At 48.7% G+C, this 109,970-nt stretch overlaps 5 protein-coding genes and 1 pseudogene across 10 annotated transcripts; 4 read left to right on the top strand and 2 right to left on the bottom strand.

Moving 5' to 3' along the window:
• Positions 1–16,818: 16,818 nt before the first annotated feature.
• Positions 16,819–19,260, top strand: LOC136496141 (COBRA-like protein 7). The gene has a single exon (XM_066491848.1). It carries the CDS (start codon positions 17,007–17,009, stop codon positions 19,008–19,010), a length of 2,004 nt encoding a protein of 667 aa, XP_066347945.1. The 5' UTR covers positions 16,819–17,006; the 3' UTR covers positions 19,011–19,260.
• A 2,473-nt stretch (positions 19,261–21,733) lies between these two features.
• LOC136496121 (pentatricopeptide repeat-containing protein At5g50990-like) lies at positions 21,734–26,953 on the top strand. 3 transcript variants are annotated; one of them, XM_066491836.1, is made up of 4 exons: positions 21,734–21,986; positions 24,954–25,583; positions 26,032–26,237; positions 26,494–26,953. In XM_066491836.1, the coding sequence occupies exons 2-4, from the start codon at positions 25,051–25,053 to the stop codon at positions 26,700–26,702; spliced, it is 948 nt and encodes a 315-aa protein (XP_066347933.1). In that variant the 5' UTR covers positions 21,734–21,986; positions 24,954–25,050; the 3' UTR covers positions 26,703–26,953. The 3 variants fall into 3 exon arrangements, with proteins under 3 accessions (XP_066347933.1, XP_066347930.1, XP_066347937.1); XM_066491840.1 differs by lacking the exon at positions 21,734–21,986 and adding an exon at positions 24,444–24,868; XM_066491833.1 differs by lacking the exons at positions 24,954–25,583; positions 26,032–26,237; positions 26,494–26,953 and adding an exon at positions 22,589–24,857.
• Positions 26,954–27,603: 650 nt separating this feature from the next.
• LOC136496111 (putative zinc finger CCCH domain-containing protein 21) lies at positions 27,604–54,459 on the top strand (annotated as a pseudogene).
• A 2,666-nt stretch (positions 54,460–57,125) lies between these two features.
• On the top strand, positions 57,126–60,455 carry LOC136496099 (calmodulin-binding protein 60 B-like). Of its 2 annotated transcripts, none has more exons than XM_066491820.1 (7): positions 57,126–57,578; positions 57,680–57,755; positions 57,850–57,902; positions 58,368–58,855; positions 58,969–59,129; positions 59,240–59,437; positions 59,526–60,455. In XM_066491820.1, the coding sequence occupies exons 1-7, from the start codon at positions 57,475–57,477 to the stop codon at positions 59,964–59,966; spliced, it is 1,521 nt and encodes a 506-aa protein (XP_066347917.1). In that variant the 5' UTR covers positions 57,126–57,474; the 3' UTR covers positions 59,967–60,455. The 2 variants fall into 2 exon arrangements, with proteins under 2 accessions (XP_066347917.1, XP_066347914.1); XM_066491817.1 differs by having other exon boundaries at positions 57,677–57,755.
• Positions 60,456–60,858: 403 nt separating this feature from the next.
• Positions 60,859–66,033, bottom strand: LOC136496086 (probable protein phosphatase 2C 33). 2 transcript variants are annotated; one of them, XM_066491806.1, is made up of 7 exons: positions 64,003–66,019; positions 63,710–63,881; positions 63,381–63,598; positions 63,157–63,264; positions 62,941–63,066; positions 62,606–62,841; positions 60,862–61,498 (listed from the first exon to the last, which is right to left on the bottom strand). In XM_066491806.1, the coding sequence occupies exons 1-7, from the start codon at positions 64,210–64,212 to the stop codon at positions 61,276–61,278; spliced, it is 1,293 nt and encodes a 430-aa protein (XP_066347903.1). In that variant the 5' UTR covers positions 64,213–66,019; the 3' UTR covers positions 60,862–61,275. The 2 variants fall into 2 exon arrangements, with proteins under 2 accessions (XP_066347908.1, XP_066347903.1); XM_066491811.1 differs by having other exon boundaries at positions 60,859–61,498; positions 63,381–63,881; positions 64,003–66,033.
• Positions 66,034–68,864: 2,831 nt separating this feature from the next.
• On the bottom strand, positions 68,865–74,882 carry LOC136542775 (kinesin-like protein KIN-14F). 2 transcript variants are annotated; one of them, XM_066535373.1, is made up of 19 exons: positions 74,619–74,881; positions 74,344–74,510; positions 74,100–74,246; positions 73,728–73,952; positions 73,561–73,632; positions 73,360–73,428; positions 73,136–73,231; positions 72,868–72,978; positions 72,706–72,787; positions 72,514–72,609; positions 72,036–72,209; positions 71,850–71,956; positions 71,562–71,740; positions 71,301–71,462; positions 70,955–71,208; positions 70,696–70,859; positions 70,421–70,609; positions 69,790–70,286; positions 68,865–69,273 (listed from the first exon to the last, which is right to left on the bottom strand). In XM_066535373.1, the coding sequence occupies exons 1-19, from the start codon at positions 74,737–74,739 to the stop codon at positions 69,138–69,140; spliced, it is 3,048 nt and encodes a 1,015-aa protein (XP_066391470.1). In that variant the 5' UTR covers positions 74,740–74,881; the 3' UTR covers positions 68,865–69,137. The 2 variants fall into 2 exon arrangements, 1 of the variants encoding a protein (XP_066391470.1); XR_010780773.1 differs by lacking the exon at positions 68,865–69,273 and having other exon boundaries at positions 69,915–70,052; positions 70,128–70,286; positions 70,421–70,496; positions 74,619–74,882.
• Between the last annotated feature and the right edge of the window lie 35,088 nt (positions 74,883–109,970).

The raw sequence follows: 109,970 nt of genomic DNA, 5'->3' as shown, positions 1-109,970 counted from the left end.
GAGCAGCATGAGCTCGTCGGAGCTGCTGTGGCTGTTGCTGCGGCGCTTCGGGCGAGCGGAGGAAGCGAAGGAGAAGGCAGAGCGCGTGCGGGCGAGCTGAGAGGCAGCAGGGCATGCTCCACTTCAAGCCGGCCAGCGCACGGCGCGGTTAGGCCAAGCCAGGTGCGTGGCGGCCATGCGGCGGCCATCTTCTGACCTCGCTCGGCCATGACCGGTTTGAACCTTGTGTTTCAGAGTTCAACGATCCTGACTGACAGGCAAAGTTTGACAGTGATTAACTCCTAATCCGTGATGATATAGCTCAAGGTATAATTGACAAAGTTGAACATCTACATGTGAACTACAACTTTTACAATTGGAGCTTGAGCTGGTTTGGCTTTGTTTGGGAGATACACTGCGCTAAACATCGGTACATGGAACTGAAACATGCTTTGTGACTTAGAAAATTTTCAGAGTTACAAAATAGATCTCAAAACTGACTTGTGGGTCCTTTTTGAACATGTTGTGCACATTTTCATGACTTGGCTTCTAAACAAAGTTTGTTCCTTATAAAATTTGCTACGACTTTGCTTTAGGTTGCTTAGACATGCAAACATCCTAAGCTACACTTTTTAAACAGTCAAACAAAAGGGTTTATGGGTCAAAACAAGTCAAACCACTTTTTGAAATCCTATTTAGGCAACATGATCAATATGAACAATGTTCCAAATGACATTCTAGGTGTCACTAAGTTGTTTAAGAGAATTTTTAGTCACACCACACATTGGTCACACAAGAATCAAGCATTGTATGTACTGAAACAATGAAAAACACATGAAATGTTACACTTGTTTCATAGTCATGTTTCACATGTTTCATGATCTTGTTGCATGGTACTAACTAACCATGTTTCACTAAAGTGAAGTGCACATGTTGCACTTAAGTGTTGCACACTATTCATCTCATAAAAGAAACAACACACATGAAATATGCAACATGTTGCCATGTTTTGAAATCATATTTCATGTGACATAAGCTTATGAATGGATGAATGATGCTCATATTCATGAAATGCAAGTGCAAATGTGGAAGCCAAACACCTGGGGTGTTACAAAATTAGAGGACTAATGAGATTTATCGAGATGACAAGCAGGGAATCGAAAAATGAGGATGATGTACAGGTTGCAGGTGTCCTAATTACAAAAGGTGGCCAGACCTGGCTCAAATGAAGTTTAAATTCTTTTATGTTTTGAAATTGAGTTTAGGGAAAGCCGTACTAATAAGAGGGATTTTAGAACAGTTGGTCAACTGTTGAACCAGATGCTCAAATTCATAGATTTACATCATCTCACCTAGTCAAAACAGCCAGCCAAATTTCATATTATCTTACCTATTTTGGCTAGGGCAACAGTGCCACCCTGTTAAGAGCGATAGTGCCATCCTTAACTGACCGTTGGGCTCGAGAGGTATTTATACCCTTCAGGCCCGGCCCACAACGGTCATCTTCTTCACTGAGTCATTCTGCTCGAAACAAGATAGAACCAAAGCTCACTTCTCTCCTCCATTGTTGCTCCACCATCCCTCTAGCAAATCCTTGATTCCAACCATCAAAACTTGAGAGAAAATGCAGTAAAACTCGATTGGAGAGCAGATCCACTGATTTCTAAAGTCTAAGAGCATTTGGTTCACGTTTGGCCAGTGGTTTTAGGGTTTGTTACTCTTGGAGCTTGCTCCTAGCCGGCTAGGCATTGCCCTTGTGCTTGCCAACCCATGTGGCAGCCTTGGGAGGTTTGTAACCTCATTCAAAAGCTAAGAAATCACCTCTCACCTCAAGAGTTCGCTCTCTTGATTTGAGAACGAGGGTAAGGCAAGCCTTTGTGGCAAGCCCAAGCCTTTTGTGGCTTCCTCAACAACATGGACTTAGGCAAACCTTTGTGGTGAGCTGAACCATGGGATAAATCTTGTGTCTCACGTGTTTCATCTTGTTTACTTGTTGTTTTAACTCATTGCTAGCTGTTGTTAGGATTTAGTTGCTCGATCCACTCTTATGTGGAGTTTCTATGGTATTGAGTCTTCGAACTGGATCTTGTCTTTCTATTGTAGGATTAAGCAGCTAGTGGGGTCAGGTTCATCTCTGTAAAATCTCAACTGTATTAGATTTATATTCGTAGATCGGCAGTGCCGCCCTAAAAGGCCGGCAGTGCCGCCCTCTGTTCTAACAGAGTTTTGAGTTAATTTTTTATAGGCCTATTCACCCCCCCCTCTAGGCCTCCTTTATCTTCCTGTAGATCCTACAACCTCAGTGTCCGGTCACTTCACCTCTCAGCGTCTGATCGCACCAGACGAAATCACCTTGGTCAAATGAACTGACCGGACTCTGAGCCAGCGTCCGGTCAGTATTTGACCCTCCATTCACTTCCAACTCTCGATCATATGTGAATGAAGTTTGCTCCAATGGATCTAAGGGCTATTTTGGAGCTACATAGTGCTAGATTTAGCAAGTGTGCACCACACCTAACTCACTAGACTCACCTAGGTCAAGCTACTCGTCCATGCCCCCCTTAATAGTACGGCTAAAGGAAAAACAAAGTCCTATACTACTCTAAGTGTCTCTTCAACTCCAATCGACACTTAGAACTAGTCTATCCTTAACCTTGTCGTCCATCCTTTGAAAATCGAAACAATTTCCATCATAGGGGCATGACCACAATGATTGCCCAATCGATCTCCATTACCATGACCTAACTTAATTGCCTCTGCAAAACACATGTTAGTCATAGTAATCACGTATTGTGATTAATCACCAAAACCCAACTAGGGGCCTAGATGCTTTCAATCCCCCCCTTTTTGGTGATTGATGACAATACCACCTCGAGTATGTGAAAGAGATGAGGTTTTTAACATGCTTGGTTCATATAAGCTTTTGACAATAAGAACAAAAGAGTTAGGCAAGCTTATATAACCCAAGCCAACATAATGTACTCAAAAGATATGAAATAAGCATGAGTACAAGTAATAAAGCTCATTTGCATCGGAGTAAAATGCAGAAGCAAAGCAAATAAGCATAGCACAAGTGATATGACATATAAATAATTCAAAGTAGAGAGCACATATGTCATATATCATGATCATGTAGATATCACTATCACATAAATATAGTTCAATACATGAAAGTAAACACATGAATGCATAATAGTGTATCACACATAAAACTCCAAATGTAATAGATAATCTAATATAAAAACTAAGCTCCCCCTAAATATGTCGCTCCCCCTAAGACTAACATTCTAGATCCCTCTCCCCCTTTGGCGTCAAACACCAAAACCTAAGGGACGGTTGGCGGGGCTACAGCAGACAAGCTGGGCGCTGAGGTACGAGGAGCGAGCTAGAACTGAGTGCCATCATCATCTGATCCTGAGCTCTGAGTAGTCTAACCCTCTGTAGCTGGAAGTGATGCTAAAATAGTCTGGGTCGTATCAGGGACTGGAGCTGCTGTAGACTATGTTGGTATGACTGTAGAAGCCGGCTCTGATGATGCCACTGAGGAAGAGAGCATCTCTGTAGTCCCGATAATAGGTGCAACTATGGAAGGACCTGGGACATGTAGGTATGGCAGAGTAGGCTGCCCTATCAACTCACTGAAGGAAGCTCCAAGGCTCCTAGACACTGTAGTCTCTAGCACTAGCAGCGAGGAAGTCTGAGCCAGTGTGAAGCCTGTCTGAAGAGGTGTGAACTGTGGGGCTAGCACTGGCGAAGCAAACCATTGAGACACCTACTCAGTAGGAGAAGCAAACTGTGCTGGTGGCTGTCCCTAACTCTAAAGCCCACTAGGCTGTAATGCTGGAGTCATAGCAGTGGTGGCAGTCTGACCAAGCTAGGGCGAAGGCTATGGTAGTGGAGCCCCAAGTAGTTGCTGCTGCATGAGAAGCTACTGCTGATGCATGGCCTGCTGCTGCTGCTGTAAAGCCTGAGTTTGCTGCTGCATAGCTAGTTGTTGTAGCTGGAACTCGTCCTACCAAGTTTGGAACTGTACAAAAGTAGCAGCGGTCTCCTATGCCTGGTGAGCCTGATCCTGTCTCATCCGCTCAAGGATAGCAAGTAGAGCAGGGTCTGTCTGCAGTGTAGGTGGAGCTGAACTGGAGCTATTGGCCTCATGGTCATGTCGACGTGCAGGCATCTAAGGAATGTCCCTATAGTCCTCGTCCGAGCTATCACTAGGGTCGCTCTCGACCGTCCCCTCCTGCTGAGCATCTAACTACTACTCCTCAGTAGCTGCAATGCCCCTGATAGTATCATCCTGCTAGGCTACAGTCTCTAGCACCTCTGGATGATGGCACGGCTGGCTAGGTGCACTCGGTGTACTATGGCGGATCATTTGAGTCAGGTTGTATGCAGGGAACTCTATAGTAGCACCACTGTACTCAGCTAGCATCTTAGGCGGCCTCACTATAACTGCCCTATGAATAAGAAATGTGATCCAGTGAGCATAGGACAACTGACAGTGACCTCTGAACCCCTCAACAATAGTATCCTCCATCTCTGATAGAAGGAGATCCCAAATGCCAAACACAGTCTGCTGTATCAGAGAGTTTAGAAGCCATAGCTAAATGCAAGTCAAGCCCTCATGATACCCCATTCTCAGAATCAGGGTCCTCCTCATAATAGCATCCAGCACTCTAGCTATAGGAGTGAGATCACTAGGAGTCCTTCTCGACCCCTCCCCAAAAGGCTCTTTGAAGTAGTGGCAGACTAGATCTGTAGGGGACACAAGACCGCCGTGAGGGCGTCTAGGAGGCACTATTTGTCCATAGCAAACCTCATGAAGTCGGATGGGCTGCTCCTGAAGCCTAAGTATCTCCCTGACCCTAGAGCTCATCAGCCTATAATCTCTGCCTCTGAATGCAAAGTGAATATATCTGTACTGTGGGTCAATCCAAAGTGTAGCACAGAACTCATGAACCCAAGATGGAACATATAAGTTGGTCCATCCGAGTAGATCTATCAGCCCTGGTAGATATGCTAGATAGGGGTGAATATGCTCTACAGCTGCTGCAACTATGGACTCAATGTTGCACACCCTCTGTGACCTAAATAGTGCCTCACTGTTAAGATATGCATTGTAGAAGTCTTCCTGCAGTGGTGTGTAGAAGCCCTCTGAAGCTCTATCATCCCTCCTCAGCGGGAACCACTGCTCAAAGTCCACAAATCTAAGTTGTTGCCCCTACTTGGCCGTGGTGGCCCTCAAGTCCAAGTGAGTCACTGGAGGTGGACCCTGTGGTCTAGGAGGCGAACGAGAACCCCTCTGCTGTGTCTCTGGCCTTGGTGTGACTAGAGCTCAGGTATGACCAGAGCGGCATAACTATGGCTAAGGTGCCTGCTCTGTCTCCTCGGCCTCCTCTCCCTCCTGAGTCTGCTCTGCTGGCTATGACTACTGCTGTGACTCCCCCTGAGGCTAACTCTCATCAATAGCAACACGCCATCCTCCAATCATGAGAGTCCTAGCTAGACCACCATGACGGCGCTCTACCTGCTCAAGTGCGGCCCTCGTTGCTGGTGAAAGTAGATCTGTGATCTGGACTCCACTTCTAGCACCTCCTCTCTCTGCGCGCTCAGCGGCCTCTACAACTACGACTGCTCTCGCTGTATCTGCATCTTTATACTTCCACTTCTTTGTTGCTAGTTTCTTCGTCACCTTGCCTTTTGGATCTGTAGGCAAGCGAGGCGGACACCTCGGATCTTCATCACCTAGACCACCTCCAGCGTTATTGACATGGCCATCTGATGGAGCTAAAAAGAACAACTGCCGCTAATAAAGATCAACTGCCAACTGTCACTTCCGAGGCTTGGCCTTGATCCATACTCGCGAGCTTGGCCCCAAGTTGACTGACAACTGCCAATGAGACCTTAGAAACACTGACTCACTACATGTTAGAATAGATCAGATTTATAAATAATAACAATAAATCTAGAGATGTGAAACCCTAAGAAAGCAAGCAATAGGTACGAAATTGAATCGGGGGCTTGCTACCTGACGAACCGGCGAACTAAAGAACAACGAACGGATTGGGGAACCACAGGGTCGGCAACTGGAGGTTAGGGTTCCGGCGACGGCTCTAAGGCAGCACTGGTGCAGGTAATGGCGAGGCAATGCGGCGGCACTAGTGCACGGGGGCGGCGCTGCTGCTGTGGGGGCTTCAGCGGCGTGTGGGCATGGGCTTGCGTAGGAGCTCGGGTAGGCGGCGTAGGCAAGCATGGGTGAGTGCGGCAGCGATGCGGCTGAGTGGGAGTGGCACGGGCGTGGGAGCAGCGCTGGCACGGCGGCGGCACAGAGCAGATGGCGTGGGCGCGGGATGCGTCGACGTGGAGTAGGTGCGCGGCGGCTTGGCTTGGGAACGGTGATGTCAGCGCGGGATTGGGGCCTTAGGTCACAGCACGGCACCGGTTATACGGGGGTCCCCCGCGAGACAGCAAAGGAAACGGAGAAGAAGTCCTGAAAACGCACGTTTCCTATTGACCAGACGCTCTGGTGGCTGCGACCGGACGCTGCCACCCAGCATCCGGTCGATTCTAGAGAGGTCCAAAACCCCTGTAATCACGACCGGACGCGTTCGATCCCTACTGACCAGACGTAGCCAGAGTCCAGTCAATCTTGTCTTCATTGTCTTCGCTTGACCGGATGCTGGATCGCCTTCTGACCGAACGCTGGGAGAACACTGTTTTAGCATCCGATCACTTCTTCTCAGCAGCAGTTCACCTCCTGTGAGCTGACCGGACATTGGACATCAGAGTCCGGTGCAGCATCTGGTCACTCTTTCCAGCAAATCTTCAAAGTCCTTCGTGCTGCCTGTTCCCAATCAAGTCCCAACTTCAATAAGATCCAAATAAACACCAATTGGGACTGATGTGAGTGACCTCTCTCAAACCCTCAATTTTTTTAAAATATTTTGCCTTAGGCTATAGTTCTTTTTAAGAAAATAGGCAATAAGAGGGCAATTGAAGATAAACTACAAAGCAATATTCATGCATATGCAATGCAATACTTGAAAGTAAATCTAGTTGCTTGTCAAGTTTGATCCAAGGTTAAGCTTCTTCACACGCTTTACGGCAGTTATCTTAACCATGTTAGACAAGCCCTATATGCATTGCCATAAAGTAAACATGTTGTATATTACAATGCAATGCAAGGGACAACACAAGCTCATTTTCTAGTGAAGTTACTAAAATTAAGCACATTGAGCTCATTCCGCAATCGACAAAAACTCGCCTCATCTAGCAGTTTAGTGAAGATATCCGTCAATTGATCCTCGGTCCTTACACCTTCTAGTGAAATATCATTCTTTGCAATATGATCTCTAAAAAAGTGATGACGGATATCTATGTGCTTAGTGCGAGAGTGTTGAACCGGATTATTTGCAAGTTTTACCACACTTTCATTGTCGCACAAAAGAGGTACTTTTTCTAGAACTACACCATAGTCTAGCAAAGTTTGTTTCATATAAAGTATTTGTGCACAACAAGCACCAGCGGCAATGTATTCCGCTTCGGCGGTGGACAAAGTCACACTATTTTGTTTCTTGGAGGACCAAGACACAAGTGATCTACTAAGCAAATGGCACCCTTCGGATGTGCTTTTTCTATCAACTTTGCATCCGGCATAATCCGAATCGGAATAGTCAATTAATTCAAATCTAGCTCCTTTGGGATACCAAAGGCCAATGCTTGGTGTATGCTTAAGATACCTAAGGATTCTTTTAATGGCAATCAAATAAGTTTACTTAGGATTAGCTTGAAATCTAGCACACATACACACACTAAACATGATGTTGGGCCTAGATACGGTTAAATATAACAAGCTACTAATCATAGAGCGGTAGAGAGTTTGATCAACCGTGTTACCTCCCTTATCTAGGTCGAGATGTCTATTAGTTGGCATTGGTGTCTTGATTGACTTACATTCATCCATTTTGAACCTCTTGAGAAGACCCTCGGTATACTTTTCTTGAGAGATGAAAATCCCTTCTCTCATTTGCTTGACTTGAAAACCAAGAAAGAATGTAAGCTCACCAATCATTGACATCTCGAACTCCTTCAACATCAATTCACCAAACTCTTTGCAAGAATCTTCATTTGATGATCCAAAGATGATATCATCAATATACACTTGACAAATAAAGATATGCCCATCAAGCTTCTTAGTGAATAGTATGGTGTCGACCTTTCCAATGGTGAAGCCTTTCTCAATGAGAAAGTTCCGAAGGCGCTCATACCAAGCTCTTGAGGCTTGCTTAAGCCCATATAATGCCTTGGACAATCTATAAACATGATTAGGATATCTAGGGTCTTCAAACCCGGGAGGTTGATCAATATAGACTAGTTCATTAATAAAGTCATTTAAAAATGCACTTTTCACATCCATTTGATATAATTTCATTTCATGATGTGATGCATATGCAAGGAGGATACGAATGGCTTCTAGTCTTATAACCGGTGCAAAGGTCTCTCCAAAATTCAAACCTTCAACTTGAGAGAACCCCTTTGCAACTAGTCTTGCCTTGTTCCTCACAACTATGCTTTGATCATCTTGCTTGTTGCGAAACACCCACTTTGTTCCAAGACTCTTGCACCTTTTGGTCGCTCTTCAAGAGTCCAAACTTCATTTCGGGTAAAGTTGTTCAACTCTTCATGCATGGCATTTATCCAATCCAGATCTTAAAGAGCTTCTTCTACCTTGGTAGGCTCAAAACAAGAGACAAAATAGTGATGAGCAATAAATGAAGCAAGTTTTTATGAGTGAGTCATTACACCCTTTGATAGACTCCCTATGATCAGATCTTGTGGATGATCTTGTAGTAGAGGTGTATTTCTTCTATTGACCACTTGAGGAGGAGGTTGTGGAGCATCAACATCATGTGCTTGTACCACCATTTAATCATGGGAAACATAAGTATCTTTATTTTCTACTCTTCCATCTTTGTCACCATCTTGTGGCACACTTGATGAAGAAGGTGGATCAATCACTTGTACATCATCTTTGGGCTTGATGTCTCCAACCGGAATGTTCTTTATAGCCTCCCTCAATGGTTCATCACCTACATCATCAAGATTCTTATGTGCTCCTTGGGAGCCGTTAGATTCATCAAATTCTATATCATATGTTTTTTCAACCAAGCCGGTGGCATGATTAAATACTCTATATGCTTTAGACTTTGATGAGTAACCAACAAGGAAACCAATATCACAACATCTTTGGAACTTCTTTAGGTGTTGCCACTTCTTGTAGATGTAGCATTTGCAACCAAACACCATAAAGAAGGAGACGTCCGGCTTCTTCCCATTGAGCAACTCATAAGGTGTCTTGCCAAGGAACTTTTGAAGGAATAGGCGGTTGGATGCATAACATGCGGTGTTGATAGCTTCCGCCCATAGAGCTTCGGGGGTGTTGTACTCATCAAGCATTGTTCTTGCAAGAGTGATCAATGTCCAGTTCTTTCTCTCAACTACACTATTTTGTTGAGGAGTATATGTTGCGGAGACCTCATGTTTGATTCCAACTTCATCACAATAGGCTTCAATATTTGTGTTGTCAAATTCCTTCCCATTGTCACTTCTTATCTTTTTAAGCTTCACTTCAAATTCATTTTGTGCTCTCTTGGCAAACTTCTTGAAGCATGATGCAACTTTGGATTTGTCATGAAGGAAGAATACCCATGTATACCTTGAATAGTCATCAACAATCACATGACAATAAAGATTTTCTCCCAAACTCTTGTATGTTGTTGGTCCAAATAAGTCCATGTGACCTTCTTGTCCACACTCAAAGCATCTCTTTGGCTTTGGCTTTGATTTGTGTTGTTGAGCTTGAGCCTTCTTCTCTTGGTTTGCCAAGTCCCAATGCCACTTCTATCTATCTTTATGACGGTGTTCATAAGTAGCTCACTTTGAAGATGCTTGCCTCTTATGAACTTGCTCAATCCAATCTTGAGATGTTCTTTCTCCAACTTGAGCTTCTTGTTTTCTTCCTTGAGAGCATCATTGTTTTTCTCTTCCTTGAGCTTCTTGTTCTCTTCTTTTAGCTTCTCATTCTCAAGCATCAAATCACCATCATGATCAAGAGTTTCTAGCATAATAGTGTTGTGGCTTTTGATTTCTTCAAGATCTTTCTTGAGCTTTTCATTGTCATTCTTGAGCTTGACAAACTCATCATAATCATCGGCCTCAACCACTTGCTTGCCCTTGCTACTAGAACTTTGCTCAATGCTCTCAATGATCAAATTATCACATGATGTAGCTATATCAATCTTAACAACATCGTTAGTAGCATCATGTGGCTCATTGGATAAGAATTCTTGAGCAATAACAATATTATCATGATTGATCTTTAGAGTTGTATATTCTTCTTTTAGCTTATTATGGCTAGTGATGAGCTCATTGTGTATCCTCTCAAGTTTATCATGTTTATCTTTAAGCTCTTTCTTAGAAGATTTGAGCTCCTTGAGTTTGGATGATATAGCATTATTTGCTTCTCTAAGCTCCACACTAGCCTTTTCCGCTATATCACATTTGGCTAAAAGAGAATCATTTTTAGCTTCTAGCTTTTCATTCTTAGCTCTAGTCTTTATAATGATCTTAGTGTATTGTTTTAGCAATCTAGCAAGATCATCATAAGGTGATTCATATTCATCATCATCACTATCGCTATCATCATTACTAGCATGTTCATCACCACTACTATCATCATCATTTGATACCTTGCATTCACCATTGGCCATAAGACATAGGTGTGTAGAGGATGATGGCGGTGGTGGCGGTGAAGATGATGAAGAGTCAATAACAATGGCGGCCACCTTCTTGTTGTCACTATCATTATCGGATGAGCCACTAGATGAATCAATGTCCATGAGCCAATCACCGACGATGTATGCCTTTCCACTCTTCTTCTTCTTGTGAAAGTCCTTCTTCTTACCATCTCTCTTCTTGTATGGCTTATTTTTCTTCTTCTCATCTTCTTCTTCATTACTTGAGTCATCTTTCTTGCCCTTGTACTTGTTCTTGAACTTGTCTTTCTTGGGCTTGGTGCATTGGTGTGCTAGATGATCAAATTCTCCACAATTGTAGCAATCTATTTTAGAGATTGGCTTCCTTCTAGAGCTAGTGAAGAACTTCTTTTTGCCATCGAACTTGATGCCACTCTTGTTTAGCTTCTTTAGCATCTTAGCGGTTTTTCTCACCATGAGGGCAAGACTTGCATCATCAACTTCATCATCACTTGAGCTCTCATACTCAAGTCTTACTTTGCCCTTCTCTTGGCTAGCCTTGAATGCCAAGTCTTTGTCTTTCTTCTTGTTAGAGGATGAGCCATCTTGAGGTGTGATGTGCATGCACATCTCATGAGCATTGATCTTTTCTAAGATTTGTGTTGGTGTAGAGATGGAAAGATCACCTTGATGAAGCACGGTCACAATATGCCTATATTTGTCAATGGGAAGGACACTCAAGATCTTTCTTACAACATCAGATGGTTGCATTTGAGTGAGTCCAAGCCCATTGACTTCCTCTATAAGAACATTCAAGCGTGAGTATATTTCATTAGCATATTCTTTAGGAAGCATCTCAAAAGAGCTAAGCTTTTTCATGACAAGATGATAGTGTTCCTCACGCTCACTCTTTGTTCCCTCATGGAGAGCACAAATGTCCGACCATAGTGCATGGGCGTCTTTGTGGTTTCTCACCCGGTTGAACATATCTTTACAAAGGCCTCTAAATATGGTGTTTCTAGCCTTTGCATTCCATTTTTCGTAATTCAACTCATCGCCTTGTGGGTGTGCGGCATCCCGAGGTTTTGGAAAACCTTGTGAGGCGGCTCTAAGAATTCCAACATCTAGAGCTTCTAGATACGCCTCCATGCGGATTTTCCAATATGGAAAATCGTCCCCCTCAAAGATAGGAGGAGGTCTATCTCTGTGAGACATCTTTCACTAGGCGGTTAAACCTAAATACGTGAGCATGAGGCTCTGATACCAATTAAAAGGATCAAGATATCCAAGAGGGGGGTGAATTGGGCTAATTATAAATTTCTTTCAATAATTAAGTCATATGGTTAGCCCAATTAACCCCTTGTGCCTAGAAAGTGTTTCTATTTATCTAACGCACAAAAGTTTAGCAACCTATGTTCCAATCCTACTCTAGCATGGCAATTCTAAGAATATAAATGATAAGAATTGAATTGCTCAAAGTAAATGCTCAAAGTAAAGAGAGAAGGAGGAACGCGGTGATGTTTTGCCAAGGTATCGGAGAGTCACTACTCCCCACTAGTCCTCGTTGGAGCACCCGCGCAAGGGTGTAGCTCCCCCTTGATCCGCACAAGGATCAAGTGCTCTCTACGGGTTGATTCTTTGACACTCTGTCGCGGTGAATCACCCACAACCGCTCATAACTTGAGTTGGGTCATCCACAAGCTCCGTCGGATGATCACTAAGCTCGCAATCACCACCAAGCCATCTAGGTGATGGCGATCACCAAGAGTAACAAAGCACGAACTCTCACTTGACCACGACAAGCCTAATGAGAAGGATGGATGCACACTTTGCTACTCTTGATCTCACTAATGAGGGCTCTCTTTGGGATTCTCAAATCTCAATCACCTCACTAGGACCTTGCTCTTCTTGGCACTCTCAAGGGTGTTTCTCAGCTGTTGAAATGAGCAAAAGTACCCCCACACATGAATGGAGGAAGTATTTATAACACCGACTGAAAAACGAACCGTTATGTGCCTCTGCGGGGTGCCCGGACGCTCTGGTCATGTTGACCGGACGCTCCGGTCATGTTGACCAATGAACCGTTATGTGCCTCTATGGGGTGCTCGAACGCTCCGGTCATGTTGACCGAACGCTCCGGTCAGTTCTCTCCGAACTCCAGTGTTTAAAGTTTGACCGGACGCGTCCGGTTGTGATTTTTCCTCTCTGAAACCTTACTAAAGTCGACCGGACGCTGGCCCTCAGCGTCCGGTCACTTCACCTCTCAGCGTTCGGTCACACCAGACAAAATCACCTTGGTCAAATGAAATGACCGGACTTTGAGCCAGCGTCCGGTCACACTGGAGCCAGTGTCTGGTCAGTATTTGACCCTCCATTCACTTCCAACTCTCGATCATATGTGAATGAAGTTTGCTCCAATAGATCTAAGGGCTATTTTGGAGCTACCTAGTGCTAGATTTAGCAAGTGTGCACCACACCTAACTCACTAGACTCACCTAGGTCAAGCTACCCGTCCATGCCCCCCTTAATAGTACGGCCAAAGGAAAAACAAAGTCCTACACTACTCTAAGTGTCTCTTCAACTCCAATCGACACTTAGAACTAGTCCATCCTTACCTTATCGTCCATCCTTTAAAAACCGAAATGATTTCCATCGTAGGGGCATGACCACAATGATTGCCCAATCGATCTCCATTACCATGACCTAACTTAATTGCCTCTGCAAAACACATGTTAGTCATAGTAATCATATATTATCATTAATCATCGAAACCCAACTAGGGATCTAGATGCTTTCAGGCTCCTCCACCGATGAAGGCCAGCGAGCTAGATCCAGACACGTACCCTGCCCCGTCACTGGCAAAGAGAGCACGCACCGAAGAAATTGATTACTCCCTGAGCACATAAGAAGTATACAGATCGTGGGCGCACCCACAATGTAAAAAAATTGCTTGTAAGGGCCGCCAAGCTGCTGCACACCGCAGGCACAGCTTAGTGCAATTCATAAATTTCATTGTTCCTGTTATAACAAATAATAGATAATCAATGTGTTATCATTGTAACAAGGGATAAGAAGGCCTTTCAAAGAAAGAAGTGTCGACGCCCTAGGAAAATAACCTCACATCTAAAGGATCACTACATACTAACTCATCTATCGAATTGACGTCATAGCGGACACAACTACTATCACCCTATAGACTTTTTCCATATTGATTTTATGCATTTCCTATTTCCATGTCAAAGGTGTGGTAACCACTGCAATATACCATCAATCAGTTTGTTGGCAAAGGCGATAAACTTTGTTAATAAGCAAAATAGGATCGCTTGAATGCCAAACGACAGGAAAAACGTGAATAGGAAGGTAAAGAAAAAGAAAGAAAACAATGTACTCACCCAGAGGCAATGGCTTGTAGAATAACCATTTCTTGGTTGTATCACTACTAAACACCAACTAGGCACGGCACCTGGAGGAGGAAAGCAATCAGTGTTTCTAGCTTGGAATGTGACACTACCAAACCAAAAGAACTTTACTGATTCAGGACATATCAGGATGGCTGTGATCTTTGATGTATGAAAGTAGAGGAACATCAGATCATTTGTAATGAGCAAAATAAAATTGCCACAAATAAAACTAAGTGGCAAGAATGTATGAGTGGGAAGCAAAACATTAAAAAGAAGCTCTGACCCAAACATATTGGTTATAATGAGTGGACAGCAAATGCTCTGGGTACAAACATTTCTCTCAGCGGATAATACTTTGTATGATAGATTACAAGCCTTCAGATCTCAAAATTGCATATATACTGTCATTTGATCCACTTCTAATGTCAGCGCAGCTTATGTCAGTTATCTATTAATGCTTTTGCTCATATTTCCAACATTTTAGATATTGGAATGTGCAAGGTGTTGACATTGAGATAGAAACCCGATGTACAGAAAGCGCAATAAAAATGGATAAGAACAAAAGCTGAAAGATATATACAGAGTATGCATACTTGGTAGCACCTTTTCAATTACTCTACAATCCCAATTAAGTAAAAGCAGAAGCAGCATCAAAATGCAATTAGTGCAAAGAAGCACACAAGCTTCATTTCAAGATTTTCACTTTGCTAGTGAGAAACCTTCCACCACGGCCCTGTTTTCAAAAGCTGTGCCTTACTTTGCTTTAGCCCCAAACTACAAAAGGTAGTCATGGAGCAATCAATCAAGAAGGACATCAAGTAATTGTTTTTTTCATTTAGAATGAGAGGTTATTTAGTAACCAACACATTCTACCGTGAAGCGTCATCACACTCTATTTTTATCAATGCACAAGGGACAAAGCACCTTTCACAATCTATTATTGTGCTAATTAAGTATACTAACCAAGAGGCACAAGACAAACTTACCAATGCAATAAATAGTGAGAGCCAGTCACCTTTCATTTAGGATTTTTACTCCACCGGGAAACCCTCCACTATCATCTTAGATCCTGAATTTGCTTTAGTCTCCAAATGAGCCCTCTGTAAACATATTATATCTATTCATCTTTGTTTTCTCCAATCTTTTGTTGTTTTTTCCCATACTATGAACTGCATATATAGTTGATCCCTAGGCAGTACCGTGAATTGCATGCATATTGATCCCTAGGCAATAGCACACATAACAACTTAACTCAACACTTAGATTAGTAGGCACACATGAAGGGAAGAGAAAGGGCACAACAGGAAGGGAAAAGAAAGGGTGGGGGTACCTGGAAGAGCAAACGCAGATTGACGTGGCCAGGCAGCCGCACCGAGCTGCGCCCGTAGGGGCCGTCGTCAGGGGGCGCCCGTGCCGGGGTTGTTGCACCGTGCTGCGTGGTCGCGCCGCCGGGGGCAGCTTGCGACACGGCCGGAGCTGTGAAGCACAGGCAGCTAGTGTTTCGTGTAGCGCACGCGGACCAGCGGGAGAAGGCTGCGCCGGGGTGAAGCCGTGCCGGCGGCGACCGCCGAGGCCTGGTCGCACGGCGTGCCTGGGTGGGGGGAGGAGCAGGGCGGCCGCAGCGACGCCCCGATCGCGCCGGTGGCTGTCGCCCTTGCCGCATCGTGAGGGAGGGAGGGAAAGAGAGCGGAGAGGAGAGAGGATTGGAAGGTGAAGCTGGGGAAGGAGAAGCAGAAGCCCGATATATATTTGTCTCATTGGATTTGGATGAGAAGCTGGAGAAGCCAAAGGTAAGCAGTGGAGAAGCCATAGAAGCTAGAGAAAATGACAAGAATCCGCTGTCCGCAGAATCCGCTCTAAACACTCAGAACCACACGATTGGAGATCCGACGACAACAGGATTTTGGGACGACGTGGAGTGATGTTACGTGGAGGAGCCCTACGGGCATTCTAGCAGTTAAAGCCACCGGCATACCCCTTGTGAGTTGCGACCAGCAGCCCGGCATCGTGTGCATACACGTCCGTCTACCTGCACCAACAAAACACGCACGGGACTGGGCATGGTCTTTTTTTTTTCCGAAACATGGTAAATGACCGTGTGCAAAAGGCCTTGCGATTTGTTTACAGAAAATGGCTCGATTTCCTTGCCAATTCCGCGTGCATCAAAGCGTGTTCGCTGGAAACATCGTGCTGCCCTGCACCATGGACACTCGCTGCCTTCCTTCTTCACATTCACATGCCAATGCGGCGCGGCCCGCGGCCCGCGGCCCGGACGTCCTGAACCTCTCCTCGGCACATGCGCGGGCCCCACTCCACAGGCGACAGTAGCCACATCCGCAGCCGTACACGCCAGAATCGGACGGCCTGCCGCGCATCTCGCCCGCCCGCGGCGCCGCTGCCCGAACCGAACCCTACCGTTTCTGTTGTAAAAAAAAAAACCCTACCGTTTCAACCAGGCGCCGCCTCTCTGCGTCCGCTGCGTCACTACCAGCTGGGCCCGGACCCACTCGCCCCACACCAATCAACGTCAACCCACGCTCCTCTTCACTCCCCTGGACTGGACCCCCTCTCCGGCTCTCCCTCGACGTCGTCTCGTCTCCTTTCCGGCCGGCCGCTTTCCACGCCCTTTTGTTCAAAACCCGATCGTTTTCTGCAATTTTTTTTTGGGAAGCAGTAGCCAGCAGCCCAGCACCAGCAGGCAAGCTACGAACGCACGCCGCCGCTCCCCCAGTTCAAACCCACCGCCACCCCTCCCCCTTCATCTTCCATCGCCAGCTGTGCACGCGCTTTCCGATCGCTTCATCTACCTCGCCACCCCGCTCCCGCCCAGCCCCAATCACCAGCCCACCACGCCCGCGCTCCCGATCCAGCGATGGCTGGCTCCGTAGCTCCCCACGCTGTGGTCCTCGGTCTCCTCCTGCTCGCGGGGCTCGCGGCGGCGCAGAGGGGGACGACGCCGGCGGCGGCGGCGGCCCCCGCGCCCGACCCCGGCTGCAACGGCATCGAGCTCACGTACAACTTCGGGGACCGCACCAAGATCCGGCCCTTCGTCAGCGACAAGAACAAGCAGCCCTACGCCTTCCGCGCCAACGTCACCGTGCGCAACTCCGGCACGCGCCCGCTCAAGTCGTGGGCGGCGCTCGTCACATTCGGCTACGACGAGATCCTCGTCGGCGTCGACGGCGCCGTGCTCACGGGCGGCGGCGACCTGCCGTACAACACCACGGAGGACGCCGGCAACGCCACCTCCTTCTCCGGGTACCCGCAGACGGACCTCCTCACGCCCATCGCCACCGCCGGGGACCTGTCGCAGATCCAGGCCTCCGTCGGCATCGTCGGCACGCTCTTCGCCGGGCCCGGCTTCGACCCGCTCCCCACGGCGCTGTCGCTGGACGACCCGGCCTACGCGTGCCCGGCGGCGACCAACCTCACCTCTAAGGTGCTGTCCACGTGCTGCGTCCTCACGCCGGAGGCCGAGGCCAACGCCCCTGTCATCGACGCCAACGCCACCGACCCGACCAAGAATTTCCTGCCGCGCGGCACCGGCGACCTCGTCATCACCTACGACGTGCTCCAGGCCTACCCCTCCAGCTACCTTGCGCTCGTCACGCTCGAGAACAACGCCAAGCTCGGCCGCCTCGACAACTGGCGGCTGTCGTGGGAGTGGCGGCGCGGCGAGTTCATCTACTCCATGAAGGGCGCTCACCCATCAGAGGTGGACACCTCGGGCTGTATCTATGGGGCGCCTGGGCAGTACTACCAGAGCCTTGATTTCTCGCAGGTGCTCAATTGTGACCGCAAGCCGGTGATCCTTGACCTGCCGCTGTCCCGGTACAATGACACCCAGATTGGGAAGATTGACAACTGCTGCAGGAATGGGACAATCTTGCCCAAGTCCATGGATGAGGCACAGTCGAAATCGGCATTCCAGATGCAAGTTTTCAAGATGCCACCAGACCTGAACCGGACTAAGCTATTCCCCCCTGCCAATTTCAAGATCGCCGGTGCATCATCGCTGAACCCAGACTATACCTGCGGACAGCCAGTGCCTGTCAGCCCAACTGCGTTCCCAGACCCAAGCGGGCTTGACTCGACGACGCTTGCTGTGGCAACATGGCAGGTGGTGTGCAACATTACCACAACAAAGGGGGCCAAGCCCAAGTGCTGTGTGACCTTCTCGGCGTACTACAACGACTCAGTGATCCCCTGCAACACCTGCGCCTGTGGGTGCCCTGCAAACAGGCGAGGTCCAACGTGCAGCACGACTGCACAATCCATGCTCCTGCCACCGGAGGCGCTGCTTGTGCCATTCGACAACCGCTCACAGAAGGCGTTGGCGTGGGCTGAGCTGAAGCATTACAATGTGCCCCGGCCAATGCCTTGCGGTGACTTCTGTGGCGTGAGCATCAATTGGCACGTATCGACAGACTACAACAAGGGCTGGAGCGCTCGGGTGACATTGTTCAACTGGGAGGATGTCGACATGGCCAATTGGTTTGCTGCCATCGTCATGGACAAGGCGTATGACGGCTTTGAGAAGGCGTACTCATTCAACGCCACCGCAGTGGGCAAGAACACAATCTTTATGCAGGGTTTGGAGGGGCTTAGTTACTTGGTGAAGCAGACCAACATGAGTGGGATCGACTACCTTGTGCCCGGTAAGCAACAGTCAGTCCTCTCATTCACCAAGAAGCTGACCCCGGGGATAAATGTTGTTGCTGGAGATGGCTTCCCAACAAAGGTCTTCTTCAATGGCGACGAATGTGCTATGCCGCAGAGAATTCCAATGAGCAGTGGGTTCGGCAACCGTCTCAGCAGTGGCCTTGCTTTGGTCTTGTTCCTTGCTGCTTCGGCTTTCCTATTGCTTCAGCAATGATCCACGGGACCCCAATTCTTTGATTCTTTCAGGTGGTTTGGTCGATGCCATTTGTAAGAAGGCCTTTTTTGTTTCTGTGATTTCTTTAGTAGATTTTACTTAGCTGCTATTTGTTAGTCAGATGAAGCAGCAGTTGTGAAACAGTATGAATACTTGGACAGTGAGAAAAAAAGGTGAGGAAGCATTTGTTGCGAGTTTGCAACATTGGTTCCTCATTCTGATGACATTTACATGTTTACACCAGATGAGTGATCTGATCTGTACATCTCTGATCCAGTTGCCTCATGTTTGGTCTGTCATACGGAATTTACTCTTGTGGATTCATTCATGCCTTGTTCGTTTGATCCCAAAATCAAAGGGATTGGAGGGGGTTGAGGTGAATTTTTTTACTTGTTGGGGATTTAATTCCCTTCAATCCCCTCCAATCCCCTTGATTCTGAGATCAACCGAACAGGCCCTCAAGGGCATTCTTTTCACTTTGATTGACTGTTTATCAAACCGTATGCCTGCCCATCTGATGGCGTTTTGATGCCTCTGTCAGGATGTATCATTTGAGTCTGTTGTTGTACTAGCATAAACTCTCGGCAGAGGGTACGGATATGACTGCTGCATGCGTGCGGATGAGCATTGGATGCTTCTCAGATCAAGATAGTATTAAATTGATATGAGTTAAGACCTTGTACTTATGTTTCTTCCATTCAAATTTTGAAAGATCTTTGGCGGACAGTTGCTCGTTAAGGGGTCCACTACAGCCTACAGGTACTGGGTCACCAGCCAGCAGCCTTCATTTCAAACTCTCCGCAAGTTGCAAGTTGCAACGTTCGTTTCTCAGGCGGTCAGGCCAATGGATCCTTTCGCTTTGTCTTCTCGAAAGCAACTTGCAGCTGGTTGTTGCGTCTCCTGTTATCGGCTCAGTTGGATACTTGGATTGGATCAAAAAGAACGTTCGTTTGCTCACTGGTTTTTTCCTCGTCGTCCCACGACGTCATACGCAGTTTGAGTCAATTCAAGAGGCAGCGTATATGATCTGCGCACGTAACATAAGGTGTCCATTTCGTGCCTGAGACAACATAACTGGCAAGCACAACTCTGCACGTGTTTATGGCTTAGCCTGTTCGGCAGGCTGTAACTGCCTGGCTTGGCTTATCAGCCAGTCAAACAGTGTTTTTCTTTCACACCAAACCAGCCAGCAGTACTTCAGCCATGGGCTTATAAGCCAATCCAGCCGAAACGAACAGGCTGTTTGTTATTTTGAGAAAAGAGCTGTTGGTGACAGGAAAGCTGAAGTGTTCAAACCTGCGGAATCAAGCCTGTTCGTTTGGCTGTGGCTTGTCGTAAACGATCGTAAATTTTCAGCCGGAATAGTATTTTTTTCTCACACAAACCAGCCAGCAGTACTTCTTCACGAACCAGCAACGAAACGAACCAGCCAACCGAACATGCTATCGTGTGAGAGCGCGTGTTGCTGCATAGCACCACGTTCTTACCCGGTCATCAGGTTGTAGAATATTCAGAATTTCAGATCTTTTGGGACTAAAGATCTTGCAGAAATTATACGTGGCTTTCATTCCTCCATTTGACAATTAATTAAGAGCCGTACACCAAAGAATGGTCTCAGGATATTCATCATCCATGCAAATTATATGCTTGGATGCAGGTACTAACATGCTTCCGTGTTGAACAGAGATTTACAACAAAAAGAAAAGAAAAGGTTTATATATATGGATAAAATATACTCCGTATGCACGTCATGCATGAATTCGTGCCGAGCAATAGAACATCATGTTGCCTACCCCTGTGATATCATTGCTGCAAGCTAAACATCATTCAGTTGACTTCTCATCAGTGCAGACTGCAGGCTGCTTCTGCAGAGGACATGCAAAATATGAACCACCCTTTCCCTACGACTTGCGCCGGACTGCTTGCACCGACGCAACCTAACATTTGTTGTACATCACCGTTCAATTTGCGGTGAGGAATAGGTCTCCGCTGCCAACTCCATGACTGTGCATGGCAATTGAGCCTTGTTTAGTTCCAACTCAATTTCCAAAAAGTTGCTACAGTACCTGTCACATCGAATGTTTGCGGCTCGTGTATGGAGCATTAAATGTAAACGAAAAGAAAAACTAATTGCACAGTTTGGTGGGAAATTACGAGACGAACGTTTTGAGCCTAATTAGTCCATGTTTGAACACTGTTTGCTAAATAAAAACGAACGTGCTACAGTAGTCCCAAAATCCAAATTCCTCCAACTAAACACAGCCTGATTTGTTCCTCATTTGCCGGGCCCACACGAAAAAGATAAAGTGCAAAGTTTTTACCTTTGAAGAAGTTGAGCTACAAAACGGGCCTCTCATCTCAGCACTATCAAGGGCCCAAGATAACTAAGCTCAGTTCTACTCCCGTAAGCCCACCCACACTGCTATAGTGCTAGCCCATTTCCCACTGAAACACAGCCCGGTAGGCCCAAATCTTCTGGAGCAAACGGCCTGGCCCACAGCCAGCACGCAACATCGTCCATTCCAGCCAAAGCAGAATTTGACCACCACCACCGAGCGAGAGCCAAACCAACCAACCGTTTCAAAGCGAGCGCTTCCCTAATGAGTAATGACGGCGGAAGCACGTGCCACTTGCAGAAACTGGAGGCCACATCGTCACCCCCACGCCCGCGGCGCGGTTGATCCGCTAACAACGGGCGCCCGCCCTCCGCCCCCGCCCCGCCCGGCCTCCAGTTCCCGAACCCCCACTCCTCCTCCCTCTCCGCTCGCCACACCCGTCGCTCCTCTCCTCCACGCTTCTCTCGCTCGCTCCCTCCCCCTCCCTCGCCTTCGCATCCCCGCAAGGAATATCCCTTCCGTGGCGTCCCTGGCTTCTTCCCCGCCCCACCCTGTATCAGTGCGTCCCTGCCGCTTAATTTCCCGGTCTCTCTTCGCTCATTCGCCGTCTTGGATCTTGGTTGCCTCGGCCGGTTCGCAGGTACCTGCTTTAATCTTTGCTGGGACCTCATTGATGCACTTTTTGGTTGTTTTTCGGTGGGGGCATTTCGTCGAGCACCTGGGATGCATCGCTGTGACTGCCGTTGAGTTTTTCTTGTAGCCAGATTTGCTAGTTTTTAGTTGGTTTCCGACTTTCCGTTGATGTTTTTTTTAAGTATGAATGTGTATGTGCTGTTTAGATAGTTCAACGGATGCTTGCTATATTTGCCCCTAGTTCTATTGGGCCACATGCATTTCTGTATCATGCCCTGCAAATTGATGAGCTGTTGAGCATCTGATTGCTATAGAACTGTAACGTGTAAGATATAAATTATGGTACGACCGTACGAGTGTAGAGGAGCAAGACACGGACTAGGTGTGAAAGGACTTGGATGGTCTAGCATTGTTATTTACTATCGAATATATCTGCTTGACTTAAATAGTATCATAATAAACAACCGCCATGAGTTTCATTATTACAAAGATGATAATTAGTTACCAGGAAAATGTGGCTGCTCCATGTCCAATATTCTTAATATTTACTTTGTGTTTTTAATAAATCCGTGCACAAGAATTGATGGCCATTTTATTCATTCATTTCAGGATAGTCAACGAGCATAGAGTTCATGTTGCCTGATTACCTTAGTTGCTACTATGTGATTTATGGTGTTGTCCAACTTCATTCTGGATAAATTAGGTCGCAGGAGGACTTTAAAAACTAGCTGCCTGGTGTTTTTCTTTTCCTCCTTCATTCTTGTGAACTCGCTTTCAGAAGCTTGTTTGCAAATATGTCTTACACGAGCTGTTTGAAGAAACATCCCTACAGAATCTTCTTTCGATATGGCAACTCCATCCTCAGAGCTTCTTTAGAGAAAGGCTCCCCACAAAAGTCACTTATGGACTATAGCACTTTGCTCCATTTCACTGCTTTCTGCCCTGATTACAGAACTTATGCTCTCCTTCTCAGAGCTTGTGCAAAATGCTCTGACTTCTATGCTGCCATGGAAATCCATTGTCGTCTCACTAAAGTTGGGTTGCTATCTAATCAGCATATAACACCTCCTCTGTTCAAGTTATATATTGCCCATGATCACATGTTGGAAGCACGTGAACTATTTTGGTCAATGCTGGAGTGGAGTACCGATCCCTTCCATGGCAATCTGATGCTTATGGGATTCTTGAAGACCAGACAGCTAGATAAGGCGTATCAGATTTTCAAGAGGATGCCTGTCAAGGACTTGGTATCTTGGAATTCAATGATTGCCGGTGCAGTAAGGAGCTCACACCTGAAAGAAGCAATGAATATTTTTAGCAGGTTGGTCAGTTCAGGCCTTGTCCCTGATTGCTTCTCATTCTCCTCAGTTCTGTCAGCATGTGCTCGAGCTGGTGCTCGCCGGTATGGAGTGTGGGTGCATCATCTGATGACTGAACTGGGGGTGGAAATGAATCATATCTTAACTTCAGCACTTGTTGACATGTATGCCAAATGTGGAAGAATTGATGTGGCAACTGAGATATTCAATAAAGTCAAGAGAAACCATATTTCTGTCTGGAATGCAATGATTAGTGGCTTGGCATCGCATGGTCTTGGCTCCGATGTAGTGATTTTGTTCCATAAATTGAAAAGTGAAGAGCTGGTTCCTGATGGGGTTACATTTGTTGCACTCTTGACAGCCTGCAGCCACTGTGGCATGGTTGAAGAGGCTCGCCAATACTTCAGATCAATGACTACAGAGTATTCTATCACACCAGAAGTTGAGCACTACAGTGCATTGGTGGATACGTTGTCGCGAGCTGGGTTGCTGGATGAGGCATACAAGTTGGTAATGTCGATGAATGTAAAGCCTGATGTTGTGATATGGAGGGCATTACTTAGTGCCTGTCGCAGATATCGCCAAACAAAATTAGGTGAGGTCACTATTGAGCATATGGCATGCCATGGCAGTGGGGATTATACCCTTCTTTCAAACATCTATTCATCAGCAAATAGATGGAATGATTCAGAGGAAGTATGGAAACAGAGGAAACAAAAGAAAATTAGGAAGAGCAAAGGCTTGAGTTGGGTTGAGTTAGGGGGAAGCACCCATGAATTTAAAGCTGGTGATAGATCTCATCCAGACACCGAGGATATATACCTAGTGCTGCATGGATTATGTAAAAGAGCTAAGGTTGAAGGTTATGTTCCATTGACTGAACTAGTAACAAAAGATGTCTCGGAGGAGGAAAGAGAAGAAAACCTTACCTTCCATAGTGAGAAGCTAGCAGTGGCTTATAGTGTCCTGAAGACTGGTCCAGGGACAGAAATAATGGTTTCAAAGAATTTGCAGATTTGCAGTGACTGTCATGAATGGATGAAGATAATCTCAAAGGTACTTTGCCGTGTTATTATTATGAGGGATAGAATTCGATTTCACCGGTTTGAAAGAGGATGCTGCTCCTGCAAGGATTACTGGTAGGCCTTTCCCGGAGCAATACAGATGTGATCCAGCTAATACTAAACGAGCAGTTCCGAGGGGATACAGAAGATCTAATTACTTTCTCCATCTGCAGAATTTGGTGCTGGTTCTGCTGCTGCATAGCAATGAAAAAAATATAATTCCTATGAGAATGAAACATTTGGACATTTGGTTACTAGTTTAGCTCTTTGGCACATAACAGGGAACCAAGGAAAGAAGGGCTAGATGACAGACACATGCATGTGTATTGTACACTCCGAAGCAATGCAAGTGTTTAATGAGAAAGATCAAAATCTCTATGTTGGGTTTGTGTTTTATGATTCATTCAGTACCCTTATGTTTTCATATGCATGACATTGAAATTGCTTTGCTGTCTTGGTTTGGGCTTGTTTCGATGATTACTTGTGTCGACATGATATGATATGTGGTGCGTGATGATAACATTTATTTCATTTCTGATCCTGGATCAGTTTAATTTCCTGATAAAAACTAATTTTTGCTTATCATTTCAGGATTAATGCTGAAGGGTTATCCAATATTCAGTGAAAACTAGCTACTGAAAAATAGGAGTAGCAATACCTTTGATGCCCCATTCATTCTGTTTCTGCAATGTCCTTGTCTTCCATTTGCTGTGGGAACTTCCATCTACTAAGGAACTCTATAGGAGACGCTTGCAGTATCAGGTGGCTTAAATACCATAGCAGATTAATATATGAAACTTTCCTCTCAAGCAGAAGACATCAAAGTAGACCTCTTAGTACAACAGTGCTAGCAAGAAACACAAGAAAAGGAAGTAAGCAGTCATTTAGCAATAGCCGTCATTTGCACGGTAAATCGGTTGAATCATCAATTGAAGTGTTCAAGCAGTCAGAGCTTGAGCAGCTTAAATCACTTCATTGCTACAATGTTGAGGAAGAGTTTTCTGGGGTCAAGACCGAATGGCCTGCAACTATCCTTGTATTTGATATTGAAACTACAGGCTTCTCACGTCGTGATGACAGAATTATTGAGTTTGCTGTTCGTGATCTTATGGGGGGAAAGAATAGCACTTTCCAGACACTCATAAATCCCGAGCAAGAGGTGAGAAATTCATATGTTCATGGTATTAGCAACAGCATGCTCTGCAGACCTGATGTTCCAAGGTATGTTCATGCTTTGTTATGCCAAATATGCCAAGTGTCATATTTAGTTTACTAGCAGTAAGGCGTGATCTGAAGTCCCCTGTTGAACACTAAAATAGGGGAAATTGAGGATCACTTTCTCTATCCCATGTATCCTTTGTTTTTGTTTTTCATTGCTTGCTAACATGCTCAAATATCACTACTTTATAACCATGAGATGAGGGAACAAGGCAGTATTATGTTCTGAAAATGCAGTCATGTGAAGAAAGAACTATGTACTAGGATCAATCTCCCATATGTTACTTCCTAGAGGCAATTTGCGACTTATTATATTTTTTAACATATAAAGGTTACAAATTATAGTTAAACTTAATTTCTGAACTACAATTCATTTGAAACATGATTACCCTTTATTATTTTTTACGCATTTGTTTTTATAATCATGGTGGTCTCATGTATGGCTATGCAGATTTGGAGAGCTTATTCCCATTCTGCTACAATATGTGTGGAGTCGTCAAATGGACGGCAAACCAGTTATGTGGGTTGCTCATAATGCGCGTTCCTTTGACGTACCCTTTCTCATCTTTGAGTTCCGACGGTGTAAAGTAGAGATGCCTGGTGATTGGCTCTTTGTAGATACTCTTCCTATCGCAAGACAATTGGTCGATTCTAATGGTATGCTCTCTTGTCAAGTTTTCCATTTCCTTGCATAGACATATTGTTCTGAAGAGCTTTTGTTTTCCACTTTTCCAGTACAATAAATTGATGAAATACAGCAATGTACTGTGCACCGTTGTTGTTGATGAACTAGCAAGCTAAACTTTGTTTTGTCATTTAACTATTTCTGCCTATAGCATTACAATTTCGTGATTAAGTGTTTGTTGATGAAGTAAGATGCATTTTAAACCTCCTATTCATATTTGGTTTGCAGGGTCAAAACTCAGTTCTGTGTCATTGAAGAACCTGAGAGAACGCTACAAAATTCCACTCACAGGGAGTGCGCATCGTGCCATGCAGGATGTGACAACCCTCTGTTATGTGCTTCAGAAATTGACCTTTGAGCTGAAACTAACTGTTCCTCAGCTGCTCGAGAAGTCTTTCCGAGCATCAGATCTTCCAGCGACTCGTCCTGAAAAGTAACTGTATCTGCCTCACCGGGAAGATCGCCTGAAGCACTAAATTATTCCATCGTTGTTGTATTATTTACAGAGATGTTATTTGGAGATCCCAGCTTTAATTTCTTCGATGTTCTTTCTAACAACCTAATAAAGCCAGCCTGATTGTCACTGATACATCAGTAGTACAGTAATCCGTATTACTGATACTCTGCCCTTGTAGGCTTGTATACATTACTCAATCATCAATTCAACATATATTTACTTGACTGCAAACTTCTGTGTGCTGCTCAACCAAGAAATGTAATGTTCTTGACAGTTTCTGTGGGATGTACATGTACTGCAGCTGTGATACTATGTCACGGCACACGAATGCATGCCTCCACTCCCCTGTCTTGTACATATTCAACTACTACATATGTTAATCTGGCTGTATAGGATAAATATATCTCAGACCCAACCTGTGGTGTCTCCATGTTTCTTTTTACAGGAAATGTTGTTTCAGCTATTATTATTATTATTTTGCGAAAGATTCAGTTATTAATTGTGAACAAACTCTTGTCCTGTTTTGTAGGAGGCTCTGTTTCATTAACCAGGAGAAACAAGTCAATTCTGTCCTCTGTTCTGGTCGGCAACGGACCTCTATATACGTCATGTTCGTTTGGCTTATAAGCCATACTTTTTCAACTAACGAACAATATTTTTCTCTCACAATAAATCAACCAACAGTACTTTTAGCCATGGCTTATCAGCCAAACGAACAGGGCAGTACATGCCCAACTAACCTCTCTTCCCTCTAGTTTTCCAGGCCAACGGCGACAGGGTAACCGCCACGACCTCACAATCTTCCTTATGATTCGAACCCTAGCTTCATCGCTCCGTTGCTCTTGCTTCGTGGCTTGGGTGTTCGAGCGCGAGCGGAGGTGATGGAGGAGCTGGCGTTCTTGTCGTCACTGAGGCTGTCTCGCCTCTCCTTCGAGGGCCGCGATGGCTGCGGCTTCGGCTCGCCGACATGGGCATCACAGCTGCCTGTTAAAATTACAGGATCATTAGAAAGTAGATTTAGGGGTGCTGATTTGACTAGAATAGGATAAACATGTCCTAAAACATGGACTACGAGATCCAAGAGGGAGAGGGGAGCAGAGGTACGGACCATCGAAGGGCTTGATGGAGCTGGAACCTTCTATCGCGTCGGTAGAGAGGGTGGTGAAGAGGTGGCGCTCCAGTGGCGGTGTAGCGGTGAAGTGGTCCAACGTCGACGGTGTCCCGGTGATGGTGCTTCCCGTCGCTGGCTGCGCCCCTTACTAGATCAGGTTAGGTTTTGTCGGTGGGTGTGGCGGGTCATGGTGACCCTCGTACTCAGAGCCTTCGGTCCCCACCTCTCTTTATAGATGAGGCACACCAACCATGTAGGGGTGGACGTCCCTAATCAGGGCGCGAGATCCAGGGCCAACTCGGCCGTTGGGCCGAGCTGAAGAGATCAACGCTAACACTGGGGACGCTGCGCGACGACTCGCCCTCATCGTGCGTCTCCGACGGCCGTTGCGGTGGAAACGGCGGCTCGGGCTTTAGCTCGCCGACATGGGGATCGCCGCTGGAGACGCTGTTCAACGCGCCCTCATCGTGCGTCTCCGACAAACATGTCGGTGGCAACGGCTTCGGGTTCAGCTCGCCGACATGGGGGTCTACGCTGGAGATGTTGTTCAACTCACCCTCATCGCGCGTCTCCGACAGCCCTGGCGCTGGCAATGGTTCCATGTTCAGCACGCCCAAGCAGGCATCACCTCTGGATACACTGCTCTGTTAGGTAGCATAGTGTACCTCTATAGCCGTAGATCCGGGGTAAGCTTCCTCGCCACCCCGTAGTTGCACCGCAGCAGGGTAGACGCCAGTACCGTGGGGTTGTTGGCGTCGTGGTGGCGATGCAGTGGACCGATGGTGACGCTGCAAGGGCGATGGCGGTACAGTGGGGCATCCCGTCGCTGGCAGCACTCCTTTAGTTCAGATTAGGTTTCTCTATGGTGGGATTGCGGCGGCTCCGGTCAACTTCGTTAGTCGAGCCCAGTTCCCCACTCCTCTATTTATAGTGTTGTGCGACAGGGGTCCACCAACCACATTAGGGTTGGGCACCCCCGATTAGGACGCAGATCCAAGGGCCCAATAGGAGATCAACTAACATTCTCCCCCTTGATCTCATTACTATCTTTCAATTTCATATCATTTACTTTTGTTCATTCTATTACAGATTAGCGCATAGAGCATGTTTCATCATCACGGTCCATTGCCGATGGATTTAACAGCTACAACACACTACTCTGTTCTGAAATAGATACTTATCTTTGGGCCTTCTTTTGTCCAGGAATTTTATGCTTTTCCTTAAACCCATGCTAGCTACACATTGGGTGGTAAGTCTTTTGTAAGCGGATCCGCGAGCATCTTTTCTATACTTATATGCTCAAGACTTTATGACATGATCCCGGACTTTATCTTTCATAACAATATACTTTATGTCAATGTGTTTGGCAGCATCACTTAACTTATTGTTGTGAGCATACTGTACTGCCTGATTATTATCGCAGTATAACTTTAGTGGTCTATAGATGTCTTCAACCACCTTCAAAATCGGGGATGAACTTCTTTAGCCAGTTCACCTGTCCCGTTGCCTCATAACACGCTACAAACTGTCATACATTGTGGACGATGTAGTGACGATTTGCTTTGAGCTTTTCCATGAAATAGCTCCCCTTTGCCAGAGTGAATACATATCCGGACGTGGATTTTCTATCATCTCCCGCATAATCAGAATCTGAATATCCCACTATATGGAGTGAATCAGATCTTCTATACGTCATCATGAGGCTTTTCGTTCCTTGCAAATAATGCAAGACTTTCTTTACTAATTTCTAGTGTTCTGTTCTAGGATTGCTCTAAAATCTGCCAAGTAACCTGGTAACAAATGCCAAGTCAGGGCGCGTACATACTTGAGCATATTGCAAGCTCCGGACAGCTGAAGCATATGAAACCACTTTCATTTGATCGATCTCATATTGGTTTCTGGGGCATTTAAAATCCCCATATCTGTCGCTCTTGACTATATGAGCAGGTGAGGGACTATATTTGTGCATACATAATTTCTTTAAGATCTTTTCTATGTATGCCTTTTGTGATAGTCCTTATACCCCTTTACTTCTATCTTGGTGAATCTCGATTCCTAGAATGAACGAAGCTTCACCAAGATCTTTCATATCAAATTTTGAGGACAAAAACTTCTTTGTCTCCAGCAGTAGACTGACATCACTACTAGCAAGTAAGATATCATCCACATATAGGACAGGGAAGATAAACTTCCTATTCTTAAACTTTGCATAGACACAATTGTCCTCTATATTCTCTTTAAAACCTAAAATTTCTTATTGTCTAATCAAACTTCAAGTATCACTGTCTTGAAGCTTGTTTTAATCTATAAATAGATTTCTTTAGACGGCATCCCATTCATTCTTTTCCTTCCATGACAAACCTTTCGGTTGTGCCATGTAAACATTTTCCTCCAAGTCTCCGTTGAGAAATGTCGTCTTTACATCCATCTGATGTAATTCTAGATCATAATATGCCACTAATGCCATTATGATTCTGAAGGAATCCTTACATGAGACTGGAGAAAAGGTCTCATTGTAATCAATCCCTTCTCTTTACGTAAAGTCTTTTGCCACAAGTCATGCTTTATATCTCTCTATATTCTCTTAAGAGTCAAGTTTTGTCTCGTAGACCCATTTACAGCCTACTATTTTGGCTCCTTTAATAATTATCTCCAAATCCCAAACTTTATTGGTATTTATAGATTTCATTTCATCTTCCATGGCCTCAAGCCACTTTGATGAATGATCACTTCTCATGGCTTCTTCAAATGAGGTGGGATCATCCTCTATTTGGAATTCCTCAGTGTTGTACACTTCATAATCAGTAGGAATAGCTGATTTTCTAACTTTCTAAGACCTTCTAGGGGCCTCCACATTTGGCACATCTTCTGTTTGAGCCTATTGTTGCTCCCCCCTCATGTGTGGCAATAGGTTCTATAGGATCCTGAAGAACAGGTTCCTTATCATTATTCATTGTTGCCACAGGCGGAATAACAACAGGTGCTGACACCACAGTATCTAACACTATCGGTGCAGCGACAGCAAGTAGTGAGAAAAATAGCTCATGAATCATTGGAGTGGGCGCATACACCCGTTTCTATTCAAGGTCAATTTCTCGAGCTACCATGCTCCCCCTCATCAATTCATCCTCTAGGAAGATAGCGTGTCTCGTTTCCACAAATTTTGTATGTCTCTCTGGATAGTAGAAACGAAGAACTTTTGACTTTTCTAGGTAGCCAATGAAATGGCAACTTACTGTTTTGGAATTTCGCTTCCCAATTTTTTTGGGTTAAATACTTTAGCCTCAGCAGGGATCCCCCACACACTTAAGTGTTTTAGTGAGGGTACTCTTCCTGTCCACAACTCATACGGTATTTTTGGCACCGACTTACTTGGTACTCTATTGAGAATATGAATAGCGGTTTTTAACGCCTCCATTCACAGGCTCATCTGTAAGGTGGAGTAACTTATCATACTGCGCACCATATCTATCAGGGTATAATTCTGTCTCTCAGCTATTACATTCTGCTGAGGTTTACCCGGTATAGAATACTAGGCTACTATGCCATTCTCCTATAAGAACCTTGCAAAGGGTCTAGAAATTTGGCCATATGGGGTATGCCGACCATAGTACTCCCCCACGGTCGGATCTGACTATTTTAATCTTTAAATTGCATTAAATTTCAGCTTTTACCTTAAATATCTACATTTATCCAATGCTTCTATTCTTTCTTTGATTGGATAAATGTAGACATAACAGGAGTAATCATCTGTGAATATTATGAATGAATCATTACCATCCACACTCTTTATAGAAAACTAACCATAGATGTCTGTGTGAATGATCTGTAAAATTCCTGCGCTTCATTTGACATCTTTCTTAATTTTCTTTACATACTTTTCTTTTATGCATTCTCTATATTATTCTAAATCTGAGAGCTCTAATGGAGAAAGAATATTATTCTTAACTAGTCTTTTATTCTCCCCCTCGAAATATGGCCTAAACGATAGTGCCATAATTTCGATGACGCATCGTGAGCTCTCTTATACCATAATTTCTAGATTAACTTTCTATCACCAACTGCTTTATCAGCTGGGTACCATGTCTTTGAAGAGCCAGTGAACTGACTCTTTATTCTATCGGTGACCGTGTCACACTCTGAGATTGAGCCCACAATTGCAGGCTTAATCATGTTCTTTATCACAGCCAAAAAATTCTTGTTGGCAGTGATCCTCTTCCTATGCTCAAAGTCATAGGACATCTTTTAGGATTCAAAATCCCTCTCTTTAGTTGTCAAAACGGCATCATCATCGTTTCTCCCTCACCGGTGCCACAGGCTCTGTGGAACACGGCGAGGTGACTACCCAGTCCACCTTAGACAAGATGAAAACTAGGTCAAACCTTTTTTTAACATAAAAATAACACCATTTGCATGCCTTGATTCCAACGTAGGTCAAAATCAAAACATACAATTATTCTTATACACTAATTCTACATCACCGTTGGGCAGAAATAGAATTAATGCATAAAATCATTAAAATTCACAACTTGCTCTTACACACTAATTCTACATCACCGTTGGGTAGAAATAGAATTAATGCATAAATAATTAAAATTACAATATTGTTATTAACAACGTTGGTCAGAAAATAACAACATCATAATTGTCGGGTACCTTAGAATGGGGTACCCCAAGCAAAACATCAAATGGGTTGCCCCAGTCCCATCTAAAAAATAACGATGATAAAAGCAAAAAGGTAAGTCGTGGGCCCCTCCCCGTCGCGACCAGACCCACTGGGTCCTCCTCCTCCTCCTCGCCTCGAGCCCCGAGAAGGAGGTCTCGACATCCTGGCGAGGCTCCCCAGGGAAGGCCTCGGCAGGGAACGCCGTCTCCGCCTCGCTCGAGGCTCTCCACAGAAGGCCTCGGCAGGAGGCGCGTTCTCCGTATCGCGCGAGGCCTCTCGCGCGAAGCCTCGGCAAGGAGCCTGATCCCCGTCTCGCGCGAGGCCCCATTCTCCGTGTCGCTCGAGGCTGGCTCGCCCGCGGTCCGTCGCCCCCTGCCTCAGCCGACCCTCCCGACAGCCGGTCACGTCCCATTAATGCTTTCAACCACTCCCGTGATCTCAGTCGGACAGCGGCTCAACGTCACAGAAAGACCGACGCGACCCGAAGTCGCATCAGCACCATACCGGCCAGGATAGGGCACGGCGGGGATTACCGGCCACTGTGTCCAAACACTGTGACCACGATCAGCCGCCGTCAGCGCCTGGGACAGGATATGGCGGGGGTTACTGGCCACTGTGTCCTACCACTGTGTCCATGATCAGCCGCCCGCTCAAGGCCTCAGCGCTGTACACCAAGGCCTCGGCACTGTACATCAGGGCCTCGGCAATATTGGGGTCCGCGCCTGCTGAGACCCCCCACCGCAGTACCAGCCTCGGCCCCGACCAAGTTTCGGCCTCGTGCATAGTCCGTCCCCAGCGGCTTATGGTCGCCGCCACGTCCACTCCGAGGCATTCTTGGGGCTCCCACGACGCACAGGATCTGATGGGACGACCACGCCGTCCCAGTACTCCAAGGATGGGCCACTCCGACGACCACGCCGCCATAGGAACAGGCCACAGGGCTTGGACATGCCGTCCCTGGCGGCACGACGCCGCATAGTAATACATGTACTGCCCTTGTCCCCCCTTCAACTATAAAAGGAGAGGACTTGGGCCACTTAGAGGGGACGCCCGGAGAACACACACACACGCACACCTTCCAGCCGCTTGAGAGCAACGTCTCAGATGGCCCCACGACACCCTGCCGAGACCTGGGACAAGTTCCCTCTCTCCCTTAGCTTGTAACCCCCTACTACGAGCACTTCGGTGCAAGGAATACAAGTTCTATCCCTCAGACTGGACGTAGGGCGCCGATTGCCTGAACTAGTATAAACCTTGTGTCTCTTTGCATCACCATCCGGAATCGGGAGCATGCAGAACAAATTCACTAGTCGGTTGAGGACCCCCCGGTCCAAAACACCGACAGTTGGCGCGCCAGGTAGGGGACGTCTGCGTGTCTGTTTCGTCATCCCAGCAGGTTCCAGATGGCAGACCCCGTGCGACCATTGTGTCTCGGCACCGTAGTTTGGTTCGGGAGCCTAGAGTTCATATCTCTACGGCATGAGTACGACATGGTACTCCTCGCTCCTCGAGCCCCACCGCCCGACGATGAAGTTACGCACCGGCAGCCCAGGCGCAGGCAGCGCCCGGGCGGCCGCTCTCGCCGCGCTCACCAGGCACGACACGAGCAAGACCACCCCGACGCTACGCGAACCCGGGGCGGCACGCCACTCCCCGCCGATATCCTACGACCAGCTGTTGGTACGGGGTCCCTGGCTGGGGACCTGTCTGGCCTGAGCTTGGACAAAGGGAAATCGCCGATGGCTCGCGATGATGCCCAGTCGTCAAGCTCCGCTCCACCACTGCCTGAAGAACCGACCCCGGCAGAGCAGAATCTGGCAATGACATCATCCCCATACCCCTTTGGGTTGAAAAATGCTGCCGCTTCTTACACCTACGCATACGCTGCTGCTCATGAGGGTCCCGCAGAACGCTGCCAGCGCTCCGGTCTCGACCTAAGCACCCACGCTGACTCCTCGGATGAGGACGAGGCATGGCCCGGAGTGGATTTCTCCGGGCTCCACGACCCTGGGACTTTGCGCCAGTTCTTGGCCGCAAGCGACTACTGCTTCGGTTACTCCGACTCCGACGACGAAGGCACTTACGACCCCACTCGCGAGTGTTTTCACGTCGGGCTCGGGATGCCGAGGGCAGGCGAAGAGGATGAGGGGGCAAGTAGCCGCTCCCCACTTCGTCCAGGGGCGGGCGCCGTCACGCCCCCACGCAATGCCCTGCCGACCGCACGAAATGAGAACATCGCTCTTGCACGACCTCAGCGCCCAGACCTAGAGCAACTCCGTGAGCTCTAGGCCAAGGTCGAGCAAGACCAACTCCTTCTACAGTAGCTTCGAGACTCTCTCGAACGGGAACAGCGAGGCCGCGGCGAAGGCGGGGGAGCCCGACGAAGAGCTCGCGATGTGTATCACCGCATCCATGACGACGAAGGGAGCGAGCAACCCCCAGTCTTCAATCGCGCTAGCCAGAACGTTGCGGCTGCAGCAATGCTGGTTCGCGCAATGCCCGAGCCTTCTACCACGGAGGGGCGGCGGGTCCACGGCGAGCTCCGCGATCTCCTAGAGACCGCTGCGGTTCAGTAGGCCAAGAGTTCCGCCTCCCGATGGCACGGGGGCGCCTCGAACCTTCTCACGGCACCGCCTCGGTAGGACAGGGAAGCCCTGGCTCGTCCCGACCCCGACCGAGCGCCGATAGCCCACAGGGTCCCCGTGCTTCTGGACCGCCTCGGCAGTCGACGCGAGGTGCAGGGAGACCATGAGGTGGTCAGTAGGCGACGACGCCACGACAACGAGGGGCCCGCTCGGGGCTACCACCCACACCGAGGCGGTCGCTACGATAGCGGTGAGGACCGCAGTCCTTCCCCTGAGCCGCCAGGCCCTCGGGTCTTCAGCAGGGCCATCCGCGCTGCTCCTTTCCCCGCCCGGTTCCGACAGCCGGCCAATCTCGCGAAGTACAGCGGCGAGACCAACCCGGAGCTCTGGCTCGCTGATTACCGCCTGGCCTGCCAGCTAGGTGGCGCGGACGATGACCTGCTCATCATCCGCAATCTCCCTTTGCTCTTGTTGGACTCGGCACGAGCCTGGCTCGAGCATCTCCCTCCCTCGCAAATCCACGACTGGCGCGATTTGGTTAGGATCTTCGTCGGGAACTTCCAGGGCACATACGTGCGTCCTGGGAATTCCTGGGATCTTAAGAGCTGTCGCCAGAAGCCGGATGAGTCTCTCCGAGACTTCATCCGGCGCTTCTCCAAACAATGCACCGAGCTACCCAGCGTCGGCGACTCGGAGATCGTCTAGGCTTTCCTCTCCGGCACCACTTGTCGGGACTTGGTCCGAGAGTTAGGTCGCAACGTCCCGCGCTCTGCTGCCGCGCTCCTCGACATTGCCACCAGCTTCGCCTCAGGAGAAGAGGCTGTCGGAGCCATCTTCCCCGACGCCGATACCAAGGGTAAGCGGAGGGAAGAGGCCCCCGAGGCCTTAGCCTCCCACCTCCCTAAGAAAAAGAAAAAGGGGCGCCTGGGGAGGCAGGAGGTCCTAGAGGCTGATCTAGTCGCGACCATAGAACGCAAGAATCCCCGAGGCCCCAAAGGCCCTAGGCCCTTCGACGACATGCTTAAGAAACCCTGCCCTTACCACTAGGGCCCGGTCAGGCACGCTCTCGAGGATTGCACCATGCTGCGGCGCTACTACGCCAGGCTTGGGCTCCCCGATGATGACGCCAAGCAGAAAGGCGCCGGCGGTCGGGACGAAGACAAGGACGACGGGTTCCCCGAGGTACGCAACGCTTTCATGATCTTCGGTGGGCCCTCGGCATGCCTTACGGCGCGGCAGCACAAGAGGGAACACCGAGAAGTCTTCTCGGTCAAGGTGGCCACCCCCCAGTACCTCAACTGGTCTCGAGAGGTGATCACCTTCGATCGAGGTGACCACCCCGACCGTATTCCGAATCCCGGGCAGTACCCACTGGTCGTCGACCCGATCATCGGCAACACCCGACTCTCCAAGGTGTTGATGGACGGAGGCAGCGGCCTCAACATCCTCTACGCCAACACCCTGGAGCTCTTGGAGATCGACCGGTCGAGGCTACGAGGCGACGTCGCACCCTTCCACGGCATCGTGCCAAGGAAGCGCACGCGACCCCTCGGGCGCATCGACCTTCCTGTCTGCTTCGGCACCCCTTCCAACTACCGCAAGGAAGTCCTCACCTTCGAGGTAGTCGGGTTTGGGGGAGCCTACCACGCCATTCTGGGGCGACCGTGCTATGCCAAGTTCATGGCAGTGCCCAACTATACCTACCTCAAGCTCAAGATGCTAGGCCCTAATGGTGTCATCACAATCGAGTCCACGTACGAACATGCATACGACTGCGACGTCGAGTGCATCGAGTACGCCGAGGCTCTTGCGGAGGCCGAGACCCTCATCGCCCACCTCGACCAACTCAGTGGCGAGGTGCCTGACTCCAAGCGTCACGCGGGGGCGTTCGAGCCCGATGAAACCATCAAACTCATCCCGGTCGACCCCGCATGCCCCGACGACCGAGCGCTGAGGATCAGCGCCACCCTCGACATCAAATAGGAAGCCGTGCTCGTCGACTTTCTCCGTGCGAACGCCGACATATTCGCATGGAGTCCCTCGGACATGCCGGGCATACCAAGGGAAGTCGCCGAGCACGCCCTGGACATCCGGGCTGGATCTAGACCGGCGAGGCAACGCCTGCGCCGCTTCGACGAAGAAAAGCGTAGGGCCATCGGAGAGGAGGTACAGAAACTCTTGGCGGCCGGGTTCATCAAGGAAGTATCCCACCCAGAGTGGTTGGCTAACCCCGTTTTAGTCAAGAAGAAAAACGGGAAATGGAGGATGTGTGTAGACTACACCGGTCTGAATAAAGCCTGTCCAAAGGTCCCCTTCCCATTACCTCGAATCGATCAAATCGTTGATTCCACCGCAGGGTGCGAGACCCTGTCTTTCCTCGATGCGTACTCTGGTTACCATCAGATCAAGATGAAAGAGTCCGACCAGCTCGCGACTTCTTTCATCACACCGTTTGGCATGTACTGCTACGTGACGATGCCCTTCGGCCTCAGAAACGCAGGTGCCACGTACCAGCGGTGCATGACCCAGGTCTTTGGCGACAACATCGGGCAGACCGTCGAGGCCTACGTAGACGACATCGTGGTCAAAACCAGAAAGGCTGAAAATCTCGTGAATGACTTGAGGGTGACCTTCAAATGCCTTAGAGAGAAGGGCATCAAGCTCAACCCCGAGAAGTGTGTGTTCGGGGTCCCCCGAGGCATGCTCTTGGGATTCATAGTCTCGGAACGCGGCATTGAGGCCAACCCAGAGAAGGTCTCGGCTATAACCAGCATGGGACCAATCAGAGACCTCAAGGGAGTACAGAGGGTCATGGGATGCCTTGCGGCCCTGAGCCGCTTCATCTCGCGCCTCGGCGAAAAAGGTTTGCCTCTGTACCGACTCTTGAGAAAGTCCGAGCGTTTTTCTTGGACCCCCGAGGCCGAGGAAGCCCTCGATAGACTCAAGAGGCTGCTCACCAATCCTCCCGTTCTGATACCCCCGACCTTGGACGAGGCCCTCTTACTCTACTGTCGCCGCAACAACCCAAGTGGTCAGCGCCGCCGTAGTAGTAGAGAGGCAGGAAGAAGGGCATACTCTGCCTACCCAGCGACCGGTCTATTTCATCAGCGAGGTGCTCTCCGAGACCAAAGCGCGCTACCCCCACATCCAGAAGCTAGTCTACGCCGTGGTCCTGGCCCGGCGCAAACTGCGCCACTACTTCGAGTCGCACCCAGTGACTGTGGTATCATCCTTCCCCCTGGGCGAGATAGTTCATAACCGGGAGGCCTCGGGCAGGATAGCCAAGTGGGCTGTCGAGCTTATGGGGGAAACCTTGACCTTTGCGCCTCGAAAAGCGATCAAGTCTCAGGTCTTGGCCGATTTCGTGGCTGAATGGACAGATACTCAATTGCCACCTGCTCAGATTCAGACGGAGTGCTGGACCCTGTACTTCGACGGATCCCTGATGAAGACCGGGGCAGGCGCGGGTCTGCTCTTCATTTCGCCCCTCGGAGTACACATGCGCTACATGGTGCGGCTCCACTTCGCCGCCTCCAACAACGTGGCCGAATACGAGGCCCTCATCAATGGCTTACAAGTCGCCATCGAGCTTGGGGCACGGCGCCTCGACGTCCGAGGCGACTCGCGGCTCGTCATAGACCAAGTGATGAAGGAGTCAAACTGCCTCGACCCTAAAATGGAGGCTTACTGCAAGATGGTGCGACGCCTAGAAGACAAGTTCGACGGTCTCGAACTAAATCACGTCGCGCGAAAGTACAACGAGGCCGCCGATGAGCTGGCAAAGATGGCCTCAGCACGGGCCCCGGTCCCCCCGAACGTCTTCGCCAGAGACCTCCACAAACCGTCCATCGGCTGCACCTCGACAACAGAGGAGGGCCCACCTGGGGAACCCATGGCAAAGCCAAACACCCCCTCTGCTGCCGAGACCCCCTCGACCAAGCCCGAGGTCATGGAAGTCAACGCCGAGCCTTCGCAGAATGATCAGGACGCGGATTGGCGAGTCCCATTCCTCGATTGGCTTGACCGAGGGGAGCTTCCCGACGGCCGAACTGAAGCACGACGGCTTGCGCGCCGAGCCAAGACCTACGCCCTCTACAATGGCGAATTATACAGGCGAAGTCCCTCAGGCGTCCTTCAACGATGCATCAGTTCCGAGGCAGGCCAAGCCCTACTTTGGGACTTACACGCAGGCGCCTGTGGGCACCATGCGGCGCCTCGGACACTCGTAGGGAACGCTTTCCGCCAAGGGTTCTACTGGCCGACGGCGGTCGCTGACGCTACCAAGCTAATACGCTCCTACGAAGGATGCCAGTACTACGCTCGGCAGACACATCTCCCGGCCCTGGCCTTGCAAACCATCCCCATCACATGGCCGTTCGCCGTGTGGGGGCTCGACATGGTCGGGCCTCTGCAAAAGGCCCCCGGGGGCTACACCCATCTACTGGTATCAATCGACAAGTTCTCCAAATGGATCGAGGCCCGTCCGATCAATCGAATCAAATCCGAGCAGGCAGTGCTGTTCTTCACTGACATTATCCACCGGTTCGGGGTCCCCAACACCATCATCACCGACAACGGGACGCAGTTCACCGGCAAAAAGTTCCTGACATTTTGCGACGATCACCACATCCGTGTGGCCTGGTTGGCCGTAGGACACCCAAGGACCAACGGCCAAGTAGAGCATGCCAACGGCATGATCCTACAAGGCCTCAAGCCAAGAATTCACAACCGGTTGAAAAAGTATGGCAAGAAATGGCTCGCCGAGCTCCCATCGGTCATCTGGAGCCTGAGGAACACTCCGAGCCGAGCCACGGGGTTCACGCCTTTCTTCCTAGTCTATGGGGCCGAGGCCATCCTCCCCACCGACCTGGAATATGGTTCCCCGAGGCTGCAAGCCTATAACGAACAAAGCAACCGCACAACCCGAGAGGACGCCCTCGATCAGCTGGAGGAAGCCCGAGACGTCGCGCTACTACACTCGGCCAAGTATCAGCAGAGCCTGCGGCGCTATCAGGCCCGACGCGTCCGAGGCCGAGACCTGAAGGTAGGCGACCTGGTGCTGAGGCTAGCACAGAGCAACAAGGGTCGCCACAAGCTGACCCCGCCATGGGAAGGACCGTACATCATTGCCCAAGTCCTGAAGCCCGGGACCTACAAGCTGGCCAACGAGAAGGGCGAAATCTTCACCAACGCTTGGAACATAGAACAGCTACGTCGCTTTTATCCCTAAATTTCCAAGCATTGTATATATCGTTTCTCGAAATGCAATTAAAAAGCGCTCTTTAGTTGGTCTTTACTTTTCGAGAAACCCCCCGAGCCCACAGTAGGTCTCGGCAGTACAATAAACACAATAAGGGAGACTCGGCTCTGCCTTAGCAGAACCAAGCCTCCCTCGGGGGCTAGATGGGGGACTTCCCCTAGGTCCCACGCACCATTTTTTAGTTGCTTTTCGAAAAAATTCCTACGCCAAGTCTCTAGCAGGCTCTGACGAATCATTTGTAGAGACTCCTCGGACCAAGGTCTGTTTCCTAAGCAAGAGGCTGGCTGAGTCACGAGACGGCCTACGCCCCCGGGCTACGGCACTCCCTCACTACCTCTCGCTCAAGGGACGGCTTAGGCCCCAAAGGGGTGTTTTGCAAACGAAATCGGATCAGGAGCAACAGAGGGCAAAGGCTCGGAAACATGAGAAAAACAACTAAGAAACACAAATACGTCAGAAATAAAAGCCTCGACGGCCACAAACGTTATGATACAAAAATAACCCCTATTCTATCTTTACATAGCCCCCGGGGCCCTAGATTAAGGCTCAGGGCCCCCAGCACCGGCAGAGGGTAGGGGAGGAACCACCTCATCTTCAAAGAGCGTCGCCAGCGCCGTGCCAGGGCCTTCCGCCGCCTCCAGCAGCTTCGCGACCGCCGCGTGGGCCTCCTCGTCATCATCAGGCAGAACGTAGCCATCACTGATGGCCGGGAGGTCGACGCCAAGGTAGTGAGAGGAGATGACGGCCATCGCCCGCTTGACACCCGTGTGCAGCGCCCCTCGGAGCCGCTCGCGCATCTGGCTGCTCAGCGCAATCAAGCGGCTCCCCAGGGAGCTGCCCGACTGAACCCCCTCGACTTCCAGGGCCTCACAGGCGGAAAGGGCAGCACGCTTTAGCGCCTCGTGCTCCCCGATCTCGGTCTCGAGCACCGTCTGCACCGCGCTGGAAGCCTCGGTGGCCCGAACGACCTCCGCCTCTGACTCTGCACCACGGAAAATGAAATAAGGTCGAGCCAGAGAAAAAACAACCTAAGTTAGGGACGGGAGCCCACGGAGCTCACCCTTGGCCTTCAGCTCCCAGCGTCGGGTCTCGGCCTGGCAGGCCTCGGCTTTCGCCTTCAACCGCTGGGCCTCGACTCGAGAGGCCTCGGCCACCCTGGAGGCTTCACTCCCCAGCTCTGTGTCATACGAGGAAGTTAGGAAGCGAACATAAGGGGAAGAAAACAAAACAAGGGGACTCAAACTCACCCTCGACCGTCCCCCTCAAAACCACAGCCTCGATTTGCGAGGCCTCAGCCGCAGCAAGGGCCTCGTTCAGAGCGCCTTTGGTCAGCCGGTGCGCACTCTCCTCTGCCCCCAGCTGCCCGGCGAGGGCCTTGCCCGAGGTCGTCGCTTCTTCAGCCCGGGACCTGAAGGCATCCCGGTCGCTGACGGCGCGGGTAAGCTCCTCCTCCAGCTCCTTGATCCGCGCCGCCAAGGGGGCGAGCTGCGTCTGGGCTATGGCCACCTCGACCTTAGCGTCGGCACAGCGAAGGTGGAGGTCCTCCACCTCCGCGCTTCAGGCCGACAGAAGCTCGTTAGCATCGGCAAGAAGGCCCCTCTGCCTCTGAAGCTGGTCCCAGATTCCCCTCTCCCGCCGGAGGAAGACCGACTTCCTGAGGGACCGGGTCTCGAGCTCCTGAGGAGGCAGAGCAGAGGTCGTCGATTGCGACAAAACCAAGGAAAGAACAACGTCGCACGAGAAAGGAAAACACGAACCTGAGCGACCCCGGGCAGTTCGTTGGCCACCACAGACAGCGCCGTCCGTAGCGACCGTTCTGCCAGCTCACGGTACTGCTCGAAGGTACTCCAGCGCCCGCCCTCGGCCGTGTCCTCGAGGGCGAACAAAGGCTCCCCCTCAGGGTCGTCCTGGCTCCGCCACAGTACCCGCGGGTGATCCCACCCGCGGGGCTCGGGTCGTACCCGCACAAGGGCCGAGCTTCCCTCGTCTAAGAGCGGCGCCGGCTGCTCCACGGCGTCGGTCTCCTCGGCGCCAACCACCTCCCGTGCCCGGGAAGTATCGTCGGAGGAGATCGGATAGACCTCCGTCTCCCGGGCACTCTCCCGCAACAACGGCGGGCCCTGAGCCAAGGGCACGGCCGAGGCCTCCGCCGCCGACATCTCCGCCTCCTGCACAGACGGCCTCGCTGCCATCACTGACGGCCGTGGTGACCTCGGGGGCTCCGGCCTCTGCAGTCACGGCCTCGGCGGTCTCGGGGGCTCCGGCCTCCGTCATTATGGCCTCGGCAGACGCAGAAGCGCCGGCCGCGGACACTGCGGTCTCGGCGGTCATGGGCGCCGGGGCCCCCATCGCCTCAGCCCCGGAGGCCCCGGGAGCCTCGGCAACAAAGGGCACGACGGCCCCATCCGACCGTGTAGGGGCCGCCTCGGCAACCCTTCCTTGGGCAGCCGGTTCCTGTGGGTCGACCCTCGCCGACGCCGCGCCGCGCTGGATGGCGGCTTGTGCCTCCGCCACCCAGTGGGCAGAGGAGCCGGGGCTCGCCTTAAGCGCTTTAAGGGGCGCCAAGGGGAGGTCGTCCGCAGGCCGCTTCCGACTAAAGAAAATCAACCTACAGGGTCAGCACGAGACCAAAAAAGCGAATGGAAGACACCATAACCCCGCCAAAAACACACTTACTTTGAACGGGGCAGCCCCAGCTTCGCCACAGCAAACCTCCTCCGCAACGGCGGAGGCGGCGGCAGTGGCGTCGCATCCGTATCCACCGGCACCGGTCGGTCCTCGGCGGACCCCGGCGCCCCTTCGATCCTCTGCGGGGCCGGTGGCGTCGCCTCCACCGCCACCGGCTCCGCCGCGACCGCCGAGCTTACCGGGCTGACGGCACGTTTGCCTAACGCCCGCGCCTCGGGCGTGTCGGCCACGGCCCCGGAGGGGGCCACCGCCGGCCCCGGGTCCGCTTCCTCTCCCCTTCCCGGGGGTGCCGGGCTGCTTACCGACGCCCCGGGCGCCACCTCCTCGACGTCCGGAAGGTGGTCTAGGGGGCCTCGCCCCACCTCGCCCTTGTCATTCCCGTCCGAGGCCTCCGTCGACAACGACGTCGACGGGGACTCCTCCAACAGGAGACCTTCCTTCCGTTGCTGACGGCGGCGCTTATCCAACGCCTCGCGCGCAAGGATGTGCTTCGTGCGCTTCGCCGCCTTAGCATCCTTCCGCTTCTTCTGCGCGTCGGCGTGAGCGCGGTTAATCGCCCGCTGCCCCGCGTCCTCGGGAACGGGCGGCGGGGAGGAGCGCACGTCCCTCATCCCCTGAACAAACCACAAACGCGCATAAGGAAACAAGGGATAAAGGGAGATTGAGGAGGCTCAGAGGCTGCAGCGGCACTCGACTTACCAGCGAAAGAAACCCCCGCGACGGTCGCATCGCGAAGGGGGTCAGGTTGCCGCCCCTCAACTTCACATCTACCGTCTCCCCCACCCGACGGTGAATTTCCTCGTCGGAGAGGGCGGAGGAAGACATCCGGGTGCCTTCGACGGGCTCACCCGGCCTCATCTCGAACAGCCGCCGCCGTCGAGCCATCAGCGGCAGCACCCTCCGGCGGTGGAAGGCGGCCACGACCACAGCGACGGTGAGGCCATGGTTCCGCAGCCTCGCCAGCCCCTCCAGGAGCGGCTCCAGCTTGGGCTGGTCGACCTTCGGGACGCCCCATTTCCATTTCTCCGGGCAACTCCCCACAATCCGCCCAGTATAAGGGGGAAGTCCCCCGTCGTCGTTGCGGAGGTAGAACCAACTCGTGTACCACCGGCGGTTGGAGGACGCGAGTTGGGCCGGGATGTAGAGGTGCAGGCGGTCCTGACGCACTTGGAGAGTGCAGCCTCCGGCCCTCGATGCCTTCCTCTTGCCCGACGTGCCCGTCGGCTTGGTAGTATGCCCCGCCCGGAACAGGTGGAGCCACAAATCCCAATGGGGAGCGATCCCCAAATACCCCTCGCAGACGGCAACAAAGATAGCCGCCTGAGCGATGGAGTTGGGATTAAAATTGTGGAGCTCCACTCCGTAGTAATGCGGGAGCGCCCGCATGAACCGGTCCGCCGGAACTGCCGAGGCCACGCTCGTGGAAGGAGACGAAGCTCACGACGTAGCCATCGCGGGGCCTCGGCTCCAGCTCGCCGTACGGAGCAATCCACTCCGGCCTGCTAGGGTCTGTCACCGGGCGGAGGAGTCCACCGTCGACAAGCGACTGGAGCATCTCCTCAGTGACATCCGACGGATCCCAGGGGTCCGCCTCGACAACGACGACGTTGCCGGCCATGAATGCGATGGAGGAATCGGGCGCGGCGGTGAGTTTTTCTCTCCCCCTCCACGCTCTCGCTTTTTTCTCGCTTTCTCCCTAGACTCGCTCTTCTCTCTTCTTCTTCCCGGCACCCACTGCTCTGGCGACGGCTCGACGGAGGTGGCAGGCAAGGTAAGATAAGGAGGGGCGAGACTCTTTGGGTATTTATGCAGGGAGGAGGTGAAACGAACGGGCGATGAAATCAGGGAGGTTTTCCCCGTCCGGCGTGGTTAACCACGAGCCGATTTCGGCGGCCCACGCGCCCACGTCTCCCGCATTAAATGCGTGAACAGTTATGTCCCGTCCATCACGTCGCGCTCGCCCACTACGGCAGCAGGCGTCGTTTCGCCTCCCCGTGAAACCGCCTCAAAAGGCGCGCCACCCGTGGCCAAGCCAATAGGGAGGATATTTCCCACGGCCTGTTCCTTTCATAGGAAGGAATCGGGCTCTGAGCCCGTTACGATCTAGGGGTTCGAAGGCTGGACCCCAAAGGGTTTCGACAGCTGCCCCAGGATAACAGAGTCAGGGGCAACTGCGGGCGAGCCTATACGGGGCCGAGACCCAAGCGAGCGAAATGCCTGGGACGCCCAAAATTGTGTCCGAGACCAGCAGGAAAGTATCCGAATGGGATCCCACCGTAGGGAGGCACCGAGCCACCGAGGCCCAACGAACGGCCTCGGCACCCACTAGAGAAATCCTCTGGTACTCTTGGAGTGTGTCTCTGGACCGCTAGCCGTCCCCTAACGAACGGGGTTCGGACCTCCACTCGGACTACCCGATAACAGCTCACCGGAAGTGCCACCGCTCGTGCCCATCGAGGGTAGCGAGGCACGTTCCACCCCTCCTTCCGAGCGAAAAGGAAGCGCGAGGGTCGCATAAAAAGTCAGGGGAACCCCTGACGGCCTTCTCGCCCTATGCAGAGGCTAGGGGGCTCCTCCTGCAAATATGCCGAGACCTCACGACCCGGGCTCGCGCCCAAAGGGGCCTCGGCAAACAAACCCTCACGCGCGAGGGGCGTATAAAAAGTCAGGAGAACTCCCGACGGCCCTCTCACGCAGAGGCTAGGGGCTCTTCCTGCAACCTTGCCGAGACCAGAATGGGCTCGGCAAACTAACCCTCCGTCCGAACGAAAAGGACACGTGAAGACCAGATAAAAGGGCCAGAACACCCAAGGCAAAGACAAACAGTCCAAAACCGCGCTAGAGGTTTCGCTACAAACACGATAAAAGGGCGCCGAGCCCGTTACGGTCCAGGGGTTCGAAGGCTGGGCCTCCAAAAGGTTTCGACAGCCGCCCCAGGGCAACAGAGTCAGGGACGACATCGGGGCGAGCCTACGAATGGCCCAGACCCGAGCGAACGGTCGCTCGGGGCGTCCTAAGTCGTGTCCGAGACCGGCGGGGAAGTATCCGAATGGGATCCCACCGTAGGGAGGCACCGAGCCACCGAGGCCCGCGAACGGCCTCGGCACCCACTAGAGAAACCCCCTGGTACTCTTGGAGTGCGTCCCTGGACCACTAGCCGTCCCCCAGCGAACGGGGCTCGGGCCTCCACTCGGACTACCCGCTAACAGCTCACCGGAAGTGTCCACGCTCGTGCCCATCGAGGGTAGCATGGCACGTTTCACCCCTCCTTCCGAGCGAAAGGAAGCGTGAGGATCATACCCAAAGTCAGGGGGCCCCTGACGAACCTCTTGCTCCGCGCAGAGGCTAGAGGCCTTTTTCCCTGCAGCCTCGCCGAGACCCCCGCAACCCGAACTTGCGCTTGGGGGCTTGGCAAATGCAATAAGAACTACTCGTTCAGACACGGAAATGAAGAAAGCCCCTAGAGGAGTAACTCCACTCCCCCAGGGGCTCGGGGGCTACACCCGGCGGGTGCGCTCGCGCGCACCCACCAGAACCTCAAAAAACAAGCCCCAATTCCTACGGGGCAGGTATGAACCAAGCCTCGGCAAACCCTCAGGGGGAGTGCGCGCACTCCCCCCGAGGCTCGGGGGCTACTGTCGGGTACCTTAGAATGGGGTACCCCAAGCAAAACATCAAATGGGTTGCCCCAGTCCCATCTAAAAAATAATGATGATAAAAGCAAAAAGGTAAGTCGTGGGCCCCTCCCCGTCGCGACCAGGCCCACTGGGTCCTCCTCCTCCTCCTCGCCTCGAGCCCCGAGAAGGAGGTCTCGACATCCTGGCGAGGCTCCCCAGGGAAGGCCTCGGCAGAGAACGCCGTCTCCGCCTCGCCCGAGGCTCTCCACAGAAGGCCTCGGCAGGAGGCGCGTTCTCCGTATCGCGCGAGGCCTCTCGCGCGAAGCCTCGGCAAGGAGCCTGATCTCCGTCTCGCGCGAGGCCCCATTCTCCGTGTCGCTCGAGGCCGGCTCGCCCGCGGTCCGTCGCCCCCCGCCTCGGCCGACCCTCCCGACAGCCGGTCACGTCCCATTAATGCTTTCAACCACTCCCGTGATCTCAGCCGGACAGCGGCTCAACAGTCACAGAAAGACCGACGCGACCCGAAGTCGCATCAGCACCATACCGGCCAGGACAGGGCACGGCGGGGATTACCGGCCACTGTGTCCAAACACTGTGACCACGATCAGCCGCCGTCAGCGCCTGGGACAGGATATGGCGGGGGTTACTGGCCACTGTGTCCTACCACTGTGTCCACGATCAGCCGCCCGCTCAAGGCCTCGGCGCTGTACACCAAGGCCTCGGCACTGTACATCAGGGCCTCGGCAATATTGGGGTCCGCGCCTGCCGAGACCCCCCCACCGCAGTACCAGCCTCGGCCCCGACCAAGTTTCGGCCTCGTGCATAGTCCGTCCCCAGCGGCTTATGGTCGCCGCCACGTCCACTCCGAGGCATTCCTGGGGCTCCCACGACGCACAGGATCTGATGGGACGACCACGCCGTCCCAGTACTCCAAGGATGGGCCACTCCGACGACCACGCCGCCACAGGAACAGGCCACAGGGCTTGGACATGCCGTCCCTGGCGGCACGACGCCGCATAGTAATACATGTACTGCCCTTGTCCCCCCTTCAACTATAAAAGGAGAGGACTTGGGCCACTTAGAGGGGACGCCCGGAGAACACACACACACGCACACCTTCCAGCCGCTTGAGAGCAACGTCTCAGACGGCCCCACGACACCCTGCCAAGACCTGGGACAAGTTCCCTCTCTCCCTTAGCTTGTAACCCCCTACTACGAGCACTTCAGTGCAAGGAATACAAGTTCTATCCCTCAGACTGGACGTAGGGCACCGATTGCTTAAACCAGTATAAACCTTGTGTCTCTTTGCATCACCATCCGAAATCGGGAGCACGCAGAACAAATTCACTAGTCGGTTGAGGACCCCCCGGTCCGAAACACCGACAATAATCATGTCAAAATCTCTTTTTCTCTAATTAAATATCACATTGGTTTAAAATAACTGCAGAATAAACAATTTGTTCAACAACGGAAAACGTATACTCAATTTCTTGAATTTTACCCATAGGTAAAAATTACTTTTTCTATTTTCTTTGAGCTATTTTTCATTTTCCAGAAATAAGCAATTAATGGAAAATAAAAAAGAAAATACTGATCTTGGGCCAAAACTGGCACAGTGGCCCGGCCCAGATCTGGCCTTAGGCCGGCCCTGTCTCTTTCTCTTGCGCGCTGCCTTACCAGGCCGCAACGTGGGCCTGGGCCGGCAAAGCGTCGCGGCGCGCTCACCCGCCTGGGCCGTGATGCGGCCCGTGCATCCTGCGCCGTTGAATTCAATCGAACGGTCGAGCGATCGTTTCGGCCAGTCAAAACCAACGCCGCGTCGGAGCCGCCGTAACCCAAGCGTCATTCGCCCCTCCTTCTTCTCTCTCGACGCCGCTCTTTCTTCTCTCCTCAGCGCAGCGAGCACAACTGAGCATGCGAACCGAGAGCGACGAAGGCGGTGGAGCGAGGCAGCCATGGCGCCGTTGCCGGCCCCCTCTCTGGCGCACGTGCTCCCCAACGGGTGAGCACGCTGCTATCGAGCGGCCTGGCCACGGCGCCCCCTTGGCCGAGCCCGGCGAGCAGCTGCCCCCGGCTCGGCCCTTCTTCTCCCTCGCCAGCGAAGGGTCATCCCGACGCACGGCGAGGTAGGTCTGTTCCCCCTATTCCCTTCTCCAATTTGGTTTTCTTTTCTCTTATCCGAACCGGTGATAGGGATTAGGGTTTGGACTGTTCTTCTTCTTTCTTTGGTTTTCTTCTCTGATTCTCTTTTGGTGCTCGGATTGAACCAATTTGGGATGGGGATTCGTTCTAGGGTTAGGGTTTCACTTTTCTTTTGATTTATTTTCTTTTTGGAGTTCATCTGAATCGAGATCCAGGGTTAGGGTTTTGCTTTTCTTTTGATTTCTTTTCTTTTCTATTTATACCGAATCATTCTCTTCCCTTCCTCGTCATGAGTTAGGGTTAGGGTTCTCAAGAACCCGATTCGGTTTTGATTCGAGATCGAGATGTGGATTCATTTTAGGGTTCTTGAGATCCTTTCCCCTTTCTCTTCTCTAGTTTAGGGTTCGGCTTTGATTCTATTCTAGGCCGAATCCTTCTTCCTTTGTTCTTTCTTTCACCCAGTTAGGGTTAAGGTTTTTCTTTCCCACGGTCTGTCCGTGGGTTAGGGTTTGGCTTGAAGTGCCGAGACCCCTATCTCTTCTCTAATCCGATCACGGATGTTCTTCTCTTGTTTTCTTGCCGCACGCCTGCGAGGACGGCGGTGCGGCACTTTTCCCCCGTGCGGTGGTGGTGGTGACCGGGGTTCCAATGACGTCCGTCACCCCCGGTCTCTTTTCAATTTGCTTTTACCCGGTTAGGGTTAGGGTTACACACTGGCAACCTGGCTCTGGTATCAATGTTAGAAATCATGGTGTACCTCTGTAACCGTAGATCCGGGGTAAGCCTCCTCGCCACCCTGTAGTTGCACCGCAGCAGGGTAGACATCGGTACCGTGGGGTTGTTAGCGTTGTGGTGGCGATGCAGTGGACCAGTGATGATGCTGCAAGGGCGATGGCGGTGCGGTGGGGCATCCCGTCGCTGGCAGCACTCCTTTAGATCGGATTCTCTGTGGTGGGATTACGGTGGCTCCGGTCAACTTTGTTAGTCGCCCAGTTCCCCACTCCTCTATTTATAGTGCTGTTCGACAGGAGCCCACCAACCACATTAGGGGTGGAGCGTCCCCGATCAGAACGCAGATCCAAGGGCCTAATAATCCGTTAGGCCTATCGGTGGAGATCAACTATTAACATGCTCAACTCACCCTCATCGTCATCGTGAGTCACCGAAAGCCATGGCAGTGGCAGTGGCTCCGTGTTCGGCACGCCGAAGATGGCGTTGCCGCTGGAGACACTTCTCAACTCGCCCTCATCGTCCATCTCCGACAGCCGTGGTGGTGGCAACGGCTCTGGGTTCAGCACGACGAAGAAGGCGTCGCCACTGGTGCCACTTCTCAACTCACCCTCATCGTCCGTCTCAGACAGTCGTGGTTGCGGAAATAGCTCTTCACCCAGGATCTCGAAGGAGCGGGACAGCGAGCAGGTGAAGATGGCGGAGTCTCTCCTGCGTGCGATCACCGAGCGCTACAATAACTGCATCCTCCACCTGCGAGACACTACAGCCGAGCTCGCCGACCTCTGCCTCGAGCGCGTCCGCCTCGGCGCCAAGAACCTACACCTCTCCCTGCTCCTCGAAGAGCTTGATGCCGCTGAGCAAAGTAAGCAGGCGTCAGCGGTAGCTCTGACTCCGCCACCGAAGCCAACGCAGGCGGAAGCTCCAAGCACCCCGAAGAGCATCACCATACGTTCGAAGGGCTTCCTCTTGAAGAAGCAGTCGCAGGGCGTGGCCACACCACAGTGACTCCGTGTTCGCGCGTCTCAGGCGATGGAGGTGAGCCCCTAATTCCTACCGTTCAGTACCTTCAATTGCACACCTGTGAGACCCCGCTAGCTGGGCCGGTCGTGGGCTGGGCCAAATGGCTGATGTTGTAGCGCAAGGTGATGTGAGGCAGCTTAGCTCGGGTGGCTGGGTACTGTAGCACGTGGAACACTGTAGCACCAAAGTAGTACCACCTCGGAAGCTGAAGTTGAGCCAAACCAACCTAAATAGCCAGGTCAAAAGGACGCGTAGTAACCTTCGGTTAACCGTTTTACGCGAAGCGAGGACGAAAGCGTAAACAGGTTGCTACGTAGGTGGGGCCCACCCCTCGGTAGAGTGGGCCTGTGCCGTGTTCCGGGCTTGGGGCGTTACAAATGGTATTCAGAGCCAACTCTCACGGTTTCACGAATATATGGCTCGGGAGCTCGGACAGGCTGCGCATGGCTCCCGTGAGAGCATGGCACTTGGGTCGAGGAGCTAGGAATATATACGTGGGCCAAGAGAGTCGAGTGGTTTCACGGACATATGGCTCAGGAGCCCGGACAGGTCGCGCTTAGCACTTGGGTCGGGGAGCTGGGAATATGAACGTGGGCCAAAATAGTCAATCCTGGACACGTTTAAGTAGGTTGGTTCGGCCCTCGATGAGAACGTCGAGTCCTTAAGGGTGGGTGTATGTGAGACTCTGCTAGCTGGGCCGGCCGTGGGCTCAGCCAAATGGCTGATACTGTAGCACAAGGTGATGAGAGGCAGCGTAGCTCAGGCTGCTGGTTACTGTAGCACGCGGAACACTCACCTCGGAAGCTGAGGTTGAGCCAAACCAACTTAAATAGCCAGGCCAAAGGACGCGTAGTAACCTTCGATTAACCATTTTACCCGAAGCGAGGACGAAAGCGTAAACAGGTTGCTACGTAGGTGAGACCCACCCCTCGGTAGAGTGGGCCTATGCCGTATCCTGGGCCTGGGGCGTTACAAATGGTATCAGAGCCAACTCTCGCGGTTTCACGGATATATGGCTCGGGAGCTCGGACAGACTGCGCATGGCTCCTATGAGAGCATGGCACTTAGGTCAGGAAGCTGGGAATATATACGTGGGCCAAGAGAGTCGAGTGGTTTCACAGACATATGGCTCGGGAGCCCGGACAGGTCGCGCTTGGGCCGGGGAGCTGGGAATATGGACGTGGGCCAAAATAGTCGATCCTGGACTAGTTTAAGTAGGTTGGTTCGGCCCTCGACGAGGACGTCGAGTCCTTAAGGGTGGGTGTATGTGAGACCCCGCTAGCTGGGCCGGTCGTGGGCTGGGCCGAATGGCTGATGCTGTAGCGCAAGGTGATGTGAGGCAGCTTAGCTCGGGTGGCTAGGACTGTAGCACGTGGAACACTGTAGCACCGGAGTAGTACCACCTCGGAAGCTGAAGTTGAGCCAAACCAACCTAAATAGTCAGGTCAAAGAACGCGTAGTAACCTTCGGTTAACCGTTTTACGCGAAGCGAGGACGAAAGCGTAAACAGGTTGCTACGTAGGTGGGGCCCACCCCTCGGTAGAGTGGGCCTGTGCCGTGTTCCGGGCTTGGGGCGTTACAAATGGTATTCAGAGCCAACTCTCACGTTTTCACGAATATATGGCTCGGGAGCTCGGACAGGCTGCGCATGGCTCCCGTGAGAGCATGGCACTTGGGTCGAGGAGCTAGGAATATATACGTGGGCCAAGAGAGTCGAGTGGTTTCACGGACATATGGCTCAGGAGCCCGGACAGGTCGCGCTTAGCACTTGGGTCGGGGAGCTGGGAATATGAACGTGGGCCAAAATAGTCAATCCTGGACACGTTTAAGTAGGTTGGTTCGGCCCTCGACAAGAACGTCGAGTCCTTAAGGGTGGGTGTATGTGAGACTCTGCTAGCTGGGCCGGCCGTGGGCTCAGCCAAATGGCTGATACTGTAGCACAAGGTGATGAGAGGCAGCGTAGCTCAGGCTGCTGGTTACTGTAGCACGCGGAACACTCACCTCGGAAGCTGAGGTTGAGCCAAACCAACTTAAATAGCCAGGCCAAAGGACGCGTAGTAACCTTCGGTTAACCATTTTACCCGAAGCGAGGACGAAAGCGTAAACAGGTTGCTACGTAGGTGAGACCCACCCCTCGGTAGAGTGGGCCTATGCCGTATCCTGGGCCTGGGGCGTTACAAATGGTATCAGAGCCAACTCTCGCGGTTTCACGGATATATGGCTCGGGAGCTCGGACAGACTGCGCATGGCTCCTATGAGAGCATGGCACTTAGGTCAGGAAGCTGGGAATATATACGTGGGCCAAGAGAGTCGAGTGGTTTCACGGACATATGGCTCGGGAGCCCGGACAGGTCGCGCTTGGGCCGGGGAGCTGGGAATATGGACGTGGGCCAAAATAGTCGATCCTGGACTGGTTTAAGTAGGTTGGTTCGGCCCTCGACGAGGACGTCGAGTCCTTAAGGGTGGGTGTATGTGAGACCCCGCTAGCTAGGCCGGTCGTGGGCTGGGCCGAATGGCTGATGCTGTAGCGCAAGGTGATGTGAGGCAGCTTAGCTCGGGTGGCTGGGTACTGTAGCACGCGGAACACTGTAGCACCGGAGTAGTACCACCTCGGAAGCTGAAGTTGAGCCAAACCAACCTAAATAGTCAGGTCAAAGAACGCGTAGTAACCTTCGGTTAACCGTTTTACGCGAAGCGAGGACGAAAGCGTAAACAGGTTGCTACGTAGGTGGGGCCCACCCCTTGGTAGAGTGGGCTTATGCCGTGTCCTGTCCCAGGGCGTTACAACACCGCACATACTCTTGCCTGTTCACCTCGAAGGAAATTGACACAGAAGAGCGCACTGATTCCTGAAATTGGTAATGGTCGGGAAGAATTTGGTGTTCGCTACAATTAGAATGGTGAAAAACTTAACACTAAGCTTACAAAATCACACGAGGATGGCAATTTGTTGTTGGCATGAGCTTAGCATTTACAATGAATGAGTTATCAGGCATTCAGGCTATGCTGAATTGGTTTAATTAAGAATTGTGTACTTCAAATTCGTAAGAACGCATCTTATGGTTAAGCAACTGAAAGTCAAAATTACAGCTCGAAACTTTTACTCGTGTTATGCATCTGGTTATGCTGCAAATAGATGTTGGGATGGCCAGCTTTAACTGAAGGAAAGCACAAAAGTTATGGCGATGTTATGGTTTTCTTAAGTTTACTCAATCTGAAGAAGCAGCAGCTTCATTTAAATTCTTCTATTAGGTCTTGTTTAGATGTTATCGGATTTATCTCAATTCACGTGTATTGTGGTGGATTGGGGTGGAATTTAGTTCAAATTGTACTTCAATCTATTCAACACATGTGGATTGATGCGAATCCGACTATATCCTGACAAGATCTTAGAATGTAAGAGTATGTGCTTTGGATTAGACAGTTCACAACATTTGCATTTAGGTTAGAAACTGATTAGCAGTTGCTGTGATAGCTGATATTTGATTCGATGATGCATCGATTTGACTTAATACAGCAAACCAGATGTAAACTGGATTAATTAGTTTACTCAGATTCTGTATTTGACTTTTGACCTCGTGATGTCAATGGAAATGGAAATGGCAATCACAGGACGCAGGGGAGAAGGAGAAGGATGACGGGGAGGTGGAGGTGGATGCGTTCCGGCAGGGCGCCGTGAAGACGGAGCTGTGCAACAAGTGGGAGCGCGGCGCGTGCCCCTACGACGGGCGTTGCAGGTTCGCGCACGGCATGGAGAAGCTGCGCCCCGTGATCCGCCACCCGCGCTACAAGACCCTTCCGTGCCAGTTGTTCGCCGCCGCCTCTGGCTGCCCCTACGGCCACCGCTGCCACTTCTGCCACTCCATGGCGCCCACTGCCGAGTCCTGCTAGGCCGCCGGCCACCGTCCGCCTCCTACTGCCGCCGCGTAAACACAATGCCTCTTCTCCCCTCGTGTGCTTGTTAAGTTTCGGAGCTGCTTCATCTGTCATTCATACTATCAGTTAGCTAAATAAAGTAGAGCATGCTGCATGCATTATTAGTTTTTTTTAAGATCAAGTTATAGCTTAATAAAGTAGTAATACTGCCCAATGCTAAGTGATGGGCCAACGATGGGTCAGGGTTGATGGGCCAATGATGGCTTAGTATTGATGGGCCAAACGAGCAGTGATGTCAAGTTCGCTGACAAAATAAGATGGGCCATGTCGGCCGTGTATGATGTGTGATTGCCTTGGGGAAAACACTACTGACATGTCTGGGAATAACCCAAAATAATAAGGCTTTGTATGTTATCGGACTGGGCCAATACTGTGATTCTTCCTCCCGGAATTTTCTCCAGTTGTGATGACGTGCCGGATGCTTCTGTTCCTCCTGTAGTCCTGTGTGACTGAATGAATCTGCAACTGGCAGCGAGACCCCAGTCTGATGATTTTCCTTTCTGTGAAGTCAAATTGCAGAGCGCAGCATTGTCTTCGAGAAATCTGTCTGAGTATCAGTCACCGGCTCACCGCCCACTGGGCGTCACCTCATGACCTTTCTAGTTCCCTGTCGCATGTGTGCCATAGGACTGACGCGCCACGCTGATTTCGTTTCAAAAGAAGTGCAATGCAGAGGGGAGCTTTGCCTTTGACCCTAAAGAGAAGTAATACTGTTCACAGCATGAACTATTCAAATTATATATATTTTTTGTGTGTCAGGGCCTGAGGGTGAGGGCATTGGCGTTCAATGTACACTGCGTTCGGAGGGTAAGGTTGGCCACTGTAGCCTGTAGCGGCCAGTGGAATACTTTGTCTATTCTAAATTATAGCTTACCAGTACTTCTTTGTTCTAAATCAAAGTTTTTCAATTCTTTTTCTATGAATTCATGAAACGTATTTAAGCATATATTTCATCCGTTCTAAATTATAGATCAGTTTGATTATACGTAGTCTTACTGTGTAGAGTGAAAGCTATGTCACTTAATTAAAGGCTTAAAGCTATAGAATTTTGGCTGCCAATATAATTTAGGAACGGACGGAACTGTGGAATTAGGCGCGTGGAGTTCATGCAGGTGTGCCGAACAAAAACATGGAAAATTAAAATCTTACTTCCCCATTGCCAAGAGAAAAATTCCCACATCTCCAAGACTCCATCCGGGCTACCGGGAGCATCAGGGGGCATCAGCGGGGCACCTCGTGCGCCCTGCTGCGTCTCGTCAGCCCTAGCCGACGATAACCAAGCGCCGCCGCCAGCCGCCTCGGATACCATGCGCGGGCTAGAGAGCTAGGGACAAGGACAGGGCGCACGCACTGACGCACACACGGCCAAAGCGGAGCGCAGAGCATCAGCATCGTGTGCTAAAGAAGGCCTCTTTCTGCTCACATGGACGGGGTGTGCCGCTTCCAGCTTTCCGAGGGAGATTTGGGGATAGCACGGCGAGAACCCGGGCCCCGACGAGCAAGACCATGATGTCGTAAACAGGTTGCTTTTTCTAGGGCCAGCAAAGGTGATTGTAGAGCTAAGCCAGAGCCACCAGAGAATGAGAGAACAGCGGCAGAGCAGCGCGTCTGCTAACGCTGTCTGCTGCAGTGCTCTGCCTGGGCCCCTCGGCGGGCAGCCGGGCGGCAGATGCCTGATGCCCTGATCTTGCACTTTCTAGGATCCCTTTTCGGGAATTAGGGGGCAATGGAAATTGGGTTATCTGCCGTGTTTGCAGGCTTGTCTGGATTTGCAAATTCGCTACTACAAGCTTCGTCAGGAGAAATGGACTACTCTGATGAGTCTGATCATTTGAAGAATTGTTAAGATGATCATTCAGCTTTCCTCTGGTACTCGCTTGATCGTATCAGCCATATTTATCAGTCATGATACAATATTTTTCTCTCACGACAAAACAGCATCACAGACAATCGCGCGAACATGGATAGTTGGGCGTCGGTAAATGTGCAATCACAGTTCATTCACAGCTGAATTGATCATCCCATCAGAGAAAGATGAAAAGGAAATGGAAAAGCACTATCATTTCATTTTTCGTCACCCCTCTAATATAAAGACGAGGCACGAGAACTCATCATGAACTCAATGCAATGCAATGGGAGAATCCTCTTGTTTTGCCCGCTTTGTTCCGCTCCGCTTTGCGCTTCCTTTCGTCCCCCGCTCCGAGCACCTCTCCCGGCGAAAAGCTCTCCTTTGTACCCATCTTTCAGCCTCCAAAAGCCTACCCGTCGAGGGCATCCATCCATCCACAGCTAGCCCCCCCAGCCCGTCCATGGCCACGACCACCGGTCCTCTGCTTCGTGGAAGCTTCTCCAATCCAGCCACGCACCACGGCGGCCCGCCTCCCGATGCGCCCCGCGGCTGCCCAATCCATCCCCAACCCCACTCCCCACACCCCCTGACTCCCTCCCGCACGGGCACGGCACGGCCATGGCCATGCCCATTCGGACACAGCTAGCTAGCTGATGATAGCTCCGTGCCTCCGCCCCCGCTTGCCGCTTTCCGGCCTGACAAAATCCCGCGCCCTTTCTGCAGGCGTACGTCGGCACTGAAAGAGAGGGGGAGCCGAGGAGGAGGACGGAAAAGCCGAAAGCTATCCCTTCCCTCCGCAGTCCCCGGTGGGTGGGCGAGCCCGCCTCCGAATCTTGGCATTTCTAGGGATTCTGTCATTCCGGTGCGCTGAGGCGCGCGCGCGGGCGGGTGGCGCCGCTTTACGGTCTTTTGCCGGCCGGGAGCGTGTCCGTGACGAGACCGACGCCCCCACCCCTGGAAGAAGCTTCCACGCTGCTTCCTCTGCTTTCCTGCGCCCCGCGCTATTTATAGCCGCCGTGGTCACTGCCACTGCCAGCGGTTTTAAGCTAACGGTGCAAGCCGTCGTCTCAGGTGAATTCGAGTGAGCCAACAGCCAAGTGGTCTCGAGTGAGTGAGCGCCCCGCGTTGGCTTGCACGTGGCCACCCATGGACCTGAAGAGGGCCCTGGATGTGGAGGAGGAGGTGGTGGACGGCGACGAAGACGAGCTCGCCGGCTGCCCGGACGCCAAGCGCCGCCGGACGTTCGTCAAGTGAGTGAGCTTTCCAAGCTGCTGCTGCATTTGCCGCGTGGGCGCTCTAGTTCTTGGCTTCTGACGCTTGTGTTCACCTCTGCCCTGCCCATTTGCAGTAGCTCGATGCAGGAGGCCATTGGCGCGCAGTACATGCAGAGGCATCTGCCCAAGCTGGAGCCATTTCTGCGCAGAGTCGTAAGTACTTCTCCTCGTAGCTATTCGCACGCCATTGAGCTTCCTGCAGTGTCATCTGGCAGAATTCTGTTGTTCATTCGCGTTCGGAAATCAGGTGCAGGAAGAGGTGCATAATGTTCTTATCCGACACATCGATTCCGCAAACAGGTTAGCCTCTGCACACTTAAATGCTAAGCTGCTGCATTAGTATTTGACGTTCAGACTGCCTAGTCCTCGTGGACTACATGGCTACATGCCATGCTAGTAGCAGCTAGTTTCTCAGAGCTATGGAAGGCTTACATGCTCCATATTGCCATACGTCTGTTTATTTTCAATGGCTAGAGCAGTATACATCTGTTTATTTTCAACTCGCGCGAGTGCATTTTTTGACTCGAGTACTGGAGTTTACAGTTTTAGTTGTTGTAGGAGACGTCCTTCTCTAATGTGTTACTCATTATGCTGCTATGATTCCTCGAATAATTGCTTTTATTTGTTTCAGTAATTGCGCTGTCAGTGCAGTGTTAGACTTTAACTTTTTAACTTTTACTTTTAATTCTACTTTACCCCACTGCCAATGCACCTTCTTTTTCGTTTTCATAAGTCATGACTGAACTTCTGTTCTGCAATGTTCAGGCTCCCACTCCAACTAAAGACAACCAGCAAACGGTACAAGCTGCAGTTCCAGGGAAACCTGCCGCAGACGCTTTTCACAGGCAACAGGGTGGAGGCGGAGAGCAAGCAGACGCTCCGGCTAGTCCTGACCGACGCCGCCACCAACCAGACGGTCACCTCCGGGCCCTTGTCCTCGATGAAGGTCGAGCTCCTCGTCCTCGACGGCGACTTCAACGCCGACGAGCGGCTGGAGCACACCGAGAAGGAGTTCAGCGAGAGCGTCGTGTTCGAGAGGGAAGGCAAGAGGCCGCTCTTGTCCGGCGAGGTGATCATCGTGCTCGAGAAGGGCACCGCCTCCATCCGCGACATCTCCTTCACGGATAACTCCAGCTGGATAAGGAGCCGCAAGTTCAGGCTTGGCGCGAGGATGTCCAGGGCTAGTTCCATCAAAGAACGGGTGCAGGAAGCTGTGAGCAATCCGTTCCTAGTGAAGGATCACCGTGGAGAAGGTAAATTGCTCTACACTTTTGTTTTACTTGCCATGTTTTTGTGTTCATGAAACATCCATGCATGCTTGTATTTTTGAACTAGAAACTGATAAAAACTTTCGTGCTAAACTCAGTGTACAAGAAGCACCATCCACCTGCATTAGCCGACGACGTGTGGCGTCTGGAAAAGATCGGGAAAGACGGCGTATTCCACAAGAAGCTGGCTGACTTCGGAATCCACACTGTTCAAGACTTCCTCAGGAACTTGGTGATGGATCAGTACGGACTGCGCAGCGTAAGAAACTATCCCTATATGACATGTATATGTACACACTCAGCAGTATTGATTCTGTTTCAGATATTCTGAACATTCTACTGCTGCACCGTGCGTGTTTCCAATTTCAGTTGCTTGGCAGCGGCATGTCGAACAAGATGTGGGAATCGACGGTGGAGCACGCCCGGGAGTGCGTGCTGGACGACAAGCTCTACTCCTACTGCAGCGGGCACGGGATCGTGCTCCTGTTCAACTGCATCTACGAAGTCGTAGGCGTGATCGTCGGGAGCCACTGCTTCACCTTGAGCGCTCTCACTCCGACGCAGAAGGTAAACGGCTGAACAGAGCAGAAAGCAGGCACGAGCACGACGATCGCGTCACGAACGGCTCCTGATCGGACCTGTGCTTTGTTTGCAGGCGCTGGTGGTGAAGCTGCAGCAGGACGCGTACAAGTTCCCGGACCGCATAGCCGAGTTCAAGGTGCAGTCGCAGAGCGCCGCGGAGCAGCCACCGGCCGCGGTCCAGGCCCCGCCGGCGCCGTTGCCTGTGCCCGCGGCGCAGATGCTCGGCCTCCCACACGGTGTCGTCCAGCCTTCTGCAGCAGGCGCGCTGGCGAGCTCGCACGATAGCCTGCTGCTGAGCCCGCAGCTCCTCCAGCACCAGCAGCAGCAGCCGCTGAGCGAGGCCCTGGAGGACGTGCTGCAGTCGGCCAGCGCGGCGCACCAGCTCAATGCCGCCGAGCCGTGGTTCCCTTCGTTTGGGGCGGGCGGGTTCGACGCGAGGGACCCGTTCGACGTGCAGTTCAGCGGGTCGCAACCGTGCGGGCTGCTGCTCTCCAGCACCGTCGCCAGGTTGTGAGAGAGGCCAACGGCCCAGCGTTTCATCAGGACGCGTCGTCTCGCCGGACACGCCGTCTTCCATGTGGCCCCGGCCCGTTGCGTCGCGCAGAACGAGAGGACCAGGGCAACCGGTGCCGGCGTTTCGATTGGACGCCGAGTTCTGCAGCTGCAGCGCAGCATGCATGGGTCGGGTCGGTGCACTCTGACTGATTGTCTGTCTTCTAACAGTCACAGGCCGTTGCTGTTTGCCTGTTTGTGTGAGGGTGCCAGGAGGAAAGGCAAAGCTGATGCAAAGATAGTAATAACTAGTAGTGCAACTGGTGGTAGGATCAGATGTCATCTTTTGTCATTTTGGGATGTAAACATGAGTGATGAGTAGTGAGAATAGCACAGTTATGGGGCGTTCGACCGTTCACCAGAGTCTCTTCCCATGTCTGTAAAAGCATAAAACGGGTGCTTTGTTGTTTTCCTTTTCTTTTACGTGTTCATCGCAAGATATTGTACGTAGCGCTTAGGCATTACTTCTCTTCGGTTTCTGCAACCGTGTTACAAGCTCGTGTGCGTCAACTACAGTGAAATGAATGGCTCCCATTCCCCCAAAGTCCCAACTGGCCAACTCCCAATAGGGTAGATCATACATCATCTATTCCTCTAACATGGAAAGGGGGCCTGTCCGGATTACTGGCCATCAGCAACGAGCAAATAGTTCAGCAGTTCGGTTATTCAGGCCAAGGTAGCTGAAGGACGGTTGCAGGAAGGAAAATTTCAGAAGAGGCCAGCTTGTCAGCATTCATGGCAACCAACTTAACAGGAAACCAGTACTTCGTTCATACAGGTATATACCCCAGTTGCAACAATATGATCGCGGACAGGACGACAAATACAAGGAAATCCAGCCCAGTCAAAAAAATACCAAATACTGTCCATAGAATCGATTAGGATTAGGATAGAATCAAACATATGGGTCTTCAGCTCCATACAAAATACATTCCAACGCAGCAATGAGGAGCCGCACCATCGTTCTATAAAACATTGTTAAGCTACTCACTACCCTTTACATGCTACGGGTTCACAATTTAAACTACAGCTTACAAGTTCTGTCAGCTATCTTCTCAGAGCAAATGAAAGTTTGATAGGCGCTGTCAATAGAAATAAGTCTTGTTAGTACCCTGATTTTTTTCAGATCAGGCTGGAGTGCGGTTAGTTTCACCGAACAATACTTCCATCAAACAACAAACGGTTTATTCTTCTCTTTTTACAAGGAGCAGAAAACCGAAATTGGAGACTACTTTGCAATGGACAGGACCCAGCGATTCCTATCAGTACTTTCACCTGCACGTTGTCGAGCGATTCGATCTTTTACCTTCCATCGCATCCTTCTTTTTCCTACAGTCTGAGCAAAGGTATGGACCACCCCATGGTGTTGATGGGGCTGAGCAGCAGCCACCTACATTGTCCGTCATTAAACCTTCGAATGGTTCTTGGTCCACTTGGCAGATTGCACAGCGAAATGGGGGCAGATTTGCTTTTGGTGGGAAATTTCTACCCAACCTGCGAAGGCATATCTGAACAGTCTCAAATGGGCAGACAGAAAAGTAACAACAGGGTGTCCTTCCTATTAAAAAAAACAGAACATCAACTGGGATCTCCAACAGCCAAATAGGTGAAGTGAATCATAAGACAGTCTTGTGATGGTTATATATATATATATATATATATATATGCGTTTATTAACCTAAATGAAATGCTCCTAGTAGTAAAAAAAGTTCTTCAATTCTAGCGCAAACTGCTCCCAGGAACCTCAACCTTCTACTGATAAAACAAGACGACCAATTTAGTAGGAATGATGCCATCCAATCAAGCATTCTAGTGAATTTAAGCAAACGGACTCTTGCCGCATATAACCTGATCTCTAAGACCACATATTACAAGAAGCTAAGTGTATATTAGCAAAACTAATATTCTTTTTACATCGCAGAAGTTTGTTTTGGAACTGGAAGAAGCAAATGTCACACATGCTTTATCCAGATGTGAATTTACAAGTAAAATCCTCGTTAACCGCATCCAGAATGTGATTAACAATCTATGAGTCATCACTTCACTCTTTTTTTTCCTGCTCTACATTTTTAATCCTAAACAAGAAAGGCAGCCTATATATTCAAGCGATGCAACATGTCACCAACAATGTTTCGAAAGTTGATTCCTACCAAAGCCTAGAAATAGAACAAAGGAGCATGAACATGGCAATGCCATGAAAGAACAGGTTGTGCCAGTGTGAGAAGTGAGAACATAGAATGGAATTCGAAAATTACTAAAACTGGAACATCCAGCTATACCTAACCAAGAGAGAATGGGCAAACTAGGTTACTTAGTAGTTTCTACTGCACTGATTCCTAAATCCAGATGTGAGCCATCCCTCCACTAACAATTCTTTTTATCTCAAAAGCACCGAACACAAGGCATGAGACCAAAACATGCAACATATAATTTGTGAAGCATTTCTGCATTGTTACTATGCACGGCAAACAGAGTATCAAAAATGTATCAATGAACAAAGAAGAATTCGCATACGCTAAAAAGCTTCATGACCAAGAATGTGCATACTACTACAAAGGGAGTTGAGGAACACATGAACTGCAAGAGAAAATAAGAACATGCCTTTCTTCCAACATTGCAGACCCCTCCTCAAATATTTCTTCCACAGAGCCCAAAGAAGCAGATTTGCTGAGCTTTCCAACAGAACTATGAGACCTTCTACCAAAAATAAGAGACCTCAACTTGTTCTGATTTTTCTTTGGAGATAATGCTGGTGGTGTTGAACAATGATCAGATGGGATGATGTCGACAACCACACATGTTGTGTCATCTTTCAACCCACTTGTCTTCAGAGCTTGCTGGACAAGCAAGATGGATACTAATTAGACGATTGAGATAATCAAGCATATCATGCAAAGTACAGGATGATGCAATAGCCCAGCCGCATTTATAATCACCTTAACAACAAGTTTCGCAGCCAGTTCTGCAGGCAATCCCCGGCACGCCTGAGCAGCAATCTCGGAGGACAGAGCATCCCATATCCCATCTGATGCAATTATTAGTCTTCCACCAGTATTTGGGAGCTACAATTATCAAAGGCAAACCACATGTTAACAAAGGATATGCTAAAAAGAGCTAAATTCTTTTCTTTTGATCAAAACTCATGATTTCACCTTCACTTGCTTGACATGTGGAATCGGTACGATGAACTCGCCGACATCAGTATCCCCAATGGACCTTGAAAGGCACAATCCACCCGGCCAGCATCGGAGAGGACCGACCTAAAAAAGGGGTAAATTAATAAATAAAATCACATCCAGAAATGCTTCCAAAGCATAGAGCAGATATTGTATCCTAGAATTCTTCTGCATCAAAATGACCGAGCAGTGAGCATTACCTCCTGTCCACCACAGAGGTTAAGTCGGCTGACCTCCCCTCCGCTCGCCGTGACACGCTCACGCTCCTCTGCATTCTCCTCTAGCCGGTGATCCACAGTCAGCAATGAGACCTCGCCTCCCTGTGTATCCAGAATGCACCTAGAGTCTCCCACCGACGCCACAGTGACCATGAACCCATCAACGACAACAAGTGTCGCCGTTGTTCCTGACGTCTCACCTGCACCAGTTCCCAGAGTTAGCATCTTTTCAGCCAGGTTCGCCCAGATTTCCAACGGCATTGCAAGGATGCCAAGGATCACTCGGTGTCCGTGAGTTGGTGTCATCTCACCCTTGCGCTGGAAGTCAATGTCTGTCTTGACGAATCCTGCGACGAGCGCGCGCGGCAGCGCCTGTAGCCAGTCCTCGCGGCTGATGCCCTGCGGCACGGCGCTCATCACGTGCTCCAGCAATTTCTCCTTGCTGAACACCGCCGCCGACACGCCATTGTGGCCGTCGAATACCTGCGAACCCCAGATCCGTCAAACCAAAAAGAACAGGCATCACATCACCGAGCGGAATTCCTCACCGAACCCAAACGAGACAAAAAAAAACATCTTTAAGGGGGAAAAAGGCGGGCCGTACAGCGAAGACGGAGAAAGAGGAGGAAGGGTCTCCGGGGACGCGGAGGCAGTCGGGCTTGACGAGGAAGTAGTCCTCCCCGCGCTTGGCGAAGCCGGAGTGGCCGTAGCGCACGTGCGGGCGCTCGGTGCCGTCGCCGCGGAGCTCGCGGCCGATCAGAGTGGCCAGGGGCAGCGCCGGGGAAAGATTCCCCTCGCTGGCGGCGAGCGCCATCGCAGCCTCTCGCAGCGGTCCTACAGAAGAAGCGCCCTACCAAGAACCGGCCGAAACGGCGCCATTTTCCGCGCGGAAAATGCTCAGGTCAGAGGTCACGGCGGGGAAAACGACGAGCGGGATCTGGGATCACGCGAATCGCACTCGGATTTGGAGGCAATGGTGACGCAATGCCGTCGGCGACGCGCTTGGATTTGGGGAATTTGGCGAGGGCCGTGAACAGAGAGACGGCAAAAGGGAACGAGGATCTTGGGAGATTTAACTTGTTACCACGATTGGAGCCTACGGATACCACTTTTAACTATCCCAGTATATTTTCGTCAGCGCAAAGAGAAAACACCACTTTTACTCCGGCACGCTAGCCCCTCACGGCGTGAATCTGAGTCAGCAACGCGCGTGAAATGTCACTCCTACCCCGCCCTTCATCCAGTCCCAACGCAGCCTGCTCGACAAATCCGCGCTCATCCCTCTGGCCGCAGGGCCTCTGAAGTGGTTCGTCAAGGACGAGGCGTTCCACGTCTCGCTGCGCGCCTAGCGTGCCTCGTGCCTCGGCGACTCCAACCACCACGACGTGCTGGACCACCGCGTGCACGCGCAGACCGTCGAGCGGGCTGCGTTAGAGGGCCTGGACCCGCGCGAAGCGCGCGTCCCTCAAGCTCCACGAGATGGCATCGCTCGAAGGCAAGGACGCGGACACACGGTGAGCACGGCGGGCATTCCCTACCCGTGCCTCGCTGCGTGCACGCTCCTGTACATGTCCGGCGTCTCCGAGCTGTAGAAGCAGGACCCTGACGTTGGAGCCGTAGTGGTCGTAGAGCACGATCTTGCCGGACACCTTCTCAAGGATGAGACTGCCGGACATGCAAAGCTAGCCCACTTGCAGAGCATGACGTGAGCACCCACCGAGATGCTGTCGCGGTAATACTCCGTCCTGCCGCCGCCGAGGGAGAGGGAGAGGACGTCCACGCCGTTAGTCACAGCGACTTCCGTGGCCTTGAGGATGTCGGAGCTGAAGCACCCACTGACCTAGCACACCTTTGTACGAGCAGCGTACCTGAGCAGGTCCATGCCCTGGACGCGCCGCCGGCCGCGGTGCTCGACGTGTGCGTCTCGAACAGGAACCAGCGGCTGCGTGGTTGCCGTCGACGGCCTCGGACAGCAGCTGCCGCGACGAGGCCGTCGAGGTCTGCGGCGAGCTGGACGCTAACGATGAAGCCGTGGACGACGAAGCTGGTGAACGCCGAGGAGCTCCCGCACCGCGCGCACGCAGATGCCGATTGCTGGATTCCGTAACGGAGGCGATCGGCGCGGCGATGCTGGAGCGGCTGCACGTGTGTCAGCTGGGTCGGAACCGCGCGTTGGTCGGGGAAGCCGACGCCGCGCACGAGGCCATCGAGCTGGAGCTCGACGCGCCGCCGTCCTCGCCCTCGCCCGTGGTCGGCATCAGGAGGGTGACGGAGCTGGACATGGAGCTGTGCGCGGACGGGCGTCGCCATGGTGGCGCGGCGGCAGCGGCGCGTGTCCGCGGCCGCCGACGCGTGCGCCGTACGCGGGCTGGCGGCCGTGGGCGGCCGGGCCGCATCCACCGACAGCAGGTTGATTTACGGCAACACCTTCTGCTCCCTTGCTCTGTTGCTTGCTATTTTTGGTGTGGCCAGCTGCATCTCTTCTGCTTCTTTGGTCCACGGTCACGATGGTTCACCGGAGCATGGCAGGTAGCTTGATTGATGAATCACGGCAACGCGACACAGGGTGAGGGAGAGCAGGGCACGACGACCCCTGCTTGAAGCAGAGCAGGGCCTACTGCAAGTGGGAGCGCGCGGCGCTCACCTGAGGGTGTTCGACTAAATGCACGCCGTGTGGGTGGGCGGGAGAAGGTGGAAAGGAGGGGACGGAGGTAGGAGGGACATTTCACACGCCCTGTTAACTCGGATCCGCGCTGGCATGAGAAGCTAGCGTGCCACGCGAGCAAATATAGTATTTTTGTATGACTTTTCTCTCTTTGCTGGCGAAAATGTATTGGCATCTGTTAAGGTGCCATCTGAAAAAGTGTCAATCGCTATAATGGTAAAAAGTTAAATCTTCCGAGGATTTTAATCAGCTGATCACAGAGTTAGAAGGTGCAGGATCTTATCGAGATTTTAGCGTAAAACAGGGTGGTTCATGCAAAATCTCCGGCCAGTGTGGTCACTGGTCAGCCCCAGCAGGCACCAGCAGCACCGCCGCAGGGCTGCGTGTGCTGCTTGATAACTGGTGGTCAATGGTGGTTTACAGCTTTTTTTTTTTTTTTGCGAGAATAGTTTACAGCTCTCGGGATTAAGAAACCGTGTCTACACTGGATTTTGTTGCTGTCGTCTCGTGGTCACCGTGTCGGTATCTATACATGTATTGGTGTCAGGTTACTAGAGACTCATGTGCCATTCCAGCAAGGCAGCAAGTCAGCATGTCCACATGCAATGCAACAAAATAGAATCGTAAAAGTATAGGCAAAGTATTCACAATATCTAGCAATGTAAAACCATTTTTGTGTAGGAAAGAAAAAATATTTTTAAAAAGGTATTAGGTTATTCATCCTCCAACTTGCATGGTAGTTCGATTATTTCCATCTTAAATTATAAAACAGGATAACATACGCCCTTTGAGTCTTTAACTGTTGAAGCTAGACAAATTTAGTCTTCTTTTCTTTAAAAAAAATAAAATCCGGTATGACCTCCTAAAACTCAGTTAATTTATTTTAAATTTAAAAAATATAAAACTTGTACTAATTTTCTTCTAAAAATGTTATATATTCAAGAGTACCCTATTTAGAACTATTTAGATTTTGTTTGTTTTAAATAAATAGTGAACATGACTACTACCAATATATGTGGAACCTTCACAATTAAAGGAGTTACCCAAGAGGTCATCCGTCTCTCTGACTGTTCACATTCTCTTCGCTAGGAAAAGCGAAGCAATGGTGGTACTCCATCGTGAAGCTATGAACACTTGGAAAAAGTGTTCCAACACGTTTCTTATCAAGTTCTTTCCAATGGGTAAGACTAATACTCTTTGCAATAAAATCTCTAGTTTTCAACAACTTGTAGATGAGTTAATTCCCGAGGCATATCTTAGCATGTCCACACCATGGGATGGAAGACTGGCTCTTGATCTAGAACTTCTATCATGGGCTAACCCATATGGCTCGTGATCATTTGACGTTGCTACTAGAGGAGCGTTCTTCTCACTAAATGAGAATGAAGCCAAAGCGTTGATAGAGAAGATGGTCTCAACCAATGGTGGAGTGATGAGCGACTCCAACCCCGTAAGCAAGGTATGCATACTATTAAAGAAGCTGACAAGCTTGCAGCCAAGATGGACCTTCTCATGAAGAGAATAGAAGATTGTAGAAGATGAGCGCTCAAGAAGCCGTACAAGCCATGGATGCTCGCGTTACTTATGAAGCCTATGGTGAGACTGGAAGTTTAGGGACCGGGATGATACACGAGAGCACGTTTGAGGGTCTAGATGAAACGATTTGCGAGTTTAGGAACCGGGATGACATATCCAAACAAGTTTGAGGACATAAATAGACGATTCGCGAGTTCAGGATACAACCGAATAAGTTTAAGGGCTACTTGTGACTACTTGTGGACTTTACTCTATTTTTAAATTGTCTTGCCGATGAGCATATAATAACTATCCAAAACATATGCAGAGAAATCTAAAATCACCACATGGAGGGGACGAGAAGTCAAAGATTGGACCATCTATTTCGTCATTTCAAGTAGCGATTTTAATAATCAAAAATTAAACAAGTGACATTTGGATATTTTTGTTTCATTTGGCGAGAGAGCTATATTTTCGCTAAATTTTGATTCAGACAACTATTTTGGCAAAAGGAAAATACTTCTTTTAAAAAAAACCCAGTACCATCCACGAGTAGCTAGGACAATCCGGCCCATCCATGTTAACGACCAGGCCATGGTTATTGGTTAGTAATACTACTTCTTAATGGGCCAACAGTTCATCTGCTCATGTTTAGTTGGCCCGGCTAGATTTGAGAGCATTCGTCTCAACGTTTTGGCTTCTCTCTGTGATTTATTTCCAAGAACGTCCGGTGTGCGCGTGTTTAGCTTCTGTTTTCCAAGCAGACGTTATATGCAAGCCCAGTTACCGAGTTACGTATTCATCACTATGACACTGTCCGAAATTATGCAAGTTCAGCAGCAAATATAGTTCCTGACAAATTTCCACTCATAAATGCATGAGACTACGTGCAAGTTTACAGTGAAGCTCGAAAACAACCGCCAGAGTCCGGAGGTGAGTATCCCCCAGCAGGTGAACAGAAAATTAGCAGGCACCAGAAGTCTACGGCAATGCCATATTTCAGGTCACTCTGCATTACGGTCAGTAACGCAAAAAAAATGAATGCAAATGAGGTTGTTGGCTGTTGTCAGTAGCTGAAAACAAACCTATGTCACCAAATGCTGTTATCATAACTTCATTCGTTCATGGTAGGGTGGACCATGGGAATCGCATGTTGATTGAAAAGAATTGCAGCAAAAGCAAAAGCCACTCCATAGGATGTAGCAAGAATTGAGGCACATTACAAAAGAGCCTTGATCAAAAGATAAAATTAAAGCCTTCGAGTATAGAAATTATTAGGCACCAGCTTTTGATCAATCATTTCCTTTCTTTTCATTATATATTTATATTATGAACAAGATACAAAGAATTAGCAAGAACTCAACATAACCTGATAGGCCAATAAGAAAAAAAAGGTTAATGGCCTCACACACCAGTTGTTGAGATCACAACTCACCACACTGACACAATCAATTGGGTTTATTGTCACTCATTGCTGTACTCGAGAACAACCTCACAATCTCTCGTGACAAACACCAAGAAAAAAAAAGGCAAAAACTGCACGCGATCATTGTAAGTCCCTACTTTGCACCTGCTTGTCTTCCATTTGATGAAAGCCTTCTGCTATCGCTTCTGCTTAAAGGCTGCCTAACAGATCTGTTCGAACCGTTTGCAACTTTTCTTGACGCTGATGGTATTTGAGAATGAATTGGTGTCCTGATGTACACAGAACAAATAATTAATCTTCAAGTCAAAGAAGCGGTTAATATTTTGCAACAGTCTAGCTTAGCCTGTTACTTGATGTTTCACTTCTCTGAAACATCTCAAAATTAAGGGATCGTATAAGAACAGAAGTCTTTTAGGCAAATAAAACGCACATAGTAGTGTATGTTTCCATACTAATAGAGTTTCAGCCATACAGTAAACATGTGATTAGTTAACCTCCGCAAATAACATTGTTAGTAGTTGGAATTGCTGTGAACCACATGTATGAATGGAATGTTTCACTGCTTTTAATTCAAATTCTTTTATAACGCAATTCAAATTAAGCAAAAGCGAAGCTGTATATTCCAATATCCAAACTTAAGATATTGTGCTAATGTGCTGCCCATGCAAAATTTGGAAATCATAATTCAGAGTGCACTGTATTCGTTATCCCTGGTGCCAAAAGAAAAATGTAATTCACAAATTTATTTGCTGCTACATAGATGTTTTAATGTCAAAGACAGTTACCTGACATCTGAACCATCTCTAAGCTTTATTTGTGGTTTCTTAACCTTTGAACCGCTGTCACTAATTGAGTCATTCATGCTTTGGACATTGAGCTGCCATAGAGCATCTGATTCTGAGGAATCACTTGTTGCCATGTCAATATCATCAGAATCATCAGTATTTGTAGAGTAGAATCGAGGCCTTTGTTGTTCATACTCATGGTCATCCTTTTGTCTTGTGTTATTCCTCTGGTACTGCTTCTCCCTCATACCTGAATGATATCTCTGGTAAAAGAAGTCAGGTAAAGCTGCATTGTCACCCTCCCAATCACAGACTGAATTATTGTTGTTCACTACAACCTTATCTATCCAGTCCCCACCAATTGCTTCTCTTTCATCTCCCATCTGAAAATTTACCCTCAAATTGCTATCTGGCCATGAAGGAGAATCATTTGCTGTTAATAAATCCTGGAGATCAAAGCTTGGTTTCTTTTGCCTCAGTGTAGGATTGGCTCTAGCCTGAAAAGGAAACAACTCATGGTTCATGATCATACAAAAATGTTGAAACAATTTGGATTGTGGAGGTTACATTTTTTTTAGATAATGTAAGGGTTACATGTAAGACACAATGCAGAACTTTATATCATTGTTACCTCTATGTTTCCAACATCCTCCATTGGTTGTCTGAAGTTAGTTTGGCTAGACAGTAGATCACAGCTACCTTGTCGCCTATTTGAAAAAACAGGCGAAGGCGTCTTTATGTTAAATGCCTCAGAGTCACGACTCATGATTTGCTCCGATCCTAAATCTTTTGCAGCTAATGCTGATTTAAGTCGAGCAATCTAAGCATGAACAGAGAACATAAATATCTTGAATAGAGAAAGGGAAGTAAGAAATATGATAGCATAACATAACAGCAGAAATAAACCTGCTCTTTAAGCTCTCTAACTTCTCCAGATTCTCTATTTAGTCGAGCAGCACCAAGTTCAACAGTTGACACACGCTCGGCAAACTTCAAGGTGCTGATGGTTTCTCCTACAGCATCACTTTCTGGGCTTATATGAACAAACATCAAGGTTTTGGCCTGACCTCCTGTTGATAATCAATGTGGACCAATTAAAAAGGAGTTACAGCTATACTCAGCACCAGCATTAGTGTACAATGAAATTGTAAGAGAGTTATCTTACCAAGTGAATCTTGGAGAAGTTGTGTTAATTTACTATTCCTGTAAGGTACATGTGAATTCTTTTGGGCAAGCGAAGCAATTACATCCCCTAAGGCTGACAATGATTTGTTTATATGCTGTGCTTCTTTTAACCTTTCTCCGGTGACCTCTGATTTATCAACCCGTTCACTGCCAGCAAGATCAACTAAATGCATGCACCCGCGAAGGATGGTCCCTGATGTCAGATCCCTTCCCTGAACATGAACAGTTAAACAACTGCAGGATTACAAGAAAAATGTGTTACTTTATACTGTTATATGTTGAAATAACTTACGTGATTCGATTACGCATAAATGTTGCAAAGTTACCTGTGGGAACGACTACTCCTGTCATTTAGTGCAGTGGCACCGACAGCACGATTCTTTTGCCCAACATTCATCAATTCCATGACATCCATTGTTGATGCCACACGAACAAGACTTGCATCCGGCACATTTAGCCCATTTTGAGAGTTATTCCGAATCTCTAATGTACGTATTCGTTAAGGAAAATTAATTTCCTGCGGCAGCATGATATAACATAACGAAACTGAGACAATTAGACAGAAAACATAATTGCTTCAAGGATATTTTTTGTTGAGACCGTCACTGACAAGGAGATCCCTAACTTGTTCATTGTAAATCTCAATCATTTGCACAGCAATATCATAAATGAAGGTTCCTTTTCTTTGTTCAGCAAGCTTAAATAGATCACCAAGTGCCCGATAGTTGACACCTTGGGTTTGCTCAGTCATGTTCTTGGGCCCACTCTACATAAAACCATTATTAGAAATAAAAGTTGATATAAACAGAGAAAATCAGTGGTACTCATAATTTCTGACACGCTTACTAGGCAAATATTTTATGTGCATTACTCACCATCGTGTATGTCTTCCCTGATCCGGTTTGGCCATATGCGAAGATACAGACATTGTATCCATCAAGAACCGAGCGAATGAGAGGTTGAGTATCTAAGAACACCTCATCTGCACACCGTACAACTATATGAATCTCCTTCCAATACATAATTGAAAAGGAAGAGCTAGTAGTGACAGGGTACAATACCTTGTGTCGCTGATGGGCCAAAAACCTTATTGAAGCTAAAAGTTTTCCGGCCTTCCTTTCCAGACTTGGAAGGAGTGACAATGGTTATGTTGCCCTCGTCGATGGAACCCACAGTGGACGGACTTGCTTGTCCAGGCAAAAAGGGACGTACCCTACAATATACCCTGATACTTCCTATATAGATAAGAAACATAAAAAATTTAAGACTGCATTTTCTTCTTCTTCTTCTTCTTCTTCTTCTTCTTCTTCTTTAAAAAAAACACCAAACCTTTGCCTATACAGGTTAGAATAAAAGGGCGTACCCAGTGCAGAGAGCTCCCGCTCTGTGCGGGGTCTGGGGAGGGGTGTTAGTGGCAAGCCTTACCCTCGCCTGTGCAATGCGAGGAGACCGCGACTCGAACCCGGGACCTTCCGGTCACAGGCGGTAAGACTCTACCGCTTGCACTCCATGCATAAATGTTCAATGTAACAAACGCACCTTTAAGATCCTGCACCTGGTTGTATAGCTTTCTATTTTCTTCAAGAACTTTGTGATAACCAGAAGCAGCATGAGCCAAGCTAAACAGGTGCCTTCCTGAAACAAAATTTGCAAATGTGTACTTTTATTACTATTATCTGTATTAAAGTAGTTCATAAATCACCAAAACTTCTGAAGCACATTAAATATTACCAAGAAGGTTGAGGTCCTCAGAGTACTTCATTTGCATATACTCCATACCAGCCCTTGTAGTTATCAGATCACTCTTAAGTTCCTAGAGACGACAAGACTCATAAACGTTTAAGTAACCATTATTGAGATGTTAAGGAACAAAGTGAAAAACAGAGAAGTTACCTCAACATTCTTTGACTGTTGTTGTAGAATTGAATGTTGCTTCAGTGCCACTTCTCTTGATGCTTCTTTTTTTGTTTGTTTATGGTTACAGTAAATATCTGTTGTATCCATCTATATATAGAAAAATATCAAATAAATGTTTTGGATGTAAGCAAAAAATAGCAGTGTATTTATCCTAACTTTATTTGTGACAGCAACAGGAGTCACTTCATGCGTAAAAGAAGAAACGCAATTCGAGCATACTAAATAAAAGTGATCTGAAATTTGCCTTTCTCCCACTAGTATTAGGAGTGGTCTCAGCCAGAACCTTTGATTTCGAAAAGGATTTCGTGTTATCAATACCATTTTTTAGAGCCGCTTTGACCTGTTCCAATGTTTTGAAACTTTGATTATTATATCACCAATTGCAATCTCAGCATACTGTCATATGTCAGTATGCATATGGAATAAAAAAACAACAGATAAGAAATGGACAAAAGATACCAAACATACCAATTCATTTTGGCTGTTTAGACGATTTTCAAATTCTTCGACAAGTTTGCTCAGCATGGACTCCAAGAGCTGCATACAAACAACAGAGTAAGAACATCATGGAACTGGTAATCCCATAGAAGGAAAAACAATAGAAGTGATTAGATAAGTCTGTTGAACTGGTAAGTAGCTTACAAAAAATAGTGAAGCAAATTAGTATACCTGTGGAACTTCATCTGGCCTTTTGTCGGACAAAACTGCACTGACCAACATTTTAAGGGGGCGTGATGTTGACTGATTGGAACACATATAAAGGGATCAACAAATCAACCAGATTGCAAATAGAAAGAGAAATCAATGCAACTAGGAAGTTAGAGCGTGGAGCTAACCATGTCGCTGGAATCAAAATGAGCGTCGCCATTGAACCCAGCTTCCTCATAGGGCACTTCACCTTCATTGATCGATTGGCTCCTCCGGAACGGCTCAGAGTTCTTCCTCCCGAAGGACTTAAGATTCCCCCCGTACTTCCACGGCCCGGTGCCACCGCATTGCTTCCAATCACCGTACGACTTCAGTGCGAGGACGCAGTTCACCACCCTGGCGCTCTTCCCTCCCTGCGCCCAGAAAAGCAAAAAGACACATCAAGGTCACACAGGCTACACGAGAGAGTGTGTGTAGAAAGCAAGGGTGTGGTGACAAGTTGCTGCAGCTGCAAGCAAAGCCAAGTGGTGGTGCCCCATCCCACTTGTTTCGACACGAACCTGCTCCAAATCGGAGGCCTCGAAGCACGGCAGGCCGATCTCCTGCGCCGCCACCAGGAAGTTGCGCACGTTCTCGAAGTACTGGAACGCCGACAGCGCCGCGCCGTCGGCCTGCAGCACGGAGTCCGCCGCCGTGTTCACGACCACCTGCACGCACGAGTGTGGCACAACGGGCACCGTCACGACACAGTGGAGACGGCGGCGGGAACGAACGGGACAAATAACGAACACAAGGAGCGCTTGCCTTCGGGACGGCGCCCGGGTGGACCCGGTTAAGCGCGCCGCAGAGGATCTGGCCGTTGCGGAGGCCGAGGCGGAACTCCTCCTCGGACGGCTCCTCCGGAAGATCGCGCGCGGCAACCGCCCCCACCGTGCGGCGCAGCCACCCCGCCGCCTCGTTCCTCCTCGCCGCTGCACCCACCAATTGACCCGAGGCAAACAAAATTCAGAAAACCCCGCACGGGCGAGCTCGGCAAAAACCGAAACGAACACAAGCGAGGTGGGGCGTGCGAACCGCACCGGCTTCCTCGGCCCTGCGGGACGCGAGGTCGCGGTCGCTGAGGCGACACCCGTGCTGCCGCAGCACGTCTTCCACCACGGCGGCCGCCGAGAGCGAGAGGATCGCCGCCGCCTCCGCCATTCCCTCCACCCCCGAGGCTCGTGCCCGCTGCGCTGCGCTGCTGCGGCCGGTTCGGTTCGGTTTGAAATGGGCGGCGGAGTTTAAGCTGTTGCGCAGTCCATTAATGGGAGCTGCTGGGTTCTGCCTCGGCGTGGTGGCTTTGTGGGACGGGGGTGGTTATAATGGAGGGGGAGGGGAGGTGGGTGCTTTTCTTTCGGCTGCTCCGAGTTTAAAAATTGTGGTTAGTGAAGTGGAAATATTGCTCCCCTTTCCCTCCTTTCCTTTCTTTGTTTTTTGCACTCGGCTGTTTTGTGTGAGTAATAAAAAGTGCACTGTGATCATGACTACGGAGCTCTGCCTCTGACCCCAGGTTCGGGGGCTGATTAGCTACTGTAATCACGCCAGTATTCAGTATTCACAGCTGCTGATGACCAGGCGAGTAAATTTGCCCGCGAATAGTTTAGGTCAGGTTTGAATGCAAGATATTTTTTGGATGTTTAATAAATGGTATGGTTCTGTGAAATATTTTGGTTTCAGAGTGCCATGAAATATCTGGATGCAACAAACTTTATGACTTTGAAAACAATAGTATTGTTAAACAGTAGTTTTTTTTAGTTTTATAAGCCATACGCCTTTCGGCGACGAAGACGGAACCAAAATACCTAAGGCCAAAACCTAAGTAACCAAGAGTAGTTTCTTTTTAACCCTAATTCGGTTTTCTGGTGTACCTAACTGGACTAAATCCAATTAATACAAAACCGAAGTTTACAAATGAGGCACAATAATATAACTTTCAGCCTAGTCCAAAATAACTAAAACCTAACTATACAAATCGCTCTCCAATTCATTTTAACCACACCTTGATAGCTTGGCATGTGTGGGCGGCCTTCGGTGCTTGAGTCCCACACGACTATCTGCAACAATAGAGGAGGGTGGGGAGGCCAACATCTTGAAGGCAGGAGGCCCGCATAGCTTCCGTGCTTCAACATGTTGATGTGTGCTTGATCTGTGTGATGTGTGTTAACTTGTGCTTGATCCAATTGTGACTTGTGTTGATTTTTTTATGTATTCATGATAACTTAGGTTAGTTCCGTCATAACCCAAGACTAAACAATTAACCAAAATCGAATCCTTAGCCTTCATAAATTTTAGTGATTGATCAGTTATCATTTTTAGGTAAACAGATTTTGAAAATAACCAAGGTACCAAACTGATTGGTTTGGTGTAACCAAATGTCCACCCCTTCTTGTGAAAAGAAATCTATCATTAAGTGCTAATTTGGTTTGGCTCTAGATCCAGGTTATGCTAGAAATCTGGCTCTAGCTTCTTTGATGTAGCATCTTCTCCAGAGGAGGTGAAGCTCTTTTGAAATTTGTTGGGTAAAATAGCTCATCGGTGCAATGTGAGTAATTTTTTTTACACTAAATGCTTAAGAAGGGATGAGAAGCCACTTTGTTTTTGGCTCTCTGTGTCTAGTAGAAAATGGTTGGCTCCTAGGTGTTCCATGGCCGGAGCACTTTTACTTTTGGCCATTTGGGTATGGTTTCATCAAAAGCTGGTGAAGGTTAGGCTTTTCAAAGGATGGAGATTCGAGTAAACATGTTCTGCAGAGCAAGATTCACTCAGTTCGTTCTAATTCACCTTGTTTTTCCCATAAGTTAAGTTTTTATAATTTTAAATTTTCAGAAAAAAAATATATTATCATCTATAGTTTCATCAATATATAAATGTACATTATTAACAAGTTCTAGCTTGTCAAGCATTTTTTACTTATCTAATCAATATATAAAAGTTAGATTGATAATATATGATTGACGTTACTATATTCGGAATGAAAATACTTTCGTAATATATATAACTTCACAGGGAGGATCTTTAAAGAAATTTGTTAATGAAGATGTCAATTGTGTGTCGTGTCGCACTCTTAAGTTACTTGCATTTGCAATCAGAGTATGAATTCTATCTTGATGTTGCAATTTTCTAGTTTTATAAATATATTAGAATAAAGATTAGTAAAAATAATATTATATAGTGACCTTGTTATTAATGCGATGATGCCCAAGCAGCATTTTATGTTCCCACATGAGAAGTCGACGGATAGTTTAGCTCGTTAAATCTATTATATATAGTGGTAACTGTTCGCACGGGTTTAAATCACCAACTTAGCGGGTATGATTTTTAAAAAATATTATTTATTCCAGAAAGGAGCCGTTCTATATAGTGACTTCGCCAACTGGGAGCATCTACGAAAGTCGTGAGCTTAAGCTTTGTGAGCAGATTTCATCGGAGGGAACCAACCAGTCAAGTTATGCTCAGTTTGTGGTTGACACAGAACTTGATCTACTTTTTATTTCAATATATTCCCTGGTTGACATAGCTAGGTCGATCGATTTTATATATAAAGAAACACCAGCTATCTACCAATCCGTTACGTTATGGAGAAACTAAGGTAACCACTCACACAGCGCATCCTTTTGCCAAATGTTCACTTCCCCTCTGAGCTCCCATGCATTCCTGTGTTTGCCACCATGGACAACGGACAAAGAAAGGACACCATAGAGAACCAAAATTTGGAAGTTTTGAGATCAAGCTACGTCACGGAGAAAGGAAAATAGAGTTGAAGTGTTCCACCCAGCCGTGCCTACGTGCGTGATGTCAAAGTTCTCTTTAGCAGGGGATCCTTTTTCTCATTCGATCTACAAAACGTCGGAGCTATAGCCGTAACTACCAAACAGACTTAATAAAAAAGTTAAAAAAAATATGAACCAAACCAGTACTAGGCAACGCCGAAACCTCAAAGAAGGAAGAGAGAGCCAATTTGGCAATACATGTGTCCAGATAACGAGACAACAAGTAGACTTTGCTTGATTTGGATTAACAAAATAGCGAGGGTGAACACATGATTCTCAAAATACACAAATAAGAAAATATATAATTAGAATAACTATCCATCTTAGTAGTCCACACCATCCACTAATATTAATTTATAATAGTTCATCCATTCATATAAGTAATTATATATACTTCAATTTCATTCTAAATCATCCACAATTTTCGCAACAACAGGCTAGTTTATTTAGAACAAAACTAAGCAAACTATTAGGAGAGAGAGAGAGAGAGAGAGAGAGAAGACTTAGGGCTTGGCTTGCATCCACAACGCGCCACAGCTCGCCGCGCCACAAGTGTGGCGCGTTGTATCTGTCAAACAATCGCGTCATAGTTTGTCGAAGATATGGTAGCCGCCACAACAGCTAGTTAAATTTTAACGCCGCAGCTCACCAAATGTTGGGCGTTGTCGACAGCGGCGGCGGCCAAACAGACCCTTAATATTTCAAAGCACATGTATAATTTAGTCTAGCATTTGCCATTCATATGAATCAAACCCACCAAACACAAAATGTGGCTATTAACCAAATGTCACGTGTGACGTGTCTGAGCAAATCAATGTCCATAATTTTGAACAAAGGTCGCTACACTAACGCTGAATTCCATGTGAGATTATACAGTTTTGAGGTTCAATAATCCAGTAAGACGAGGGTGGCAGTGGTACTAGTAATACTCTATCCAAACCAAAATAATATGTGTGTTTTGATCAAAAAATGAAATAGATTATATTTTAACTTTTTTTTCTCTTATAATATGTTGCCAATAAACCAATATAATTTAATAGATACTTTGAATACAAATTTATTGATACAAGTCTTACGTTCTATACTTGCATATAATTTAAATAATTGTTGGCTGCAAAATTGATTTTTTTCTCCTTATAAAATACGTTAGGAAGTGTACTGTATTTTGACGAGCCTACACTTGTTTAGTTCGCGAAAAGTTTTCCCAAAAAGTGCTACAGTACCCATCACATCGAATCTTGCGATACGTGCACGAAGCATTAAATGTAGACGAAAAAAAACTAATTGCACAGTTTGGTTGGAAATTGCGAGACGAACGTTTTGAGCCTAATTAGTCCATGATTGAACACTAATTGCCAAATAAAAACGAAGTGCTACCGTAGCCAAATTTCTAACTTTTCACTAACTAAACAGACCAACACGAAGCTCCAAACGATCAAAACAAGGCTGCAAAACGTTTTCCAATAATAAATCCTCTGTGGCGACCATGACATGACTTGATCACTCCCGACGCGTACCGCGTACGGCCCACCCAAACGCTCTGCTGCTCCCGTAACGGTCACCGAAGGGGTTTTTTGAACGGCGGCTCCTGTGCTCCGACTCCGACCCTCCCGCCATCGCTGGCCCCTACAACCAGGCTTGGCTAGTCGGCTCGGCTCGGCCGCTCGGCGGTGGCCGGTGGGGGACTGGGGAGTGGGGCTTCGGCGCGACGAAAGCGACTTGGCCCCACCGCGCGGTCGTGGGGCCCGGCCGGCGCGTCTTTGGGAGGCCTGCTGCCGCCACGAGGAAAAGAGGCAGGCAAAGTTGGTTGCCTTGCCGCCGGCCCATGAAAGATTGAAAGCTACGGAGCGTCGGGGTGAGGGCCCAAGGCGTCATCGGCGCGGTGGGGTTGCGACGTGTGGAGGTTGGTGGGTAGAGAGGACGAGTAATCGCAGAATCAAACAGCTGATGATCAAAACGCAGAACAAATGGCGCATTTACATGGGAAATGGGAAATGGGTTCCTCTATGAGTCCCCGGCCCGCTGACACACGGGCGTCCGTTCAGGCTGTTCCGTCCGGACGGCTCGTTCCAGGGCCTGCGTTACAATCGGGTTCAACAGCCATCCTTCGTTCCACCTATAGTACGACGTGATTTCTTAAAAAAAAAAATACAATGACATTTTCTTTCCTCAGTGCCACACGCATGCGACCGCCTCGGGCGCATCCATTGCGCCGCCCGTCCGCCGCTAGCCTTCTCCAGCCGTGGCCTTCCCGTCTAGACGCTGCGCGCCCACTTTGCCACGCTGCTAAGCCTGGGCATTCGGTTCTCGGTTCGGTTCCTCGATTTTTGAAGAAATTCGGTTCTTAGAAAATAGTAACCGATCGGTTCTAAAAAATTATCAGAACCGGCCATTTTGGTTTTCGGTTATTTCGGTTCGGTTCCGGTTCTCACCGAACTTTTTTAGAAGACCTCAAGACAACAATAAATATACGTGTTGTAAGGCAAATTTATGCAACACTATATTGATTTTTAATAATAATAATTTATAAGAAAACAATAGCAATATAGTGACACAAATATATCATGTAATTCGGTTCTTTCGGTTAATTCGGTTACCCGAGAGTAGGAACTGAATTTTCTTCAGTTATTACGGTTACTCAATATCAGGAACCGAATAAGAAACCAAATTTTTCGGTTCCGGTTCTTTCGGTTCCGATTATTTTGGTTCGGTTCTCGGTTAATTTTGCCTATGGCTACTCGCTGCTGCCACGCGCCCATCTCGCGCCGCTCGCTCCCGCCTGTCGCGCTCGCCCATCCCACGCTGCTCGCTCCCGCCTGTCACTCGCGCCACCACCCGGCCGAACCAATCCCGGTGCCACTAGAGATGGAGATGGTGGTGGTGGTGGTGCTCGCGCGCCACCGGCTCTGACCCTGACGGTTGGAATCTCGGCCCGGGCCTCCTACATGTTGCCGCATGTTTCAAGTGTTTCATATGTTTCGTATGTATGTTTCAAGTGTTTAATGCTGATGTTGCAAAAGTAGATGGGGATGTTATATATGTTGCAATGGTTGTACAAGTATGTTGCAAGTGTCTGTTCCCAATGTTTCATCTGTTTTTCAGATGTACGTTGTAAATGTGTTTATCTGGATATTGCATATATTTCACAAATACGTTACAAGTGTTTTATCTGGATGTTCTATATATTAGCAATTGTTTTTCACGTGTTTTTGCAAGCGTTTCAGACGCATGTTTTGAATGTTTAAGCTGTTTCGTATGTATGTCGCAAATGTTTCATCTGGATGTTTTAAATGTGTTGTGCATGTTGTAATATGAGCCACCTACCGTAGCCTCTAGGGCGCCGTGCATGGAGGGTAGCGGCGTGGAAGGGCGCGGGAAGCATGGAAGCGTGGGGGAGCAGCGCGAGCGGGGCCTGCTTGTGTGTGCAGCAGGCACTAGCACAGGCGTCTGGACGCGGAGGGGGGGGGGTCCGTCCAAACGTCCGGGCGCTAGTGCTGCTGGACTTATATTAGGAGCACAATTTCTTTGTGGCCTTGTGAAAGGTCCTAAATGGCTAGATGGGGGTGAATAACCTATAAAAATTCTCTATAAATTCACTAGAGCAGAGGGTTAGAAACTTAAATGGTGAAATACAATGTTGCTCTAGCTCTACAAGGATTGCAAGCCACCTATTCCAACAATTCTAGTTATTTATGATCTCTATGTCAAGCAAGAGCTAAGTCACTACAAGCTAAGTTAGTGAGATCTAAAAGACTAGACTAAAGAGCCTCACTAATCAAACTACTCAACAAACAAGCTAGTTCGTAAAACTAATTACACTAAAGAGCTTAGCTACACTAGAATGTAAATACAAGAGAGTGAGTGAGATGATTATACCGCCGTGGCAAGAGACAATGAACCAATCAATGAATACCAAAAGAATCATCGGGAGAATTCCAATCACAATTGACACAAGATTTTTCTTCCGAGGTTCACGTGCTTGCCGACACGCTAGTCCCCGTTGTGTCGACCAATACTTGGTGATTCGGCGGCTAATAGGTATCACACACCTAGCCCATCACAAGGGCGCCGCAAGAACCTACCCACAAGTGAGGTAACTCAATTACATGAGCAATCCACTAGAGTTACCTTTTGGCTCTCCACCGGAGAAGGTACAAGACCCCTCACAATCACTGGGAGATGGCCACAAACAATCACCAGTTTGTGCCAATGCTCCTCCGCTGATCCAAGCCGCCTAGGTGTCGGCAAACACTAAGAGTAACAAGAAATCCGCAGCCACAACGATCCTCAAGTGCCACTAGATGCAATCACTCAAGCAAATGCATTAGCAACCACTCCCAATCTCACAAAGATGATGAATCAGTGATAAAGATGAGTGGGAGGTGTTTGCTTAGGCTCACAAGGATGTATCACTGATGAAAATATGCAAGAGAGTGAGCCCAAGGCGAACGACTTCTATTTGTAGAGCCTATAAGTCTCGAAGAGCTATTGGGAGCTCGAGGCCTGACCGGACGCACCCCAGCGTCCGGTCGCCCGATGGATACCATGTGTCCCCCTTTGAAGCTCGCCCATTCATCTCCAACGGTTAGTAGACTTCTCCCGCGTGGGTTAAATGATGATCGGACGCGTCGCTCCAGGAATGGACGGGCTAGGCTAGAGTCCAATCAGCACTCCCACGCACCTACAGCACACGCATCAGACGTGACGCACCAGTGACCGGATGCTCCACAAAGTGGAGTCTGGTCATTTCCAGTAAGGGTCCAGAGAGGGAATTTCAAGACCGAACGCGTTCGGTCAGAGACGCCCTGACATGCCTAGTGTCCGGTCCTGGCCCGCTCTCTGTTCACCGCTGTAGGGTCGAGATGGCTGACTAGAGGGGGGGTGAATAGTCCTTTCTAAATTTAATCACATCGGCTAACCGAAACAAATATGAAATTAAAACAATCGGTTTAGCCAAGACTACACCCCTCTACCTAAGTTCACAAGCACCTTAAAAAGATCCTAATCAAGTAACTAAGGTGTCGGGCTAGCTAGAGCTCACCTAATCAATTCTAGAGCAAGGTCACACAAACCTATACACTAATACTTCACACAGCCGGGGGAGCTCCTACACAACTAGTGATGCAAAAGCACAAAGCCACCTAAGCTCACTAGCAATGCTCAATAACAAGGCTACACAAGCTAAATTATAGAGCGTAAAATACTTAGCTACACAAACTAAGCAATGTGACTAACAAGGTTACTAAAACCAAATTAGCCACGCAAGGGAGCTACTTCTATGCTACACAAGCAAAAAGGCAACTAGCAAGCTACATAAGCTAAACTAGTCACAAGAGCAACTACACAAGCATAATATATATGAAAGTAATACAAGCTTGTGTTTCGCGTAATGCAAACCACCGAGAAGATGATGAAGACAATGTTGACACGGTGATTTTCTCTCGAGGTTCACTTGGTTGCCACCAAGCTACGTCCCCGTTGTGTCGACCGTTTCCTTGGTGGTTCGGCGGCTAATTGGCATCACCCGCCAAGTCCGCACGTCGAGCACCGCAAGAACTTACCCCGAAAGTGAGGGTAGCTCAATGACACGCTCAACTAGAGTTGCTCTTCATGATCCCCATGGGGTGAGCACAATCCCCCTCACAAATCCTCCTCCGGAGCACCGCACAATCTTCTCGTGTGCTTCAACGGAGTCACAAGCCACCAAGCCGTCTAGAAGGTGGCAACCTCCAAGAGTAACAAGCACCACTGGCTTGTAACTCGATCACCTAGTGCCACTCGATGCAACCTCACGATGCAATCGCAATAGAATCGCTCACTCACTCAATCGGATGAATACTATCAAGCAAGAGTGAGTTAGAGGGCTCACAAGCACATCTACACAAATCACCAAGGCTCAAGGGTGCTCAGCTACCAGTCAAAGGCCGGCCAACACTTCTATTTATAGCCCCACAGGCTAAATTAGCCATTACCCCATCAGTGGGTACTCTGCGCACTGACCGGACGCGCAGCTCGTGCACACCAGACGCATCCGATCGCTGCGTTCGGTCGCTGTACCGCCTCCACTTGGTACTAGCCGTTTGAAATAGTCGTTGCCGCCAATGGCTAACTCGCTCGTGCACCTGACAACATGACTAGACGCACCTCCTCGACATGACCTAACTCGCAATGACGCAGCGTCCGATCGAGTCCAGAGAGCTCTCGGAGCCTCTTTTCTGAAATCGGACGCGTACGGTCCTTGGTGACCGGACTCGCTTCCACGTCCGATCCCCTCTAGATCAACTCCGTGCGCTATGTCAACGTACGTCACCACTGACCGGACACATGCCATGTGCGTCCGGTCACTTTTACTATACAACGTCCGATCGAGTCATCACTTTTGCCCGCGCCTGGCTAGAATACCGAACGCGTCCGGTCTCATCGGGAACACAGCCGCCTGAGTCAGATATCGGACACGTCCGGTCCACATGTCGAACGCGTCCGGTCACCCCGTGACCAGCGCTTTTAACTCCTTTTCTTCATCAACTTCTTCTCCTTTACAAATGTGTCAACACCACCAAGTGTACACCATCATGTGCAAGTGTGTTAGCATTTCATAAATGTTTTTCTGAAAGGAGTTAGCCACTCAACTTGCCACGCCACTCGATCCTAGTAACGATGCAAAGTTAGATCACTCGAGTGGCACTAGATGCCTGATATGCAAACAAGTTTGCCCCTCTTAATAATACGGCCATCTATCCTAAACCCGATCATAAACTTCTCTACACACCTATGACCGGTGAAATGAAATGCCCTATAGGTTATACCTTTGCCTTGCGCATTCTATTCCATCTTCTCCAATGTCGATGCAACACATGCACCAACATGATCAACAATGATATGATCCACTTCATACCATCACGTGACTATATTGGTTTATCGATCTTGACTTCACTTGCTCTTCACCGTTGCTTCGGTCTATTGGCGCCAAGTCATCACTCAACTTGCCCTTCACACTTGCAACTGGTCCGTCGAGCCAAGTCCTGTCTTGATCTTCTCCACCTTAGTCACATGACTCAATGTCATGTCTCATGTGCAATAAGCTCCTTCATCACATGTGTGAGCTTTGCAATATCTTCGAGACATTTCACCTCCATGGTAAGTATTGCTCACACACATGTACTTGTGGACTAATCACCTGTGTATCTCACTCAAACACATATTAGTCCACCTAAGGTTGTCACTCAATTATCAAAACCAAACAAGGACCTTTCAACCGCGGCACATCATATTGACCGAACGCAGGAACAGTGTTCCACCGACGTCCAATTGCGCCACCTCTTCAGCGTCCGGTCATTGACCAAGACCTGCGCCTCTTCTGCGCTGAGTGACCAGACGTGGTCAAGGAGGGTCCGGTCCCTCCTAGTCAAAGTCTGGTTGAGTACCTTCGCCTTCTTTTCTTTTTCTATCTCCTCAAACACTTCACCCTTGCTTCCAAGTTGCTAACCACAAAGTGTACAACTTATGTGCTCGTGTGTTAGCATTTTTCCAAGCATTTTTCAAGGGTTAATTGTTAGCATACTAGGTCCCTAATGTATATGCAAGAATCACTTCACCTAGCGGCACTCGATAACCGCTTAGCCAAAGATTTCCTCTTTCTATAGTACGACTATCGATCCTAAATGTGATCACACTCTCTATAGTGTCTTGATCACCAAAACAAAAACCTATTTGATACCTTTGCCTTGATCAACACTTGGTTTTTTATTTTTCTCTTTCTTCTTTTCCAAGTTGGAGCTTGATCACCATCATCTCATGTCCATCTTCATCTCCATGGACCTCTCACTTGCTCCATCACTTGGTATGTACTAACCTTGCTCAAATCAACACTCATGACAAAGGTTAGTACTTAGGTTTCATCAATTATCCAAAACCAAACTAGGGCTTTCACCTTGTCGGCGATTGGGCACTAAAACTCAGATGAATTCCAACAGTAGTTAATTAGAATTTACTCTTTAAGCATCTCCAAGAGCTCTTCTAAACTTAATTCCCCTAAATTCTCATATAAATATTTCTCGTCTCCAACAGTTACCCTATCTCAAATAACATAGAGGATGGACAACATGACATCTCAATTTGTGAGGGAGTGAGGATAATTTAGAATACCACTAATAAATATAAGATGTACATGGAATAGGGAAACCGCTAATAAGATTTACGACATAAGATTATTGTCTATATATAGAGATGTGGTGAAGCTAAAGTTTTGAAATATGACGAAAGTTGTATATCTAGCTCCCCTCATCCTTCAATGGGTGGAGGAGAAGCCAAAGTCGTTGAAGGGAAAAAAACCTAGTTTAACCTGGATATTTTTCTACACAATGGCTTCTTGTGTATCAAATGAAGTTAGAGACGACATAAGCGGTGCCAAGGCCTAATAAGCATATATAATTGAACCCAAAACGTTGAGGTTAATCTGACGATCCATATCTCCTTTCTTTCATTTGTAGATCATAATAATACGGTGCAGTGCCAAAAGGCGTTCAGAGGTCCACGATCCTTGAATATTGATCACCATGATTTTTCCTGTCACCCACAAACTAATAAAACTAGCAGTGTGCTACAAAGCCTATGATCATAATGTTGCTTCCTATGAATCATCCTTTTTTAGCATAGCATGATGATGCCTAAAAGTGCACTTGTCACTATCCATTTTGTTCTCAATTTCCGGCGTTAGGTGCAAACCATGGGGCCACATTTCATCGAAAAGCTCTGAGCATGTCATACGGCACAATACACTTATGTGCAGTTGTGCACCATGCCCCAGCAACAAATTGCTGCAAAGAAACGAATGAATTAAAAGAAGTACCACGGCAAGCCTATTGATTTCGTGATCTGTACTGACCAAATCCATTCTGTTTGTTGCGGGCACTCAAAAAAAAAAAGTACTCCCTCCGTTCTAAATTATAGTTCGTTTGACTTTTTTTTACTCCAAATTTGATCACTTGTCTTATTCAAAAAAAAATTATGCAAACATAGTCAAATTTAAGTCATTCTTGAAGAATTTTTGTTAATAAAGCAAGCCATAATAAAAGAAGTGATATTTTGCACAAATTTTTGAATAAGACGAGTAATCAAACTTGAGGTCAAAAATGTTAAACGAACTATAATTTGGAACAAATTTTGTAAATAATGAGGAGCCTCCGTCAGTTTCAGAAACAGGAGGTCCGCTGTGTTTTTTTTTTTCTGCGAACACTTATTTTGGATGAAAATTAAATTAGAAATTCTGCTTATCCAAAATTAGAAACGTGTTGGCTCCCTAGTCTGTACCAATAACGTAGCTTGCACTGTTGATGCGTCTGCGAGCAAGCAATATGATGAGCGTTAGTTCGTACATTCTGAAACTTTGCCTTCATCTGAATATCTGATGACAGTGATCAATGGTACATACGTCAATCAAAGTTTATACGTGTCTCTCTGCGTACCTGAGGAATGCGACGGCAAACGACTCGACATATTCCTGCACCGATACAGCATACCGATGGAGCTCTTTCGCACGCTGAATTTCGTCAGTTTGCGCCACCTCGGCACAAGTGGTCCAGCGGCGGTTGTCCGTCGATCAGACGCCGTATCTGCATCTATCGCGGCATTGCTTCCGATCCAGCTCTCCAGAAAAAGGCCGCAACGGGACGCCGGTGCCCGGTGCGAAGCCTGGCCGGGGGGCACCGGCCGTTACGGGCGTGTTTGTTTGCCTGCACGCCAGCTAGAGCCAGGCTCCAGCGATGCAACGTCACTTGTTTGTTTACCTGGGCTCCGTTGGAGTCTGTGCAGCATAGAATCCAAAGCGCCCTTGGGCCAGGCCGGGAGGAAACGTAGGTGAAGCTCGTTTCTCTCGAGCACGGCTCGCTCGGGCTCCGATGTGGGTGCAGGTGGTTGGTGAGTGTGGCTGACATGTGGGCCCTCCAACGTAGTGTAGGCAAGCAAACAACATCTGTGCAGACCAGGCCCAGTAGATACCAGTCGACCAATCCAAACAATGGCCTTGTTTAGTCGGCGAAAATTTTTAAGAAAGGATAAGTATTTTCGTTGTTATTTAGTAATTAGTGTCTAATCATAGTCTAATTAGGCTTAAAAGATTCGTCTCGTGAATTTCGTCTAAACTGTGTAATTAGTTTTATTTTTATTTATATTTAATGCTTCATGCATGCGTCCAAAAATTCGATGTGACGGGAAATCTTGAAAAATTTTACAAAATAAAGTGGAACTGAACGGTACCAAAGAGAAGTTGCCTAATCTAGCCTATCTGAGAATAGCCAGACTCTACTCGTCCGTCCAGACCAGCTGAGTGCAGGCAAACAAACAGGCCTTACGTTGCCCGACGCCGCCGTCACAGGGCAGGGTTGCGTGCATCGGAGCAAAATGGCTTCGCGTCCGCCCCGTGTTGCACTGTTGCCGCGACGCCGGTGCCCGGTGGTGGTTCAAGTGCTGAGCGTTGCGTTCCTGCGACCAACCGCCACCGTAGTTAAAGCAAAACCACCCCCCAACACAACAATCTTTTTCTCCCCTCAACGCCCTAATGCATTGCATGGTGGAGACGGGTCGATCGAAGCGTGACGAGCAAGTGATCCCGCGCCGGCAAGTTAGCTCGCTGGCCGGCCGGAGTACGTGGCGTGGCGGTCGAGCTCGCTACGCCCAAACGCATAGTAAATCAGTACGTGCTTTGCTTCTCCCTCGTGATCGGATCATCAGGGACGAGACTTGAGCCGGGCGTTTCGGTTGTTACGGGTCATATGCACCCATATGAGACGATTGCCGATATCGCACTTCACCAAATTAAAGGCGTTTCTAGTCGTTAACGGATCGGGGGGTTGGTGGGTCGATCGCGAGCGAAGCGATCGGTAGCTACCTCTATCCCGTCGATCGATCTTGCTTGACAACAAAAACAAGCACGCTTGGTATGTCCATTACCTATGGTCCTATATATCCTATATATCCTATGTTGTCCCATGTTGTACTGCTTCTCGTGATGGATTTTTTTTAACCTAGACTTCAAGTGTACAAGTTATAGTATCTGTATTCTACACAACATACTTACACCACCACACACAGCTTTAGAAACTACAACCTATACACCTTAAACATCATTCTGGATATCAATGAAGCCACACGAGCCTCATAGACGACGGACACATCGTAGTCCCATTGTAGCACCACGCGATAGATTTACATACAACTCAACTGCTAGACCTCACAACAGTTGCGACATCGCATCGCATATATTCGCTTGAATTACTTAAGTAGTACTTTTCCGCATAGGAACAATGTCTTTTTCTCATAATAAATCAGCATAAGCTAAATTTTAAAGAAATGAACAGGGCATAGGGTAGTTTTCTTAAGGCTCACTTCTGGCCTATTCGCTTGAACTTATCAGCCAGCTTATCAGTTAGAATCTACAGTATTTTTCTCTTACAGTAAATCAGCTTCAGCCGATTTATCAGCCGACGAACACCCTTCATCGCCTCTGCTGCTACAGCCACACCCACGTCAGAACAGAAGATGACAGAGCATGGCTTTACAGTTTACACTGATGCGATGTCCTATGCGTGCGTGCATGTCTAGAACCTCTAGCCAGATCACACGGTTCTTTCTTCAGAGCTCAGAGGACTGGGACGAGACGAGAGCAGATTCATGCCACACTGGAACCGTTGAGAGCCTACGCGGCTATTTGTAAGGTAATCCAGTGTCAGGCTCAGGCCGATGGAAACTCTAAAATCATGCGGTGGCCGGTGGCCGGAAACGCAATCATCGCTGCCGCTTTGAATAATGGACACGCTTGGTCCGCAACAGTCAAGAACAGAAATTTCTACTGCTCATTGGATCCGCTAACCACTGTTTGATTAATAATCGGGCATTCTTCTTCGCCTGGGTGCCAGTTCTCAAAATTTTGCAAAATTTTTTAAGATTCTTCGTCGCATCGAATCTTTAACGCATGCATGAAGCATTAAATATAAATAAAAAATAAAACTAATTACACAGTTTAGACGAAATTCACGAGACGAATCTTTTAAGCCTAATTAAACTATGATTGGACACTAATTGCCAAATAACAACGAAAGTGCTACTGTACCTTTTTTTTTTCAAAAAAAAATTCGTCAACTTGTACGTGCTCGCTGTTTACACTGCTCCATATGCGCCTTTTCCCCAGCAGGCCAACTCGCAAACAGGAAGCTGTGATCTGCTGCTGCGCTAAAGAAAGACATGGTCCTGCTCCCGCAGATTACTGGTTGCTCTGCCTCCAATGGATCGCACTGCCGACTGCAGAGCACTTGATTCTGACAGAACTAGTCGTATCCATTCCAAGCTCGTTGCATCGATTCTCGGGTGATTTTCAGCAGGGCCTTGTTTAGATTGAGAAAAATTTCAACCCGATGAATAGTAGCACTTTCGTCTTATTTGGTAAATATTGTCCAATCGTGGACCAACTAAGTTCAAAAGATTCATCTCGTGATTTCCAACTAAACTGTGCAATTAGTTTTTTTTTTTACCTACATTTAATGCTCCATGCAAGTGGCTAAAAATTGATGTGATGGAGAGAGAGTGAAAAAACTTGGAATTTTGGGGTAATCTAAACAAGGCCCAGGTTGAGGTCCTGTTTAGAACGCAAAAATTTCATAGAAATCAGTATGATTTAACAGGAAAATGCAGGGACAAGGAAATTTTCTCGTATTCCAAACAGGCCACGAAGGAAGATTAGGTCTCATTTTGCACCCAAGTTTGTTGATGTGGCGTGATCGAGTGCACATTGCCTGGTTGGAACTGTAACTAACTCTGACACTCGTTGAATTTCTCTCCCCATGATTTCAGAGGGGGGGGGGGGAGAACAGAAAAAAAAAAACATGAAATGGTAGAGAGAGAGAGAGAGGTGAGACGGGATGGTCCAAAGGTGCCTCCTTTTCGCTGTGTGTGGAGCTGGCTGCGTCGCAGAAGCACATGACGCAGCGCTCAAACAAACGCTGAAAAGGAACGTAATGCCAACATCTTCGCTCGCTTTCTCCTCTCCAGTCTGACACGTCTGCCTCTCCCTCCCTAGCTGCCTTGCGCCCTGACCCCCATGGAACATTTCTGCTGTGCAATCAAGATGGCCAGGTAGGCGCCGAGAGCCTTTGGGGGCATCATATGCATGCCTGCCGATCGAGCACCGTAAAGGAGAAGGCGAGAGAAGGTGGCTGCAGCTTGGCATGTGATTATCCAATTGCGTAGCAAAGCCGGACAACTCACACCCAGTTCACTGCAAAAGCGGCGGCTCCCAAAGATGTGCTGTCGCCGAGTGAGAATTCTACTACTAATTCAGAGGGACTGTTTCGTGCCACGACTGCACAAATGGCTTTGGTGCCACTGCCAGAGTGGTTTCGTTTCGCCGACACTGTAATCCTGCGTGCACAGAGCTTTGTCGCTGTTTCAGCACCCCCCAGATTTTCCTCGTGTGATAGTGATTACTGATCCCAGCCGTCCTTTTTTAAATTTGTTGCAGTAGAGCATAACATCATGGGAGTATTTATTATAGTATTATTACTACCCCTCCATTGCTCATCTCAGTTCAGTACGGAATCAGCGTCTGTGCTTGCAATTTGCGTATTTGCATGTGCTTTTGGTTCATGTATTCTAGTAGCTCGGTTCGTGTATTCCGAAAATCGAAAGAGCAAATGATTGACCGCTAAAGTTTCTCCTTTTATCATTTCTTTACAGAATAGAAGAATGGATTCTTTTGATTCAAGTATAAACATCTCGACATAAACTATGATCATGCATGAATGTTGTAATACTGATGCTAAGAGAATCTTTCATAAGACAAATAACCCAACGGAATCATTGCGGGAGCTGCCCGCGTCGCTTTTCCGGTCTGCAGCTCATAGGGTATGTGTATCCCAAAAGCAGGGGGAAAACCAAATGAAAATTCAGGGCAAAGTGTTCTTCGATAGATTACTTCACTGATTGCTGCAGGCTATGATGAACAGTGTTATCTTAGCCTCTAATGCAGAATTGAGCATGGCCATGCCCCATGCGACGACCTAATCCATCGAGAGCTTCGTTGCCCGATGCGAGAATCAGTGGACGACGCCATCATTGCGCGGGATGGAGGAACTGACTTCCAGCTCATGAAAGCCTGAAGGGAAGGCTTTTCCAATTCCGTAATGAGTCACTCAAGAACATTTTTGATTTATTTCACATGGTTTTCGGCGATACGAGGCTTCTGTCTGCTGAGATGTGCTTCCTGACATGGTAGTAGAGGAGACATGATTGTGGTCGATGGAACAGATATTCAGATGCACAAATACACAGGGCGTGTGCAGAAGACTCTGATCTGAACAAATCTGCCGCAAGAGGCCCGCAGCAACCAACACGGAGTGGCAGAAATGATTGTGTTCGGCAACTTGGGCTGAAATCTGAGGCGGGCTGAAAAATAGTCAGTGATTCTCCGGGTATATGTGCAAGAGCCCAAATGGTGACGGGCTGTCTGATGGAAGAAGCACTGGAATCTGGCCCAAACACTACCTTCACACCGGCACACCGCCGGTGACCGCCCAACAGTCTCTGGGCTCTGGTTCTCTGCTCGCCTGATCGGCACGACGGTACCAAAAACGGTAATGCGGAGAGTTTTTTTTTTGGGTGTAATGCAGAGAGTTGGACGTCCGTCCGAGCCGAACGCCTTTCAGCGTGTTTGTTTGGCTGCGGCTCGTCGTAAACGATCGTAAATTTCTAACCGGAACAGTATTTTTCTCTCATACAAACCAGTCAACAGTACTTCTTTACGAACCAGCAACGATACAAACCAGCCAACCGAGCAGGCTGTTTGTCAGGGACCGACGTCTAGAAGCTGTCGTCTGTATCCTCCTCTCCGGTCACTACAGATAAAAAAAATCACGTGTCACCGCGGCTCCGATCCACGACCGGCTTCGTCGTGGCTGCCGCACGCCTCCCTCTCCACCGCGCCTCCCGCCAGTCTTTCTCTCCACCGCCGCGGCGTGATAGCCACGCGAGGTTGCACCACCCGACTGTTGTTGTCGCCTCCACCGCGGACGCCCTATCGTCGGGGGCCGCACAGCCGCCCGATGTCATCCTCTTTCTCCACCCCGACCACACAGTCAGGATCCCGCTCTGCCGTGCTCCGCCTGCCTGGCTGCCATGTTTTGCTGAAAGCGTATGCGTTTGAGTGTTTCAAATGTTTTAGAGCTATGTTGCAAGCATTTCAGATGGATATTACAAAAGTAGATTGGGATGTTGCATATGTTGTAATGGTTGTACACGTATGTTGCAAAGGCCTGTTACCAATGTTTCATGGATGTTTCACCTGTGTTTTCTGGACGCATATTGCAAGTGTGTTTATCTGGATGCTGCATATGTTTCGCATATACGTTGCATGTGTTTTATCTGGATGTGCGTATGTATGCAATGTTTTTCAAGTGTTTTAAAAGCATATTTCAAGTGTTTCATCTGCCTTTAGACGTATGTCGCAACTGTTATATTTGGATGTTTTAAAAGCAGATCGGGTGTTGCACCTCTCCTCCTCGCCTTGTGCTGCATTGTCTCAATGTGTCCTCCTCCCAACGCCGATAAGGCATCCATATGACGTCGCGGCCGGGTCCCTCCGAATCAGAGGCGTCGCCTCCTTCCTCTCTCTTGTTGCTCAGGCGGCGCAAGAGTCGCTTGAAGCGTGTGAAACGGAGTGCAGCGTACATACGTCCGAACTGTCGTTCCAACAACGGATGAAAAAGTTACTAGCTGAGTATAGAGAGACGTGACCACACAACCGTACGGGCATACATTTCGTTTATTCCGCATCTAGACGTGGACGCTAGGCGTTAGCACTGTCGTTCCAAAAACAGATGAAAAGCCGTCTAGCCAAGTATAGAGAGATGTGCCCACACGACCATACGGGCATAGGTTCCGTGTATCTCATATTATATATTTTCATGCCTCGCTGACAATGGACAAATCCTAGCGCATGGGAAGGTCACAAATAGAGAGTATAGAGATGAAGCCTGAACCGAAAAAGATCCCCATCCCATTCCATCCCATTTTCTATGTTTATCTTGTCTACTCCCTCCGATCCCAGAATACATGACGTTTTTAACTTTTAGACATCTTATTTGACCGTTCGTTTTATTCAAAAATTTTATATAAATATTATTTATTTTGTTATGCCTTATTTTATTGTTAGAGATACTTTAATAATAATTTATTTGTTGTATTATTTAAAAAACTGAATAAGACAAATGATCAAACATGATATCTAAAAGTCAAAAGTGTTATCTATTTTGGGATGGAGACAGTATTTGACTATTTCAGTATTTATTGAATTATGTTTTCAAGGAGGTTGAAGGTAGTACCATTTAAATGACTATGTCTGTATTTTCCACATGCCTCCCTCCCAACGGCGTTCAGTCCCGCCCAACTGCTATCATGGCCAACCATTCATTAATTTATTTAAGCACTTACGTCGGTGTAGAAAGTGACCAACATGTAAATATTTGTAGTTTTGTTGTACGTTATGTTCAGAGGTGACCTAGCACTCAATGACACATGGTTTATACTAGTTCAGGCAACGTGCCCTACGTCCAGTTTGAGTCGGTCGGTAACTTTATTCCTAAGGCTAGGTGCTCGAAGTTTGTTGTGGGGTTACAAACGGATGAGAGAAAGATGGGGGTTACAAGAGATCCGATTAGACACTGGTCTTGAAGGGCCAAGAGTGACGGGAGCTCCGCTATGTGCTGAGTGTTCGAGCGTGTGCTCGAGGTTTGAACTTGATGGTTCTGTTGTGGTGCCTGAGTGAACTGAGGGCTCTATCTGTTGGGAGAGAGTGCATCCCCTTTTATAGGTGAAGGGGGGCCTTACAAGCGAGAGAGAGAGAGTACACATGTTACTAAGTCTTGTCGCCCACGTCGTCGGGTACAAGATGATTATAGGCACCCCATAACACTGTTAAATATCAGATGCATGTGGAAGGTTGCGTCGTCTTCTTCCGATATGGCAGACGTCGGTGCATGTCATACTGTTGATGCCTAGAGACATGTAGGGGGTTTTACCATGTTCGCCTGGTATGGTAAATATCGACGCCCATAACACCGTTGATGCCTAGAGACATGTGGGGAAGCCTTACCATATTTGTCCGGTATGGGAGTTGATGGCGCCCACAACACTGTAGGACAAATATCGGCACCCACAACACTGTTTGGGTTCTGTCATGCCAGGAAGGTCGCAGGGTACTCTTCTGACATGCCCTGTTGGTACTGTCCTATAGGTGTACAGGGTACGGTCCTCGGTATTGCGGTTGACTTGAGTGCCTTGCCTTACTTTCTTCATCCGTTTTCTAGTCCTCACCGAGCAGACATCCCCGGTCAGTTGGTCCCAGTTGGCTCTGATTGCGCCAGTCGGAGAGGAGCTGTAAGCAAAGGCTTGGCGTATCCCCGGTCGGAGACGCGGGTTGGAGTCAGAAGTGGTGTTTGGCTAGGCCTTCTGGTCGGAGAGGCCGTCCGGAGGCGGGCCGAGGTCGAAAGCCAGCGTTGTTCCTCCTTAGCGAGGCCTTTTGGTTGGAGAGGCGGGCTGGAGTCAGAAGCGGGCGCCGTTCCTCCTCGGCCAGGCCTTCTGGTTGGCGATTAGATCGCCCCTCTGGCCTATTGTTTAGGTATTTGGGCTGGCCCATGAGTTGCGCGTTGTCCTCAACGTCATCTGCTGAGCTGAGCCTTTATTGGAAAGTCGGTCCATGAGGGACCTCGGGTTTATGAACCTGACAGGAGACCGTGAGCCCCTGGGCGATTCGGGTAGAATCATATGGGGGATTTTTGTCTTGACGGCGGGTGCGCACGAGCACACCCATGGGTGTAGCCCCTGAGCCCCCAGGTGATTCGAGTAGAATCATCTAGGGGTGGTTTCGTGTTGCTAGCGGAGAAAGTTTTGTTTCGTCAGAGGGTGCGCGCGAGCGCACCTGCGGGTGTAGCCCCCGAGCCTCTGGGTGATTTGGGTAGAATCGCCTGGGTGTTTGTTTTAGCGAGCGTGAGTGTGTGCACTGTAGTGGGTGAAGTTTTCTTCTGACCCGTCATTTCTAGGAGCGTGGTCCCAGTGTTCGGTCGCAGTCGAGGTATCGAGCGAGTCAGAGTTATGGATCCAGGCGTCAGCCACGATGAGGGATCGGGTGAGTCAGAGTCGTGGATCTAGGCGTCGGGCGCGATGAGGGATCGGGTGAGTCAGAGTCGTGGATCCAGACATCGGGCACGATGAGGGATCGGGTGAGTTGGAGTTGTAGGCGAGGCGTTTGGGTGTCTTGAGCCCCTAAGCCCTGTTGGGCTTGGTAGGGGTCAGTTGAGTTTTTGTGTGTTACCCCGTCCATGGTTTCTCACAACCGGAGGGGCTGAGCTAGCGTCGCTTGCCTCGATGGCTCAAGTGACGCGCTCGGTGATCTCGTTAATGGGTATGTTCGAGTAAAGTCTGGGTCCGTCGTTCGTGACGGGGTTGGCATAGCCCTCATGTGGCACTCCACTACTTCTTAACCTACAACTCGGTAGATGCTTGGGTCGTTTTGGAGACCGACCTGGGTGGCCCGCTGACCTACCCTTGATAGAGATTCTATGGGTTTGGCGGGAGGTTAGGATCGAACAAGAAGGTTGAGATGACCCTGTCTGCTTCAAGATAGACTGGGCGAGGGCCGCTTGGGACTCATCTATGTTTTCTCTCATAGCTCTGTTTGACGCGAGGTGGCCTCGAGCCCTTCGTGGGTCAGCCTTCGAACCCTAGTTAGTCGTTGCTCATGTTGAATGAGGCAACTGCCACTTCGTGATGCAACACGGAGCGTTGTGATGCATTTAACTGCATATGCTATGGTTTAGATGTATGGAATGAATGAATGCGTGCATGGATGAATGAATGTTTATATAAAGAAAGAGTGGGGGTCAGGTAATGTTACCTTGATGACTCGAGTGATGGGGTTCGAGGAGCTCCTATCGGATATGTCCGACCAGGATTCGCACTCGTTGTTCATGATGGAGTTAGCATGGCCCACATGGGGCATCCCTCTGCTCCTTACCTGTCTCTCGGCGTTTATCTAAGCCGTTCGATCGACTCAAGAAGCCCGTTGGTCTATCCTGGCTAAGATCCCATCATTTGGGCCTTTCCAAGTCCTGCCTAGGAAGGTGGAGGGCTGCCTGCGCGTAGTGGCCCCTTGTTTCTTATGCCTGTCGTGCGGTAGTGGTGGGCCATACCCAGGCCATGTCGCGTCTAACCAGGCACCGTTCCATCGAGTAGGGGCGTCCCATCGGTCATGGCACGTATCATCATATCCCATCCGCATTGAATGTGGGAAGGGAGAGGGTTGTTTCGTTCATCACCTTTCATGAGCGCGGGTTAGGATACCCTGCGCACTGGTTTCTGCATGGGCTCCTCAACGAGTGGGGCCTGGAGGTGTAGCACCTTAATTCGACTGGGGTGCTGCATATCGCTGGCTTTGTCACTGTGTGTGAGGCTTTCCTTGGGATGGAGCCGCATATGGACTTCTTCCGGCAGATGTTCTCTAGGCGAGCTTTGTCGAAGAGGAAGCCACACATGATCGCGCTAGTGGGGGATTTTGTGCTCTAGAAGAAACCGAGCGCGTCGGGCTCGTACCCCGTGTACTCCCCCTACGATTCCAATCGAGGGTGGCACATGGAATGGTTCTACAACAGGAACCCAGCGAAGGCGTCGTTCCTGCCCTTCACCGGTAGGAGGCCAGAGAGGTAGGAGAGCTGGTCGTGGGGCCCCACCAGTCGATAGAATAAGAAGGTGGAGATTATCGAGGTGGAGCTCTAGAAGCTCATGCGGTGCGGCCTTGATAGGGTGTGGGTGTTCCACACCCTCTTCCGCTGTCGGGTTGCTTCGCTAGCGGAGAGGACGCAGCCGATGTGGAAGTACAATAGCCCGGCGTACCCTAACCATGCATCACCGGAGGAGCTACCGAACGACGAGGTCTGGAGTCACGTTGACCAGGTGCTGCAGCTGAGGCCTAAAGAGACCCTCGATGGAAAGCCCGGACTCTTCAATGCCGCGATGATGTCCAAACTGGTATGCTCCCCTCTCCTTACTCCGTGTTCTTTTCCCCTTTGCTCTCCTATTTTTTATTTTGAGTTGCCTATTTTGTAGGGACTTGGAGTTTAGAAGTCCCGGCCACACCTTCCGAAGGGGAGGAGGGCGTGGCGCGACAAGCCGCTCAGAAGGAGGCGGCAGTTGAGAGGAAGAGGAAGAAAGTCGAGGAGGCTTGGCAGAAGCATGAGAAGGAGATGGAGATCGCCCAACGCATGCAGGCTAGGGAAAATAGGAGCAATGTTGAGTCAGAGGACCCAACAGAGGTGGGTGATGACATGATCTTCTCCAAGGAGGAGGAAAGTTAGGAGGCCATTGCAACCTCGGTGGGGCATCGTGATCCTACGGACATGTCTATTGGCGGCGAGCAGGAGGTAGAGAGGCGCGGCGATGTTCCCACATCGAGGAAGCACGCTGCGAGCGCGGATGCTGTTGGCTAATGGGAGGCGAAGCAGACGCATTCACCGTGCCCTTCTGAGGCATCATTGGCCTTGTCCCCACCTGCTACGGGTGCGGCGGGACAGGCTAGGCAGTCGAAAGAGCGGCCTCACACCCGTGCATCATCAGGGCTGGCAACAACATGTGACCCACAACAGGAGGATGCCCCGCCAGCTGCTCCGGTTGATGTGCCTCAAGCCGAAGGTCATAGTGATTCGAGGGCTGAGCAGGAGCCGGTTGGGTCGACTCCCCCTGGTTGAAGTGAGGGGGCGTGGGTCGTGGCCCAGGAGCGATCCTCGCCCAGCGGGCCCATTAACGTTGGATCGAGGCTTTAGAGCCCTACCGATTCCGTCCTGGTATGCCTTCTTTGTTTTTTTGATCTTGCTATTGAGTTTTTCGGAGTGTGACTAACCTGTACTTTTTTGACAGCGGCCGGATGTTGATAGGGCTGAGCATCGCCCCAACTCCCATGCAGGAGGATTGGAGGCCCACCTTACAGTGCGCCGTGGTGAGCAGCGGGGAGAGTAGGGTGGTAGCGGTAGGACCTTCCCTTCTAGGGGTGGCGCCCCTGGGTCGATCACCAGTATGGCGGCAGCGATAGTGATGGTGTTGGTGGTGACCCCAGTAGTGACGGCAGAGACCACATCGGAGGTAACTCTTGCGGCCCCTCCTCTACCGGCTATGGTGGAAGTGGAGAGGGAGACCGGGCTCCCTACCTCGTCGGGCGGAGGGCCGCACGACTCACTCTCCCGATCAGAGCTGGAAGTGTGAAAGGTCCTAATATGGCTAGAATGGAGGGTGAATAGCGTATTTCAAAAATCTATAAATCAACTAGAGCAATTTGATTAGTATAACAAATAGCGAAATACAAACTTGCTTTAGCTCTAGAAGGGTTGCAAGCCACCTATCCAATAATTCTAGTTGCTATGATCTCTAGACACACAATTTGCTAGGTCACTACTCACTAAGAGCTCTCACTCTTGCTAAACTAAAGAGCTCCACTAGATGAACTTAAAACAACAAAGCGAGTTCTCAATTCTAATCACACTAAAGAGCATGCTACAACTAGTTTGCAAGAATATAAATAAGTGAGTAGGGTGATTATACCATCATGTAGAGGAGTGAACCAATCACAAGATAAATACTAAATCAATCACTGGGAGAATACTAACGAGCAAGAGACAACTATTTTTCTCTCGAGGTTCACGTGCTTGCCGACACGCTAGTTCCCGTTGTGTCAACAACACTTGGTGGTTCGGCGGCTAAGAGGTGTTGCACGAACCTCGTCCACATAATTAGACACCGCAAGAACCTACCCACAAGTGAGGTAACTCAATGACACGAGCAATCCACTAGAGTTACATTTGGCGCTCCACCGGGGAAGGCACAAGACCCCTCATAATCACCATGATCGGAGCCGGAGACAATCACCAACCTCCGCTCAACGATCCTTGCTGCTCCAAGCTGTCTAGGTGGCGGCAACCACTAAGAGTAACAAGTGAATCCCACAGCAAAACACGAATACCAAGTGTCTCTAGATGCAATCACTCAAGCAATGCACTTAGATTCTCTCCCAATCTCATAAGGATGATGAATCAATGATGGAGATGAGTGGGAGGGCTTTGGCTAAGCTCACAAGGTTGCTATATCAATGCAAATGGCCAAGAGAGTGAGCTTGAGCCAGCCATGGGGCTTAAATAGAAGTCCCCATAAAATAGAGTCGTTGTACCCCTTCACTGGGCACTGCTCGGGGTGACCGGACGCTCTGGTCCGATCGACCGGACACAGGACCCCAGCGTCCAGTCGCCCAATGCTTGCCACGTGTCATCGGCTTCAAACAGTGTTCATCCAATCTCAATGGTCAAGTGATGACCGGACGCTCCAGCATCAGCGTCTGGTCATTTCCAGTAAGGTACCAGAAACAAAAAATCACGATCAGACATGTCCGGTCATGCTCGACCGAACTCACCCAGCGTCCGGTCACTCAACATCACTTTTGCGCACACCACACAGGTTCGACTGGATGCACCCAGCCAGCGTCCGGTCACATCCATGCTAGCATTTGGTCTAAGACCGACACTATGCGTCCTCAGCTGCCACTAACCGGACGCGCCGGTCCAACTAAGACCAGCGTCCGGTCACTACGTGACCAGTGAGACTAACTCCTTTTCAACTCTATCTTCTTCACCCTTGCTTAAATGTACTAACCACCAAGTGTATCACCTTGTGCACATGTGTTAGCATATTTTCACAAACATTTTCAAGGGTGTTAGCATTCCACTAGATCATAAATGCATATGCAATGAGTTAGAGCATCTAGTGGCACTTTGATAACCGCATTTCGATATGAGTTTCACCCCTCTTAATAGTACGACTATCAATCCTAAATGTGATCACACTCACTAAGTGTCTCGATCACTAAAACAAAATAGCTCCTACCATTTATACATTTGCCTTGAGCCTTTTATTTTTCTCTTTCTTCTTTTCAAGTCCAAGCACTTGATCATCACATGGCATCACCATCATCATGTCATGATCTTCATTTGCTTCACCACTTGAAGTGTGCTACCTATCTCATGATCACTTGATAAACTAGGTTAGCACTTAGGGTTTCATCAATTCACCAAAACCAAACTAGAGCTTTCAATCTCCCCCTTTTTGGTAATTGATGACAACCCTTTCACAAAGATATGAATTAAAATTCAATTGAATCCATGTTGCTTACCCAAGCATATTTACCATGTGTAAAAAGATATGGACAAGTTTCATGAACCACAAATGGTAGCAATTGCTCCCCCTACATATGTGCTAAGAGTTTGGATTGAAGCTTGCACATATGCTTAGATAGGAAATATAGAAGACAATGTCTACCAAATGATGCTAAGGTATAAAAGATGGACCTTTGAAGCATGATACCAATCAGAGTGCACCAATATACCATCCTTAGCACCATTAGTAACTAGACATACACAAAAACTAGAATACCCCATGAGATCAACATTACTAGCAAGGGTCTAGTTTCCATACGATGAACATAAGTCTAGTTACTTTAGCCTATGCATGCTAGTTTTTTTTCATTTCACCATTCACGCATATAACTAGCATACACCACTCAAGCATGGATATTGAAATTTAAAACTTGTGCCATGCAAGCAAATATATGAGATGCACATTCAAATGCAACATACAAGTTTATGAGCTTGCTCCCCCTACTTGTGTGTGTTTTTTATTGATCTCCTTACAATGTCATTTCATTTGTTTGCTCCTCCTATCTTACTATCTTTGTGAATTTCTCTCCCCCTTTGTCAATAATTATTACAAAAGATGAGCTCAAATTATAGATATGTTGGGGTGAAACCATGTGAAATGAGGATCATTTTCCCAATTTGGTTCAATCTAGATCACTTGCAAAAGATATTTAACTCGGTTTGATCCAAGGACAAGTTCTTCACACCTCTAAATAAGGGTTATTTTGTACCATGTTGAGTTAAACACTTATAGCTTATTTTCTAGATCAAACACTAGGTTTATAAGCCCACAAACATGTCATATGCTACCACTAGATCATTTCAAACATACAAGCAATAGTGGTACCATACAAGTATCAAATTCATTTGATTTTTATGAATGAGCCTAGGACATGATAGGAATGACTAGATGCACTAAACAAGTCCTTAGCAATGAATGGATGACATGTTAATCAACTTTACCTTGCTTTGCTCGAAGGAGAGGCATGTCATATAATGGGGTGCATCAACACATATTGGAGAAGTCAAGTATGTTCAATTCATTCCTTAGCTTGCAAAACCTCTTCTCATCAAGTGGCTTGGTAAAGATATCGGCAAGTTGATCTTCGGTGTCCACACTCTCTATGCAAATGTCTCCTTTTTGTTGGTGATCTCTTATGAAATGATGGCAGACATCAATATGCTTTGTTCTTGAATGTTGAACCGGGTTGTTAGTGAGCTTTACGGCACTTTCATTGTCACATAGCAATGACACTTGCTTGAATTTGATTCCAAAATCACTCAAAGTAGCCTTCATCCAAAGTAATTGAGCACAACAACTACCGGCCGAAATATACTAAGCTTTGGTGGTTGAAAGTGCTACACTATTTTGCTTCTTTGATGACCAAGACACAAGTGATCTTTCCAATAGTTGACATGTGCCTGATGTGCTCTTTCTTTCAATTTTGCATCCCGCGTAATCGGAGTTCGAATATCCAATCAACTCAAATCTTGCTCCTTTGAGATACCATAATCTAACATTTTGTGTATGCTTCAAGTACCTCAATATTCTCTTTGTTGCCTTCAAATGACTTTCTCTTGGTGAGTCTTGAAATCTAGCACACATACATACACTAAACATCACATCCGGCCTTGATGCGGTCACATAGAGTAGGCTTCCAATTATAGACCGATATATCTTTTGATCCACCATGTTGCCACTAGCATCACTATCCAATCTTCCACTTGTTCTCATTGGTGTACTAATAGCTTTAGCATCATCCATTCCAAACTTCTTGATCATGTCCTTGATATACTTGCCTTGACTCACAAATGTGCCATTCTTCATTTGCTTGATTTGAAGACCAAGGAAGTAACTAAGATATCCAATCATGGACATCTCAAATTCACTTGCCATCATCTTGCCAAATTCTTCACAAAAATCTTGATTGGTTGACCCAAATATGATATCATCAACATAGATTTGCATTACAAATAAGTCATTTCTAAGATTCTTGGTGAAGAGAGTGGTGTCAACCTTTCCCATTTTGAATACCTTAGAGAGTAGGAAATCCCTCAATCTCTCATACCATGCTCTAGGTGCTTGTTTTAATCCATACAAAGCCTTTCTCAACTTATAAACATGGTTGGGTTTCTTTTCATCTTCAAAACCGGGAGGTTGTTCAACATACACAAGCTCATTGATGTACCCATTGAGAAATGCACTCTTTACATCCATTTGGTACAACTTGATGTTGTAGGCACAAGCATAGGCTAACAAGATCCTAATTGCTTTCAATCTTGCAACCAGGGCATATGCTTCTCCAAAGTCAAGACCTTCAACTTGAGTGTAATCTTAAGCTACTAATCTTACTTTGTTCCTTATTACTATCCCATCTTGATCTTGCTTGTTTTAAAAGACCCACTTGGTTCCAATCACATTATGATCCTTAGACCTCTCAACTAACTCCCATACTTGGTTTCTTGTGAAGTTGTTTAGCTCTTCATGCATAGCATTGACCCAATCAACATCTTTCAAAGCATCAGCTATCTTCTTAGGTTCAATAGATGATACAAATGAGAAATGCTCACAAAATGAAGCAATCTTGATCTAGTTTGCACACCTTTTGAAATACCACCAATGATAGTGTCCAATGGATGATCTCTTGCAACATTTGTTGGTTGAAGCACTTGCACTTGATTGCTTGTATTTGATTGATCACTTGGTTGAGATGATGAACTTGCCACTTGTTGTTGATCTTGCACTTTTTCATGACTAGTACTTGCTTGAACTTGATCAAGAGAACCACTAGCTTGCACATTTGAGTTAGAGAGCACTTGATTCTTATCATCTTCAACATCAATCACCTCTCTAGGCCTTATATCACCAATGTCCATGTTCTTCATTGCATTGACCAATTGAGTGCCTCTTACATCATCTAGATTCTTTCTTTCAACTAGGCCATTTGATTGTGGAGCGTACTTGGCCGAAAATTGATGTCTAATTCCAAATTCATCACACAACTCATCAATTCTAGTGTTCTTGAATTCACTACTATTGTCACTTCTAACTTTCTTGATAGTTGTTTTAAACTCATTGTGAATGCCCTTGACAAATGATTTGAATATTGCAAACACATCACTCTTGTCAACAAGAAAGAACATCCACGTGTATCTAGTGAAATCATCCACAATCACAAATCCATATTTGTTTCCACCAATGCTAGTGTATGTGGTTGGTCCAAACAAGTCCATGTGCACCAACTCAAATGCCTTGGATGTGCTCATCATGCTCTTCTTAGGATGTGTGTTACCAACTTGCTTTCCAGCTTGACATGCACTACATAGCTTATACTTTTCAAATGTGACATCCTTCAAGACTCTAACTAAGTCATGCTTGATCAACTTGTTCAATTATTTCATTCCAACATGACCAAGCCTTCTATGCCATAACCAACCCATGCTAGACTTAGTGACCAAACATGTTGACAATTGAGCTTCTCTAGCATTGAAATGAACCAAGTATAGATTCTCATATCTAAATCCTTTGAATATCAAGTTAGAGCCATCTACATTTATGATCTCTACATCATCTACACCAAATATGCACTTGAAACCAAGATCACATAATTGAGCTACCGACAATAGGTTGAAATTTAAGCTCTCTACTAGTAGCACATTAGAAATGCTCAAGTCATTAGATATTGCAATCTTACCAAGCCCCTTGACCTTGCCTTTGCCATTGTTGTCAAATCTGATACTATCAATCCCATTGCTCTTGTTTTCATTGATTGAATTGAACATTCTTGGATCACCGGTCATATATTGTGTGCACCCACTATCAAGCACCCAATACCTTTCTCCAACTTTATAATTGACCTATAAAAGAAGATCAATTCCTTTTAGGTACCCAAAATTGCTTGGGTCCTTGAAGGTTAGTTACCAAGGTCTTTGGTACCCAAATGACCTTCTTCTTTGGGCCCACAATTGGTGTACTAATAAACTTAGTCTTCACACTATTGGCACCCTTAACAAGCATGTAATAAGAATCAAATTTAATTGAGGATATAGTAGGTAGCTTGTTCTTGTTAGTCTTGCAATATTGCTCTATATGCCCAACTTGCTTGCATCTATTGCAAAATCGATCATTGCCCTTCACAAAGCTAACTTTGGAAGTGACAAAGGCTGTCTTGTCTTTCTTGGGGGTATAGCCTAATCCCTCTTTATTAAGAGAAAATCTTTGGCTACCCAAGCACTTTAGCAAGCGGGTATCTCCACCATAGGCATTGCCTAAGGCACGAGTGAGCCCATTCACCTCCTTCTTGAGGGTCTCATTTTCCACCATTAGTGAGGCATCACAAGTGAGACCATCACTCAAAGGTGAAGTAGAAGTAGTAGTGCTACAAGAAGTGTTAGTGGGAGCAACTACAATGGGCTTATAAAAAGATTCATCAATAAGATCACATGTTAGTCCCACATCACCAGACATGATCACTTGCTCCTTCTTGACGTCCTCCTTCTTGACTTGCTCAATGAGAGAGGAGTGAGCTTTTTCAAGCTTAGGCCCCGTTCGCTGGTCTAAAACTTGGCTGAAACTAACTGGTTATTGTGAGAGAGAAACACTGTAGCGGTTAAAACTGGCTGGTTGTTGTGAGGAGGAGCAGCCAGCTAAAACTGGCTAGTCAGACCAGCAAACGCACCCTTAGAGTGAGCTTTGTCAAGCTTCTCATGGACTTCCATTAGCCTCTCATGACTGGCATTTAGCTCATCAAAGGATTGCTCAAGAAATTTGACTTTCTTGCGTAATTCTTTGTACTCTTTTCTCTTCATCTCAACATAAGTGTGCACTTGCTCACACATGTCCAAGAGCTCCACCTTGGTGTACTCTTCCTCCTCATCATTATCATCATCATTCCTACAAGCATCACTTTTACATTCATCATCATCACTCACATTATATTTTACCTTGGTAGGCTTTGCCATGAGGCATGTCGATGGAGTGTTGAAGATGGAGGGCTTGTTATTGATGGCAATACTTGCTAGTGCTTTCTTGATAAATTTCTTGCCATCATCACTAGAGTAATCACTATCCGAAGAGCCATCACTATCCCATGTGACCACATAGCCTCCGCCTTTCTTCTTTTTTGGAAGGTCATTCTCTTCTCCTTCTTTTCTTTCTTGTCCTTCTTGTCCTTCTTTTCATCCTTATCATTGTCACTATTGTAGGGACAATTCGCTACAACGTGATTAGGGCTCTTGCAATTGTAGCATCTTCTCACATATTCTTTGCTTTTGGTGTGATCTCTTCTCTTTCTTGCACCATACCCCTTCTTCTTTATGAATTTTCCCATCTTGCGCACAAAGAGAGCCATGGCTTCATCATCAATATCACTAAGATCATCATCATCACTTGATTCTTTCTTGGACTTGCCCTTGTTCTTGGATAATGAGCTAGCCTTGAATGCTACACTCTTCTTCTTCTTGTCCTCTTCTTCCTTCTTGTCATCCTTGTCAACCCCTTTTCTTTCCACATGGTATGTCTCTTATGTCATGACATCACCTAATACTTGGTTAGGGGTAATCTCCTTCAATCCTCCTCTTATGATAATCAATTTCAACATCTCAAATCTTGGAGATAGGCACATCAAGAATCGATGAGAGACGTCATCATCTTTGATCTTCTCTCCCAAAGCTTTCAAGTCATTGACAATTACTTGCAACCGATGGAACATCTCTGAAATGCTCTCATCATCCTTTATCTTGAAGCTTGTCAACTTATCCTTGAGGATATACAACTTGGCACTTTTCACTGTCAGTGTGCCCTCATATGTTTCCTCTAATCTCCTCCACGCCTCATTAGCTCTTTCACAATCCTTGATTTGCTTAAACACCTTGGAATCGATGGCATTATATATGGTGTTGAGAGCCATTGTATTGCATTGCTTGTTGGTCTTGTCTTGGTTGGTGGGATTATTGGGATCAATGATGGCATAGTCATTCTCGGTCACCTCCCATACTTGATCATTGATTGAACCAGGATACATCCTCAACTTTCTCTTCCAATAATCATAGCATGTGCCATCAAAGAATGGTGGTTTGCCCCCCACATGATTTAACACAACTTGAGCCATAATTTGACATCGAGGTTGTTAAGCCTTTAATCAAACAGTGACCATGGCCCTGATACCACTTGAAAGGTCCTAATATGGCTAGAGGGGGGTGAATAGCCTATTTGAAAAATCTACAAATCAACTAGAGCAATTTGATTAGTATAACAAATAGCAAAATGCAAACTTGCTCTAGCTCTACAAGGGTTGCAAGCCACCTATCCAACAATTCTAGTTGCTATGATCTCTAGACACACAATTTGCTAGATCACTACTCACTAAGAGCTCTCACTCTTGCTAAACTAAATAGGTCCACTAGATGAACTTAAAACAACAAAGCGAGCTCTCAATTCTAATTACACTAAAGAGCTTGCTACAACTAGTTTGCAGGAATATAAATAAGTGAGTATGGTGATTATACCGCTGTGTAGAGGAGTGAACCAATCATAAGATGAATACTAAATCAATCACCGGGAGAATACCAACGGGCAAGAGATAACTAATTTTTCTCCTGAGGTTCATGTGCTTGCCAGCATGCTAGTCCCCATTGTGTAGACCAACACTTGGTGGTTCGGCGGCTAAGAGGTGTTGCATGAACCTCGTCCACACAATTGGACACCACAAGAACCTACCCACAAGTGAGGTAACTCAATGACATGAGCAATCCACTAGAGTTACCTTTTGGTGCTCCACCGGGGAAGGCACAAGACCCCTCACAATCACCATGATCAGAGCTGTAGACAATCACCAACCTCCGCTCAATGATCCTTGCTGCTCCAAGCCATCTAGGTGGCGGCAACCACCAAGAGTAACAAGTGAATCCCATAGCAAAATACAAATATCAAGTGCCTCTAGATACAATCACTCAAGTAATGCACTTGGATTCTCTCCCAATCTCACAAGGATGATGAATCAATGATGGAGATGAGTGGAAGGGCTTTGGCTAAGCTCACAAGGTTGCTATATCAATGCAAATGGCCAAGAGAGTGAGCTTGAGCTGGCCATGGGGCTTAAATAGAAGCCCCTACGAAATAGAGTCATTGTACCCCTTCACTGAGCACTGCTTGGGGTGACCGGACGCTCTGGTCCGATCGACCGAACATAGGACCCTAGTATCCGGTCGCCCGATGCTTGCCACGTGTCATTGGCTTCAAACGCTATTCATCTGATCTCAACAGTCAAGTGATGACCGAACGTGCTGCTCAAACTAACCGGACGCTCCAGCATCAATGTTCGATCATTTCTAGTAAGGTACCGAAATGAAAAATCACGACCGAACTCACCCAGCGTCCGGTCACTCAACGTCACTTCTGCGTGCGCCACACAGGTTCAACCGAACGCACCTAGCTAGCGTCCGGTCACATCAACGCTAGCGTCTGGTCGAAGACCGACGCTGCATGTCCTTAGCTGCCACTGACCGGACATGCCGGTCCAACTTAGACCAGCATCTGATCACTGCGTGACCAGCGAGACTAACTCCTTTTCAACTCTATCTTCTTCACCCTTGCTCAAATGTGCGAACCACCAAGTGTATCACCTTGTGCACATGTGTTAGCATATTTTCACAAACATTTTCAAGGGTGTTAGCATTCCACTAGATCCTAAATGGATATGCAATGAGTTAGAGCATCTAGTGGCACTTTGACAACCGCATTTCGATATGAGTTTCACCCCTCTTAATAGTACGGCTATCAATCCTAAATGTGATCACACTCACTAAGTGTCTTGATCACTAAAACAAAATGGCTTCTACCATTTATACCTTTGCCTTGAGCCTTTTATTTTTCTCTTTCTTCTTTTCAAGTCCAAGCACTTGATCATCACATGGCATCACCATCATCATGTCATGATCTTCATTTGCTTCACCACTTGGAGTGTGCTACCTATCTCATGATCACTTGAGAAACTAGGTTAGCACTTAGGGTTTCATCAATTCACCAAAACCAAACTAGAGCTTTCAAGATGCCATGGGGAGATTTGGCTGAGCCAAAGCCAGAGCGTCTGCCGATGGCCCATGAAATCGAGGTGGTGGAGATCCCCTCTAACAGTGAAGTAGGTGACGAGGTGGAGCCACCGGCGCTGTCGTGGGAGCTGGCGGTGGTTGGACCGTCAGCTGGGCCTTCTAGTGGGCTAGAGGCCACCGACCTGTTGTGGCCCTACCCTAAGGACTTGAGGAATGTTTGGTTCATCCTTCGGGATGCGCAGGAGTGCCAGCTCTGGGACATGCTTGGGGGAAGAGGATTTGCTATGGTGTCCAATCTCGCCCAATAGTCGGTGAAGCTTGAGGAGGCCCAGAAGCGTGGTTAAGTCCATCCAACGGGTGGTCAAGGTTGACCTACCCCGCGCCGTAGCGGTGAGTTTCCTGCATTCATCCTTGACCCCTTAGTCTTTTGTCGGTTGCCTTAGCATGCTTGCTTCTTATTTTTGCAGGGTCTGAAGGAGATGTTGAGCCATAAGTCTTATTTCCTCTGGATGGAGCACGCCCGGATGGCCGAGCTCGAGCATGAGCTAGAGTCCACAGACCGTGAGTCCCAAGATCGAGCAGTAGAGGTGACCGAGGCACGAGTGGTGGAGCAGCTCACGACGGAGCAGGCGACTGCCGCCAAGCGGGGGCTTGAGGCGGCGAAGGTCCATCAGGCAGAGACTGAGGCGACGCTGTAGAAGTCCCTGGCAGACGCCGAGGTGGTGCTCCAAAGTTCCCTAGAGACCCTAGAGACAGAGCGGAAGGCCTTGGAGTCAGAGTTGAAGGCCCAGTCGGAGGCCGACCAGGAAGTGCTCGTGCTTCAGGGCCAGGTGATGGGGACGGAGGAGGCGAACGCCCGGCTGTGCGAGGAGGTGACTCGGCAGAAGGAGGGACTCTCCATCCTTGAGAACACCCGCCTCGGTACATACCTTTTCTACTTTTTGGCATGTTGGTTTCTTCCTTTAGCTTGCTTCTGAGCTTGTCACCCTTCTTCTAGAGCTGGGTGGAAAGGTGGAGTCGTTGGAGCGGAACCTGGAGATGGCCAAGGCAACGATTGGCCGAAATGCGGAGGCGCTGGCCAAGTCCCTTGAAGAGCGATGTGCTCTCAAGGGGAAGCTTGACCAGATACACAATGTTGCCTAGCTCATCATCTCAGAGGTCTTCAGGTCAGTGCCAAGTACCAGTTCGCCCGCCATTCGGCTGGTGGAGGTTTTGGATGAGGTTCGGGCCCTCATCACCAACGAGCTATTTTACGGGACGTCGGGGGTGTTGACTTCGGTGGCGTCGTACCACTCAGACCTAG

This window comes from Miscanthus floridulus, chromosome 1 (genome assembly GCF_019320115.1).
Source record: "Miscanthus floridulus cultivar M001 chromosome 1, ASM1932011v1, whole genome shotgun sequence".
NCBI classification, from domain to species: Eukaryota; Viridiplantae; Streptophyta; class Magnoliopsida; order Poales; family Poaceae; genus Miscanthus; species Miscanthus floridulus.
The sequence above is the reverse complement of the archived record's forward strand: the minus strand, read 5'-3'. Positions and strand labels throughout refer to the sequence as shown.

What these genes read in the sequence shown, in the direction of transcription:
- LOC136542775 (XM_066535373.1), bottom strand. Translation starts at nt 74,739, where the DNA reads ATGGCGGAGGCGGCGGCGATCCTCTCGCTCTCGGCGGCCGCCGTGGTG. An exon ending in TAAACAGCCAAAATGAATTG is followed by an intron (nt 73,232 to 73,359) that starts GTATGTTTGGTA and finishes ACATTGGAACAG; the next exon opens with GTCAAAGCGGCTCTAAAAAA. An exon ending in AGAGATGGTTCAGATGTCAG is followed by an intron (nt 69,274 to 69,789) that starts GTAACTGTCTTT and finishes TGTGTACATCAG; the next exon opens with GACACCAATTCATTCTCAAA.
- LOC136496121 (XM_066491833.1), top strand. Translation starts at nt 22,774, where the DNA reads ATGTCTTACACGAGCTGTTTGAAGAAACATCCCTACAGAATCTTCTTT.
- LOC136496086 (XM_066491811.1), bottom strand. Translation starts at nt 64,212, where the DNA reads ATGGCGCTCGCCGCCAGCGAGGGGAATCTTTCCCCGGCGCTGCCCCTG. An exon ending in CACATGTCAAGCAAGTGAAG is followed by an intron (nt 63,067 to 63,156) that starts GTGAAATCATGA and finishes TGATAATTGTAG; the next exon opens with CTCCCAAATACTGGTGGAAG. An exon ending in TCTGCAATGTTGGAAGAAAG is followed by an intron (nt 61,499 to 62,605) that starts GCATGTTCTTAT and finishes ATGCCTTCGCAG; the next exon opens with GTTGGGTAGAAATTTCCCAC.
- LOC136496099 (XM_066491817.1), top strand. Translation starts at nt 57,475, where the DNA reads ATGGACCTGAAGAGGGCCCTGGATGTGGAGGAGGAGGTGGTGGACGGC. An exon ending in AGCCATTTCTGCGCAGAGTC is followed by an intron (nt 57,756 to 57,849) that starts GTAAGTACTTCT and finishes TTCGGAAATCAG; the next exon opens with GTGCAGGAAGAGGTGCATAA. An exon ending in GAAGGATCACCGTGGAGAAG is followed by an intron (nt 58,856 to 58,968) that starts GTAAATTGCTCT and finishes TGCTAAACTCAG; the next exon opens with TGTACAAGAAGCACCATCCA.
- LOC136496141 (XM_066491848.1), top strand. Translation starts at nt 17,007, where the DNA reads ATGGCTGGCTCCGTAGCTCCCCACGCTGTGGTCCTCGGTCTCCTCCTG.